Below are 144,179 nucleotides of genomic sequence, written 5' to 3'. Positions count from 1 at the left end.
GTTGGGCGCATTGATTCCAAGTGGGTGTTTATGGGTGGGTTTAATCCGGCACAAAACTTTGACACCTGTTGTGTCATATCCATTTGTGGCGCGTACTTCAAAAGAGAGACGAACTTTGAATAGTATGCATCAAGGGATAGACCAAGCTGCTTCAGTTCGTAGAATTTGTTCATTTTCAGTGTACAGTAGGCAGGTGGTAGATATCTCCCTCGCACAACTTTTTTAAGATTTTTCCAAGTAACTAACCCTTCTGAGATCCCTTGGTCTCTGCACCATTGTTTCCACCAAAGCCTTGCTTAGCTAGTAACCTTCAGTTTGGCGAGCATAGCTTGGTTAGCGGGTGCAGTACCTGCTGCTTCAAAATAATCCTCCATGGATTCAATCCAGATCTTGGCATCAGTTTGGATGGTCCTTCCCTTACCATCGAATTCTGGTGGCTTGATTTGCTTGAGAAGAAACTTCTTCTCTTGAATTACAGCCGTACTTGGTGTAGGGGTTAGATTAGGAATCTGCACTTGAGGTTGCGCCTGGGCATTAAAATTCTTTACGTTAAAAACTTGCTAAGCGTTTCTCACATTACATTAACATGCCCAGTCCAGCTTTTAGCCAAGTGACCTAATACTTAACTACGTTACCAACACTTACAGCCATGACAGACAATAATAAAAATCTTATTCATTCATGTAGGTGTAGCCCTTTCGGTGTACAATTATTTTTGGGAAGATGGAACAAGCTGATTGCCACATCAATTCGGGGAGAATAATATTGTGTTACATTCAGCTACGGGAACTGAGTAATAATATGGATTGGGGTCATGGATTTTTAGGAATCGATAGGTCATAGGAAGCTTGGGGTATCCCTTCCTTTGATACTCGTTCTTCTCATAACGTCCCAACACCTTGATTCTGTTGGCATGGATTATTCGAGTCACTTCCTCGTACACATACTTGTTTTGCTTAACCTTTCGACTGCCGACATGTAGGGTTGTGTTTGCGTGAGCCTCGACAAAGATGAACAGCTTCACGATCTTTAAGTCCTCCATCCACTTGATTCTCTTCAAGTTGGTCCGAAGGTATGCAAGTCAGTGGGCAGCTATGTAGTAAATTCCTGAATCACCCGACCATCTCCGTTCCATGTACAGGGGTGAAGGATTGTAGATACAGTCTAGAATATTCATAATACCTAGCCTTCGTCGATAATCTGAAGCATGCATTGTAGTCATAAACATAATCTGGAACACCAAGAATTTGTTCTATACTTCACGACTCTGCAGGCCAGCATCGATAAGTAAGTATGAAAATGTTCTTAACGGTAACATTTGCTCTATTTCTCCTCATTAAGTTTCCTTGAAAATATTAGATCTCGTTGGTTTGCTCGGATACCGACTGTAACGTGTCCACCTGTCCACTTATAGGACATGTCTTAGCAGCCCATCGGGAAGAGGGTCCAGAAAGTTCCGCTCGACACTCCAACGGAATGTCACGGGGTTTGCGATCTAGGTCTTCCCGAGTCTGCCACGAAGCAGAAGCATTCTGACCATTCCCACTTAGGATCGACGTGAATCAGGGTTTTCCTAATGGTCAAGTTCCTTGAAGGTAACTAGCGTCGAGCCCCTGACGAATTACTTTACGCAGAAACATCAAGGTCAAAGTGGATTTATTCTGCACTTGGTTCAAGGAGAATGGGAAACGAGGGGGATGCAAAGCTCGACCTCTTTGCTTGTAAGGCATAGTCCCATTCCGTTCCCCTAAAACAATATAAATTGGGACTCTAGCTTTCTAGACTCTAGGTCATCGTTACCTTGTTGTCAATTCCTTTGAGAAAAGTTACCGGCCAATCGAGACCACCCTTCCGTAGGACGGACCCATGGTCACATCCACCGCACTTTCCTCAGGTTGCTTTAGTTATCTAATTACCTACCACATTTAGTTTGACAAGCAAAAATAGCTTTCTTAATTAACCAATTAATCACTGGTTCCTTCACGTAGCTTAGGCACTGTCATAGAAAAACAATGTCAAGCAAGTTCCTTTTCAACATTTGACCTTTATTTATCAGTCTTTGGAATACATCATATAATCCAACCCGAAGGCTATTCTATAATCCACCCGAAGGCAATTCCAACAATCCTCAGGGATATCTATTCCAAGTTCCACCCATAGACTAGTAAGCGGGCCTCGAGATCCCATCTCGAGTCATGTCGGCCTCTTGTGAAGGATTCGGAGGCAAGGGATTTACGGCGAGAGCCCCCTGGCACCCAAGTGTCCTCCTGTAGCACCCACCCAGAGACCTCTCGCAGCTGGTTCGGTCCATGCACCTGGCGCGGATAACAACCCCCTTGGATAGGCTCAGGCAGATAGTCGGGTGTAACTGATGCTGCCTCTCCCTCCAAGCTTTCAATCTGAAGCATTAGTTATTTTCTAGCATTAGTTCCTTGAGCAAAGAAGAACAAACAGTGCTCCTAAGTGTACAAACACAAGCACTCCAGTGGTCATTTATACGGCCAACTGCCAAGGTGTGAATCCTTCTCTCCAAATACATCCAGCATTTGATCCGGGATCAATCGTGACTTGGCAAGATCCCACAGGTTTCGTAAGCTGAGTTGCTTGTTTTACCCTTTTTCCTTGGGTTAGGGTTTATACCTATTAACCCAAATTATCAATACTTTAGATTTCCATATATTATGGTCAATAAATCTTGGACAACCCCGTTGTCGTTACTTGATTGGTCAATTGCTTGCCAAGCAATTCATAATTTTCCTAGCTTGGCAAATTAGCCTCAAGGAAGGGTGATGTAGCAGGATGACTACTCATCCTTTTCAAATTAGACTTACACTTAGAATTTGCCAAACTTGTTCTAAGGAGTAGTAATACCATTTTGTGATTTAGACACAAAACCATGCGACATTGCAACTTGTTGCATGAGACAAGTGTCGCACCTAATTTGTGGGATTATTTCTCCCATCACACAGTATTCCTTGGTCAAGAATACCTTTGGTCAAGATGTAGGGTTTGTGAGTCCTCTTGACCCAATCCAATCCTAACCCTGCTAGGCCGCCCTAGGGTCCCTAACAGAAGTCTAGCATTTGGTCATCCGATCACTAGGGTAAGAACCCTAGATCATTCTTGCATGGGCGTTTAGATAGTCCTAACATTCCATGAATATGGGTAGGACCTTTGAGATTGGAAATATTAGATCACCATCCCAAGTGTGATACTAGGGAGAATTTTAACATAACTTAACCCTACCTAGCACTTTGAGGTGATCGCCATTTGTAATCTAGTCATACCTTTATGATTTTCATGTAAACTACTCATCTATATATGCAGATTACTTAGTTGATCCAACCAACCCACAGGTAAAGATAATCTTCACTTTAAAGATGCAAATACTTTCTTTTGAATTAGCAAGTACTTTCCCCCTAAGAGAGGTAAATAACTAGAAGATAGGTGAGATGCATCATTCCATGCGAGTATGCAACTTCAAACCATAGACCTTTTCCTTCTATGCAGCTATAAGATCGACAATGATCGTTACTTTTCCTTGCCCTATGCTACGTTGATGCAACGAAATCAAAGCTTTAATATTTCTAATGAAGATGCATTCAAACTTTGATAAAGGAACTCTATGCATGAGTGAATGCCATGAGTCTATCCTTGATTTAATTCTTCCCTTTTATCACTTAACCCGACCTAAAATGTAACCATCTTTGCATGAAATTTGCAAAGTTCGTAATTCCTTTCCATGCATTGCGACTATTTGGACATCATTCAATGGGTGTCTAAGATTATCTCATATACGAGACACAACTAGGAAATTATTACCTAAGTGCAATTATGTGTTATATGTGCTGTTCTTTTCACGAGGCAACAAGGATGCTTTTAGACAAATCCACCTTTTAACTTATGTAATATGCGTTCAAGAATGCGACTACCATGACCATGCAAGTACTCTTCATGCAACTTACTTAGTAATTCGATGCGAGTATATAAATTTTCCAATGTATTCAAACTTGCCTATGTGAATTAAAGACATGCTTAAATGCATCCTTTTCATGCAGGAAATTTATCGGAACCTGGGCGTTAAGATTTGGGGTGTTGTCCACTCGTGTACTCGGGGTGGAAGCTCCCGCGTATGCTCCTCTCGCCTTTTGTTTAGGAGCCATTGATGCAGGAATTTTGTTTCAGCAACTCACCCTTGGGTCACTTTTGCGTATCGGATCCTCTCTGTCCGAGAACTTATCTTCTGTGCAAGACACGGTCCTTGCAAATACGGTTTTAAGAAAAACCGAGAAGGCACGGGAGAACAAGGCTTATGGAGGCTTTAATAAAAGCTTCCAAGCTTTTGTCCCATAGGGAATGACGTGGAGAGAGAATGTGATTGGGGAGATGATGACGATGGATGATGATGATGATGATGATAATAATGATGATGATGATGAAGAAGGTGGAGACGTGGCAGCTTGGCGGCGTGGCAATGTGGTGGTCGACCAGAAGGCGGCGGCAGCAGCATACGCTTCTCTCTCCTCATCTCCCCTCAAGCCTAGGGAGGGGGGTCATATATAGGCTTGAAGGGGGGGGGGGGGGTAGCCACACAAGTGGCAGGTGCACGATTCCCTCCCCCATGCCCTCCACCACTTAACTCAAGCATTCCTCTCACACTCCCTCTCCCCCGCCATGCAATGACTGAAGGGGAGGGGAGTTTATTTAAAAAAAAAGCCAAAAATTTATCCATTATCCCTTTTTTTTCCCGTGAAGGGCATTCTCGCGTGGGCCTGTGGTCTTCAAGCCACAACTTCCTATATGCGACACGGAGCTGGAGTTGCTATTGCACGAGGGTGGAGCAGTTAGCCAAAGGTCTTTTTGTCGTGGGAGGTCACTTGAAATTGCTCTTGCATGGGGTGTGCGGGGTCTAAGGTCATTAATATTTCGTGTGAAAATATTACAGGCAATCAAGGCATTAAGTCCCAGGTTCAGGTTAGGTATGTTTGAGGGAGGTCTGAGTAGTCCTTGCCTCTTACAAGGCATTGTTAGGCATTGAAAGACATGTTTTAGAAGGCAGTTCTAGTGATCTTGTTCTGCGGACGAGCTAGGCATCCATTCTAGGACTTCCTATTAGTTGTGAGGTAGTTAGAGAATCTTACTAAAATAATGATGGAAAGAGACAAAACTCTAAAGATCTAAAAGACAATATATAAATATACGAAGCTGTGTAAAAAGGGGTTCTAACCACTATAAAAATAGAAAAGGAAAGAAAGAAAAATCCTTGAGCTGTTGTTTATTGCCTTGCTAAGGCTTGATAGGATCCAACATGGAAGGCAGCTATGCAAGCCAAGTATGATAGCATAATGAAGAATGATACTTGGGAGCTAGTGGATTGGCTAGCAAAGCGGAAGGTTATTGGCACCAATTGGATTTGGAAGGTAAAGTACAAGGCTAGTGGTACCTTAGAAAAGTACAAAGCCAGATTGGTTGCACAAAGACTTTAACAGGTTGAAAGGTTTGATTTTCAAGGGTCATTTGCCCCAACTCCTAGAATGACCACTATTTGCACAGTACCAAATGGATGTCAAGTCAGCATTCTTAAATGGTGACCTTAAGGAGGAGGTGTATGTGGCTCAGCCACCAAGATTTGAGTCCCCTCATTCTGAGAACAAAGTGTGTAAGCTGAAGAAGGCATTAGATGGGCTAAAACAAGCCCCCAAAGCATGGTACCAGTGGATAGATAAGTTCTTTTTAAACTTAAACTTCAAAATATGTGCCTCAGATGCTAACTTGTATGTTTACAGGGATGGTGAAAAGTCTATAGTGATTGTCCTATAAGTGCAAGACCTTCTTATTACATGTGACTATGAAGATATGATCAACCAAACTCGAAAGGATTTGAGTTCTGAGTTTGAAATGATAGAATTGGGCTTGCTGCACTATTGTTTGGGGATTGAAGTCTGGCAAGAGCCAAGAAAGATCTTCATCTCTCAGAAGAAGTATGCATGGGAGATCCTGAAGGCATTTGGCATGACCGAGTGCAAGGTGATAGCTACACCTATGGAGGTGAATGCAAAGTTATTCGTTGAGGATACTTCGACACTACCAGACATTGGGAGATATAGGAGGTTGTGGTTAGCATTATGATCTACTTGTGTAGCACCAGACCATATATCAGTTTTGTCATTGGTGTTTTGAGTAGGTTCTCAAACAAACCTCTTGAGAGTCATTGGATAGTTGGGATGTGGGTGCTTAGATAATTGAAGGAAACTCTTGACTATGGTATCACATATAGTTTCGAAACTTCTCTTGTGAGGAACTGTGACTCAGATTGGGTAGGAGATAGTGATTCCAGGAACTCTATTTCTGGTTATTGTTTCTCTTTGGGTTCAAGAATTTTCTCTTGGATTAGTAAGAATCTGCCAACAGTGGCACTGCCTTCTACTGAAGCAGAGTACAATGCATCTTGTTTTGTTGCATGTGAAGTAGTATTGTTGAGAAGAATCCTAAGGCATATGGGAGTGCAAGATGAAGAACCAACTATGCTGAGATGTGACAATTCTAACAAATCAAAGAGAAAGATGACTAGGCCAGAAGGGTAGCAACCATTCTCCCTCTCTAATCCATTATCTTCCACTCAATCAATAGTTAGTACAACACACCACACATACAAAGATCAAGTAACATAGGTGTAACTATGGTTAAGTCAGTATGACTCAACCTTATTCAACTAAGGTAGACAACTGAACAAGGTTTATGAGCTTGACTCTCAACACTCCCCCTCAAGCTCAAGTGTGGTACTTCACTCCAAGTAGCTCTTTGAAATGCATAAACTTATCTTTACCTAGTGACTTGGTAAAGATATCTGCAACTTAGTCTGCTATCCTAACATGGACCAAATCAATGTCACCTGCAATCACTTTTTCTCCGATAAAGTGATAGTGTACCTCAATGTGCTTAGTCCTAGCATGATAGGCAGGATTATTGGCTAGGAGCACACTACTCATGTTGTCACAATAGAGTGTGACATGCCTAACTTCCTGCATGCCCAAATCATCAAGAAGCTTCATGAGCCATGCTGCCTCACATGCAGCTAGTGTAGCACCTCTATACTCTACCTCAGTATTAGAGAGTGCAATTGTAGGTTGCTTCTTACTGCTCTAGCTAACCATACTACTACCAAGGGAAAATGCATACCCACTAGTAGATCTCCTGTCATAGGTACTTCCTGCCCAGTCAGCATTTGTATATCCTGTAAGCTCCAAAGGCTTACCATGCTCATAGAATAAACCATAATCTAATGTAGCCTTCACATATCTCAGGATCCTCCTCACTGCATCCAAGTGAGGCTTCATAGGCTTCTGAATGAATTGGCTAATTAGTCCAATTGAATAGCTAAGGTCTACTCTAGTAATGGTAAGGTAAATTAGGCTACCCAATATTTTCTATACATAGTGACATTCTCAATCTCATGTCCAACATCTACAAGCAGCTTAAGATTTTGCTCCAATGGAGTGCTCAAAGACTTGCAATCCAACATACCATACTTGGTTAACATGTCTTGTGTATACTGCTTTTGCAACAACCAAGTTCCATGAGGTGTAGAGACAACCTCAATCCCAAGGAAATACTTCACTTCACCCGAATCTTTGACCTGAAATTCATCATGTAACATTTTCTTGATCTCTCCAATTCCTATGACATCATCACCTGTAATGATCAAGTCATCCACATAGATTACTAATATCACATAACCAGTCCTTTTCTTCTTTGTGAATAGGCTATGATCAGCCTTGCCCATAGTGAAACCAAGTTTTTGTAAGCATGCACTTATCTTAGCATTCCAAGCTCTAGGTGCTTGCTTCAACCCATATAGTGCTTTCTTCAATCTACACACACAGGTAGGAAACTCTGGATGTACATAGCCCTCGGGATCCATGTATAATTCCTCAACAAAATCACCATTGAGAAAAGCATTCTTCACATCCATCTAATACATACTCCATCCTCTAGATACTGGCCAATGCAATCACTATTCTCACAGTTGCCATTTTAGCAATGGAGCTGAATGTCTCCTCATAATCAAGACCATATTGTTGTGCATACCCTTTTGCCACAAGTCTTGCCTTGTATCTTTCCAATGTTCCATCTGATTTGTGCTTCACCTTGTATACCCATTTGCAACCAATAGGCATTTTGCCTTTAGGCAAATCAACCAAATCCCAAGTGTCATTTTCAGCCATTTCCTTACACCAATGATCATTCAAAATAGCATTAGAAAACTTTGTGGGTTCCTTGAAGCTAGTGACTTTTGCCATATATGCATAGTGTCTCAAAATGTAGCCACTATACATAAGCCTATCCACAAGCTTCCTGACTCTTTTTTATCTCCTCAATTGAGATGCAGTATGAGACTCTCCTCTCTCATGAGGTGGTACATATCTATGCCTCACACCAGGAGTCACAACTGATGGAATAAAAAACTCACTATCCAAGATGTGAGTGCTAGGTGAATCATAACCACAAGTGAGTGGCCCTGTAATATCATCAAGTTTGCCTTTGCCTTTATCTGCATTTCTCCCTCTCACTGACATATTCGTGTCAATGGACAAAAATATTGAAGTCAATCTACCTATCCAAGGACTAACGGATGTAGTAGCATCTTTAGAAGACCCACAAATTTTTGCACTCTCATTTGTATCTACATGTACGTAAGTCTCTTGACAAGCATCATCATCATTCATCAAGATGGTCTTCTTCTCATACCATGACTTCAGCTCATCAAATACTACATCTCTTGAGACCAATGTCTCATGAGTAGAAGGATTGTAGGATTTGTATGCTTTCCTATCTTGTGCATTCCCAATAAAGATGGAATTTTCTGCCTTTGGATCTGCCTTTGGATCTCAAGCTTCTTCATCTTCTCATCTGGAACATGTACATATGCCAAACATCCAAAGACCTTAAGATGGCTAATGTGGCTTTACCCCATAAATCCTGTCATGAGGAGTCACCTCATGTATCCCTACTACTGTTGGTGTATGATTCATGACATACACAGTAGTCATTATAGCCTCTACCTAATATGCATTTGGTAAGCTCTTCTCATTTAACATGGCTCTAGCCAATTCCATGATCACCCTGTTTTTCCTTTCTGCCACACCATTTTGTTGTCGTGTGTACTTGCATGTAAATTTTCTCTTTATCCCATGGGCTGCCAAGAAGTGATCAAAGTATTTAGAGACATATTCTCCACTACTATCGGATCTCAAGCATGAGATGTAGCAAGCCAATTCTTTCTCCACATGTCTTTGACGGATGATTTTTGATGTCGAGAAGTGCTTAAAAATAGCCAAAAATTACAAATATCAGGGAAAAAATAGACTTCGTTGAAGGCGGCGGTGGCAATCAATACGATTTTAAGCGACAAGTCCCTAAAGCGCTAGTGCTAATTTTCATGGGAAATCAAATGGTGGCGGATGGCCAAGTTGGAGTTTTTGTAGATGCAAAATGACGTTAGGAATCCAATGCAATTGTTAGATCTCAATTCCGAGGTCCTTTGATCCCCCATTTCATCCCTACAAGGTTCGAGGTTGTGAAGCAGCTACTGGATCCAGAAGCCAGGAAGAACATGACGGGGCCCAACTTTGTAGATTTCGACGTCAGGAACCACCCATCCAGACGGATCTCGAATCCGATGTCGTTTGCCCCTCCAAAAGTGAAAAAACCACTTGATGGAAGTGTGAAAGCAAAAGGCATGAACTAGATAAGTTGATTAAGAGCTTAAGAGCCAAGAAGCCACGAAATGAAACATTGGGGGGGGGGGGGGGGGGGGAGAGGCGTCAATTTTTTGCGCCCCATTTATTCCCCCAATTATCATCATTTTCTGATTGGTGGAGGCAGGAGGAATCCTCCTGGCCCTGAGATGCTTCTATTCTTCGCCCTCCATCACCATAAACGGATCAAGGAATGATGCACTCAGCAAAGAGATAAAAAACCAATATTTCTCTCTCCTCCCTCTCTCTCCTGCATAGAGGCAATTCATGTGCAAGAAATCAAGAAGAAGAGGGGCTGAAGAATGCTTGTTCGACTGTGATCGGATTGCTTCAAGATGAAGAGGAGGTTGAGGAAAGAGGTTCAGCACTGGAGAATGGTTGCTGGTCGGTCTGTGGGCTGCCCAGAATAATTATTAAAAACCCGCAATAAGCAAGACACGTGGTATGCTCCAATTTTATGAAAAAATTTGCTTGTTTTTGTTGTTTCATGGTCCAAATGTTGTTCATATACGATGAATTTTTGTTTGAACCTTGTTTGCATCATGTTTGAGGGCTGTAACTATAGAAATTTAGAACTCGTAATGATTTAGAGTCGTTATTAATTCTGTAAAACTTGTAAAATATCATTTTTAATGGAAATTAGTGTTTTTTTTTGTTTTTGAGTTGGGAAAAAGGGATGAAAAAGGGATAAAATCACAAAAAATGTTAAGTTTCAGTCAAAATAATAAGCGAATACAAATAAATCAGAAAATACCTATTTTTCATGAATAATAAATAGAAAATATAGTAAAAAATAGAGAAAATTGGGGTTTTTGTGCTAAAAAAATATGGAAAAATAAGATTTATGTGCGTGAATGTTTGGAGAGGTTAAAGCATAAGGTTAAGCCTTAGTTTGGACTCGTCCTTTGTGTTATACTACGTGTTTATTGGTTTTTTACATACAGAAATGATACAAAATAACCATTTACACCTATGCACCGCAGCAACACCTAAACGGTGAGGGGGGAATGATGTTCGTGTGATGATCTAATTGCTGAAAAGATACAAATTCTGATTTTTCTCTTTGTGCATAGCATTTAGGGATCATTCCATGATTAAATATAGACGATTAGTAGCACGGAAGTTTCAGTGCTAGTCCCTAAAGCAGCGCAGCACATAACGCTTAGTTAAAATTCATGAAAGGGCTGTTTTTCGCACCTCACAAGGCTGGTTTTTTTAATCATAAAATGGTTATGCACAATTGCCATACACCTTGCATCAAGCATGCCACGTGGTATCTCCTGGAATGCATTGCAATTGATTGATAAACTTTGACCAACGTTGAGAGGACAGGAAACCCAAGCTGTAGGTTACACGGGTGCTCCCGTTGGGGAAAGTTTTGTGAGGCAAATCAAAATCTCCTGGAACGCTGAATTATGAAAGAGTGGAGTTTGTGCAAATGTTATATGTGTTAGTGACGCATCTTGGGGCTAATCCCTAAGGTGTAGGAGAGTCATAGTGGAGCCACGGTAATCAGCTGAGAGATGCTTCCCTATGTGTGTATTATGAGGCATTATGCCTATATGTTATGGGCTCTCCTTTTGAGGAGAAGGGAATGTGAACGTTGGACTACATATTGGATACAAACGCAAAATCGTCATAAGCATTTAGTGTAAAGTGAGTTTTAGACGCTCCTGCCTGCAAGGCCATGTGATGGGGTTGTTTGTCGTATACATGAGGTCTAGCTAGTGCCATAGCCAGTGCTGGCCCATTTTAGGTCCCATCAGTGGTGCGTCTGCCGGGAGCCACTAAGAAGTGGTGGTTCTCGAATCTAGGGTTTTTAGGGACCAAATAGTTGGTTTATGTCCTCTAACAAGGACTGTCAAGCCAAAATACAAAAAGCAGAATGTGCTGAGAGGGCTAGACGGCGGGTGGAGATTGTAAGACGCTATTCTCCTCAAAGGAGCAGCCCGTCACGCATAAGTGGCAGTGGTTCTAGTAACCTAGGTGTTACGAGTAGCTCTTCGAGTACAAGTGGAAGTCTTGGTACTTCCCTATTTCTAGTTAATCAACCCACAACAAGTGGGGATGTAGTGTTATCTACACAAACTCCTGTTGTTAATCCGGTTGTAGCCATGGCACAACCTATTGCAATTCCAGCAGGTACACTGGATTTACTGACATTAGGAGCACCGTTGCCCATTTTCCATGGGTTAGCAGAAGAAGATGGAGAACTCCACATTAAGGAGTTTTAAACGCTCATATTCAACTATTGAATCCAAGATGAAGGACACCTAATGATATTCTTCAACATGACGTTAAAAGGAAGAGCGAGAGTGTGGTATCACGGTCTAGAAGCTAGAACCATAACTAGTAGTGCCCAATTCTTTACAGCTTTTCGTAGGGAGTTTGCCCCTAAGAAGGGTGGACAATATTGGTCATGTGTTCTGAACGTAACACGCCAAGAGCCAAATGAGAATGTCCAGGCATATGCCAGGAAACTAAAGCAAGTTCTTCATAAACTTAATGCTTATATTCCTATTCCGGGTGGCTACACAGTTGCAAAATTTCCTACATGGATTGGATTTTAATATCTAGGTACAGTTGAGTAGTGTTGCTCTGGCCGATATCGACACTGCCATTACCCAAGCAGAAGGAGTAGAGTCGCGCTTGCAAGCAGCTTATGCAGCAATGATAAATTGGATGGTAATAATTTGGCCTTAACCAATGGGAGTCAAGGGGACTCCATGTTAAATACAAGTGGCAGAGGGAGTATTATGTCGAATTTGCCTATGTTACAAGCTCCTTCTAACATGACTATGCCTATGGCTAGTCAGGCGGCCTTACTAAATAGTGGTGGAAACCAAACAATGAATCCTAATGTTGTCCCAGTTGGTCAATGACCGATTCCTAATCAAGTGGTTAGGCCTATGGGACGATAGACTTACGATCATGGTTATTAGTTGAGTGCTTCTAATGTCCTTGGTGAAGTTAAGGACATGATGAAGCACTATACTGATATGATCTCTGAATAGTATTGACAAATAGCTGTGGATGTCAATTTCTTTAAGAAGCAGCATAATTTGATAAGGAGCCGACGCCCTGAAGAGGGTGCCCCCTCAAGATTCAGCTGTAAGTGGTGTGGGGGCCAACATTTCCCTAGGAATTGCCTGAATGTCAAATGTGATATTTGTGGAAATTTTGGCCACTTAGTTACTACCTGTTAGAGTAAGATCAATTCTCTCCAACAAGGGAGTAAACAACCAGGTCCAGTTAACATCGCGCACAAGGGAATAATCTCCAGCAAGACGATGGACCAAGGCAAATACTGCAAAGAGGAAAGGTTGTTGTAGAGGAGTTACCTCATGGCAGTGGAGTCAGCCTTATTGAGGCTGTACATGTCAATGATGCTAAAGCTTCTAATCTACGAGCTGTAATAGGAGGTCAAAAGATTAAAGAGGGTGACAAAGGAATTGTAAAACCTGTCGAGGGAAGCCCTAAGCAAGATGCTAGGGAAAAGTGAGTCTTGAATCCTGATAAGGAAGGTGGACCGTTAGGACTTATTGGTAGTAAAGCCAATCTCGAGGAGGATAAAGGATTGCTAAGAAAGAAGGTAAAGGCTAAAAAAGAGGCACCAAAGCCAATTGAAAGACCAAAGGAGAGAATGGTTTGGTGTGAGAAGAGAACTTTGGCTAATTATCACGACTTTGATCTAGCAAGTTTCCTTTGCGAAGTCAAAATAGAAGTGAATCTCCTACAATCGATTAAACTTTCTCTAGGAGTACGCAAGGAATTCAAGAAAATCCTGCGTATAGGGTATATAGTAGAACCTTTGGGCATAGCTAGAGTGGGGGAAGATTGGTTAGATCATGCTGAAAAGCATTGCCCTAGGGTTCCAGCATATGTGGATGGATATTAGTGGAGCACGCTATCGTGGACACTGGATCCTTTGTCAATATCATAAGTTTATACTTGATGGAGAGGTTAGGGCTAGAGATCCAAAAATATGGCTCCACACTTCTTAGGATGGCTGATGATAGTCTAAGATAACCAAAAGGTTGCATTACGAAGGTCCACATTACAGTTGCGAGCGTGGAATGCTATCTGGACTTTAGGGTGATAAGGTTTGCAGGACGTCCTAGCTATCGAGTTTTGCTAGGTAGGCCATGGATTCTACGAACAGACTGTCAAGTCGATATACCGCTAGTTGAGTGATTTTAGGTCGAGGTGCCCATCATGTAATAGTGGATGCTTACCCTGAGTCTCCTCAGAGTGAGAGAGCTCCACTATCCTCCACTGAACTAGAAACAGTAGATGATCCATCTGGTAGTGAGACGTCATCGAGTGATGGATCTAAGGAAGGGTCCACTACAGAGGATATTTATCAAATAACCTTGAATGAGCCGATAGAGCTACATGATCGAATAAGAGACGCGGATGTTATTGAGCTGGATCTTGGTATGCTAAATGATTCATAGCCAATTAAATTAGAATCCATGCTTAGTTCGAAAGAAAGAGAGGATTATGTGTTCTTAATTCGAGAGTTCTGCGATTTTTTTACTTGGAGTTATGACGAACTTCAGGGTATTCCTCCCAGTCTAGTTGTGCATACTATTCTTGTAAAGGAAGGTACCTGCCCTGTACGTCAGAAAGTAAGGCGTATGCCTTTTGAATTAAGGCACGGGTTGTACGAGGAACTACAGAAGTTGTGAAAAGCAAGTTTGATCTTCCCTGTTCAACATATTGAATGGTGCTCACCAGTTGTGATTAGGAAGAAGAAGAATAATCAAATCCATCTTTGTGTAGACTTTAGAGAGCTGAATAAGCAGACTGTTAAATTTTACTACCTATTACCATTTATTGACCAAATTTTGGATCAATTAGCAGGTAGTGAAATCTATTCATTTATGGACTGCTTTGCAGGGTATAACCAAATGGCGATTGTCGGGCAAGACAAGCTAAAAACAACATTTATTATAGTCTTCGGTATCTTTACATACCATGTGATGGCATTTGGGTTGTGTAATGCACCTAGTTCGTGGCAAAGAAAAACCAACAAGACCTTTGGTGACATCTCCCCAGAGAAGCTGAAAGTATTCATTGACGATTTGGGGGTAGCCACTGTAAGGGATAGACAGTTGATCATTTTGCGAAAGTGTTTTGAGCGATGCAGACAACTTTGCATAGCTCTTAATCCACAGAAGTGCGTCTTTGGAGTCCCTTATGGGCTCTTGTTAGGCCATGTGGTTAGTTCCATAGGGATTGCGACTGATCTTGAAAAGATCAAGGTCATAGTCGCCATGAGTCCGCCACGTACTTCAAAGGAAGTGCATAGCTTTCTTTCATCAGTAGGGTATTATCAGAGGTTTATCAATGCCTTGGCAGAAAGAACGTTGCTGCTGACGAACCTATTGTCTTTTAATTGTCAGTTTACGTGGAGTGATGCTTGCAAAGTGTCTTTTGATGATGTGAAGCGGGAGCTTGCCAAAGCACCTATTTTAAAAGCACCAAAAAGGGGCGAAATTTTCTATATATTTTCAGCAGCAACCATGTATAGTATCAGCTACTGCTGTTTGGCCCAAATTTGGGAGGAAAAGTGGTACCATTCGATAGCTTTTGCTAGTCAAAAGTTGGGCATATCGGAAATTAACTACACCTATATGGAGAAGTTGTGCCTTGCGATGGTATTTGCGACCAAAAAGTTCAGGCACTACATTCTTTATGAGAGGGTGGTTTTTCATACGAAGGCGGAAGGGCTTCGATTGTTGTTGAATAAGTTACATCCGCCTAAATGTTTAGCGAATTGGTTAATCACTTTGCAGGAATTTGATTATGAGATTACGAGCAAGCCGCCGAAGCTTCAGGGCATTGTAGAGTGTCTTGTGGATTTCGGAGAACCAAAAGAGGTCTTGGCTGAAGGAAGTGACATGGAAACTTTGTTCAAGATTGATACGGCATCTATTCTCTCCTAGTATACTGCTATAACACACTATCTTTCTACGGGAGATACTGGAGCTACTTTATCAAAATCGGAGAAGAGGAAAATTAAATAGTAGACATTAAAATTTTCCTTGATCATAGGCACATTATATCGGCAGGGCATTGATGATATCTATCGCCGATGTGTGATACTTGACGAGGTTCCCTTTATCTTGGAAGAGTGCCATGACTCTGTGTGTGGAGGGCACTTTGCTGGGTGGTTAATGGCACAAAAGGCTTTAAGAGTTGGATACTGGTGGCCATCCATCTTCCAATATTCCTTTGAGTACGTTAAGAGATGTGATACCTGTTAAAGGCATGACAACAAAGAGAATAGGAAACGCCCACTTACGTCTATCATGGCTATCCTTCCATTTGAGAAGTGGGGCATTGACTTTGTGGGTCCTGTCACCCCATCGTCTACTACTCAGAAAAGATACATTATAGTAGCAACAACTGATTAAGCATGGGTGACGAGGCAGGACAATGCAAAAGAGACTGCCAATTTCCTACTTGAGCAAATCATCTGCCGTTTTGGTTCGCCAAAAGAAATAGTATCGGACCATAGAACCCATTTTTTAAATAAGGTAATTAGAAGACTGACTGAAGCATGGAAAATCACGCATAACAAGACGACGCCCTATAATCCGCAAGCAAATGGATAAGTCAAAAGTACCAATAAGCAGCTTGTGGGTATCCTATCCAAGATAGTCTTCGAAAAGAAATGGGACTGGGATACAAAATTATATGTGGCGGTTTGGGCGTATAATACGACGTTTAAACAAGCCATTGGCCACACCCCATTCAAATTAGTTTATGGGGAGGAGTGTGTTTTGCCCTTAGAAATTGAGTTGCCGACCATTAGATTTGCAATCAATCATTCTCTGGGTGATGAAGATGCCCTATTTGAGCGATTACGACTATAGCCCACTTAAACGAGCTCAAATTACAGAGTTTGTTACACTAGGAGATAGCTAAACTTCGAATGAAGCGGTTGCATGATCTAAAAGCAAAGAAATATACCTTTAAGAAAGGGAAGTTAGTTCTATATTACAATGCACGTAGGGAGCTATTTTCAAGAAAACTGGAACCTCGATGGGATGGCCCTTACAAGATAGTTCGGATAGGTAAAAATAAGTCTACAGTTCTATTAGCTGATCTACAAGGGTGGAATTTAAGAATAAGGTTAATCTTAATAAGATTAAACCTTATTATTTCTAAGTATGCTAACGCGGAAAAATGCATTGTAGGTCCATGCTGGGGCTGATTGGAGATCTGCAGGAGAGCTTAAATTGGTTGATGTGGCAGTTAATCCCTTATTTGGAGCACCCATATCTCGAGCAAAGATATCATTAGGGGAGGCTTATCTAGTGGAGCAAGGGATATAAAGTGATTGAGCAAAGACAGTACCTTTGTGTGGGAAATTAAAGTTTTCTGGCATCTTTGCTTACAAATATTGACTAGCATCCCTGTTGAGTTTAATGAAGAAGGCGCGATGGAGCCGCCAGTTCAAACTCTAAATATGTTGAACTTTGACTATCATAATTACGAATAGGGGAGTTCTTGATGGCTGGCTGTGTAAACCCATTATGGACGTATACATTATACTTTGATGGAGCGTCCAGGGGCCCTAATAGAAAAGGAAGTGTTAGAGTAGTTATCCGAGATCCCCGACGTAGAGTTACAATGAAATTAGCTGCTTATGTCGGGGTAGGATTTACTATTGAGTATAAAGCCCTGATTATGGGATTGAATATTGCTAAGAAAGGTGGTATTAGGCGGTTGTTAATAAAAGGGGATTCCCAACTGATCTTAAATCAGCTAGATGGGACATATACAGTCCGGAATCCTCTCCTTCGTATGTATCATTGAACTGCTATAACCCTACTTGATGAATTTGAGAGCATATCTCTTCAGCTGATTCCACGTTATTGGAATCAATTTGTGGATTCCTTAGCTAATTTTGCTTATGAAAAGGACCTCTTTTTCAACTGTGGTCCTAGTTCGGACGTCGTTATTGACACTGAGATAGGACCTAGTTGCTTGTGGGGGATGTTATTAGACCACGCGTTATATGGCAGGCGATGGTTGATATGGGCAATGCAAAGAGTAGTCGAGACCCATCTACTTGGACCCATAGGTTGATCCGACGACATGTTATGCGTATGCCTCTTGTTATATATGCAGGAGGTATGGGCCATAATTTGATGCATTTAGTTTAGGGTTGAGAGCGCTATTTTTCCCCTTGGAATGGAGTGTATTTGTGTATATTTGCCTTCTTCCAAGGAGGGAACTCTATGAGCTGTTTTGTTTGATTCCGTTAGGCCAAGAGGGCCAGTAGCTTTAAGTAGTTAATGTCTGATTTCTTTAGGCCAAGAGGGCCCTTTGTTTTCAGGTTTTAATAATCTATTTCCTTAGGCCAAGAGGGCCAGTTGTCTGTTTAGTACGGGTGTAGTTAATGGTTTCTTGTTTTAGTCCCGTTCTAAATAGGTTTAAAGAAGCGCTTGGAAGGAGCCTTTGTTGCGTGGAAGCTTCTCGTGGCCCTATCCAGGTGATATCTCTCCTTTACAAGTGTCTGTTCTTTCACGTTATATGTATCTGTGTACTTGAAGGGGGTTTTCTTTCTTGTTGGGGACCGGCAATCAAGGCATGAAGTCCCAAGTTTAGGTTAGGTATGTTTGAGGGAGGTCTGAGTAGTCCTTGCATCTTGCAAGGCATTGTTAGGCATTGAAAAACTTGTTTTAGATGGGAGTTCTAGTGACCCTGTTGTGCTGACCTGCTAGGCGGCCATTCTAGGAGTTCCTGCTAGTTGTGAGGCAGTTAGAGAAGCCTATTAAAATACTGATGGAAAGAGACAAAACCCTAAAGATCTAAAAGACAATATATGAATATACGGAGGTGTGTAAAAAGAGGTTTTAACCCCTATAAAAATTTTTTAAAAAAGAGAAAAATTTCCAGTGTAGTGTCTATCGCCTTGCAAAGGCATGGTAGGTTCTTGGGGATGAGAAAAGACCCGTGGCCGATGCCTTGTCTTCCAAGGGGTGGCATCTAGTTGAAAAAACAAAGACTGCAAGAAGGTTGGAGTGAAAATAAAAGTGAGCATTAGAAAATAATTAAGTGTCATCTCGCGAGGGCTTGGTAGGTTCTTGGGTTCCGATATAGGACCTGAGGCCGATATAGGACCTGAGGCTGATGCCTTGTTCTCCTTAGGACCTGAGTAACGTGCTAAAAGAAACTATTTATTGATAAGGCTAGAGGAGTCCTCACCTAGGAGGAGCTCCTGGTTGAGTTGTCCTTAGTTAGGTAGGTAGTTCAAACCACCACTTAGGGGGACCTCTTTGATAGTTCTTTTTAGCTTGGCTGTGTTGCAGTAGTTGGTTAGTGACTAGCTTCGGGCCTTCTATCATATTATGCTGGGCATACTCCTTGTGGATTTCATGCCTTAGTTTTGTCAGGGGGTAGGGTATGAGTTGTGATGTGTTGTGTATTTTTTGTATCAGCTTGATGCTCCTTTTTTTTGTTTATGTGCAGATCTCTTCATGGGATTCGAGGGGCTGAGTCGCCCTATCCCGTGGTCGCCAATGACATATGATTTTTGATACCGAGAAGTGCTTAAAAATAGCCAAAAATTACGAATATCAGGGGAAAAATCAACTTCGTCGAAGGCGGCGGTGGCAATCAGTACAATTTTAAGTGGCAAGTCCCTAAAGCGATAGTGCTAATTTTCATGGGAAATCAAACGGTGGCAGATGTCCGAGCTAGAGTTTTCCTAGATGCAAAACGATGTCAAGAATCCAACACAATTGTCAGATCTCAATTCCGAGGTCGTTTGATCTTCCATTTAGTCCTCGCAAGGTTCGGGGTTATGAAGCAGCTACTGGATCCGAAAGCCGGGAAGAACGTGACGGGGCCCAGCTTTGTAGATTTCGACGTCACGGAACCACCTGTCCAGATGGATCTCAAATCCGATGTCGTTTGCCCCTCCAAAAGTGAAAAAACCACTTGGGCCGGAAGTGTGAAAGCAAAATGCATGAACTAGATAAGTTGATTTTGGGGGGGAGGGGTGTCAGTTTTTTGCGCCCCATTTTTTCTCCCAAGTATCATCATTTTCTGATTGGTGGAGGCAGGAGGAATCCTCCTGGCCCTGAGATGCTTCTATTCTTCGCCCTCCATTGCCATAAACGGATCAAGGAATGATGCATTGAGCAAAGAGATAAAAAACTAGTCTTTCTCTCTCCTCCCTCTCTCTCTCTCGTATAGAGGCAATTCATGTGCAAGAAATCAAGAAGAAGAGGGGCTGAAGAATGCTTGTCCGTCTGTGATCGGATTGCTTCAAGATGAAGAGGAGGTTGAGAAAAGAGGTTCAGCACTGAAGAATGTTTGCTGGTCGGTCTGTGGGCTACCCAGAATTATGATTAAAAAACCCGCAACACGCAAGAGACGCGGTATGCTCCAATTTTATGAAGAAATTTGCTTGTTTTTGTTGTTTCATGGTCCAAATGTTGTTCATATGCGATGAATTTTTTTTTGAACCTTGTTTGCATCATGTTTGAGGGCTGTAACTATAGAAATGCAGAACCCGTAATGATTTAGAGTCGTTATTAATTCTTTAAACCCATAAAATGTCATTTTTAATGGAAATTAATGGTTTTTTTCATTTTTGAGTTGGGATGTAAATGGGATAAAATCAAAGAAAATGTTAAGTTTCAATCAAAATAATAAGCCAATACAAATAAATAAGAAAATACCTATTTTAAATGAATAATAAATAGGAAAAAATAGAGAAAATTGGGATTTTCGCACTCAAAAGATATAGAAAAATAAGATTTAAGTGTATGAATGTTTGGCGAGGTTAAAGCATGAGGCTAAGCCTCAGTTTGGCCTCTTCCTTTGTGTTCTAGTACGTGTTTATTGGTTTTTTACATACAAAAAAGATACAAAACAACCATTTACACCTATGCACCGCAACAACACCTAAACTGTGAGGGGAGAATGAAGTTTGTGCAATGATCTAATTACTGAAAAGATAAAAATTCTGATTTCCCTATTTGTGCATAGCATTTAGGGATCGTTCCATGATTAAATATAGGCGACTAGTAGCACGGAAGTTCCGGTGCTAGTCCCTAAAGCAGCGCAGCACGTAATGCTTATTTAAAATTCATGAAAGGGCTATTTTTTGCACCTCACATGGCTGGTTTTTTAAATCATAAAATGATTGTGCACAATTGTCATACACCTTGCATCAAGCATGCCATGTGGCATCTCTTGGAATGCATTGCATTTGATTGATAAACTTTGACCAACGCTGAGAGGATAGGAAACCCAAGTTGTAGGTTAGACGGGTGCTCTCGTTGGGAAAAGTTTTGTGAGGCAAATCAAAATCTCTTGGAATGCTAAATTATGAACGAGTGGAGTTTGTGTGAATGTTATATGTGTTAGCGATGCATCTTGGGGCTAATCCCCGAGATGTAGGAGAGTCGCAGTGGAGCCGCGGCAATCCGTCGAGAGGTGCTTCCCTATGTGTGTATTACGAGGCATTATGCCTATATGTTATGGGATCTCCCAATGAGGAGAAGGGAAGGTGAACGTTGGACTACATATTGGATACAAATACAAAATCTTCAAAAGCATTTAGTGCAAAGTGAGTTTTAGACGCTCCTGGCCCGCGAGGCCGTGTGGTGGGGTTGTCTGTTGTATGTATGAGGTCTGGCTAGTGCCATAGCCAGTGCCAACCCATTTTAGGTCCCATCAGTCTCTTGAAGTCTTGAAAAACATCCACGACATCACTCTTGTGCTTCAACACAAACAACCATGTGTATCTACTATAGTCATCTATGAATGACACATAGTACCGTGATTCCCCAAAAGGTGCATCTTGTGAGAGTCCCTATACATCAGAATGTACAAGCTGTAATGGTCTAGTAGTAGCGCTTACATGCCTCATAAATGGAAGCCTTGATTGCTTCCCAAATTGACATGACTGACATACATGTCTCAATTCCACATGCTTGAACTTAGGGAGTCCAAGTACAACTTGCTTATGCTGCATATTCTTTAGCTTTTGAACATTTACATGACCAATCCTCTTATTCCATATCTCAATGTCCCTTATTGCAGCATTGTCATGTGAGTGCATAGCAGCATTCAATGCTAGAATTTTTGTATCCAATGTAAACATCCTGCCATTTCTTTTACCTTTAGCAATGAGTTTGCATCCTTCACCATACTCTTCAATGTAGCATCCATCTCTATTGAATCTAACTTGGATATTTTGTTCAGCTATTTATACCATAGAAAGCAAGTTTTTGGTTATGGAGGGTACATGTAACACATCATAGAGACTCTTTTTCTTGTCATCATGCATCATCAAGGGAATAGTAAATGTATGATTAATGTCATGTTATGTATCATCCCCTGTGCAAACATATCCATGAGCACCTTCTACCAATGTGTCAAACCACTCTCTATGAGGAGTCATGTGGTTAGATGCCCCCGAGTCTATATACCATACATCATTTGCTTTGCCTTATGTAGGCAACCCCTTCTTCACATGTTGCATAGCAAACAACCTGTCATCCTCCTGCATACCACTAGAAGAAGCATAATTACCATGTTGCCTTCCTCTTTCTCTCTACTGATCATTCTACTTCTTGTAGCAATCTTTAGCTACATGCCCATATTTGCCACGATAGTGACAATTCTTACTTGCATTTGATTGCTATCCATGACTCATTTGGGGCTGTTGCCAAGTGCCTCTTCCTCTAGATGAGTAAACCCCTCTTCTATGAGCATTTGAGGCACCTCTATTTGCTTGAGGCTACCTATTTTTCCATCTAGTAGCTTGCTATCCATAGGCTACATATGAATTTCCATAACCTCTTTCTCTACAGTTTGATCTTCATCTTCCACCTCTACCCCTTTAATTTGAGTAAAAGACACTGCCTCTGCTGTTTTTAGACCCACTCGAACTTGTATTGTGTCTAAGTTTCACTTCTTCATGCAATAGAAGTGCCACAAGTTCATCAAAGTCAGGTTGCTCCTAACGTATTGATATGGAAGTGTCAAACTGCTTATACTCCTCTCCAAGACCATAGAGGGTAGTGGCCATCAAATCATCATCCTCAACTTCAACTCCAATTGAGCCTAGTTGTTTTGCAATAGTTCTAATCTCACTCACATAGTCTTCAATAGACCTTCCATTTTTGGATAAGTGACTAAATTTTTGCTTCAATTGTGTCTTTCTTGCATGAGTGCCATGCCCATAATTCTTCATCAATAAGTCCCAAGTAGCTTTTGGTGAAGTACAGTTTGCAATTTGCATAGCTTTTGTATCTAACACACATAAGGACAACCAATGCAAGACCTTACTAGCCTTTTCCAACCATGTCCTATGTGCCTTTAATTGATCATGTGTTGGAGGTCTATCCTCCAGTAGCTTGGGCTCATCTTCAAGACCTATGACTAGGTCCCAATAGCCTCTTCGAATTAGGAAATTTGACATCCTGAACTTCCATAAAACAAAGTTGATGTAGTCAATCTTTTCACCTAATATTTGGGTGATAGTATCCTTATCTCCTGTGTTTGCCATTCCAAAGTCATCAGCTTTGCAAAACAATTTTTGATGTAGAGAGTCAATTTTCCAAAATGCTAGCAGGAAATGTACTTCAATGACCTATAGTGCAACCAGTTTTTACTAAAAAAATTTAGCAATAACCACTCTTGCGTTCTCAGCCAGTATATGACTTTTGTTCCCATTCAACCGCAATTACAATGCCTCCAACAACTTGCATTCCAATCTAATGTGATGAGTGCAAGTCTTGGCAAAGAAGCTATTGCCTCTCTTTTTTCAGCTTGCAAGGAGAACACTGCCTATGCATCATTCTTGTATTTGCTGCCCATAAACAGGGTGCCTATTTATGGATAGACAGGGGGCTACTCTTGATCAAGAGAGCAAAGTACCTTCCAGAGATGCTATGCTATTCACCACTCCCGTGTTATTTCTACTTTACTTAATATTGAATATGGGGCCAAAGAAGAGGATAACTAACACATGAATCACTAGAGAGAGGACAAAGAAGACAAAGTTCTTGTTACCCTCTTAAAATAGACTTGTGTCCTATTGTTCAGCACACGTCGTCAGTGAATAAGCCCAATGTTCACATCAAAATCTCAGCAACTGCAAAATGTGTTCCTTTTGTCAAATCAATTATTTCATTGGGTATCAATGCTACTGTCACTCTTATATTCTCCTTGCCAAGGTACGAGGCTGTTATAGATGCCTACATAGAAGGTTTGGAAGCAGCGGCAGCAACAAATTTGGACCTGTCACAAATAGCCAGTATAGCCTCCTTATTCACCTTTTCTATTGTTGTTATTTGGGCAAGAAATCAACCAGTGTCCCCTAGAACAGATTAATGAGAAGAACATTGATTCTTCTCTAGCAATGATGTGATCTAATCTCAAATGCCTACTCTAGAAAACAACAAATGCTGCATGAGGAGTTCCTCTTTCACTATTTGAATCGTGATTGTTGGGCCTGGATGTTATACTTATCCTGCACTCCACAGATCCCTTTGATGGCACCGTTTGAGTCTTTAAAGCTCACCCTTTCACTCAAATGTAATAGCCCAATCAATTTGCAACTGGCACCTCCTGGAGCTACTCCGATGAGGTTATGTCTTGCATTCATAGCTCCGATAGTAGTCCAGACTGACCCGATTGATTGGCACCTCCAGTAGCTGCTACATACATAATCAAATTGGTCTGACCGATTTGTGCCTTCCGATTAGTCCGATCAATGATTTTTCTCAATGATACTAGAGTGCTTTTGCTCAATGATTCACAAAGTGATTCGATTTGTTTTCACAACCACTGGAAATGCTTGCTAATCTTGAAAAATTCTATCAAAAGCTTCCTGTTGCCATCAACCACAGTGAGTATATAGACAACAGGTTCGGTGGACAGTATACCTTGACATTAGCAAAATGTATCCAGTCAATTCAATGATTCTGTCTAGAGTGTATCTAGGAAGAGGACTTTTTCCTGCTATGATACCATGTAACAAATCAGAGAGAAAGACGAACAAAGACTAGGCCAAAAGGGTAGCAACCATTCTCCCTCTCTAATCCATTATCTTCCACTCAGTCACAACAGTTAGTACAACACACCACACATACAAAGATCAAGTAACCTAGATGTAATTACGGTTAAGTCAGTATGACTCAACCTTATTCAACTAAGGTAGACGCTGAACAAGGTTTATGAGCTTGACTCTCAACAACAATCAGAGTTGCATCTCCATTGCCAAAAATCCAGTGTTTCATGCGTGCACCAAACATATAGAGATCCAGTATCACTATGTGTGTGATTTGATTGAGGATGGGATAGTGGAACATACCTACTATCCAACAAAGGAGAATGGAGTGCATATCTTCACCAAAGAACTTACAAAGGATCTAGTTCAAGTTCATCTTCAAAGAATCGGCATTGGGCTGAGGAGATAGTTCACATGCAAATGGACATTGGGGGGGGGGTGTTAGATATGCTCAATGTCCCACCCTCATAAGGTGCCACTAATGATCCATGGTGCTCAAAGTTGTAAGGCCCCCATTATGAGGAGAAGCCATATGTGAGCCCAGATATTGGTTGAGTCTTGACTTGTATGTCAGATGAGGTCTATGTGATCGGATGGCAAAAATGTGACCTTTATGGGTCTAATCTTTAGGCTAGATGGAGTAGTTAAGCTAGTAGCAACTCAAGGAACATTGCATCAAGTTGCAGGGTAAGAAAGTTATCAAGGACCCTAGCCAACGGTAAAGGGAAAATTCCTTGGAATATTCCCTAGCCAACTAGTGGAGGTGCACATGGAAGGTCAACAAACACATGTACATATGGAAGGTCGACAAACACATGGGCACATGGAAGGTCAACAAACACATGTGCATATGGAAGGTCAATAGACACATGTGCACATGGAAGATCAACAGACACAGGTGCATATGGAAGGTCATCCATCATGACCCCCTTCACAAGCTATAAAAGCTAAACCCCTTCACAGCCATCTATCATCCATCTTTCACCCATACAGAGTTGTTCTAGCTAACCTTAAGCTCTTCACATATCTTTTGTCTAGATCGCCATCTAAGCTTCACAGTGGAAGCACACAAGTGGACAGAGCCATCTTTGTATTAGTTGTTTGGAGCCAAAGGATTTTTTACAAATTCTCCTCTTATCTGTTGTGTACTCTCTATCTATTTCTCAGATTCTGTTCACTACACCATGTAATTTTTACATCATTTACATATATGACTTCATGGGCAATAAAACACTTAGATAAAACATACTAACAATGGTCATATCTCCAAAATCCATGGCCTAACAATTGTGACAGATGCTAGCTCTCTTGTACTAGGTTGTGTACTTATGTAGGAGGGATATCTAGTGGCCTACTCCTCAAGAAAGCTAAAGATACATGAGAGAGACTATATGCTATCTATGATTTAGAGCTATTAGCTATTTTCATGCTCTCAAAATATGGAGACACTACTTACATGGAAAGAAGTTCACCTTAGTGACTAATCATTAGACTCTTATATCAATCCTTACTCAACTAGATCTAAATATAAGACAACAAAGATAAATTGAGATCTTATAACAATATGGCTTTGAGATCAAGTACAAACTAGAAGTATACATTCAACAAAAAGGAGAATGTGATTATGGTCACACTAAGCTATAAGGCGTTTCTCAATGCTCTCATCTCGGAAGAACATTCAAGGGAAAAATTGTTAGCTCCTACAATATCAATGCCCAATAATCTCATTATGCAATTGGAAAGGGAAAACTACAAGGCTTCATACATTATAGGATTTTTTGTCAAGGAGATCTTCAAGCTTCAGGGCTTAGCAAGAAGGATCATCTATGATCAAGATTGTAGACAAATGAATGGGAACTCACAATTTTGATAGTTAATGAAGATGCTACTACAATGAAGGTCAAACAAAAATTGGATATTGAATTTTTTTAGTATACCAAGTATTGGGTATAGAGTTTAGGTTTTATGATAGATATATGTAACTTGAATCAAAGGAAATATAGGGGTTTTGGTTATTTCTTTCTAGATATGAGTGTATTCATCTTCATCTTCATCTTCTCTTTCTCACTTTTGAAACTCTCATGGCCAAAGACTTGGCTACACTCACACAAAATTTCTCTAAACATTTTCTTTTTGGTTAACCCAACATGAAAAGGCTAGGATGATATTTTAGCATCATGGGAGACACTTTAGATGCAAATGTTGTACAATGCGTAGATCTAAGGTGGATTATGAAGATATATTGGATGTATAAACATGAGAAAGCAATGATAAATGTGCTCTAGTTAGTTGTAAAAAATCTAAAGTGATTTGATGATCAAGATTTATCTAGACACTTGAGGCTTTATATAGAGAAATTGGAATTTATTAGAGTTTATATAGATCAAATAAGCATGTACTTTGTGGGTTATATTCTTAGAAATCAAGTTGCATGATGGAAGTGACATTTAGCAAATCATGGATTAACCTAGGAAGATTTTTAAAAAGCACTCAAGAATAAATATTTCAATGTGGGAGAGTTGACAAAAAGAACTTTCTTGGAATGATTTAATAAGCCCAATAAGGGGTTATTAGATGGAATTGTCATAGAAATTTCCATGTAGATATACATAGTTGGAATGAATAGAGCAGTTAACTCTTGATATGAAAAAAACTACAAAGACTTGGTTGCACTCACACAAAATTTCTCTAGACATTTTCTTTTTTGTTAACCCAACATGAAAAGGTCAGGATGAGAGTTTAGCATCATGGGACACTCTAGATGCAAATGTTGTACAATGGGTAGATCTAAGGTTGATTATGGAGATATATTAGATGTAGCATGGGAAAGCAATGACAAATGCACTCCAGTTAGTTGTAAACAAGTTGAAGTGATTTGATGAGAAAGATTTATCTAGACACTTGAGGCTTTATGTAGAGCAATTGGAATTTATAAGAGTTTCTATGGATCAAATGAGATGGTACTTTGTAGGTTATAGTCTTAGATATCAAGTTGCATGTAAGTAACATTTTAGAAAATCATGGATTAACCTAGGATGATTTTTAAAAAACACTCAAAGATAAACATTTTAGTGTGGGAGGGCTGACAAAAAGAACTTTTTTGGATTTAAGCCCAATAAGGGGTTATTAGATGGAATTGTCATAGGAATTTGCATGTAGATATGCATAGTTGGAATGAATATAGCAGTTAACTCTTGATATGAAAAATACTAGCTTTTTTCTTAAAGTAATGGATTATTCATTGTATTCAATCTTTGAGGAGATTATTTAAGATAACAACATAGAGCAAGGGTTAAAAACTGATTGTTTGGAAAGATGTAGAGGATGCAGTTTCTAAGCTTGTTTTGTGATAGCGATGAAGAAACAATATGGTTGGAGCTCTTGAGAGAAAACCAAGAAAACAAGAAAAGAATTACAATTTTTTTTTCTTATAACATCAACAAAAAACTTCTTCATCTTCCGATAGAATCACACAAGGATAACAGAAACAAAACGTCATGAGCATCATAGAATATCTCCCATGGTAATAGATTCAACAAATCACATCACATTGTTCATTTCACCTAACAAAAAAGAAGAACAATCCACATGATTATATAAGTGGAAAATTATCACGTACTATTTAAATCATATCTTCAACAATCTATCTCTCGCAATCACTCTTTCGCATGCTCTCACCCAAAGATACAATGGAATAATGATCAATAATTCTCTCTTCTTCATGGAGCAACTCTCCAAAGGATATTTCCATTTAAAAAAACAAATATGAACACATACAAAAGACTATAGAAGCATATAGGAGCTCACAAAGCTACAGAAGATCATCAACATATACAATAAAAATCATGTAGTTCAAACAAAACCCATAACAAACAATAAAAAATCATTCAAGCGATCATCAATCATATATCAACCTATTCATTCACAACCATGTAGCCTCAAACAGAAGGAAAATAAAGCTCTATAGAGACAAACATAACATACCAAAACTAAAAAAACTTACCCAATAGAACTCATTAGATCATAACAAACCAATCCGAAACCTCATTGAGCTAAAAAAATTATTCAATCCAAACAATTCTCATCCCAAACCACTTACAAAAGATACAATAAACAAGAAACTTAATTCTAAATAAATAACAAAAAACCAAAATCCAATCATTTCAGCATCGAATATATCCACAGAGTTAGCTAGAGAGTGTCCTTGCAACCTTAGAAAGAAGCATAATTAAAAACTCTTGAAGCTACTCATCCTTCCATCTTCACTTCATCAAACACCAAAGCAAACATCACCAACGACATGACCCCAACCATATCTTCAAAAGAACTTGGGTGTAAGAAAAGAAATGGCAAGAAAATAGAGTCACCCATTAATCATTAAATCATTAAAATATAGCATCACAAACTTGTGAAGGATATAAGAGTTTCTTCCACACTTCCATCTTTGATAGTACAAATGGATCTTCTCTTCAACTCAAACCACCAAAATCAATTCGAGTAGGAACTAAAACTTTAGCTTTGACGATCCTCCATAATATCTATACATTCAAAGAGAATAACAAACACACATATAACACAAAAGACATTTATATAGACACAAAGAAACACATACACATACATAAGAGAGGCATAGTAGTTTTAATGGAAAAACCAAAAAAAAGGAAAAACATTTTAAATTATCATGAGAACTAAGATACATCAACATGAATGCTAGGATGAAAGTGCTTCTTGTTTAACTATATGCTTAACTTCAATCTCTCCCATGCTCTTTTATCATCAACAAAAGTAAAGGGGGTGTACTTGAGGAATTGCAAACAAAACATCCTATCTAACAAAATGGTAAAGTGGCTAGGAAATTCCATGCAAAGTAATAAATCACATGCATCTAAGCAAGATATACATCCTCATTAGGATTGATAATTAATCAAAGAATTGACTTGTGAGTATTGACGTGCAACTACTAGTGCATAAAAGTGTTAGAGAGAGAACCAGGAAGAGAGAAAAAGGAGAGAGAAGACTACAAAGGAGAGAGAAAGACTGCAAGAAGTGAGAGAATAAGAGTGGCGAGGAGAGAGAAATACTAGATTTAGAGAGAGAAAGACAAGAAAGAAGGGGAAGCCATAGAAGCTGCGAGCAAGAAGGGAGAGAAAGTCTGTAATTGTATTAATGTGTCAAAAAGATGTGAAAAATTACATCTTCTCTCCTTTTATACCAATGTCAGTGTGACATGGCATAATATCAACATTATTAACACTTATTTGCTATTCCCAGCTTCTTACAATCCATCCCTTTCCAAAAGTTTTTGTCCTAAAAAACAAACCTAGAAACAACTAGAGAGGAAATGGATAGAACAGAGTACTACTCTGTTTTACAGCTTTACAAATGGGAAATGAATGAAGAATGACCATTATAAGAGCTGAATTTGAAGAACGGAAGTAAGGCCCAACTATATACATGATTTGAAATACTTCAGAAGCAAATGGAGCCATAAAGTCTTCAACAAATAATCCCAGAATAAAGTAGACAGCTTGCTGAATAAACAGTACCTGCTGGACCAAATCTGCCATAAGTTTTGATAGAAGTGTCCAAATGAGATGTACCATATATCAAAACGAAGCTCTTGAAGAGTACTTTAAGCCCATATAGATAGCTTACTTCTGAAAATTAGGTACGATAAAAACTGTTCTAAAACAGCGTGCTGTCCTGAACCAGTCTGCATCATTACTAGCTCCATAAGCAATAGGCTTCAGCCACCAATGTCTCCCTCAAGTATGGATACTCATCTAATATAGAATCAGGTCTCCAAGAAGCCTCTTCAGAAGGTAAACCTCTCCATTTGATTAAATATTCCACAATAGAACGTGATCGAAGCTTCTTTTCGCGCTGACCTATAACAGCCTGTGGGATGTACTGAACAAGACCACATCTTTATCAATAGGTGGCAGCTCATCAACTATATCCACTGGATCACCATAATAGGGCTTGAGCTGACTAACATGGAAGACGTTATGAATCTTTGTAGAAGAGGGAAGCTCTAGTTTGTATGCCAAATCTCCAATCCGCTTAAGGATCCTGTAAGGGCCATAAAACCTGTGGTGGGCAAGCTTATTACTGGATCCATCTTTCAACGTAGAGTACTTGGATTTGGGCACCTTCAACAAAACCAGCTCTCCTTCTTGAAACTCTAAAGGCCTCCTCTTCTCATCAGCATACATCTTCATTTGATCTTGAGCCTTCCTTAGATTCACCTTACATTGCTGAAGAAGGGTCTACATTCTTTCCAACTCTTCCTTCCCATGAGGATTGATCTTTTCATTAAAGATGACTGTGGGTAAGGGCACCTTGTAACCATACAAAGCCTCAAAGGGTGAAACTCCTATGCTCGCATGAGTGGAATTGTTGTAAGCAAACTCAGCCAGGTGTAACCAAGAATCCCATGAGGTTTGGACATCATAGCAAAAATGGCGAAGATAAGTCTCCAACCATTTATTAACTCTCTCTGTCTGTCTATCAGTTTGGGGATGATAAGCCGTAGATGGAGCCAACTTAGTGCCCATAGATGTAAATACCGCTTGCCAGAAGTTACTCATAAACTTTGAGTCCCTATCATGGACAATCACCTACGGTAATCCATGTAGTCTAAAAATATGCTCCATAAACTGGTTGGCCACTTGAGAAGCAGTAAATTGAATTTTTGTTGGGATAAAATGAGCTGGTTGGCCACTTGAGAAGCAGTAAATTGAATTTTTGTTGGGATAAAATGAGCTGCTTTGGTGAGTCTGTCAACCACCACAAAAATACTATTCCACCCCTTCTTAGTAGTAGGTAAGCCAGTGATAAAGTCCATAGTAATATGAGTCCATTTACCTGTAGGAATAGGCAATGGCTATAACAAACCTCATGGCTTATGGGTGCTATCCTTATTTTGCTGACAAGGCATACACTTCATAACGAAGTCCTTGACATCTTTCCACATTCCTTTCCAGTAAAAGCTTTTGCTTATCTTGTCATAAGTCTTGAAAACTCCCAAGTGTCCAGCTAAAGGCGAAGAATGTAACTCCTCCATAATTTTCCGCTTGAAAGAAGTAGAGGGAATAACAATCTTGCCTTTCCACCAAATAAGACCATTTGTAAGCTGGTAATGCGAGTTTTCTTCCATAAGATCTTGCTGTAATTTTTGAAAGATTTGGCTGAATTCCTCATCTAAAAGATAGGCCTCCTATAATTCTTCAATCCAATCATTATGTAGTTCTGTCATGGCTGACACTTTGCAGGCCCACATACGAGAAAGAGAATTAGCCACTATGTTATCTTTGCCCCTTGTATGAGTGATGTCAAAGTCATAATTCTATAATGTAACTACCCATCGTCGTTGCTTTGGAGTGAGATTTGACTGAGTAAGGAAATACTTGAGTACCCGATGATCACTATGTACTCTGAATCGGCTGCCATATAAGTAATGGTGCCATTTCTTGATTGCATGTAGGATAGCCAACATTTCCTGGTCATAAACATTCATGGCCATCTCCTTATCTGTAAGCTTATGGCTCTCGAATGCAATTACTCCATGCTCCTGAAGCAAAACAGCCCCAATGCCACGACCACTAGCATCACACTGTATAGTAAACTCATTGGAGAAATCCGGGCATACTAGGATAGGAGCAGAAGTAAGTAGTTCCTTTAACTAGTTGAAGCTGCTATCTGCAAGAGCATCCCAAAAGAAAGCCTCTTTCTTCAACGTGTCAGTCAAAGGAGCTGCAATTGCCGCATAATGCTTTATAAATCAGCGATAGAATGAAGATAGACCAAGAAATCCTCTAAGAGAGGTAGTAGTAGTAGGCGTTGGCCAATCTTTTATACATTGCACCTTCTTGAGATCAGCTTGTATTCATTTTTCACTGACTATATGTCCCAAGTATTCCACTTCAGTCTGCATGAAAGAGCACTTCTTCTCCTTAGCAAAAAGCCTATGATGTCTCAACATATAAAAAACCTTCCTCATATGTGACAAATGATCCTGTAAAGTCTTGCTATAGATCAAAATGTCGTCAAAGAACACCAAGACAAACTGAAAGAGGAAAGGTTGCAAGATCTTATTCATCAGGCTTTGAAAGGTAGTTGGAGCATTTGTAAGCCCGAATGGCATCACCAAGAAATGATATAGCCCACGATCAGTCCTAAAAGCAGTCTTGACTTCATCACCCTCTCGCATACGAATCTGATGATACCCTGATCTCAAATCAATCTTCGTAAAGAATCGAGCCCCCTTAAGCTCATCAAGAAAATCATGAATCTTGGGTATAGGATGCATGTTCTTCACTGTTATCTTATTGAGATCCCTGTAGTCAATGCACATTCTGAAAGATCCATCTTTCTTTTTGACTAACAGGACTGGAGATGCATAAGGTGAAGAACTTGGTTCAATGAATCCCATTTTAAGAAGCTCTTTGATTTGCTCGGCTACTTCCTCTCGTTCACATTTTGATAATCTGTAAGATGGCTTATTGATTGTCTTTGAGTTGGGCTCCAAATCAATGGGGTGATCCACCGCTCTCTTAGGAGGCAATGAAGTAGGTACTTCAAACAAATCTCTATACTCCTCAAGAAGAGCTGTCAAGGCTGGATGGTTTGCTGAATTATTGGGCTGATCCTGTGTTTCCTTGTTCAAATGCAAAACAAATATTTGTGAGCGCTTCTTGTACTCTCTCTTGAGTTGTTGAATGGTGATAAGTTGAAAATCAGATCTACTAGGAATTCCCTGTAAATGGATAAGCTGTCCATTGGAGATAAACTCCATATGTAGCTGTGAGAAATCCATAGTCATCCTGCCTAATGTCATCAACCAATCACAACCAAGTACAATATCTATGGGCCCCATTTCCGAAGTGATTAGGTTTACTTTGACTTCAAAATTTTCAGCCAACTGCAAAGAAACCTGTGGGCAAATCTGTGTGCTGATTTCTTCTTCACCATTAGCCACTTGTACTCTAATGGGCTGCTGTAAGTCTATGGGAACACAATTTAACTTGTCCATGATGGACTTATTGACAAAACTGTGAGTACTGCCACTATCTATCAGGATGAACACTGGCTTTCCACATATGCTTCCCTTCATACGAAGTGTATTAGGGCTCTTAGATCCCGTCCAAGCATCCATAGAGATAGAACAATTAGTGGCAGCAAGCGACTCATCACAAGATCCACCAGGATCAAACGGAACATCTCCGCCTGGATCAAAAGGAAAAGAGTCGGCTGGATTATAAAAGTACTCCTGTCCACCGTCATCCTCAAAATCTTCATTTTCAGCATTGATTGCCACTGCATTAGCTTCATCTATGTCATCTTCAAAGTCCTCAAAAACTAGCATACTCTGAAGCTTTGGCTTGACATTTTTGTATACACACTTTGAAGCATGATCAGGAGTATACTTTTCTCTACACTTGAAGCATAAGCCCTTGTCCTTCCTTTCCTTGTAAAGATCCATGGGAATAGATTTGGGATTTGTATTGGCTGAAGTGGACTTAGGCTTGTTGTCACCCTGCTTAAATTCAACCTTTGGACTGTTTGCTGTCCTGAAATTACTTTGAGACCTAGAAGCATTGAATGGAGGATAATTTGGTATCCGTAAGCTCCCACTAGGCATATGATTGTTGCCATAAATGTTACCAACTTGTTCCTGCTTTAAAACAGTCCTTGGCTGTCCATAACTTGGCTGAAATGAAAACTCTTTCCTATACTTTCTTCCATAGCGCTCCGCAAGCTCAATAGCCTTGAAAAGTGAAGTAGGATTTTGCACCATAACATCAGCTGACAAAGATGGCTCTAAACCATACATAAACTTGTGAAGCTTGGCCTCATCACTGATGCTTTCCACATACATGGTCAAGTTGAGGAATTGGTTTGTATATTCTCTTACACTTAGGCCCCTTTGTTCCAAACCATACCATCTCCGTGCTAGCTTCTCTTTTTCAAGAGGCGAAACAAAGACTTCAGTCATAAGTGCCTTGAAAGCTTCCCAATTCTCAATAAGTGGTGCGCAGATCGGTCGCAGTATGCTCACGTAGTGAATCCCAGAAGGTCCCCAAGAACAATGAACTCTACCTTTTTGCACAAAAAACAATGTAAAAAGCATGAACGACAAGAGCAAGAGACCAATTGGGTTCAATCTCCCCCCATGCCTTGTGTGAGCGCTTCACAAAAGCATGTATTTTATGTATATTTCCATCTTCATGCTCAATAATAGCCCAATTTACAAAAATATGACAAGCTTTTAGCTTTTGAGTTTGCTTTTACAAAAATAGGAAATAAAGCTAATGGATGGTGCCCATAGAGTTTGGCACGCCCAACACAATGTCCCAAATAGAATTAACATATCCGTGCGCATAGGCGCATACAAAATAATAATAAATAATCGATGCCTCAATAGTCATGACAAAATAAAGGCGTGGCGCCTATCCATAGGTCGAATACTCGCTAGACTCCAATGCTTTCCTCCGCAACTGCTGCTATCTCTACACATCAACTGAAGCATTCACAATCGTTAGTAAAATAATACAATTAAACCGACAAAAGTGAATACCTAGCAGTCTTCAGCTACATAAATAAATCAACTGGTTAGAAATAAATCCTAACCTTAATTTATTACGAGTGCGCACTCTAAACTCATAAATGTTTATTAATTTAATATGTATTTTGCGGAATCACCCGCTATGGAATCACCCATGTACACACTAAATTAATAAAATGCCCGAAAAGGACAGGCGTCCCCATCAACTTCTCGCACAAAGAATCCACTTTGTGTATGAGCCTCGGTCATCAAAGTTTACGGAATCCACCATAAAACCTCACGGAATCCACCATGGCACGGAATCCACTGTGGAATATGCCTCCTGGCATCATACCCCCGGGGTGGGATAGCAATTGACCTCAATTGCTATTAGCTCAATGTGGAGCTAACAGAGTGGGGAAAGCATTTAAGTCTCTAGCATGCATCCATTGTGCTTCCTCTACAGGATGGTTCTTAAATGTTACTAGATATCTAGAATACCTTCGGCCAGTTCTAGTGGTCAAAAAGTCAGTGTCTATGATAGCTTCTGGTTCAAGTATTTCAGTCTCTTCCTCTAATAAAGGTGGGTTTTCATAAACAGGGTGGACAGGTAATTGGCCTCTAAATGGTCTCAATAAACTAATGTGAAATGTATTGTGAATTTTCCAATGAGATGGTAATTCTAACCTGAATGCATTATCATTAATTTTATGAATGATTCTAAATGGTCCATAAAATCTAGGAGCTAATTTGACAACTGGATGTCTATCTACACTTTGCAGTCTACGTTTTTCTATTCTCAGCCAAACATAATCATCAACTTTGAAATTCATGGCTTATCTTTTCTTGTTGGCTTGTTTGGTATATGATTGCTGGGCTTTAGCAATCATATCCTTAACCTCATCAAAAATACTGTTATGCATAGCAGCAATATCATCAGCACTCTGAATTCTATTAGACAAAGATGCAATAGGTGTAGATAACCTATATCCATAAATGACTTCAAACGGTGCTTTCTTTGTAGATCTGTGCGGTGTATTGTTATATGCAAATTGTAATAAATGCAAATGAGTGTCCCATGTCTGAGGTTTAGAGATAGTATATGCACGAAAAAGATCTAGAATGGTGCTGTTTGTGGCTTCTGTTTGTCCATTAGTTTCTGGATGAAATGTAGATGAGAAATCAATCTTTGTGCCTAGATTAGCAAACAGGGTAATCCAAAAATTGTTACAAAATCTAGAATCACGATCTGAAATGATAACTTTTGGCAATCCATGGTTAGTAAAAACAGTTTTCAAAAATAATTGTGCTGCTTGTGATGCTGTTAAAGTTTTCTTACATGGAATGAAATATGCTTGCTTACTAAATCTATCTACAACTGTCCAAATCATGTCATGGTTAGATTTAGTATTTGGTAAACCAGTAATGAAATCCATAGAAATTTGCTCCCAAGGTTTAGATGGAATAGACAAAGGCATAAGTAATCCATACTGTTTACCATGATGTCTCTTAACTCTTTACAAATCAAACATTCAGAAACGAAGTTAGATACATCTGCATCCATATGCGGCCAATGAAAATCTTCAGTTAACATACGTAATGTAGATATGATACCTCTATGACCTTGATATGGGGGACAATGAATTTCATTCAAAACAAAAGATCGGAATGGAATAGTAACACACAGTCTCTTTTCATAAAACATAAATCCATCATTATATGACAATGAATCAACAGGAATGAAATTATTTTGTACTAATTTATTCCAATCAAAATGAGAAGTAATATCTTGGTGATATGTATCTTTCATAGCAATCAAAGAATCAAAAGATATGACAGAAATATTATGAATTGCAGGTCTTCTACTCAATGCATCAGCTACTACATTTTCTTTTCCAGGTTGGTATTGAATGATAGGATGAAAACTTTGAATAAAGGAAGCCCATTTGATATGACGGTCAGAGATTTGAGGTTGGCTAAGTAAATGTCTAATGCTTTGCTAGTCGGTCTTGATCATAAATTCTGAACCCATTAAGTAGTGTTTCCACTGTCTTAATGCTTGTACAACTGCTAATAGTTCTTTGTCATATGTGGAATATTTCAGCTCAGAGGGTTTTAGCTTACAACTAGAATATGCTATTGGATGATTGTCTTGCATTAGTACGGCTCCTATTCCTGATCCGCTAGCATCAGTCACAACTAGAAAGAATGGTCTATTAAAGTCAGGCAACTGTAGAACATGGGCATTGGTTAATGCTTGTTTCAGTAAGTCAAAGGATTTCTGTTGATTTTCGGTCCATTGATAAACAATTCCTTTCTTGAGAAGTTTTGTTAATGGTAAAGCAAGTAATGAAAAATTACGTATAAACTTCCTATAGAAACTAGCAAGACCAAGGAATGAGCGTAACTCATGCACGTTTTTAGGAACATGCCAATTCAATATTGCATTAATTTTCTTAGGATCAACTTTAATTCCTTCAGATGATACAATATGACCTAAATACTCAATTTCTGTCTTAAAGAATTCACTCTTTTCAGGATTTGCATACAGTTGATTTTCTTTCAATAAGTGAAAAACCAATGACAAATGCTCATAATGCTCTTTCTCATTTTGACTAAACACCAAAATATCATCAAAGAAAACAATTACACAATACTGATATTTCAAAAAGATACGGTTCATCATTCTACTAAAGGTGGCAGGTGCATTAGTCAATCCGAATGGCATGACCAAAAATTCGTAATGACCAAACTGTGTTCTGAATGCAGTCTTGAATATGTCAGACTTATCTAGCCTCACCTGATGATAACCAAACTTAAGGTCAATTTTACTAAATATAGAAGATAAGTAGTTTGTCCATAAGGTCATCAACTCTAGGTATAGGATACCTATTCTTTACAGTGATCTTATTTAAAGCTCGGTAGTCAATACACATACGATAGGTATTATTCTTTTTCTTGACTAAGAGTACAGTGCACCGAATGGAGAACTGCTAGGTCGAATTAAACCTCTATTTAGTAATTCTTCTACTTGACTCTAGATTTCTTTTTGCTCTATTTGATTGTGCTATATGGTGCTTTGCAAGGTGGTTGTGTGCCAGGGATCAAATCAATCTTATGGTCTTCTGGACGTGAAGGAGGTAAACCTGGTGGTAGGTCTTCTGCAAAACAGTCCTTAAAATATGCAAGAAATTCCTTATGCCTAGGGTGCATATGATTTTCCTTTGCGTGCAATTCATTCACCCAAATGAGATATGATTTACTACTCTTGCGTAATGCACGTTTAGCTTGAGTATGCGAAAGCAGTGGAAAAACATTAGATGCATGCATACCATATAATGTAATAGATTTTCCTTGAAAATTAATATTCATTGTGTGTGTGGAATAATCTATATCTGGATTATGCTGGTGTCGCCAAGGCATTCCTAAAATAATATCACTTGACTGTAATGGAACAACTAAGAAATTTCTTCTTTTAGTGTATTGGCCAATTTGAATCTCTAAATCTTGCACTTCCTGTGTACCATTATACCTAGTGCCTAAAAATGCAGCTTTTATGCGATAATGCGTAGGTACAGTCTGTAATTTCAATTTTTTTACTAATTTTGCTGAAATAAAATCATGAGTACTACCGTCATCATGCAAGATAGTCTTTTCCTTTTCCTGCACCAAACATTTCATAGTCAATAATGAATGTGGAGTAAGCATACCTGGTAAAGTGTCGGAAGTAGTAGCAGTGTCGTCCTCATCTTCAGTGAAATCAGGCATATCCTCATGCTCATCTTCGTCCATGGCTCCAAGATAGTTGATATGAGCTGGTGGCTTCTTTGAATGACAATTTGCTGCGAGATGTCCAGGCTGGTGACATTTATAGCATACTATTGGCTTGGCTTTGGTTACATTATTTGCAATGGCGGGAAGTCTAGGTACATTTGGATTTGCTTGTGGAATAGGCTTAGGATTTGGATTGACATTGGATGGTAATGCAGGTGGTTTAGCCCAATTCTTGCGGAAAGATGATGAAGAGAAATGACCTGGATTAAATCTTCTAAAATTGGAATTGAATTGTTTAGATCCATAATTACCATTGGCTTGGAATTGCTGTGGTCGTCTGTCTCTACCTCGTAGCTTATCTTCAGTGTCGTGAGCTAGTGAGATGGCGTCTTCAAGTGTAGCAGGCTTGAACATGTTCACTTCAGCGTAGTAATGCCCAAGAAGTCCAGACATATACTTCCGCTTATGTGTCATCTCTGGTACATCTTCAAGCATGCGTAGCTGTAGGAGTGCATTCCAAAAACGCTATGTATACTGAGGAATAGGCTCACGATCCTGTTGTTGAAGTAGATCCCATTGCTTGATAGCCTTCTCATGAGATTGCGGTGGAAGGAAATTCTGCATGAACTTCTTCTTGAAATCTTCCCAAGTAGCAGGACATTCTATGCTCTTGCGTACTACAGTCCACCAAAGTGATGCTCTGTCTACCAAATGATTAGTAACACACTTGATTTTATCTTTTTCTGGATAGGTTTCCTCATGGAAATAGTCATCAAACTGACTAATGAATGATAAAACAGTCTTTCCTTCTCGTATGCTATTGAAAGTGCGAAATTTGAAACTTTGTTTACTTATCTTTGATTCCTTACGAATGGTTTGAGCTTCAAGAGTGGCGTCGATGGTACGTCGAATCAAATCTTCAGCTTGAGGTTCTTCTTTGTCGGTAGACACTCTTTGTAATTTTGTCAATTGCGCTTGCAATGCTTGCCTAGCCCTTCATTCTTCTTCCAATTGCATCATGATTAAGTCCAGCTTTTGCTCCATGGTAGGCTCAGGTAGGTCATCTTCAGCCATAGGATCATCCATATGTGGTTCTGTCATCCTGTAAAATTCAAAAAAAACCTTTCTCACTCAAAATCAGGTTAGCAGGATGAGCGTAACTCAAATTCGGGGTTACAAGGCTATGTGTTTTTTTTGGGTATTTCTTTCTCAATCTTTAGAAAATCTGCGATATTTCCTTCTTCGTATGCTGAAAATACTTCAACGAACTTGCGTATGGGTAGAATACCTTCCAACGAACAACTTTGCAGTTCGGAATTTCTGCACAGGAACAGCCCTTCTAGGAGTTTTGAGCACAAGTCAGTTCTGACTCCAGTTGACTAGTCTGACTTGCAAAGTTGCAAATTTAGGTGACTTGCAGAGTTGTAGACTTAGCCGACTTAGTGAACTTGCAGGACTTGATCACAGTTGACTTGCAGTACTTGATTTCTGGAGTGCAGGACCCGGAGTTGCTGACTTGCAGAGTGGAGAGGTAACTTGTCTAACTTCTTTAAGCTTAATGATTTAAGCTTAGTAGCTTTAGCTTATGGAGGGGGGGGGGTAATTTTGAAAAACGGCGCAGATCGTGAAGGAAGGGGGCCGCCGTTTATTGATGTCGCCCGAAATTTTCAGAAGCCCCTCTTACACCACGATGACGATTTTTGTGGAGCTTGTAAAGTTCCTTAAGCCTTTAAGCTTTAATACTAAGCTTTTGAAGAAGTTAGATATGGAAGTTCTTACTGTATATCCACGACTTGTTTATAGAGATGAGGGAGTGGTCCTCCGCCTATACAGCCTGGTCCTTCGCGATCTGATAGCAGAAACATGTGTTCTTGATCGCCAGAAGTCTGCCTGTATCAACGGTTCGCGATGAGATTGACCGTAGAGCCCGATCGTTCCAAGAGCTCCGCCTTTGCACGAGATGGGTAGCGATTGGAAGCTCTTGATCTCAGCTTTGCTCTGATGCCACTGGTGCGTAGATCGGTCGCAGTATGCTCACGTAGTGAATCCCGGAAGGTCCCCAAGAACAATGAACTCTACCTTTTTGCACAAAAAACAATGTAAAAAGCATGAACGACAAGAGCAAGAGACCGATTGGGTTCAATCTCCCCCTATGTCTTGTGTGAGCGCTTCACAAAAGCATGTATTTTATGTATATTTCCATCTTCATGCTCAATAATAGCCCAATTTACAAAAATATGACAAGCTTTTAGCTTTTGAGTTTGCTTTTACAAAAATAGGAAATAAAGCTAATGGATGGTGCCCATACAGTCTGGCACGCCCAACACAATGTCCCAAATAGAATTAACATATCCGTGCGCATAGGTGCATACAAAATAATAATAAATAATCGATGCCTCAATAGTCATGACAAAATATAGGCGTGGCGCCTATCCATAGGTCGAATACTCGCTAGACTCCAATGCTTTCCTCCGTAATTGCTGCTATCTCTACACATCAACTGAAGCATTCACAATTGTTAGTAAAATAATACAATTAAACCGACAAAAGTGAATACCTAGCAGTCTTCAGCTACATAAATAAATCAACTGGTTAGAAATAAATCCTAACCTTAATTTATTACGAGTGCGCACTCTAAACTCATAAATGTTTATTAATTTAATATGTATTTTGCGGAATCACCCGCTATGGAATCACCCATGTACACACTAAATTAATAAAATGCCCGAAAAGGACAGGCGTCTCCATCAACTTCTCGCACAAAGAATCCACTTTGTGTATGAGCCCCGGTCATCAAAGTTTACGGAATCCACCATAAAACCTCACGGAATCCACCGTGGCACGGAATCCACCGTGGCACGGAATCCACCGTGGAATATACCTCCTGGCATCAATAAGTACATTCTCTTTCTTGATATACCTCCACCAAGTATGGGCAAATCCTTCTAGATGCAAATAAGCAAAGTGAATCTTCATATCATCAGTTTTAGGATATATATCAAAGTAGGACTCCATCTTAGAGGTCCATTCCTCTAATTCTGATGGTGAAGATAACTGGCCATTAAATTTGGCTAAAACAATTTTGTCCTTGAATTCTCTTTCATGAAAGGGTTGCTATCCCAAAATTGGCTGATCAGGATTTCCAAGTACAGAACCTCCAAATTGAGACTGAAATCTTCCAACAGGTGGATGAGAATTACCATGTAATCTTCCTGTTGGTAAAGTACCCCTGGAATTTTGAGTATGTAGTCCAAAAACTTGAGTATTGGCCCCATTCAAATTGCCCAAATAGTCATCATGCCTTTGTGAAGCTTCTCCTACTTCATACTGACTATTTGGAATGCCTCTTTTTCCAATAATCCCATTTCCATGACCATTTTGGTTAGATGGCTGAAGTGGGACTGAAGGGCCACTGTTTGAACAAGCCTTTTCATTAAGTTCTTTTGATGCCATTTGCAATTGTATGAATTTAGAGATTTGTGCCATGATTTGGTCGTGGGATTCTACCAACTTATCAATAGAAGCCTTGGTCTGATCAGTAGATTGAACCATCTGCTCCATTTTTGACAAGATGGCCTTATGTCGTTCCCTATGTCTTTGTTCATGGGCACACAAAGTATCAGTGAGTATACTGATTTCTCCTTGTTGTTGAAGCTCTTCAAGGTTCTCTTGAAGTGTGTTATCCATCATGGAATCCCTGATTTGCTGAGCATAATCCTCCTGGACCTTATTTTTGCCTTTATGTCCTGCCATATTAGTGCAGTCCTGCAATACCCCCTGTTAGTAAAACGGCTATAACTTTGGCTAGGAAGCTTCGATTTCAGAACTTTTTTGTGTGAATCGAAGCTAACAATGCCCCTTTCGAGATGAGCTATAGCACGCTATAACAGGTTTAGGACAGAAAATTATGTAGCTGGATTTCAGAGTCTGAACTGTCCAGTCCTGCAACCTGTCTAGACCTCTAAATGCCTTGTTTTGACCCTGTAATGCAATATAGTAACCCCAAATGGCTACGAAACCCTGCAAAAGGGTATATAGGACCTGTGGATACCTTGTAGTACTTGCACTTGTGCTTCAACAATGAAGGGTGTACCTGTAACCACCTGTAAATACCCTGTAAGTGACCTGTAAATTCCCTATTTTACCCTATTTTGGTCCTGTAGGTACTTGAGTCCTTGGAAAGTCTTCAATCTTCAATCCTCCACTCGCTATACCTGTGTAAGGGATAAAATGGCATGACAGGCTCCCTACACGGGCTCCGAATCACCGGGAGGTGGACAAAGTTCCCCCCGGGTCGGTTGGTTGCACCCCTTCAGGATCTTCGATAGTGAGGGAGGGTCACCTCTCTTTTGTCCCACTATCTCCCTCGGCATCCACCTTTTTCCTCGGTGAGAATATCAACATGGTAGAGGCTAGTGTGCTAAGCAATCAGCATGATATGCAATTCAGAAATATTCATTCAGCCTTTCATGAGATGCAATTGATTGAGATAAGAAAAATTGGGATATGAGAAGGGTCTTACCGCTGCAATTCAATGACTCACTGATTGCTAGTACTTACCCTTTTACAATATTTTAATTTGGGCAAAAGAAATTCAACCAATCAATTGGATTAGAGTAAACAAAGGCATCAATCAATGTATTTAGTCAATAGGATTTAAGTGTTATGCTGAAATTTCAGATTGAAGCCTCTAATTCACTGATTGGAACTAATATGCATTAAGCAAGCATTGCATTCATGAATAGATGGATTCAAGTAAAGGTTGGCTGAGAATTTGATGAATAATGTTCAATTCTTTAATCTCTCAATCAAATGGATTAAGCTCAGCAATTGGATTAATGAGAGAGATTAAGAATTGAAGAGAAGTACCTTTGACATGACTGAAGATGACTTGATCAATTCTCAAATGCTTGATAGAGCCCCCGGTTGTCCAATGTTGGTAAAATAATCCATAAGGCTTGCTTATCCGGTGCTTGAGACCAATAGCTTCAAATGCTTGAAATTGAAGCATTAAACCCGTTTTCCCCAAATTTTTGCTCCATAGAAGCTCTTGATCTTCAATCTTTAACCATTCCGTGCTTAATCCTTGCAATTTGTTGAAGAATCCTTGCTAAAATGATTCCATGGGCCAAAAGGATGAAAAATCTTCAAGAAATTGTTAAGAAATGAAAGCTTGGGCTGAAGCTTTCATGGCTGCCCATGGACTGTTCATGTAGGGTTTAGGAAGAGCTGAAGAATCCTTGAATGGAGCTGAGAGCCTTAATCTTGCTGAAGATTATGATTGAAATAGACCAGGAACAATGCCAAGGCTGAGGGGAAGCAAGCTGAGCAAGAGGCAGGGCTGGAATCAGCCCGAAAATTGTGCCTCAATTTTCGGGGCTGCTTCTGGCTCCATGGCTGTAGCAAACCTGAGCAATCTTATGCTCATACGGAAGGTCTTGAACAGGGGAATCTATTCCATATGATAGTTGGCCAAGAAACTCAGGGTTTTGAGAGAGATGAACTGATCTTTAGGGGTGATCTTCCATGAAACTTGTAGGAAACTCCAGGAAAGGGGAAAGAGAAACCCCTCTTTTCAAAGTAACCATAGTTTGTTCCCAAACTAGTCCCGGTTAACCATCGTTTACCCTAGTTACCTTCAATTTTGCATAAAATTTGATGACGTCCAGCTATTTAAGCCTTTACCCACCATATCTAACCTTGGATATCTCCAGATGTAGTCTCTTGCTAACTGTAGGTGTCTTGTAGCACTCCACTAGTCACTGTCTTGTACCATTTTTGTCTGAAATTGATTTTGAAATAGGAAAATGGGACCAAAAATGGAAGAAAATAATGGATCAAAGACTGAAGCTCTGATACCACTTGTCAGAGAGAGAACCAGGAAGAGAGAAAGAGGAGAGAGAAGACTGTAGAGGAGAGAGAAAGACTGCAGGAAGTGAGAGAATAAGAGTGACGAGGAGAGAGAAAGACTAGATTTAGAGAGAGAAAAATAAGAAAGAAGGGGAAGCCATATAGGCTGTGAGCAAGAAGGGAGAGAAAGTCTGTAATTGTATTAATGTGTCAAAAAGATGTGAAAATTTACATCTTCTCTCCTTTTATACCAATGTCAGTGTGACATGGCATAATATCAACATTATTAACACTTATTTGCTATTCCCAGCTTCTTACAATAAGTCAAGTATCTATAGAATTGAGCTACCCCACATAGAGATATCCCCTGACTGTGCCCGCACTCAAGAAAATTAAAGATAGGAATTTGAATAAGTCGTAGGGGTATCTGAAGAACTAGAAATGACAAGCCAATTAAAAATTGATCCTACTAAGGGATCCTGCAAGGTCCACTATAATCAATAGAGGATATACTGTCAAAGTTAGGTGTATCAAGATCCATCTACAAGGGAGATTAATATACTCTTCTAAGTAAGGAAGGGGAATAAGAGAGATTAATATAATCTTTTGACTAAGGAAGGGAGATTAATATACTCTTTTGACTAAGGAAGGGGAATATGAGAAGAACAATGAAGAGACAAAAATGATAAAACATAGAAACTAGATGATTGAAGGGAAAGGGATGTAGGAAAGAGAGGACAAAAAAGGGTTGAAGGGATTCTATAGAAAAGGTAGAAGGAATAGGCGGTTCGATAGAGACCTAGAAGGAATAGGTGGTTCAAGTAGAGGGAGACCTAGAAGGAATAGGTGGTTCAACTAGAAAGACCTAGAAGGGTAGGAGAAAAGGTGGGATCCACAATGGAAATTAGAGGTTAGTATAGGGAATAAAATATAAAAGAGGAATAGAATCATGATGGGAGGTAAGAAGGGTGATATAAATAGGAAGGCTATGAGCCATGTCTTGTTGATAAGTAACACCGCCCACAAAAGAATCTGGGGCATAAAGAGAATTATGATAATGAAATGGTTGGAAAATGGTATTGGTGTAGGGAGGATTAGATGTAATATGGGTAAGCACAGAAGTTTGCAAAGGTTGAATATCAAATCTATAGAAGGTAGCCTATCATGATGTTGCTAGACCAAAACAAAATCATCAAGAGGCAGATGCCAATCACACTCACAATACCATGCAGTATTATGTTGGGCGTACATCTAATGCTCCTCGAACAAAGCCAACTTCACTAAGTCCACATACAAAGTAGCTTGAAGAATGACATTCCCCCCATAGAGATTCATATCCTCCTCAACTAAAATCTCAAGATCACCTTGAATATACATTAAAGAAAGTAAATGTGCCTTATATGGCTGATAAGATTTTCCATTTCTCTATTAAAAACAGATTTCAACAAATCATAAGACCAATGTCATTCTCCCCATAGAGATTCATATCCTCCTCATCTAGAATCTCAGGAACATCTTGAATATACATTAATGAAAGTAAATGTGCATCATGACTAATAAAATTTCCCACTACTCTATTAAAAGCTGATTTCAACAAATCATAAGACTAGGGATTTGACCAACCATTAGTGGGGGGGTTTGAGATTAACAAGGCTAGGAGACATGTAAAGAGCATATCATTGTTGAAGGACATGGATCTCGAGCATGGCTATAGCTATGGAGGTTGGAATGTAGAAACTAGAACCATGACAACATAAGCAAATGACACTAACTATTACCCGATTGAATTAGGTTCCAAGATAGAATGCTTGGACTCATAAACACAATCCCGAGTAGAACATGACACGGACTCATAGTGAAGTATAAAGTACAATAGCATTGCATTGAAAGATGAACCAAGTACATGCTTTTATAGCTTTTCCAACTTCTCCACTCTTCTCACTGTGCTTATGGGATACAAGTCTCGTCATCCTGCAACATACGTCATTTGACCTATTTTCCAACAATCATTGCTATTGATATTTGATCCAAAAGGATGGTAGAGGAGAGATAATATTAAAAAAATGGAGTCGATCCTCATGTAGATAATTCATGTGCTCTTGTAACCACTCCACCTTTTCAAAAAAAGTAACATAAAGCTTGGCCCACTATTGAAGATAAGCATGGCAACTCAAAATCGACCACAAGAGCATTAGGAGAAGGAGTAGAAAGCCCAACCACACAAATCTATAAGTCGTGAATGGTCTTTTTGTGTGAGTCAATTGTAGCACATGTCTGCATTAACTAACCGTCACAAGTACTAAGTTTAGTGGCTAGACCAAGCATTTTTGAAAGAGCTTCATCCCACTCTATGTGGCAAAATAGTCTATGAAAAAATGCATCTCTCGCCCTACCAATTGATCCATATGTAATCACTAAAGGGAAAAGGATAATAGTCCTTGATTGCCTACTTATTAAGCTCCTTAAAATGCATGCATAGATAGATTTGGTTGTTCATTTTCTTTCTAATACTATTGGTGAGCACCATTCAATATAGTTTATAGGGAAGATCAAATTAGCCTTTTATAAATGCATCAATTTCTCAAAAAGAGACTGTCAAACCTCAAAAGGCATTCGTTGGACCTTGTACCTCACTCACTTCCTCCCTTCTTTTAATAGGATCATATGCACAACAATCATGGGAGAAATCCCCTTCAATTCATCATAACTCCATGAAACCCATTCATTGTTAGCCACTAGATAAATAAACTATGCTTTTAATAGCTTAAGCAACTCAATCTTCACTAGAGTAGAGTAATTAGGATTCATAATTTGACACATATTGTCGTACTGGCTTGGCATTGAGATCTAGGTTGATGTGATGCTAACATACAATGGGTCTATCCCCTTTAGATTTTTATACAACCAAGCCAACACATCCGAATGCTCCTTAAGTAGGTCATGCACTGCCTCTAGCTCCTCTTTAAAAATACCATTACCCATTTTGAGATTATGTTCAATTCCAATTCGATCTCTACGTCTATAAAGGTCAATTTCTTCTCACCCACTTTTCTTAAGAATGCACCTTGCACAGCTTTGAGATATAGGTCAAACTCATTCAAGGAAGTTGCCTCTTCATTTGATGTACCACTGCAATTGGCCATAGACTTCAACTCTTCTAACACTATATGGGGCTGAAGGGGAATGAGAACTATTTTTTACTATACCTTAAGTGGAACCACCTCTCAATTGGAGGATTTATCTTTTAAAGATGCATTTAGAAATGTCACAGAAAAGGGAACTTTTGAGCTTCTTTGTTTCCTCTAATTTGATACTCTTTGGCATAGGGCATCATTGTCATCTTCCTTGTGAATGATTGATGGCCAAATTGGCCAAACCCACTAATAAAGAAAATATTATTTTATTTGATCCACTTTTGGTACATCTTCTGCATGCTTTGGGGACTAGTAATCAGTCCAAAATGAACCATCATCATTCCATCCATTAGCATATGGTCTTCATCCACTGAAGGCATTGTGACAACTTCATAATCAATGCCATTTTCTAACTGTCTAATTCCTCTTCATCACTTTCAAACTAATCCTCTTTAGACTTCATTTTTGCTTTTGGAGAAGCTCTGTAAGAGAAGAGCAGGCTTTTTGTATCCACCTACTGTTTTATCTCCAGCTCCAAGGTATCCATATAATAGGGAGGACAACTGTATAACCATGCTTTAATTTCCTTATCATAACTAACTTTATAAGTTACTCTTGTATTAGGAAGGAGGTATTCGCCCATTGATAAGAACTTTGCTTCATTAGATAATTGGCTCACAATGTCCACTATCCTAGACTACGCCTTTGTTTTCTTGGGAAGGATTTGTTGTATATCCCTTTCTTTTGTAGAGGTTCCATCTTCTTTTTCTTTTACAAAATTTGAGGAGACTTGTAAGGATGTGGATCCATTTCCCTTTTAAGAGTTGTACAGCTTCAGTACTATGTTATTTGATCATATGTTAAGGGTTAGAGTTCCTTTGAGCCAATTAGACCTTACCCTTACTTCAAACAGTCCATGACATTCCCAATAGGAGTGGGTAACAACTTTCATATGAGTTGGGTTTAACCACCAAATAGGTCAACCAATAATCTCTTCCAAGGTTGTCTTGCCATATGGGATGATGCCTAGAGGCTTTATCCTACTTTGATCTACCAGTTGGATGAGGCACTAAATAGGCTACATACTTTGCAATCCCACATCCTTCATCGTCACTTTTGTCATTATGTTTACTAAGGAACCTCCATCTATCAATGCATCTACAATGAAGCATTAATTGATCCATACACCAATATCTAGTGCTAGAATCCAAGAAGGCATTGGCCACATCCACCTCCTTCATAGACTCTAAGGCTCCATTAGCATTGGTTATAGTTGTAGGATTGGCAATCCTTAGTCCATGTCTTCTAGATAGAATACTTTTGAATCTCTTGCAAAAAATAGGGGAAAACATCAACAATTAATGAAATGTCATGTTCGATTAGGATATATCTAGATCCCTGATTAGATCATATGTTAAGGGTTAGAGTTCCTTTGAGCCAATCAGACCTTACCCTTACTTCAAACAGTCCATGACATTCCCAATAGGAGTGGGTAACAACTTTCATATGAGTTGGGTTTAACCACCAAATAGGTCAACCAATAATCTCTTCCAAGGTTGTCTTGACATATGGGATGATGCCTAGAGGCTTTATCCTACTTTGATCTACCAGTTGGATGAGGCACTAAATAAGCTACATACTTTGCAATCCCACATCCTTCATCGTCACTTTTGTCATTATGTTTACTAAGGAACCTCCATCTATCAATGCATCTACAATGAAGCATTAATTGATCCATACACCAATATCTAGTGCTAGAATCCAAGAAGGCATTGGCCACATCCACCTCCTTCATAGACTCTAAGGCTCCATTAGCATTGGTTATAGTTGTAGGATTGGCAATCCTTAGTCCATGTCTTCTAGATAGAATACTTTTGAATATCTTGCAAAAAATAGGGGAAAACATCAACAGTTAATGAAATGTCATGTTCGATTAGGATATATCTAGATCCCTGATTAGATCATATTCCTTTATGAAGTCCACTAGTTTTTCTAGGCAACTGGGAAATGGGGCAATAACCATGTTCATCTTCTTTCTTTAAGAAGGGTAAATTACTAATGTTATGGCCTCTCAAGACCACAACAAGAATACATGATACATCAATCTACCTGAATACTATCCTATAGCAACAACTATGTTGCAATTTTTGAGCCTTGGATGCAATCCCTGAATTTATCTAATCATATTGCTTAAAATACAACATAAGTTTTTGCATAGCAGCCATAGCCTCTACAACATTACTAACAATAAACCCATCTACCCTTGAATCCACAAAAGTAGATAGAGCATCTATCACATGAGTAGCTCCATGAGCTTTTAGCAATGTATCCCTCATATGAACCTGAGCATCAACCAAAACATTCTGTGACTTATTCTCTAATTACTTATGCCTATCACAAAGCCATATTTTCCCAATCTTTTGCTTCTACTTTGCATAGATATTACCTGCAAATTTAGAGGCATCAACATTACCTTGTTTTCCAACATTGAGTGCAACATTACCCTATTTTCCAACAAATGTTGAAGCAACTTATTTTTTCATAAGCCTCAACATAGCCCACTTGCACCAAACCCTGATAAATGGCTTGCTTATTTGGATCAATGGCAAACAAAACAACAGCATCATTGGCATCTTTAACATGATGAGAACCATCGATTTTGGCATCTATCTCCCTTGTATTATTTGACAAAGAAGTGAGATTCAACATAAGCAAATATTCAACAGTCAAATCAGGATAGATGGACCAAGCATATTTATTTAATCTTGCCAAAAAAACCCATCCTGGATTTGTGGAAAAATTTCTTAGATTTTGAAACCGTGATATCAACCATTAACCTGTCATACATGAGATAGCCCAATTTGGCATCCCCAAATGCTTAGCATAATGAATAATGCCATAAGTCTCCCATGCAATATTGTCAAGTCTTGATAAACATCATGAAATGCTTCATAAACCATCTCAACTATAATTTGCAAACCCCATCAATACACTTTAGCACATATATATTCCTCAGTCTAGAAGGGTCTCCAAATGCCTATTGCATTTGTTCTTCAAAACACCACCATGATATTGGGTTACTATTCATGGGAAGAGAAAAAATGTGGCTGACTACTGCTATAGTTAACTCAACACAACCAGTAATTTTCCCATTTGAATGCCTCAAAACATCCATTTGCAATGAAGCATGCACATTTGTAGCCCACGGACCCCATGGTATAAACGAGCATATGCATACAACCCTATCTTCTCCAACCACAAGTGATGAACCTCTACTTCAACATTAAGATACAAAGTCAAATCAACAAAAGGTGTATTGATAGCTGTTTGACTTAAGAGGTGAGCAACATGCATCAATGTAGCCTCTTCATCCATCGGCTACTTAGACTTGTCATCATCAGTGGCATCATACTACTCTTTGTCCTCCTCCTCCAACTGAGCATGCTTCTGCAAAGATAGCTTACGGTAGCTAAAGAATGCCTTGTGTGGGTCATGGTGGCAGTTGTTGCAAGTTGAGATGAACAACAATGGTGGAGAGAGAAATGAAAAAGCAAAAGACTCAGTGCTCTGCTCCATTCGAATACGAAAGTCCAAGTTTTCTTGGAGTCGAACCCTGTTTGTACAAGATGTCACATCATGATCATGTGCATGTGACCTTTCACACATACGACTATCACTAACTAATTCCTTTGTTCAATTTGGAATGCTTAAATGAATAGCTGAAGAATATGATTGGACCATCCTTTTAAGCCTAAAGTCGTTGACTGCAGGCTTCAAAATATTACCATTTAAATATTTCAATAGAAATTTACCCTAACCAATATCCTTAAAAATTATAAATGGCCCCGCATACCAAAGCTTTAGCTTACTAGGAAATTTGCCAAGTCAGGTATTGTAAACCACCACCCAATCTCCTCCTCAAGAAAAAAATTTGTAACATGTCTGTTTACCCAAGCTTGTCTCCGCTGTTGTTGCCCAATTCTTGAAACATAGGCAACTAGCACCATGTCTTCCTCTAGTTTTAGGAGCTGATCTAGCATGTACTGCATTGAATCTTCAGGATCAGTAGCAACTCTTAAGCTTGGAACCAATGACAAACCCCATAGGCACTATAGCCTCTAATCCATATACCAGTCAGAAATGTGTAAGTCTAGTTGTCACCCTATATGCAATCCTAAAAGCCCACAGTGCAAAATCCAACTAAACATCCCAATCTTTCCTATTATCCTCAACTATTTTCTTCAAGATGTGGAGTAAGATCTTGTTGGAACTCTCTAATTGACCATTAGCCTAAGGATGGTAGGAGGTAGAGTTCTTATGTAGGATCATGTGCCTAACAGTCATAGCTCCTAAATAACTTGATTAAAAAAATGCTTTCCCCAATCACTGACCAACTCTATAGGGCATCCAAACCTGGTCATAATGTTAGAATACAGAAATTTGGCCACATTAACTACTTTACTATCCTTCAAGGCTTGAGCCTCCATCCACTTTGTAGCATAATTAGTGCAAACTAAAATATACTAATTTCCTGTCCTCTTTGCAAGAGCTAGCTTAATGGGTCCAACAAAATCAATGCCCCACTTTTGAAATGGCTCAAGTGGTAGTACAGGATGATCCTACATCTTGTCCCTGTCAAGAGATTGACCTTCCTTCAAACACTGCAAATAATCTTTAGCATATTGATGTGCATCCCTTAACACAGTAGGCCACCATAAACCTACATAAAATATTTCCATGCCTATAATCTCTCCTGAAAAATGACCACTTGATAGTCTAACATGAGCTTCATGCAGCACTACAAGCTGCTCATATTCAAGCACGCACCTTCTCAATACATTATCAACTCCTCTCCTGTATAGTGTGTTCATAATAACCTGAAATGCTCTGCTCTTCAGTGCCAATTTTCTTCTTTGTTTTGCTGTAAGATATGGTCGCATAACCCTTCTTGTAGGAAATGCAACAATTGATCATAGTATGAATGAAGGTCTATTAGTCGAACCTCAAAGAGTTTAGCATCAGGAAGCTGATCAAGAACTCATGATTCCACATCATCATTCTCCAACTTGCTTAGATAATCAGCTATAGCATGTTCTTTTCCTAGAGCATGGATAACCTTGAAGTCAAACTCCTATAACAACAACATCCATCCTGCTAATCTACTTGTCAAAACTAAGGTTTATTGATTAGAATAAGAGTGCCTGATGATCCACACGGAATATCACCTGATTGCTTAGTAAAAAATACCAAAATTTTTGCACCAAATAAAGCATTCCAAGTGCTTCTCTTTCAGTTGTCGAATAATTCTTTTTAGGAGCACTCAATCTCATGCTTGTATAATAAATTGGTCTATACTAGTCGGGTACCATATCTTGCATAAGTACATCACCCACAACTAGGTCAAAAGCATCAACAAAGACATGGAAAGGTGAATCCCATGCTAGAGGTTGCAATATTGGAGCTACAACTAATATCTTCTTGAGAATATTGAAGGCTCTCTCCTGATCATTCCTCCAAATAGATTGCATCCCTTTCTTTAGTTAAAGTTGTAAGAGGAGAACAAATAGGTACCTTAAATACCTACTATGCCATTTCACTTGCCCCACAAACCTCATAACTTCCTATACATTAGCTGGAACCTTAGCTTTTTAAATAGATGCAATCTTTCTTGGATCTATGCTCATGCCTTCTTTAGACAAGATGTGGCATAAAAGCACACCCCTTTTTGCAAAAAACACCGACTTGAAAGGGTTCAAGGACATTTCGAATCTTCTACATCTCTAAAAACATAACTTGAGATGTTTTAAATGCTCTCTCTTACTGTTTCCAAAAAGACAAAAATCATCAATAAATACCCTCATAAAAGTTATTAAATATGGCTCAAATGTCTTGTGGGCAGCTCCTTAAACCTCAAGAGGTCCATTTTTCAGTCCAAAGTTCATGACTATGCTGACATATGCTCCCCACTCAGTGATACAATTGCAATGCATCGAATAATGATACCATGAGTTGCATACAATGCAATTGTGTATGAACCATAGTACTCAATCATTTTAGCATTTAGAAATCAACATTGTGAGGTGCAAAGACATTTCTTTCAATGATTTTAATCTACACGTAATGATGTGTTGCTGAGGGTCATCACCGAGCATTCTCATGCTACTAGACCCTCTTAAACTTAACCCATAAATATCCTATATGCCATGCATAAAAAAAAGATAAGAATTTAGAATCTTATCAGCAAACAATTAGTCACCCTCAAAACCCCTCCTTCTCCCTATCGCTTAGGTTATGCATGCTTTGATAAGTGTAGGAAGCATTTTTTATGTGTTTTTCTTTATAAAAGTGATAAAGACTCCACTTTAACACAAAGACAAGGCTAAACTAAGACTCATCCCTCATGCTCCAGTCATGTCACACATCCATACACATAAATCTTCCTCTTTTTTCGAATGCAAAAAAACTTATTTTTTCCTATTTTTACTATTTTTTATTTATGTATAAAATATGGTATTTTTTGGTTTGGGCTGATCATGTGTAATCACAATTAATTTATATTATTTTGTATTCCAAACGAACCCCATAAACATCACGAAAACCCCAAAATTGACCATTTTTCTTAAACTGTGTAGTCATAGGTTTTGCGAGTTTATGTATAAATTATTATGTGATTGAATTTTCTTATTTTCTTCAACGTCTCTGATAGATTATAGTATTAACAACTAAAGACAACCATTTCCAAAAAATTTCAACCAAAATCTATCATAAAACAAGTAGAACGATCGCTTACGCATAAAAACACACTTTTTGAGACTTATATTTCAAGGTTGGGAGGCCGCTAACGCTCTCTTTTGGCCATTGACACTGTTCCACAGCTTGATCTATGATCCTTTGCACTCCAACACCATCACTCCATCATCATCTTTCATCAAAACCCACCCCCTTCTCTCATAGAATCAAGCATATGAACATGTAGTAAGAGGAGAGAGGAGAGATAAAGACTAAGAAATCAGAATTTCATTTCCTTGATCATATTTCATATGCTTACAGTCAAAATCTTGCTCTTGGCATGTAGATCAAGTTTTCGTCTCTCTCTCTCTTGATCGGGAATGCATTGAAGAGGCACAAATACATCCAAAAATGGGGCACAAAATAAAAAACTTCCCCTCCTCCTGTTGGGCAAGAATTTTCATGTTTCTTTTCATTTACATCTCATTTCGTGTCATTTATTAAATGTCCACTTTGTAAAAACCACTTTCACACTACTCCACGAGGATTTTCAGCTTGTTTGGAGGGCAAGTGGACTCGGAATCGCAATCCCACTAGATGGCTAGCTCTACGACATTGAAAATCTATAAACCTTGACCCCGTTGCACACTTTTTGATTTCCAAATCACATAGTTGCTTTAGAGCACTAAACCTTGCGTGGATTAAATAGGGGTCAAACAACCTCCGATTGATGAACGAAGACTTGCATCGGATTTCTGGCATCGAAATCCACTTAGGAAAACTCTAGCTTGACCATCTGCCACGTTCAAATTTGCATGGAAATTTGGTCCTTAACACCTCTCTGCTACTTTTTCGTTCCAAGAATGGGCTCAAACGCTTCAAAAATGGGTTCCAAAATCCAGCTCTCATTGGCGACCATGGGATAGGGTGACTCAACCCATCGAATCCCATGAGCTGATCTACATAGACATAACCACAAAAAGCATCAAGTTGTAACAAGAAAGAAACAACAACACATATCACAGCTCTCACAGTCCTTCCCCTAACAAAAATCATGGCATGAAATCCACAAGGGTGAAGCTAAGCAGCATCTGATCAAGAGGTCAAGATTCAATTATCAACTAACTACTCCAACACAGCTTAGCTAAAAAGAATTGTCAAAGAGATCGTCCTAACTGAACTCATGATGTTGACGAAGGATCTCGTGTCTACAATAGCATGATCCACTAATATTCCATTAACATACGCTGCTACCCTTGGGCAATGCTTTTCAGCATGCTCAAATCAATCCTTTCCCACATGAGCTATTGCCAAAGGCTCAACGATATACCCAGTGCGAAGAATCTTTTTAAATTCTTTACACACTCCTGGAGATAAATTGATCAATTGCAAAAGGTTCACATAAAGCTTTATGTCACAAAGAGAACTTGCTAAATCAAACTCATGATAATTATCCATGGTTCTCTTCTCCCACCAGACCATTCTCTCCTTTGGCCTTTGAACTAGCTTTGGTGCCTCCTTCTTGACTTTTGCCTTCTTCTTTGGCAACTTGTTTTAAGGGTCAGCTTTGCCATCAACAGCTTTTAGAGGATCGGCTTCTACATTAGGGTTGAGGACTTGCATCCCTTTATCATCCTATTTAGGGTTTACCTCAACAGGTTTTACATTATCCCTGTTTCCTTCTTTAGCCTTTTTCCCTCTTGTAATGGCTCGAAAATTAGAAGCTTCAATGCTGTTGACACTCACAACTTCAATAAGGCTAACACCACTACCACTAGGCAACTCTTCTACACAATAGCTTTTCCTCTTTGCAATATTTGCTTTGGTCCATCAACCTGCTGGAGATTATTCCTTCATGCTCGATGATTGATTAGACCTAGTTGCCTACTCTCTTGCTAAAGAGAATTAATCTTACTCCAATAGGTACTAGCTAGATGATTGGACTTCCCACATATGTCACATTTAATATTAGGGCAATTCCTAGGAAAATGTTGGCCATTACACCACTTACAGCTGAATCTTGAGGGGGCACCCTCTTTTCAGGGCATTGACTCCCTATCAAATTCTATTGTTTTTTAAGAAAATTGACATCAATAGTTATTTGTATATATTGTTTGATGATCATGTCGGTATAGTGCTTCATTATATCCTTAAGTTCACTAAGGACATTTGATGCACTAGACTCATAGCCACGATCATCTATTTGCTATTCCATTGGCCTAACCACCTTATTAGGGGTTGGCTACTGATTAATTGGAACCACATTAGGGTTTATCATTTGACTTCCATTATTTAGTGGAACCATCTGACTAGCCATTTGCATGGTCACACTGGGAGGAGCTGGTAGCAAGGGCACATTTTGTATTATGCTTTCTCTCCCATTCAAGTTAATTCCCTTCGAAAGGCTACATAAAATAAATCAATAGTGGTTATGGTTCTAGCTTCTAGGTCATGATACCATATTGTAGCTCTTTCCTTGAGAGTCATGTTAAAGAACATCATTAAATGTCCTTCTTCTTGGATATGACAATTGAACATCAACTTTTGAAACTCGCTAATGTGGAGCTCCGTATCTTCCTCCACTAATCCATTAAAGATGGGTAGGGGGAAACCTAAGGCTAGAAAATCTGTCGTTCCAGCAAGAATTGCAATAGGCTATGCCATAACGAAGATTGGATTTGCAATAGGATTTTTTTAAATTTTTGGTTTGGAATGATCATGTGTACTCATAATTAATTTTATATCATTTTTTATTCCACATGAACCCCATAAACATAAAAAAAACCCCAAAATTAACCATTTTTCTTAAAATTGTGTAGTCGTAGGTTTTGCGGGTGTATGTATAAATTATTATGTGATTGAATTTACTTATTTTCTTTATCATCTTTGATAGATTATAGTATTAACAACCAAAGATAACCATTTCTAAACAATTTCAACCAAAATCTATCATAAAAGAAGTAGAACGATTGGTTATGCATAAAAACACACTTTTGAGACTTGTATTTCAAGGTTGGGAGGTCATTGATGCTCTTTCTTGGCCAACGCTCTTCCATAGCCTGATCTATGATCCTTTACACTCCAACACTACCACTTGATTAGCATCTTTCATCAAAGCCCACTCCCTTCTCCCATAGAATCAAGCATATGAACGGGCAACAAGAGGAGAGAGGAGAGAAAAATACTAAGTTCAAATCAAAATTTCATTTCTTTGATCATATTTCACATGATTACAATCAAAATCTTGCTCTTGGCATATGTAGATCAGGCTTCCATCTCTCTCTCTCTCTCTCTCTCTTGTCGAGGTATATTGAAGAGGCACAAATCCATCTAAAAATGTGGTGCAAAACAAAAAACGCCCCCTCCTCCTGTCGATCAAGAATTTGCATGTTCCTTTTCATTTACATTTCATTTCATGTCATTTATTAAATTGACGAACGGAAACTTGCATTGGATTCCTAGCATCAAAATCCACTTAGAAAAACTCTAGCTTGACCATCCACCACTATTCAATTTTGCATGAAAATTTGGTCCTTGACGCCTCCTAGCCACTTTTTCGCTCCAAGAATGGGCTCAAACACTTCAAAAATGAGTCCCAAAATCCAAGTCTCATTGACCATGTTTTGTTAATGGGTAGTATCCCATATGTATCTCTCTGGCGGCATGCTCGTCTTGAGCATATGTTAGTTAAGGGAATGAAAATGCTTAGTACTTTGCAATATCTTCCACCTTTTGACTACTTGCATTTTGAGTCGTGTGATCACTGTTTATATGGCAGGAAAACTAGGAATCCACATAAAAAGTCTAGTATTCCATGCATGGGTGAGCCTTTGGCTCTTGTGCATTTAGATGTATGAGATGTGGACCCATGCCATGTCCGCGACCATAGGAATGATGAGAGAGGGTAGTAAAGATAGTGAAAACATGGGCAATTTGAAGGAGGCTACATGCTAAGGAAAAGGAGGGTGGAGACTCAACGGATGAAGAGAAAGAGGTTACTGAGAAAAAGACTCAAGTTGGTGTGTTTTTGGAATAAATCATGGGTCTAATATTTTGATGGTGTTGTAAGGGCATAGGAAAATAGCTATGACATATGCATGATTGTTGGCATTATAGATAATGCAACATTTGGGCCTGGTTCTATACCAACTTGGGATTCAATGCATTTTACTAGCAAATGTGGTGTCTGGCTTTCAAAATAGCAAGCCATGCTAGTCCATAAGCACTATTTTTGGGGCATGCACTTAGCAAAGGATGAGCAACAAAGTAATGTGCACCAAGTCCTTTCACAAAGGCTTCTTCATAGGAAGATACCATTTTGTGGGATTAGCGTGAGAGGTGATGATAAAGTGATGGCCCCCAAATTAGTGATAATTCTTTGTCGCACCCTGCATGCCAATTTAAAAACATGGAAAGATGATGTCATTTTTAGGAAGAAGAGAGGACATGCAAATTAACAATTGAGGGAAAGGGATTGCAAACCATCATTGAAGTAGACCCTGGATGCTTTTTTTTCAAGGCTCCTTACTGTCACAACATTACAAGCAAACTTTGCAAGGAGAAAAATGACTTCAACGGCCCCATCACAAGGGCAAAACTTGATTAGTAGAATCCAAAAAAATTTCATGTGCTATATATAAAGCTTGTGACACAAGATCAATAGGGAGAATCCTTAGTAGATGAGATTCTTATGAGATTTAAGGGTGGGCCAATAGTAGCTGTCACTAAACTAGCCCCCTTACCCTATATTGCATAAAAATTAAACAGGGCTTTTACATTTTGCTTACATTAGTTCTCATATACCACACATTTTTTTAGTGATCTTTCTTAGGCAAAATTTTAAGCCACGATATTATACATGCGAGCTTTTACATCCATTGTGAGCCATCTAAGGCTAGTAAACATTAAGTAGTTCCGATCCACTTGTAAATGTGAATGTGAGAATATGAACTATTTATACTACAACAATAAATTATCCTTTGTCACAAACTTTACATGATATGTGCTTTCATACAAATTCAACCTATCTTTCTTTTATGCTTAATTATGATAGAAAAAACCTCAAAGTTTCCAAAAGGCCCACAATCATCAAGAAGCTACTTTACAAATTGTAGGAAATGCCATGGGAAAAGATGTTTTTGTTTTTTACTCCTAAGTCAATCCCTTAGATATTGCATCTTAGTAGCATTATATTTCAATAATTCCCCATGCAATTCCAAACATTTGTCCTAGCACAACACATGCATAAATTCAATAAATTTGTAACAACTTTTGAGAGGAATTGAACATAACACAATAGGATGAATAGGATCACATGGCTTAAATGTTAACCTAATATTGTTGAATTCAATTGATATGATGATGAAGAAAGAGACACTTACTTAGACCTTAGCTTAACTTGGAAGTTGCCTCAACAATGCAACTTAATCTCATTGATGTAGCTTCTCAACTGATCTATCAAAATAGTTGCAACAATAAGTTGTAACCACAACTTGTATATCAAATTAGAGGCTTTCTTGTGAAATTCATAATGTAGTTTAATTAACCTCCTCCTCAAGGTCTTCTTCTTGTTCTTCCCACTTTGCACTAAGTATCTATAATATTTCCACACAATAAAAGTTAGTTGGTTAGTTCAAAAGTTAGTTAGTTAATTAATAAGTTAGTAAGATTACTAACTAAAGACTAACTAAGGTAAAAAATAACTAACATTAATTATTAATAATTTTTATTTAATTTAAAATATTTTATTTAGAAAAATCAAGAGTCGTAAATTCGATATTTTTTTCGAATTGGCAAGGACCGTGGCCACCCTTCACGTAAATTACAACGTAAACGAAACTTATGAGTTATATTAATCACTAGGATAATGTGTATAGTTTGGATGGTCTAAAAATATTAGACTTTTGAACAAGACTAGAATATTTTAGATATTTTAGAGATTATCTTAATTAAAAAAAAGATATGGAGATTTCTAGAACTAGATGTCATTTAAAAGAAAAAAACAAGTGATGTGTTAGTTAGTTTGAAGATTTTCTAAAAAGAAAAATAAAGAAAAGTGATTGGCGAAATCGCATACACCGCGATCGCAGTTTACAGGCAGTAGACAGCACTTTGAATAGAGAAAAGAAGAAGGAGTGACCTGAGAGCTTTCTAATCAAGTGTCTTGGGGTTTTACCCCCCTTTCGGAGCCAATGGAACCATCAGATTTATGATTTGAGCATCAGATCACTAATCTTTCCAAGATCCCCCCTCCACAAAGAGCTCCACTTCTCAACCACAAGCCCTCTTCTCCAATTCACTATAAATAAGAGGCATGGGGGGCACTTAGAGGGACATAAGGAGACCCCGAGAGGTTGCGAGAGAGAAGAAGAGAGAAAGAAGAATACTCCTTCAAGAGGCTGCGAGAAGCTAGAGAGAGAGAGAGAGAGAGAGAGAGAGAGAGAGAGAGAGAGAGAGAGAGAGAGAGAGAGAGAGAGAGAGAGAGAGAGCTCAAATCCCTTGTCTCGATCTTTAACTAAGCCATATTCTCTTACCCTCTCTCATCTAAAATCTATCCCACCTTCCCTATCTCTGAAACTCCTCGTGGACGATGGCTCCAAAGCGACGAAGTGGAAAAACCATGGAGATTAACGCAACCGGTCAAGCAACGGGTATTACCAATGATATGGGAGTGCCCGAGGTTGCGGGAGTTGCCACTACAAATGGAACATCGGGTGTGGCTAATGCGAGCGCGAGTAAAGATGAAGTTCCTAATGTCGTCATGCTGCCAAACCAGGTTATTCATTACTAGATTATTATTTTACAATATAAGATAATTACATAAGATATTAGCTTCCATATTCTTCACTTACACATTAAACTGATAACTCATCTAGAAAGACATATTAGTACAAGCATAAAACGATTAATCACTATGATTTGTAGCTAGAATAGTTGAGATACTAAGGCATAGAATCAGGATAGAATTAATTGCCGAAGGTTATTGTACATATGTCTTTATGCGCATTCAATATAGTTATGATCAAATGCGACGAGGTTAAGAATTGATTAGTGAAGGTTATAGAAATTGATTATCTATTTAGGAATCCTATAGATCATCTCGTTGAGTTATTGACACAATATATTTCCTTAAGGGATTTTGCTTATGTTGGATAAGTGAATCCAAATGGAAAACTCATGCCTTGCTTAACATGTTATGAGAGGTGTACTCAACACTTCTTTATGGGGAGAAGAATCCTCATTAGAATGTAAGGTTACCTTAGGATAAGGTCTACCTTGGCTATGTGAAACTGTGATTTACATGTTGGGATGATTGTCATTGCATTATTTGATACATATTTGAAAGGACTGTTTGTGTTTGCTAGAATCTAGATTTTTGATTGAAATTATTGTCAAACAAAATAAAAGAAAGGATCGCGTTGGGCTACCCCCAAGCTAGCGGCGAGACCCTACTTTAAGGGGGTCATGATTATCGCTATGAGAGGCTTGGACTAGCTCCGTAGGCGAAAGGTCTGTCAGTAGGGATAGTCTTGGGCAGTAGGAATTGTAGGTGCCAGAGGGGGCCTTGGTTGTAAATCCTGCATTGTTCCAAGAATCTGACGAACCCCTTCGTGACCCAGGATGGGATCCTGGAACCCTAAATACTAGTTATGAGGGTGGAATCTTGGTGGACAGAATGTCTTATGGAATTTTGTGTATCTTCCGCTGGGACGGAATGATGGAATTTGTAATAAACTTCCAATATAATAAAGAATTTTGCTTTACTGTTCGAATTGTATGCGTGTTAGTGAGATAAATTATGTGAAGGAACGTGTGACTTAATGGGCTAATTAAGAAAGCCGGTTGTATATGTTCCAATAAATGTGTTGTAGGTAATTAAAAAACTAAAGATGATCCATCACATCAGAGGAAAGCGGGTGGGTGTAACCCCCGACGGGTTCGTCCAATGGTAGGATGGTCCCGGTTAGCTGGAAGCTTTTCTACATCAGAAAATAGAAATAGGAAGATTGTAAATTGACTAAGTAGTCATTAGGTAGAACCAAATTTCATTGTTTTAGGGGGCCAGAATGGGATTTTGCCTTATGGGCACGAGGGTTGACGTACCGCACTCCCCTCCATCTCCCATTCTCTTTGAACCAAGTGCAATGGCAAGTCCGGTTCAGATCGAGTAATCCTCTAAAAAGTGGAACTCGAAATTACTGACGCTAGCTGGTTGCTAGGAGACCCATCCGATTTTAGGAACCCAAGTCTTCAGGTCGATCCTAGTGGGTTCGGCCAAAACTCTCCCGTTGCGAAGTAGACTCGGTAGGGCCTAAGTGACAACCCCGTGATGTTCCAAGGGAGCACCGGGCGGCGGCATCATTTATGGGAAAACCTACTGATGGACTACTAAAAGGTGTGCCGTGGATTGGGACTAGCGGACAGCTCACAGTATCGGTTACATCTATGGGGTGGGGCTAGGACTATGGGTGTGATGAGTGTGTGGTGCTCATGTGGAGGATGGAGTCAAAATCCTTACCACTTGTATGGGTGTGTGATGCTTAGAATGAGGGTGGAGTCAAATTCCTTACCAATTTTATGGGTGCCACATTGATGTTTGGTAATAGGCTACATGATTTCCTAGCCTCAAATAGCTAGACCCCTTTTGGGAGCTCTAAGAGCTCATTTTGGAGCTTCAAGAGCTTCCAAATGGAGTCGTTAGGTACATAGGGATGCATATCACTCCTTTGTAGAATACTTAAAATGACTAGGTCACTTGATAACTCAATGTGGCATCACAAATAAAGTATGTTTTTTGCTTTTGAGATAACTATTTAAACGGTGGTCATTGTTATAACTAAGTTTGATGCAAGGTTAATTGAGATATTTATATCTTGACAACCTTCCAATGAGGTGTTGCATTCAAGAGTATATAGAGCTACATAAGCACTCAAACATATTCCATATAACCAGCCTAATTCATCATGTCAAAGAAGGACTAAATTAATGATCGCCCATTTTGTGCTCAATCAAGTGTTGTAAAAGATGCATTGATTGTGCACATTGAGAGAGCTGATTTTTACTTCCCTATTTTGAAAATGAGGATATCACACATACTAGAGTGCCATAATGCTATATACTATACCCAATGGAGTTTAGAAGAGACTTCCAATTGAGCTTGAGAGAGTTGTAGACTAATGTTCATGCTACACAAATCAACCACTATTATCTTTGACACATAATATATGTTCACATTATATATAGCTAGATCCCAGCTCGAAGACGGGCTCCAATGATTGGGTGAATAGGGCTTTGATGCAAATGATTCAAGATAGCACAAGTTTGATAGAACACTTTTTGATACATGCAAAAAGCCATGCTTCAAGTTAGCATGATTTTATACAATGTCCAACACTTGCAAAGAAAAGGGAAATGCTTAATGCTTCAATACAATGTTTCATACTAGATAGGATATAATCACTATGCCCCAAACCATGGACATGATGTCGGAGATCTAGAAGCTTTGAAATGAGATCCATGCTTTGGGGCTTTAAGTGTTATTCACAAGCCACAAATGATGTAATTGTACCAAGCATTGCCTTGTCACTTGCCATAGATGATCCGAATGAGAGAGAGAGAGAGAGAGAGAGAGAGAGAGAGAGAGAGAGAGAGGGGCGGAATAAAGGTATCAAACATGAGAGAGCAAATGGAGTGAGCCCTAAAGTGGAAGCATGAGCAAGAGCAAGAGCTATGGTGGAAGGAGCAAGAGCAAGAGAGAGAGAGGGAGACACACACACACACACAATGTGGGAACTCTAACAGTCACAATGTGTGACTGGCCTTCCCCTATTCAAATGTCACTGAAAGAATAAAAAATGAAGTGACACTGATGGGTGCCCATCGCCTATAGTGTGCAAGTGCGGGACCTGTTAGTGTAGGCACCTTTACCCCCAACAACCTCCCACTTAAAGATAGATCTGCCTCAATGAGGAGTAAAAAGCAAAAAAGAAAAGATAGTACAACCTATACATAGATACAACAAGATGAGGAAATATATCATCTCATCCAACGCCCATCAACCTCCTAAGAAAGGCAAAGCGCTATCTAGAGAGGCTTTTTGTGAGCAAGTCTGTGGGATTTTGGTTAGTTGAGATATTGAAAAAGTCAACAAACCTATCCTCAATGACCTCATGAATGAAGTAATACCTCACCTTAATGTGTTTCATCATTGTATGGAAGATCGAATTCTTGGCTATTCTTGGCTAACTAGATAGCACTCATAGAATCTAAATGCAATGTAGGGATAGCATCTACAATACCAAGGTCAGCAACCAAATGACCCACCCAAATGGCCTCCTTTGTAAGCCTCAATGGTTGCAACATACTCATCCTCTTTGTAGTAGAAAGAGCCATGCATTTCTACACCCTGGACATCCATGAAATACCACCTCCAGCAAAAGTGAACACATATCGAAAAGTGGACTTCCTACTATCTGCATGTCCTGCATAGTCAGAGTCAGAGTGTATCCCACAACTCCTGTATCCTGGCTGCTATAACATATGCATATATCAACAATGCCTTTCGGGTACCTCATGATACCCTTCATGGCATCCCAATGCCTCTTGCCAGGTGTAGCCATATTACATACCTCAACACCAACTACAAATGCAATATTTGGATGGGTGGCTATCATGGCATACATATTAAACAATAAAGAATAGAACGTAATAGTAAAGAAAAGAATAAAGTGGAATAGTAAAGAATATATATATCATTTTTGAATTCATATGCAAGAATGATGCCTTCCCCCATAATTATGAAATAATAAAGAGACTTATGCCAACTCTTCAATATGCTACTTAGGTAACATGTTTATGTTCTTATATTAATTATTGTTATGCCTCTATGAAGTTCTAATATTTTTAATGCAAATATGATAATATGCCCAAGCCATTTTAGCCAAGTAATTCCTTGTTTGCCTTACCTTTGCAAGGTGCTATTCATAAAAAAAACATCATGGTTTGTTATTGATTGTTATTTCTTAACATGAAACTAATAATTGTTACACTTAGTAATGATGTTTGCTCTTTTAGTTTTGTCTCATCATTACAAGGTTCACTTTAGCAAAGGTACTTGCAATCTTCATATGCACAATCTTTCACAAGTAGTTTGTTATTGATTGTTATTTCTTAACATGAAACTAATAATTGTGTACTTAGTAATGTTGTTTTCTCATTTGGTTTTATCTCATCATTGTTGCAAGCTTCACTTTAGCATAGGTAACTGCAACCTTCCTATGCACAATCTTTCAAAAGGTTAGAATCTACATTGTTTCTTTTTTTTCATAATGCATATAGTAAAGGAAAGTAAAAAAGAACAAAGAAAAGTGTATATCTTCTCAAAAGAGAGGGAAGGAATGGTTCCTTCTCCCATAATACTGAAACAACAAAAAGGCATGTGCCAGTCTTTGACATGTTACTTACTTGTATAGCATGTTTATATGCCTTTTGTGTTATTGGTATTCCTTTATGGGATAAAATTTTAAGAGCACATTTTGTGGGAATTTTAAAGTGCTTGTTAGCAAATCTACTAGTCATTTGGAGCAAAAAATGAAGAAAGATAACTTAGATGACATTCATTTCACAAATTGGTCAGCTGCAAGACATGAACCATTTTAAAGCCAAAGCAAAGTGAACCACAAAGCCGACTTTGTGGGTAGTTGGATCCAACCATGACACTTGTTTAAATTTTGTGTGTTTAGATATATCATGTCAGATTACCTTAGAAATTGAGGACAATGGTTGTGGGCAACCAAAGGGGTAAAAAAGTGGCCAAACTTTAAGTGCACATACCCAAATTTAAAAGAGAACATGAACCAAGATGTGAAAATACATTACCATCAAGTTCTAGGGAGAGAGAGAGGTTTGATATCATGTTTTATAGGGCACCATGTTGTTGTGCTTCGGATGATTATCTCTCCCATATTTCTCATCTTCCCCACTACATTGGATGTCAGAAACGAAGCCTTCTTGTTGAGCTCTATAGGCCCTCTATAGGTCTATGTAATCTATTTGTGATGAAATGAAGGAATGAGAAATTAGCATTTTTAATCTTTCTCTCTCCTCCAAAACCAGTATTTCTCTGTCCTTTTCCATAGACACAAATGTTAGTCCATATGAGAGAAGGGGAATGGGAAGTTATGATGGAGAGATACACAAAGGGTGAAATTTTATTTGTCGAAGCATGGTGTTGAAGCATAGTAGAGGCTTCCCAAGTGGGCTAATATCTGTTTGTTGTGTTAGTAGCACTAGAAAGTCAAGATCGACATTTGCATGTTATGACATTTATGGGTTTTTCACATAAGGACTTATATTTTGGCATAGTTTGTTTATGCCATGATTTGCTATATTTCTATTGAATGATTATGATTAATTATTTGATGCTACATTAATCTCTCTTTAGCTCTAAATATTATTGATTTTTCATGCAAAAATAACTAAACATAGCAAAAAATACATTAAAAATAAGAAAAACACTATAAAATATGAATAAATAAAAAATAATAAAAGTTTATCTCTAATTTTTAGAAAATAAAATTTTATTTATAAAATACAAAAAATAATTAAAAACATAAATTTATAGCATAAAATGATGGTTCAGTAGCACAACGGTAAACTCAGTGCCATAATGACTCAATCTTTGCATGCTCAAATGTTATTATCTTTTGGCATGATTTGGATGTATATATGGAGTATATATGATATAATTTCTCTTATGGTACCCCTCACCATTTAGGTGTTGATGCGGTGCATAGGTGTAAATGGTTGTTTTGTGTCATTTTTGTATGTAAAAAATAATAAACACATACTATAACACAAAGGATGAGGCCAAACTGAGGCTTAACCTCACGCTTTAACCTCGCCAAACATTCACACACATAAATCTTATTTTTTCATATTTTTTGAGCGCGAAACCCAAATTTTTTCTATTTTTTACTATTTTTTCTATTTATTATTCATGAAAAATATATATTTTCTGATTTATTTGTGTTGCCTTATTATTTTGATCGAAACTTAACATTTTCTCTGAGTTTATCCTGTTTCCACTCCTTTTTTCCAACTCAAAATTGGAAAAAACCACTAATTTCCATTAAAAATGACATTTTGCAGGTTTTAAAGAATTAATAACGGCTCTAAATCATTACAGTTTTGCATATTTGTAGTTATAGCCCTCAAACATGATGCAAATAAGGTTGAAACAAAAATTCATCACATATGAACAACATTTGGACCACGAAACAACAAAAAACAAGCAAATTTCTTCATAAAATTGGAGTATACCGCATGTCTTGCGTGCTACAGGTTTTCTAATAATTATTCTGGGCAGCCCATAGACCGACCAACAACTATTCTTTAGTGCTGAACCTCTTTCCTTAGCCTCCTCTTCATCTTGGAGCAATCCGATCACAGCCGAACAAGCATCGTTCAGCCCCTCTTCTTCTTGATTTCTTGCACATAAATTGCCTCTATGCAGGAGAGAGAGAAAGGAGAGAGAAAGACTGGTTTTTAATCTCTTTGCTCAGTGCATCATTTGACGGGCGAAGGCCAGTGATAGGAAGTGTGGAAAGCTCTCCTATGGCTATGGAGCGCCCCCCCCCCCCCCCCCCCCCCCCCCCCCCCCCCCACCTTCATTTCAATTTCTTTTGGGGGCCAAAGGGCCCCCTAAGGGTCACACCCTTTGGCTTCTCCACACTTTGGCTCTTTGGCCTTCTGGGCACTCCCTCTTGTCAAGATTGTGGAGAGAAGGAAGGAGTCTCACTTGTAGCTTTCTTGCTTGCACAATGGGGGAATACACACAAAGGTGGAGGCTGAAAATAGTTTTCATCTTCTTAGTTGTGTAAGCCAAAAAGAAGTCACATACAAAGAAATAGAAGAACCCTATATATGGGTCTCAAACCAAAGACAACTAACTAAGGTGGCATACTAATTGAGCCACGAACTAGAGTAGATAAGGATAGCTGTCATCTAGCTATTATTCATGGGTGGTGTACCAACCGCATCTACAACTGACAAGTCGGTGACATAAATGCACAACGGTCACCCTGACATATCACGAGTGGAGCTCGATATCTCAACACTCCCCCTCGAGCTCAATCCCAATTCCTGCACACCAAGCAGGTCTCTGAACTTGCACAGCTTCTCTGCGCCCAATGCCTTCGTGAATATGTCAGCTACCTGATCCTCTGTGCTGACATAAACTAGATCAATAAGACTTAGTAAAATCCTCTCTCGCACACAGTGATAATGCACCTCAATGTGCTTTGTTCTAGCATGATAGACTGGGTTATTTGCCAAGTGTATACTACTCATGTTGTCACAATAAATGACAATTGGCCCATCTGTAGGCTGATGCATATCATAAAGTAGCTTATGCAACCAAGCTACCTCACATGCAGCCATTGCTGCGCCCCTGTACTCAGCCTCTGTGCTGGATAAGGCAACTGTAGGCTGTTTCTTGCTGCTCCAAGTGACTGCAGCACTCCCAAAGGAGAACACATATCCACTAGTAGATCATCTATCAGAAATGGTACCAGCCCAATCAGCATCAGTGTATCCATGCAACTGTATCTGAACCCCAGTCTCATAAAATAGTCCATACTGCAATGTGGACTTCACATACCTGAGTATGCGTCTAGTAGCATCCAAATGTGGTTTCATTGGAGCCTGCATAAATTGACTTACCAATCCAACAGCATAGCTCAAATCTGGCCTGGTAATAGTCATATAAATCAAGCTTCCTACTATGCATCTGTACATAGTAGGGTCTTCCAGAAGCTCACCTGCATCTACGCTCAGCTTCACATTCTGCTCCAAAGGAACTGAAATAGGCTTACAGCCAGTCATCCCATATTTGGACAGCATGTCCAATCCATACTGCCTTTGCAAGAGCTGTATCCCACTTGGTGATCTAATCACCTCAATGCCCAAGAAATAACACAGCTCTTCCAAATCCTTCATCTCAAACTTCTGCTTCAATAGCATTTTCACATGAAGGATATCTTCATCACTGTCACCTGTCATAATCAAATCATCAACATAAATGACAAGTAGCATAATACCTTTCTCTGTTTTTCTCACATAAAGTGAGAAATCCGCCTTGGAAATCTGAAAGCCAATAGTGACAAGATACTGTCCTATCTTGTCAGACCATGCTCTAGGTGCTTGCTTCAAGCCATACAAGGCTTTCTTCAACCTGCAAACAAACTTAGGATGAACAACATGCACATAACCTGGTGGCTGCTCCATATAGACCTCTTCTTGCAAATCACCATGCAAGAAGGCATTCTTTACATCCATCTGATGTAAAGACCATCCCTTTGATGCAGCCATAGAAATGACTGCTCTTACGGTTGCCATCCTTGCAACCGGACCGAATGTTTCTTCATAGTCAATGCCATATGTTTGTGCATACCTCTTGACTACTAATCTTGCCTTGTATCTGTTGAGAGAACCATCTGCATTGTGCTTCACCTTATAAACCCACTTACAGCCAATTGCATTCTTACCTTTAGGCAAAGGTACTAACTCCCATGTAGCATTTGCTTCCAAGGCATCCATTTCTTCATCCATGGCTTTCTCCCATTTTTCTTTTCCCATGGCTTACTCAAAAGAAGTGGGTTCTAGTTCCTGTATCACTTTGACCATATATGCATAGTGAATGGCTGTAAATCCATCATATTTCAGCCTATCCACATGATACCTAGCTCTGGTAGACCTGCGCAAAGTAGGTTCACTCCCAGGTGCTCCCAAAACATTCCTGGTCTTCCTTGCTCCAGGTGTAACAATAGAAAGAATACCCAACTCATCATCAATGCTCTGTTCTAAGCCACTGGATTCACCATCCACATAAGAGCGACCTGCATTCACATCAAACATGGGCTGATCTACCTTCTCTTTTCCTTTTCGTGAAACCTGCATACCACTATCTACATTGTTTTGAGGAGATTCTCCTGATCTCAATCTGCCTGTCCATGGCGAAGAATATGAACCACTGCTAGAGGACACTCCAGGTCCACTAATATTTTGTGACTGCTGCTGTGAATTCTGTGCAGCATTACCATTTTGTGCATCTACATCATCAATCACATTTACTAGTTTATACCAGCTACTCATCTCATAAAAAATAACATCTCTGCTCACTATAAACTTATGAGTAGAAGGGTTATAGCATCTACACCCTTTCTGCTTGCAGAGAGTAACCAATAAAGATGCACTTCTCAGCTTTTGGATCCAACTTGGATCTCAACTCATCTGGCACATGAACATAGGCAATGCAACAAAAAATTTTTAAATGAGAAATATTTGGTTTCCTACCAGTATACCTCTCCTCTGGAGTCATCCCATGTATTGCTGCAGTGGGAGTCCTATTCATTATGTAGATTGCTGTAGCAACTGCCTCAGCCCAATAAAAATCTGGGAGGTCTTTTTCATTGAGCATGGCACGAGATACCTCTCCAATATGCCTGTTTTTCCTTTCTGCAATTCCATTTTGTTGTGGGGTATGACTACATGAATATTGCTGCTTTATGCCATGCTCTTGTAAGAACCTTGCAAACTCATTTGAGAGGTACTCTCCCCCTCCATCTGACCTTAGGCATTTTATTTACAGGCTTGTTTCTTTTTCAACCATAGCTTTAAGAGTTTTGAAATGCCCAAAAACTTCACTTTTCTTTTTCATAAAATACACCCAAAGTTTTCTACTGTAGTCATCAATAAAAGTGACAAAATAATGACAGCCTCCAAGAGATGCAGCTTTAGTAGTCCACACATCAGAGTGGATTAATTCCAATGGCTTCTCACTCTCTTGAACATGTCTAGGAAATGGTTTCCTTGCCTGTTTTCCAAATTGGCAGGATTCACATACCTTATGCATTTCTGCAACCTTGAATTTAGGCAATCTTGCAACAATATTTTGGGCCTGCATTGATTTCAGTCACTGTATATTAACATGACCAATGCGTTTATGCCAGATATCAATATCTGCAACTACACCGGTCCCATGTGCAAACATTGTTGCACTCAATTCAGACATGTCTGCATCCAACGTAAACATTTTGCCCTTATTCTTTCCTTTTGCTATCAAGCGACCTTTATTTTTCATATCCTCAACAAAGCATCCATGAGGATTAAATCTGACGTGCAAGCCCTGCTCAACCATTTGACCAACAGAAACCAGATTCTTGGTGATATTCGGGACATGAAATACATCGGACATGTATTTCTTTTTCCCATCCTGCATAGACAAATGAATTTTTCCAATCTACACAATAGGATGTGCAGTATCATCACCAGTCTCCACAAATCCTGGTTTTTCCATTTTCCTTGCATCCTCCATCCATTCTACATGACCTGTCATGTGGTTTGATGCACCTGAGTCAACATACCATACATCGTTGCTTTCTTCTGCACTTGTCACAGAATTGTTCATGTGCTGCACCATAAACAAATGCTCATTTCTGTCATCACCCTGTCTACTAGAAGATGCATAATTCCCTTGTTGCAATTTTCCATTCATGTTATCATTCTGCTTTTTATAGCAGTCTTTAGCCATATGACCCATTTTACCACAGTAGTAGCATTCAACATTACTGTTTGCATTTTGGCCTCTTTGCCATCCACCACAACCTCTTTGGCTCCCCCTGCCTCTAGAGTTACCACGTCCTCCTCCATAGGACTGGTTTTCTTGAGTTTGCTGCATATTTTGATTTCTACCACGGCCTCCAAATTGGCCTCCTCTACCTTTGCCTCTACCTCTTCCAGCATTTGAGTAGAAGACAGCTTCTTTTGAAGTTCCTCCTAAAGAAGATGCACCACCATTTCTCTGCTCCTCAGAAATTAGAAGAGCAATCAACTTCTCAAAATTAGGAAATCTTTCACGGACGGAAATGGATGTTCAGAACTGTGCATAATCCTTTCCTAGACCATTCAAGGTCACTGAGACTAAATCATCATCTTCCACTGGCGACCCAATGGAAGCAAGTGCATCTGCAATCTTCTTCACCTTCATGTGGTAGTCATTGATGCTCATACTTTCTCTTTGCACATTATGCAACTCTTGCTTGAGCTACATTTTCTTGGCTTGTGTATTTGTGCTATACATTTTTGACAAAGTATCCCATGCCTCCTTTGGCGTACTTGCATCCTGAATATGCATAATCATAGAGTTTGAAATACTGATAGACAGCCACTACATAACTTTCCTGGCTCTCTCATGCCATGCTTTGAATGCCTGCATTTTCTGTTGATTGGGAACATTAGGAAGAACTGGTTCTTCTTCATTTCCTGCAACAAATTCCCAATATCCTTTTCCCATAAGGAAATTCGTCATTCTAAACTTCCATGCTTGGAAGTTGTTCTTGTCAAGCTTTTTAGTGACAATCTGTGAAAGAGAATCAGACGCCATTACAGAACACTGCAAAAAATTCTGTCATTGCAAAAAACACAGCTTTACCCTCACAAGGGCAAATCTGCAAAACTGGCGAAAGTGGTATTTGACCACATAGTCACTTCCTAGTGACGATTTTGCATAAACAGGAACCAAGGATGATTTTGTAACTCCCAATGTCTTTGCACACAAGCATACGATGCAAATTCTGTGGTAACTTTTCACTGACTTGTAGAACAGTGGTCGCACAGCATAAAACAGTGCCTTTTCTGAGTGTGTGCAGAAAACTTCCGCCTCCAAAACAGGCCTCGAAATGGCCTCAAATAAAAAAAACAGGGATACCAAGGGCTAAAGCCCTTACCCACAGCATATACTGTCCTCTTGCTTCACCGCGAAGGGCGTCTCAACGTGAGAAAATGCACTCTTGCAATTTCCGGCTATGCTACCTGCAGAGATCTGCTCCCAAAACAGAAAATGAAAGCAACACTGCTCCTCTTACCAGAACAACGCGAGCTTGGCTTGCTTTCTTGAGCTCCTTACCACGAACAAGGCTCTGATACCATGTCAAGATTGTGGGAGAGAAGGAAGGAGTCTCACTTGTAGCTTTCTTGCTTGCACAATGGGGGAATATACACAAAGGTGGAGGCTGAAAACAGTTTTCCTCTTCTTAGTTGTGTAAGCCAAAAAGAAGTCACATACAAAGAAATAGAAGAACCCTATATATGGGTCTTAAACCAAAGACAACTAACTAAGGTGGCATACTAATTGAGCCACGAACTAAAGTAGATAAGGATAGCTGTCATCTAGCTATTATTCATGGGTGGTGTACCAACCGCATCTACAACTGACAAGTCGGTGACATAAATGCACAACGGTCACCCTGACATATCACGAGTGGAGCTCGATATCTCAACACCTCTCCCACGTCCGGTACCTGAACTGCAAGCCGAAAATTCTTGGGCATCCTTCTTGAAGTCCTCCACTGCCGGGTAGCTCCCAAGGTCTCGTTTGTCATGCCAAAAAATTATGAAAATTCTCCGATTGCCATCATGTGGCTCCTTAAGCATTTCTGGGCATTACCACTTAAAATTGTACTGATTGCCACCGCCGCCTTCGACAAAGTCTATTTTTCCCCTGAAATTCGTAATTTTTGGCTATTTTTAAGCACTTCTCGGCATAAAAAATCATTTGTCATTGGCGACCATGGGATAGGGCGACTCAACCTGTCGAATCCCACGAAGAGATCTGCACATAAACAACAAAAAGGAGCATCAAGCTGATACAAAAAATACACATCACAGCTCATACCCTACCCCTTGACAAAACCAAGGCATGAAATCCACAAGGAGTAGGCCTAGCATAATCTGATAGAAAGTCCAAAACCAGTCACTAACCAACTGCTCCAACACGACCAAACTAAAAATAACTATCAAAGAGGTCATCCTAAGTGGTGTTCTGAACTACCTACCTAACTAATGACAACTCAACCAGGAGCACCTACTAGGCGAGGACTCCTATAGCCTCATCAAAATGTTTTTTTTTTAAAGCACAGTTTTTCCTTTTAGCGTCTGTTTGTCCAAACTCCGGCGTGTAAAAAGGAGAGAGATGAGTGTAGTGACCCAAGGAGAACAGGGCATCGGCCTCAGGTCCTGTCTCGGTACCCAAGAACCTACCAAGCCCTCGCGAGGCGACACTTAATCCTTTTCTAATGCTCACTTTTATTTTTGAACGAACATAATCTGAGAAAGAGATAGAGAGTACATAACAAATAAGAGGAGAAGAAAAAAAAAATCTTTAGCTCCAAAAATTTTATACAAAGATGGCTCTGTCCACCCATGCATTTCCATTGTGAAGCTTAGATGGTGATCTAGATAGAAGATAGGTGAAGAGCTTAAGGCTAACATGAACAACTCTGACTGGGTGAAAAGATGGATGATAGATGGTTGTGAAGGGGTTTAGCTTTTATAGCCTATGAAGGGGGTCATGATGGATGACCTTCCATATGCGCCTCTGTGTGTTGACCTTCTATGTGCACATGTGTATGTTGACCTTCCATATGTACATATGTTTGTTGACATTCCATGTGCCCATGTGTCTGTTGACCTTCCATATACACATGTGTCTGTTGACCTTCCATGTGCACCTCCACTAGTTGGCTAGGGAATATTCCCTTTACCATTGACTAGCACCCTTAATAACTCCCTTTCCCTGCAACTCGATGCAATGTGCCTCGAGTTGCTACCAGCTTAACTAATCCGTCTAACCCAAAGATTAGACCCACAAAGGTCACATTTTTGCCATCTAATCACATAGACCTCATCTGGCATACAAGTCAAGACTCAACCAATATCCGGGCTCACATATGGCTTCCCCTCATAATGGGGGCCTTACAACTTTGAGCACCATGGATCATTGGTGGCACCTTATGAGGGTGGGGCATTGAGCATATCTAACAAATGAGCCTTTTTTAAATTACTCGTAAGTTGGATACATAAATGAGCCTAATATATCACTTGACAATTAGTTTTTATGGGTTACAACACATGTGACCTATTTGATGGATATTCTTCTTTGTTTTGGATGTCCATGATTTTATCTTGATGAGAGGTTATGAAAGCATTGAGTGAAATATAGATATTGACATATTACATTCTATTTTGTATGTTTAGTTCCTGAGTATTCTTTATCTTCTCTATGTTTTGTGTTGTCATGAGTGTTGTCTACTTTCTTTCTCATGGTCTCATGATGATATACTTGTTCTATATTCTCATTTCCTAAAGCAAAAATGCAGATTTGATAGAGTTTTGTTGCAATGCCTACATCAACAATGCAGCCTTATCATATATTCGATATGGATTTGGAGTTGTAACACTTGGTGATCCTACCTGTGATGGTTTGTACTTTTGGTTTAAAAAACAAGAAAATTTGACCTTGTTCATAGCAAAACTTTGAGTTTCTCATAAATCTTGAAGCAATGCACATTCTCTTAAGTAGGATGATATAGTTTAAGGGGTTAATTTTTCCTTTTTGCTTATATGTTAGAAAATTACATCATCCATCGAACCTAATTCTAACAAGAAGCAAGTCTAGAGAGTTGATAGAATCATGGGCAAGACAACATTAACATTCTAGAATGATGGAACCATGGATAAGGAGAGATACACAACTTATATAGGATTACCAATATATTAATACCTCTAGGTGTAATGTTTCAATCACTTCCTTGCCACCCCATGTTAATTGCGTCTTGGTAAGGGGGAGGGGAAAACCTTTAGAATTTTTAAAAGAAAACAAAGGAAAAATTTTCGTCTTAGTTTCTATTTATTGACATTGGGACCATCATCATCCTCATCGCTATCATGCTCTCAGACTTAATGACAAGCAAGCTATTGTCTCAAATACCACAAATCACCCCTTAATCTCCACACAAGTGAGGCAAAAAATAGATTCACACACACACACGCACGCACGCACGCACACACACACAGAGCTCAGGTCAATGACGCTACTGAGGAGAAGCAAGAGGCCAATAGCTTTTACATTAGGCTATACAAGCCTTAGCCAAAGGCTACTAAGGGTAGTTTTTTCGTTGATCACAGCATGCTCTGAGAGAGAGAGAGAGAGAGAGAGAGAGAGAGAGAGAGAGAGAGAGAGAGAGAGAGAGAGAGAGAGAGAGAGAGAGAGAGAGAGAGAGAGAGAGAGAGAGAGAGAGAGAGAGAGAGAGAAGTGGGAGGAGAAAAGAAGATAGAAGAGAGAGGTAGGGGGAGAGAAGTAGAGGAAGAGGAAGAACCCAAGAGAAGTAGGGAGGAAGAGAAAGAAGGGAATATAGAGGAGGAGAGGTAGAGGGAGAGAAGCAGAGGAAGAGAAGAAGAAAATGAGAGAAGAGGAGATAGTGGAGAAGAGGAGATGGCGGGGAGGTGAAGGAAAAGAAGAGGAGATGGTGGAGAGAGTAGAATGAGGGAATAGGAGGGGAGGAGAAGAGAGAGAGAGAGAGAGAGAGAGAGAGAGAGAGAGAGAGAGAGAGAGAGAGAGAGAGAGAGAGAGAGAGAGAGAGAGAGAGAGAGAGAGTGTGTGTGTGTGTGTGTGTGTGTGTGTGTGGAGTGAGTGAGTGAGTGAGTGAAGGAGAACAGTAGTTAATAAACTTTATAAAGGCTATAGAAGCCTTATCTTAAGGCTTGTAGTGGCTCAATGATCGATGCTAGTTAATCTATTAGCTGACCTTAGTATTGAATTGGGAATCTGGATTCAAGTTGATATCCTTAGGGGTTACGATGAAAAAAAATCTTCCATTGCAAAGTGGACTCAAGCGAACCTAGGTGAAAAATCTCATGTCATCTTAAGGAATACCAAGAGGCATTGTGCTTAGGATACGGGCTACTAAAATAATGCCATTGAGGGGTTCTTAGTCAAGCATGTTACATGTTGTCAGAGGGGTAGAAAAGGAAGTAGAGAATAGGAGATAGAAGAGAAGAAAAAGAATAGGCAAGAGATACACAAGATAAAGTCAAAGCTTCCCAAGATAGCACACTCCATGCCAGACTGTCATCTCTTATATTGGCATGATAGGTTTTTGACCGTACATCAATTCAGCAAGCATATATCGTGGCATGATAGGTTTTTGATCGTACATCAATTCAGCAAGCATATATCGTGGCATGATAGGTTTTTGACCGTACATCAATTCAGCAAGCATATATCGTGCCATAGCACTATGAGTTGTTCTGTCAGCTCGTAAAGCATAAGGGAGCAATCATGGCCACTCTTTTACCTTCTCTCCACATGCTTTTGCAATGCCCTCACAATAGGTGGGCGGCCTCTTTCAATTTTTCCATTTTGTTCAGGGTTATAAGCTAAAGTTAAAGCAATTTTTATCCCCAACCATGCAAAGAAATCATGTGCTTCATCTGCATCTAGCTCACACCTGTCTACTGTAAATTTTCCCACACAGCCATACCGACAAAAGATATCTTCTAAGAGAAAAGTACAAACTGCATTTGTTGTCTTGGTACGTAGAGCTCTCCCTTCCACTTGATTAGTTAAGTCTTCATGGGCAAGTATAAGATATATCATTTGCCAAAGACCTGTAGGCATCATGATTAGATCCACCACCCACTCAAAATGAAGAGACAAGGGATATGTGGGCTACAATCCAGATGAATACATTTGACATGTCGTACATGTTTCCACAAAGTGAGCAGCATCCTTATACATGCCCTGCCACCAATATCTTTCTTTGATTTTTGCAAAAGTATCCCAAACACCTCTATGACCAGCCCATAAGCTTTCATGAAATTCTTGCATAACGTTTACTTGTGAAGCTTTGTCACCCAAAACTTGCAATGACATATCTTGTTTATTCTTAACATGTTTTGACAAGTACCCATCTTGTAAGAAAAGCGAATAGGATTTCCTCTTGATCTTCTTAAACTCCTCATCTGATCACTCGTAACTATTTGTTAATATGCTAAGGTATCAACCAATTCTCAACCACTCTCCTACATATTTGTCTTCCAAAAATACTTCTACACAATATACATAACATCTAAAGTGTTTTCTCTTTGTTATCCAAGCTTCTATTACTACTGTAGCAACTCCTTGCATTGCTAAATTCACTCTTATAGCACTTGTATTTGATAAACTAATTGCTATATTTAGTACATTTAATGTTGTCCTTGCATGCGCATGAGAGTTGTGCTTATATTTACAACGAATGCCAATTTAGTTTCACCAATTAAAATATCATTTTCAATTGCAAGAAATTCATCTTCTTCCTCCTCATCCATCATCTCATCTTCATTCTCATAGCTTGCCCGAGATAACATGTTTGCCACTGGGTTATCTCTTAATGCAATATGCTAAAATTCAAGGTTCAAAGATTTGATGTATGCAATCCATTGGATCATAACAATGTCCAGCGTAGCATAACTAGTAATCATACCCAATACCGGCAAACAATTAGTTTCAACGACTACACGAGCACATATAAAATACTCCTTATCATATTTAAGGGCTGTCACAATTTACCATAATTCTCTTTTTACTTGTGGACATCTTCTCTATCATTCAATCAATACTTTAGCACCAAATAGAATTGCATATATTTGTCCTTCCTCATCATCTTTCCCAATTGCCCATCTAATCCCAATTGGGCTTGTATCAATAGTATTACCATGTGAATAATCAACCTTTCTCAATGTAGGAACAAATTTCAAGAGCTGCTTCAATTTCTTCATTGCTTTTTGATGCTTCCTTTCCTAGTGAAACCTCTAACCTTTCCTCAAGAACTGATATAGAGCATCAACGACATGTGAAAAGTGAGGGATCCATATAAAATAGAACACATATGCACCCAAAAAGCTACACACCTCAAATACATTCATGCATACATCTTGCATTCTATCAATCCAATTTGTTTTGGTTGGTGATGGTCTTTGCCCATAAGGCCCACACATATGCCCAACAATCAAAACCTCTTCAACTCCAAAGACTCCAAAAAGACTTAAATGCACCTCTTCTAGATGCGTCAAAATCCTCTCACAATCCATAATATGGTCTGCAATAAATTGTCTGCATCCATGAGCATCCATCTCTTCATTCTTTTCATCCACTGCACACCCTTTGATTGGAACATTATCCAAGAATGGCATTGTCAACTGTGGTATAAAATCCTTGAGTACCCTATTCATAGCATTTGTCATGTGTGCCCCACTGAGTTCATCGCACCCTGTGGGAGAGTACAAATCCATACTAACCCCAAGGGAGTTTTCATGGTTATGATATCCCTTCTCTCAACTGCAAGTTAAAATTGATCATATCTCGAGTAAAGATCACCCAAAGAATAGATTGCTCTACCTATGAAACCCTCTGCAAATTCATCAACCATAGGATTTGCACCCACATTTCTTATGGTCACTTTATTGACCAGTTGCATATCTTGAATAAATCTCAAATCCGCATTCTTTTTTGGCATAGTAAACCAATGATTTGAGTACGGGGAAGAGGGCTCCAATATCTTCGTGCGAATCTTTCCATTTAGCAAATCCATTAACTTTGGCAAGTAAGCTTTAGGCATTGGAATAGGCATCAAGTTCCATGGTACATGTGGCACAATAAATATTATCATTGAAGAGACAACGTTCGGATCCACTCAACCTATTTCAGTTGGCTGAAATGTAAATGCTTTCCAATGCCTAGCCAGCATATGCATAAAATAGTCTCTTTGAGCGCACAGGCAAAAGAAACACTTTTGCCCCAACTTTCAATTCGTGTAATGTTTCAGTTGTAAAATAATGACCTATATCTTTAGGGTCCCGTAAACTTAGCTGCCTTGACACTTTCTCATATAGACCCTCACTGTTTGGTGGAAGCGGCAAAGCAATTGGTTCCACCTTTTTGTCAACCATCTTATACTTTGTCTCCAAAGCTGCTTCAGTACATTGTAATCCTTCCTGCTGAGAGTAAACAATGCTATAACATCATACATGTCCAAATAACATACTGATAACACTCTATTTTCAGCCTCATTTTCTACATGCATAGTTACTAAAATTTTAGCCATAGTGCTAATAATATTTAGCCCATAAAAGAGGCCTAAAATGTTTGCATTTTTAGTTAACAATCCCAATACTCTCAATTCCTTAGTAGTCTGTTTCATAGATATACATTCAACCTTGCACATAACTTTCATAGGCGTAAACCAACATGAACTATTTGTTGTAAATTGAGAATAACCAATAGTAAATACATGCTTCATTCCATCAAAAGGCGAGTACGTCCTCTGAACAACACTACTGTAGCCCCACATTAACAATAGTGCTCAATGAAAATTTGGGTCTTTGAATTCCCTTGCATTTGGAGGCAAAGGAGACTCTTGAAGTGCATCTTAATTCCTAGGATGATTAACACAAATGGTAAGAAATTAGACTACTTTCCTCCCATCCTTGCTCCTAACTGTTGCATAAGTAGAACCATCATCAAGCACATTTGTTTCCATACGCACTCCTATAATATAGGGTTGTCCCAAAATCATTGCATATGAGGAACTATCTTGCACAAAGAAGTGTTGCTCTTCTTGTACACCACCAATCGTCACTTTTACATTAGAACATGCAGCATAGAGTTCCCCCAAAGAATTATTTACAGGCCTCATATGCCAGCCATGATCAGTGTCCACATGCCATGCACCACTCTCATACAATCCATGCTCAATGACATTAATCTCGAACCCATGGTCAAGCAAAGCAACATAAGGAGTTTCACGCTCCCCTATTTTCACTACCTTTTCATTGGTAGCCCTTGCCTAGTGATTTCTTGTATAATGACTCTAAGGAATGAATCCTAGAGTCTCTTTCCCATATTATTGCATTTGCCTTACTCCACCATGCATATTGCTACAAGACAATGCATTTTTAGCCACTTTCTTCTCTTTTCCACACATGTTGTCCATTGATTAATAGCATCCTGCATAGATAAACTAGCACTTACATTGTGCTCATATTCAAGCCTAAATGCCCAACAAACCAGTTTCCTCTTTAAATTGTAGCAATGCACTAGTGGTATCACCAAGGAATTGACACTTCCTCTTAATTATGTCAATGATTTTGTCATGAAATTCCTGCTTGGCAATGCCAATCACCTCTCCCAAGGTGAGTTCCACTCGATTGTTTGAAATCTGTTCTTCAAGAACCTTCTTAAGATCTGTGGCTGTCTTAGTATCAAGCTACTGTAGCTTATATCCCATCTTCTTTCCCTTCTTTTTACCCTCTTTTTTACTATCAAATAATGATAAAGATCTAGACTTCACTAAAATCCTAGAAGATGATTAGAAACCCTAAATGATCTTTCAAAGATGTACAAGCTCTATACTTGTAATTATCTCCTACTATTGCAATACCAAAGTAGTTATAATATGTTGCAATAAATTTGGCATTGATTTCATTAAGTTATCTTGAAGTCTGAGCGCTTCTGTGAAATCAGAGTCACATAGTGAAAGTGTGGTGAGTTCTAGCCCCCAGACCCTACGATATAATAATAACTTACTCTAGAAGATGAAAAACCCTAAGTTTTTTCAAGACAAGCACATCTTGTTTCCTCTAAGAAGGGGAAGAGAATGTAGGTCTTGGGAGCCATTCATCAACTAAATGGAAGATCTAAATCAATTTTTTCTTTAAATACATGTATATAAATATTGTTAAAGCTTAGACAAATAATAACAATAAATATATTTCACATGTTCTTGCTAGACCACTCTATATATATATATATATATATAAGTTTAGGTGATTTATTTTGTTTTTCATAAAGTATATAATCTAATATTAATGATTATTTATCATTTATTTTTCTTAATTTATTAAAATAAATATTATTATCAAGTAAATGAGATATTTGTATTTCAAATACTTAAAATATTTTTAGATATTATAACTTTTAATATTTTATAGTTTTTTTTGTGTTTGAGTTGAGTTGTTGAATTTTTTAGTTTTTATATTTCTCAATATTATATATATTCTCATAACATTATTTTATATTTTTTTAAATTTATTAATATTAGTTATTCATTGTAATTATATGAAAGTTATGAATTTTGATGTTTCCCTAATTGTTCATATTTATGAGTAAAGTAAGAAACATAAAAAAATATATGCTCTCAATAATTTTTTTGTAAATCTTTGTATTATATATATAGATATACATACATACATACATACATACATACATACATACATACATGTATGTATGTATGTATGTATGTATGTATGTATGTATGTATATGTATATATATATATACATATACATATATATACATATATATATATATACATATACATATATATACATATATATATATACATATACATATATATACATATATATATATATATACATATACATATATATACATATATATATATATATACATATACATATATATACATATATATATATATATATATATATATATATATATATATATATATAAAATTCTAGAGTCTGCACTACATGGATTTGTTTTTCTTTTCCCTTGCCCTTGTCCTTATCATTTCCTTTATCTTCCCCCTTTTTCCTTTGAGGGCAATTCCAGGCAGCATGGCTAGGGGATAGGTAATTGAAACACAGCTTTTCTTTTTTGGCCTTATCAAAGTCATCTGGACTTAACTTTGGCCTTACATATTGTTTCTTTTCAAAAGGTTATTTCTTGCCCTTAAAAAATGGCATTTTTCTTTTAAATTTCCCTACAAATTTTGAGGTTTCCAATTCCTTAGTCTTGGGCTCCGTATCAGTGAGACTAGTGAGTGTACGTGGATGCGTACTATCTTCATTGATTAATGCAAATTTAATTGCCTCTTCAAGCGTCTTAGGTGAACTCCTTTTTACTTTATATATATATACATATATTATATGTATATATATTATATGTATATATATATACATATACATATATGTATATATATATATATACATATACATATATATATATACACACACACACACACACACACACACACACACACACACACACACACACACACACACACACACACACACACACACACACACACACACACACACACACACACACACACACACACACACACACACACACACACACACACACACACACACACACACACACACACACACACACACACACACACACATATGTATATATTAATCTACAAATTTTATAATACATATATTTTAAATTTTTTTGAGAGATTGTATATATTTATTTATGATCAATTTATACATCATATTTGTGGGATCAGGTGGTAGAATTTGTTAATCTATTTTACCTTTTAAAATATAAGTCCATTGTTCACAAGGACTCATTTCTTACGTATGTAGAAATCAATTTTTATTAATTATTTTTAATATTTTGATTTATAATGATATAATTTTGATTTATTTATAATTAAATAAATTTTTTTATAAGTAAATGTAAAACATCACACACACACACACACACACACACATACACAGATTTTTAAATTATGTATATAATTATGTTTACAGGTTTCTATTAGCATAATATTGAAATGTAATAAGTTAAAATCACAACTAATATTTTCATCATGAAATCACATATTTTCTTGTTATTTTCATTATTTATTGGTGCTTGCTTAATCCATATCAATCCATGACTATGTTGACTTTCTATATTTTGAGATTTTTCTACAAAAGAATAATCTTATATTATATTATTATATCTTTCTCTTTTTTACGTAAAAAGCGCAAAGAAATAAAATTTTGATCAAAATATCTTGCACATATTGGTGGATTTGGTCATATAACATTGTTTATACCTTATTTTTTTTATACAATTTTGATGATTTAATATTTGATTTTGTAAATAATTATTTAATGATTTCCAAATTAGTTCTTCACATGAAAAAGTCACAAAAAATTGATTGTTCAAATTGTCTAATAGTAGAGATTTAAAAAAAAACGATATCTTATAATCTAGTATTGTTTGAAATATTTTTTAAAGATTTAAATCCAACATTTTCTTTTGATAGTTTTTCTATATTTGTGTTATTTTGAAGATCTTTAATAGTTAGTGGTTTACCATTTAATGTAACTTTATGCATTCTTATCCATATTGAATCAATAAATCTATTGGTTAACATTTTCAATGCTTTGAAAAAAAACCTTAGTATGTGTTGTGAAAATCATTGTTTGTAATGTGATATTTTCCATTTAGCTTATTCTTGATATGAATATTGAATTTCACATTTAAATATATGTTCACCAAAAAGTAATATTAGAAATTGTAACTCTTCGTAATCTATGTATTTTAATATACCAAGAGGGTTGTTATTTTCACATGGTGCTATAAAGGGGCATTTAGTTTTATAATCTATGATTTCTTTCAATGTTAATGTATTATGTAATAAACTATTAGTTTCAATGTGAGTAATATTTTCCTATTCTTAAAAAAAATTATTTTCTCAAATATTTTTATTTTATTGAATGTATGAAAAATATTTTATGGATTATTATAAATACTTCTTTTATTTTCTTTATACAAAGTACTAGTTATGATATTTTTGAGAGTATATATTACTTGTTTAGGTTGAGCTTTGCCTCTTACATATGGGCTTTTATACTCCGATTTTTGTTTTATTTCAACTCGTAAACTTGATTCATCTACATGTACATATATATTATACTATATTTTAATTGATTTCTTTATTATAATATTAAAAGAAGTTTAGTATATTTATTTATAATTATTATATTAAAAAAATAAAGTATCACAACTCATACCTCATATATTTTGAAAATAATCTATTTTTAGAATATATATATTTATGATATTTTAGAATATATATTTTCATATAGTCTACTTGTTTTCTATTCAATATTAAAGTTGAAATTTTTAATAAAAAATTTGCTATTACTTGTCTTATTTGATTTCAAGTATATATATGCATGTTTAAGGTAATAGTAATATGAGAGAGAGAGAGAGAGAGAGAGAGAGAGAGAGAGAGAGAGAGAGAGAGAGAGAGAGAGAGAGAGTGTGTGTGTGTGTGTGTGTGTGTGTGTGTGATGTTATTGTAATATTTTACAAATAGTACATTCAAGATTTATAGAGTCAAATATAGAGTCAAACATCATATTGTAACAATGAAATCTATTTTGTCCAACTTATTTTTTGGCTTAGAAGAGTACAAAATATATTACATTTTTTGTATATAAATAATTTTTTAAACATGTCATGTTTATGGAAATAGATCTGTTATATATAAAAACTAACATTTTATTTATGTATATAAGTTTCAAAAATGTAGCACAAATAATTTATATTTTTGACATTATTATACCTTTTGGTTCATTTCCATTAGCAACAACAATCAAACTATAAGTAGTTGTTCTTTTTATAAAGATAAAATGACGACAATGTGTTATTGTTGGACATTTTTTATTTTGATTATTATGAAAACATTGTGATTCAATGTTCCCGCAATTTCTAATATTGTTTAAATGATAGAACAATAGAAAAACATTAAATTTATTTATATATTTTATCTTTGTCGATTGTTTAAATGATAAATTATATAGGTTAGTTCCACCATCTCTTTGGGACTTTTTAGTATTAACCTAAAATCATAGATTTTTATGCAATTATCCAAGTTGATAATATCTATAAAATCTTTAAAGTGAGGTTTCATTATAGAAAATGTGATTGATTCCTCCACACATATCTATAAGATCAAGTTTTAGTTATTTTTTATAGTCAACAATGATTGGAATACCATACGTATCATATTTTGCTAGAACTCTTCCAAGGAAAAAACCATTTTGAATCTTCGATCTTATATCATAAATGTTTGAATGATTGGTTTTCCATGTTTGTTCTAACAAATTCAATATATATCCCATTTTATTGTAATCTAGTTAACTAAATAATTAATTTTTAGTTATATTCTTTTTCAAATAAAATATTATAAAGTAAATAAATAAGTGAAAATCTATGATTTTTGGTTTAGCATCTTTGAATGATTGGTTTTCCATGTTTGTTCTAACAAATTCAAATATTATAAAATAACGCATCTTTGAATGATTGGTTTTCCATGTTTGTTCTAACAAATTCAATATATATCCCATTTTATTGTAATCTAGTTAACTAAATAATTAATTTTTAGTTATATTCTTTTTCAAATAAAATATTATAAAGTAAATAAATAAGTGAAAATCTATGATTTTTGGTCTTATCAGGTTAAAGTAAAACTCCACTAACTTACTTTTTTATTTTGTCTTTTTGTAAAATTCTTATTGAAGCTTGAGAGCATAAACACATACAAATAAAGCATCCATTTTAAACATAGAAGGAGATGTTATCTTTAAATGAAATACAAAAAAATCAAGAAACATTTTTTCTTTTTGAAATAAGAAGTTTACTTTATTACCATATGCCTGTTCTTTTGTACATGTATGTATACACATGTACACACACATTTGATACTTTAATATATTTAAACAATTGATTTTATATGTTTACTATAATAAATTCAATATACATCTCAATTATTTACAATTCAAGTAAATTAATAACTAATTTAAAATTATAATATTTTTAGTAAAGTTTTATGAATATTATATATATATATAAATAATTGAAATTTAAAATCTTCTTTTATAAAATTTATGAAGTAAAAAAATAAGCCAAATTAATATAGAATTTGTGATTTTATTTTTTTAAAATGTTAAACTAGAGATTATTTGAAAAGAAATGTAAAAAGAAAAAATATTCACATTTATCTATTGAATTAATTGTTTATAGTGTATTTACAATATATACATCTTATAGAAAAATAATGTAAATTAAAGGCATTTATTATATATATATTTTATTTAAAAATATATAAATCAAAACTTTTTATAAATAAGGACCCATTTCTAATGCTAGTCTCATTACAAGATGAGGTTTAGTTTCCCATATTTCAAGTCTTTTTTTAACATTTGGAAGCATAAAATGATGGCTTATATCTGGAAGAAACATTTCAATTTTTTCTAACATTTTGAATTTTTTGATGATTACTACATCTTCATGATTTGCTAGATTTGTATGATACAAAAAGTATATACATTCCTTCTTGAATCTACATATTTATAGTACTATCCATCCCAACCCATAAACATTAGATGATTTTGTAAGCACATTTTTGCATCTAGGATGTAAAATTTCTAGTGTAAGCCACATCTTGAATTTCGTAGATGAAATAACATTATCTTTTCTAGTACACCATTGTACTTGTGTTTTATTTACATTCTTCTCTAAATATGCATTCTGATAAAAATTTTTCTCCAACTTGGATAGATTGATCCCAATCAATTATACCTACATGGACATTTTGTGTTCGTGTAAAATCTAACATGAAGTTGCTGCAATGCAAATCACCATGTATCCAATGGTAACTATGAGCAATAGATATTGCATCTATTATTGCATGCAACACATTTGGTATAGATTTGAATAATCAAGCACAATATCATACCATGGATTTCGAATGACACTTTTAAACTTTTCCCAATGTAATAACCTTGTTGCATGCCTTTTGTACGAACGTTTAAGAGATGGTAATAACATCAACAGATTGTGAATTGTCCCTCCATTGTAAAAAGGAAACATTCTTATAAATGGTCGAGATATGATAAATTCTATACATCTCACCAAGAATCCATGGATTAATTACATATTTTTTTCACAAAAGAAAGAGTATAAATTTTTAGATAAGCTTCCTTTATCTTTTTTTGCACAATATATCTCATGACTTAAAACATTTATAATTTTCATAATATTCACAACATATCATTCTCCAAAAGTACCAGGTGCAAAATTTTCCCTAAATATGATTGCATCATGTGTAACACTTGCTAAAAAGGTTTCTGATATTTTTGTAGAATGTTTTTCAAGATGGTTGCATGCATATTCTTCTCTTCATGGTCAACTTCTCTTTTATTGAAGAGTATCATTTGTTTCTTTTTATTTTTTATTTGCAACATTACCCTGAAGTTCCAATGCTCTTGATCTTTTTCATCTAAGTTTGTGATTGTTGCAAATATTATCCCATTGTTCCAACTTTGATATATCAATATCCTTTAGAATAGCATTGCAAAGATCTGTATAAACCTTTCATGTATCTTCAATAATACTTTTTAATGTTTGTTTCTTATCTCAAGTTGTGAAATAAATACTTTCTAGTGCTTTTTTAAATACAGAATCTTTGAAATTGTACATGTGTATTTGTACTGATAAGTTTCACCATTTCATCACTTCCATGTTTGTTCAGATCACATATCATTGCACGTCTAATTGAATTGACAACGTCAATCCTCTTTTGTCGTGGACTATACTTTGATTCCATTTACCACAAATAGTTTTTTCTTTGTCTTGAAATTTTTAAATATTAAAACAAATAAACTATATATGTATGACACTTTAAAATAAGTTACAAATGTATGCGCACATATTCTAACAGTTACAAATATATTTTAATATGGTTTTAAGTAAAAATATTTTATTAAAATAATTATATAATTTATAAATAAATAAATAAATATATATATCTTAAAATTGATTTATTATAACTTTTTAAACTATTATATGTGTATCTATGTATATGTGTGTCTGTATATGCATATGTACACATATATAATTTTATTTTTAAACCAATAATACATCCTTGAAAGTATTTATTATAATATCTAATAATAACTTTTATTACTATATATATATATATATAAATATAATATTTATTATTTACTATAATTTTCAATTAATAGTATAATATATAATACTTATTTAATAGTTTTTTAAATTAAATAAAATCTTTCATATATTTTAAATGAAATAAATTTATATAAAACATTTAAAAATCAATATAAAGAAAGCTAAGTAAACCTTTTAATATTTAATAAATCTATTAGTTATTAAGTATTGTGTAATATACATTCAATTTTGATAATGCATTTCTTTTACTATATAAAAATATTATATTCATAAAATATTAGTTTTTGATAATAATAATAATTATATCAAAAATTAAAAAATATTTATTAAGATGGAAATATTTTTTTTCAAAAAGATGATAATAAAGTATATTGAAAGTGCTTAACATTACTAAATTGATGGAAAATAAAATGGTTTTAATATAAGTAAAGCCCTATTAGGAAGTGAGTAATATAACACCACAAAATGTAAAAATGTTATGTTTATTAAGTTCAATACAAAAAAAAGATAGAATAACTTATGTAAAAGCTGAATATTTCATAGATATTTATATAAAAAAGATCATTGTATATGTATATTGAAAATACTTAAAACTATAAAATTGATGAAAACTAAAATAGTGTTAATATAAGTAGAGGACTATGAAGAAGTGTAAGACGTTGGGAATAACAAATTAGTGTAAATAACATTGATATTATGCCATGTCACACTTACATTGGTATAAAAGGAGAGGAGATGTAAATTTTCACATCTTTTTGACACATTAATACAATTACAGTCTTTTTCTCCCATCTTGCTCACACTACAAGGATTTGAGCTTATAATAGCGACGGCGGGTAGCGGCGTCGCTATTGTGTCGACGCAAATACCGACGGTCCACAGGGAAAAAAAACGGGCTGAAACCGAGCGCGACTTTATTTCGCGTTTTTGTGTTTTGTGTTTTGAGAGCGAGAGCGAGGGAGAGAGCGACCGTCGTGAGAGAAGGAGAGGAAGAAGACTTGCCGCCGCCGCCGCCGCCGCCGTTGTTCGCGAAGGAGAGGAGGAGCCTTCATCACAAAGAGGAGGCGCCCCACACTCGCCATATCTCATCGGTGAGTCTCCCTCTCTCCTTCTTTTGCTTGCTTAAGGTTTAAATCACTTTCTCTTTTGCTTGTTTAGGAGAGAAAATGAGAGAGAAAGAGAGGGAGAGGGAGAGGGAGAGAGAGGGAGAGAAAGAGAAAGAGAAAGAGAGGGAGAGGGAGAGGGAGAGGGAGGAAATGAGAGAGGGAGAGAAAGAGCAAGAGAAAGAGAGGGAGAGGGAGAGGGAGAGGGAGGGAGAGTGCATTCTCTCTCTCCCTCTCCCTTTTACTTGTTTAAGGTTTAAATCACTTTCTCTTTTGCTTGTTTAGGAGAGGAAATGAGAGAGAAAGAGAGGGAGAGGGAGAGAGAGGGAGAGGGAGAGAAAGAGAAAGAGAAAGAGAAAGAGAAAGAGAAAGAGAGGGAGAGGGAGGGGGAGGAAATGAGAGAGGAAGAGAAAGAGAAAGAGAGGGAGAGGGAGAGGGAGAGTGCATTCTCTCTCTCCCTCTCCCTTTTGCTTTTGGAGAGTGTTAGGATATATTGTGAGAGGGAGAGGAAATGAGAGAGAAAGAGAGGGAAAGGGAGAGGGAGGGAGAGAAAGAGAGAGAGAGAGGGAGAAAGAGAAAGAGAAAGAGAAAGAGAGGGAGAGGGAGAGGGAGGGGGAGGAAATGAGAGAGAGAGAGAAAGAGAAAGAAAGGGAGAGGGAGAGGGAGGGAGAGTGCATTTTCTCTCTCCCTCTCCCTTTTGCTTTTGGAGAGTGTAGGATATATTGTGAGAGGGAGAGGAAATGAGAGAGAAAGAGAGGGAGAGGGAGAGAGAGGGAGAGAAAGAGAAAGAGATGTATACTCAAATGGATAGCTTTATGGAGATGTATGTCTACTCAAATGGATAGCTTTTGTCTACTCAAGATGTAGTCCACCTGTGTGTGTATATATTTGAACGATATCATATCCATGATTATGGTAATGGTATGCACTTTGCTTTTTTTATGGGTACCATTACATCGACTCCTTAAGAGGGCTAAAAATTAGTCATACACTTTATAAAGTCTAATTAGGAGATTTAAGATGCACGATAATAGACTTAAGGATAATGGTATGCAATGTGCTTTGCCATGGGCCACATACATTGGTGACTCTTTAAGATGGCTTAAAATTGGTCATATCCTTCATAATGTCCAAGTAGGGGATCTAATTGTGATATGCATAATTCCTTGTTTTTGTATTAACTTTATAGGCATAACAAATTAGTAATCATGCCAACTAGTCAATGGAAGGACTAAAAGAAAATGATACCCTAGCTAATGGTCATTATGATACTTCATCAAAATGAACCAAAAAGTATTGCTATAGAAGAAGAATCCCTTAAATTGAGCATAGGATATTTTCTTCAAATGTTATGACTATGAGTAGAATTGATTGGAACAAATTATACAACTATAGTTGATAAATTTCATAGATGGCATTAATTTTTATACATGGACCTAGGACAAAAAAACCACATTACTAAGATGCTTTTTGTTGAGATAGATTTATTATTAGACTAAGAGATCCTCAATGATGCTCATAAATCGATTACTTATACTCAAAGCCCTCTAGTGCAGTTGTATAAGTAATCCTAGTAGAGCCCCTCTAAGATACTCAAAGTACATAACCTAGAGACCGTAGCTAGGTATATAAGGTATAATGGCCATACAAGAAGACACCTCAATAATTGATTGATCACCACTAAATCTCAAAGAAGAATCATGTTCCATCCCCTTCAACTCTATATTCACCTCGTGAAAAACTTCATTAATCATAGCATCCTTGTCACCAATCTTTTTGTTGCAATGATGAAGTAACATATTCATCAATTTTCCTTTTAGAATCTAAGGCATTATCCAATCTTTTAGTCAAGTCCAAACATTTAGTCTTCGACTCATGAACCTTATGAACCAATGCTTTTTTTTTTACAATAATGAATAATTATCTACCGGGACAAACAAATCCTTGAGCATGGTATATGGCCGAGATATAACATCAATAAATCTCTCAACTACTATGTCCCATGCATTCTTTACATCAATCAGTAAAGCATTTCTTATATCTTGAAGTTTAGATTTCAACACCATGGATGCATCAATATCAACCTCAATGTTTTACAAATTTTGCTTCTCAATCTCTTGCAGAGGCTAAAACCTCTCAAGCAAGAGCTTATGGTCAACTTGCAACTTGACATACATCTCCATAAAGCTATCCATTTGAGCCTCGTTTGTTGTAATGTAGATAAGAAGGAAAACGAAGAAGGTCTTATTGTTCAAGATTGCGAGGCGTATCTTAATCAGCGTGTCCCATGTCCTTGATCTCAATGCAAGTTGGCAATTAGACGAAAATGCCGATTATCTATAGAACATGTACGACAATTTGGCAAGTTTCAATCTGAGATCATTGATCAGGCGATTGCAGATTTTCAGCAAATGGTAATTTGAAGTTAATATCAATCATGCATTGTACTCGCAAGCTAATTGAAAACCATATACAATAAGATTGGGTCTTGCTGGCAAATTTTCTATCCAGGGAGGTGATGTCTCGTCCCAAGGGGGAGTGCACCCTTTGCAGCCAATTAGAAGAGTTCGTGGGTGTACGATGGATGGAGTGCAAGAGCCAATCCACCACTCGCAAGGCCAATCTATACCGTCAATGCCAGAGGAGACAAACAACCTTCCAGACCTACCTACAATCTTGGAGCCTGAGATGGAGGCAATGATCGATGCATTGATTCCCATGGATGTCGAGACTTCTGATCCGCTTAGAGAGGAAGCATCCATACCATTATATGATGGGTGCCGAGTATCTCGATTGAAGACACTGCTTGCACTCTTAAGTGTGCAAGCAAAATACGGGTGGAGCGATACAAGTGTGACCGAGTTATTCAGGTATCTTGCACATAGGCTTCATTAAATTTTTTTTTGACACTATTATTACAAACATTTGTGCTTTTTCAAGGTATTTTATGATTTTTTTCAGGTTATTGAAATATCATATATTATCACCTGTAAATACCATGCTTGAGTCTCGTGATGATGCACGACATGTTTTACGGAAGCTTAGCATGGACTACAATAACATCCATGCATGTATTAACGATTGCATACTGTTTCGAGGAGAATACGAGACTATGGAGACATGTCCAAAGTTTGGTGCTCACAGGTATCGACAGGACTTGCAAGGGCAAACCATCCCTCAAAAAGTTCACAGACACTTTCCGCTCATCCCCCGCATAAACCACATGTTTTGTACGTTCGGCATGGCGAGCTTGACAATGTGGCATGTGCAGAATAGGTCCACGGATGGAGTTCAATGAATATCAACAGATTTGCATGCATGGAGCCACATTGACTCTACCTTCCTAGGCTTTGCGCGAGAGCCAAGGAATCTTCGGCTCGGTCTCGCAATGGATGGCGTGAACCCATTCAGTCTGCGCTCAACTTCTTACAGTGTGTGGCCTATAGTCCTTGTCAACTACAACATCCCTCCATGGCTTTCTACGAAGAAAAGACATCTCATCCTTAGCTTGCTCGTCCCAGGCCGCTACAAAGTAAAAAATATGGACGTGTATCTTTATCCATTAGTCGATGAGCTTAAGATTTTGTGGGAGGAGGGGGTCACTGTGCAAGATATGAGCAGGCGCGATGGTCGACAGTCAGCTAATATTCGAGCCATTCTCATATGGATGATGCATGACTTTTCGGGATTGGGAGAGTGCTCAAGTGAGCAGGCCTCCGTTCTCGATGGTAATATCTATATTTTATCTCATTCAATCAAGTATTCACTAGGTCGTGGTGTTGGAACAGGTCTGGTTACCTCAGGTTATCATGCATGTCCATTGTGCAGGCCACAGTTAGACTCCCGAAGGTCACGAACCATGAAGAAGATGGTATATCAAGGACACGCCGCTTTCTTGCCGGAGGATCATGAACTCAGGGAAGGTTTCCTTGGACGACCTCCAATACGTATGAACGCCGCAAGCTGGTACGAGTTGAAAATGGTCCACGCAAAATCACATCCAAATGGAATGCGACGGTTCTCAGTTTTCTACGAGTTGCCATATTGAAAATAGTCCAAAGGTGATGAGGGGTTAAGAATCTGTCGTATCTAAATTTTATATGCGACATCTAATTTGAGTGTTTCAATGTACAATACAAAATATATAGTGTAGCATGGTGGCGCGGACGTCATTTTCGTGTGGAGCGTATTGACAAAATGTGCTCCACAATGGATTGTGGTGTCATGGCAAGGTTCGAGCAAGAGGGCCGGCGACGAGAAACGGATCCAAACATGGTTGTGGATGAGATGGAATATTTTGGGAACTTGCAAAGTATTGTTACGGTGGATTATCGTAGCTTTTCCATGATACTATTCGATGTGCAGTGGTTCAAAGTGGTACTTGGAGGAGCTGGAGCAATAGTTCGACGAGGTCCATCTGGATTTCTCGAAATAGATTCCAAAAAAAAATGGACGGATTTGCACGACACCTTTGTGTTGTCGGCCCATTGTGAACAAGTGCATGGAGTCATTTGCTTTCTAATTGTATTATGACATGGTTTATGTCACAATGGTTTGAACTCTCTTGTACGTGTTTGTGAACATGTAATCTTATATCCAAACCCCCCGAAAACCTCGATGGTGGTATGTTATACCTTCAACTCCCCAAAGTGCGAGAGTATATGATCAAAGCGATGTTCTGAGCATAGATGAAGATAATATGCAAATAGAGGGGTCGATATTGCAAGGGGTGGAGGCCGTCGAAAGCTTGGAGCTAGCATCGGCTAACAATGATGGAAATACAGGAGTCCAAGAATTTTTTGAGAACGAGGCGGACTCATTCTTTTGTGGTGACATGTCTATCGACCTTCAAGTGTATGCGGAGTTGTGTCAGGAGATTAACATGGGACCATAGGATACTTCATACTTGGAGCATCCACTTACTCAATTCGTTGACCAATCTCTTATAAAGGTACATAAGATATGCATTTTAAGAGAGATTTTTTATAAATGATTTTTATTACTATGCTTTGTATGATTTAAATTGATTATTCTAATATCATTTTTTATCTGTGAAGGTGACATTTTCAGGATGAGTCGAGGAATGAGCGATGAGGAGTTGTAGGATATCTTCGCACGCATCTCTCCAGACCAGATCGCGAGATTCAGAGAGATGGCAGACCAGGAGCTGTCTTGTTCTTCGTTAGGGCGCTCCGCTAGATCTGCTTCAGCATGATCGGATGCTTCGGCTTCGAGCAGATGATCTCGATGCTCACGACTTGGGCCAGAGAGAGGGAGTGCATCAAGATCAGGGGGATGCTGCTGTGGAGACATGGATGTGTGTCTCCATCTCGTCGTTCAGCTGGAGCTGCATCACCTCCAGGATTTGTCACACCTGTGGGGATGTCTACTCCAATTACTCCCGCTTTTGCGCAGCTGTCAGCAGGGTGGCACCCCTTTGGGTGCCACTCCGAGAGAGATTACCCCTGTTGGTACACCAGATGTAGAGGGGTCTCCTGGATATGCCCAGGAGCGTGGACACAAATGGGAGAGGACCCATCTTAGGCAGACTCCTAGGGGTTATGGATATCTGGTCGATAGTAGGTCAGGAGCCATCATCATGAATGATGAGGGGAGGAGGGTGATGGCTCGCATGAGAGAGTTGTGCCAACAAGTTTTTTGGCACAACGTCCTGGATTATTGGAAGAACATACCGGAGGGGAGCAAGGATTACATAGTAGCATCCTTGCACGAGGAGTTTCCGGTACCAGCCACAGTAGATAGATTCTCTACGGGCTGGATGATGGATTGCATGCGTGCATACATGTCACATAGACGATCCGACGCACGCAAGGCAATCAAGAGTGGGGCTGCAAAGCCCGAGTGGTTAGATGCAGACGACTGGCGCCAACTAAGGGAGGAGGCTACAGATTCTCCAGGATGTTGGAGTCAGCAGCGTGAGGCGGCGAGGGCACGACTCGAGGCCGGAGTGGTCCATCATCTTGGGAGTGGCGGCCACAGGACATATTTGGAGGACTTTGTAAGTTTTTCTTTTTCTTTGTTTGTTTTTTTTTTGAAATATTCTTTGTAATGACAATCATGTTTCTAACAGTTAGCATTTTGTTTTCTTTGCAGCACTCCATTACAAATCGTGATCCGATAGGCCTTGAGACTCGATATGCAGAGAGGCACGGTCTCAATGCATTGATCGACCGATTGTATAGATGCAGTGGCCTTGTAAGTCACTCATCTTTCTTGCCCGTAGTTACCATGAGATATTTGAATGCATTATTGTATGGTGGATTGATGTGTTGTTTCTTTTTCTGCAGAGTCCGTTCGATGCTCCTTTGCGGTGGGACGAGCTTTCGGGGGACGAGGATTTGTAGCTCGCCCTTGGATCCTTGGAGCTCACACACCTTTATTTTTTAGTTGCCTGATCTATGTAGACATTTTCTATGTATTAGTGATATCCTGTCATGATTATACCAATCGCTTTTTATCCGATCATGTATTTATTTCATGTATCAGTTTTATGATTTCATTATATATTCTTTTTGTTTGCAAGCGCTTTGTATACAGTAGTGCAGAAACTATTTTGTATGGCTCTCATATAGCACATAGTGCTATATGTGGTTGCCCTACCACAAAATTTTTTAAATCCCTGTTACCGTCGCTATTAGCGTCACAAATTTACTGCTCGCATCGCTATTGCCATCGCTATGCACATTGCAAATTTACTACTTGCGTCGCTATTGGTGTCGCTATCAGCATCGCAAATAGCAACGCCAATAGCGACGCTGATAGCGACGTTTCTATGGCGTCGTTAATAACGATGTTTTTTGCGACGACGGGGGCAAATTTTGTTGTTTGTATTTTCGTCGCTTTAAACGTCGGTATAAGGCCTATATCTTGTAGTGTCACAGCTTCTATAGCTTCCCCTTCTTTCTTGTCTTTCTCTCTCTAAATCTAGTATTTCTCTCTCCTCGTCACTCTTCTTCTCTCACTTCCTGCAGTCTTTCTCTCTCTTCTGCAGTCTTCTCTCTCCTCTTTATCTCTCCCTAGTTCTCTCTCTGACAAGTGGTATCAGAGCCTTGGTCTTTGATCCATTCTTTTCTTCTATTTTCAGTCCTATTTTCCTGTATCAAAATCAATTTCAGACAAAAAATGGTACAAGACAGTGACTAGTGGAGTGCTGCAGATCATCTACAGTTAGTAAGAGACTACATCTGGAGATATCCAAGGTTAGATATGGGGGAGAATGGCTTAAATGACAGGACATCATCAAATTTTATGCAAAATTGGAGGTAATTAGGGTAAAGGATGGTTAACCGGGCTTAGTTTGGGAACAAACTTTGGTTACTTTGAAAAGAGGGAGCTCTCTTTCCCCTTTCCTGGAGTTTCCTGTAGGTTTCATGGAAGTTCAACACCAAGATCAATTCATTCCTCTCAAACCCTTGATCTTCTTGGCCAAGAATCACCTGGAGTAGCTTCCCCTTACCATAAGTTTCAGAATGAGCGCAAGGTTGCTCAACCTTGGCTCAGCCAACCAACCAGGAGCGGCCCCGAAAATTGCGGTGCAATTTTCGAGCTGATTCTAGCCTCTGCTCCCTGCTCAGTTTGCTCTTCCCTTCAGCCCTAGCACTCTTCTTGGTCTTTTGCAAGCATTAAACTTCAGCAAGATGGAGATTCTTAGCCCTCTTCAAGGTTCTTCAGCTTCTTCCTAAACCCTAGGTGAATAGTCCATGGCAGCCATGAAAGCTTCAGCCCGACCTTCCAATTTTCAACAATTTCTTGAAGATTCTTCATCCTTTTATCCCATGGGATTATCTTAGCAAGGATTCTTCAAAAAATTGCAAGGATTAAGCACAGAATGCATTTGAAGCTTCAAGTTTGTTCCTAACTACTGAATAAACAAGCATTGGGGATTATTTTATCAACATTGGACAACTGGAGGCTCTATCAAGCATATGAAGATTGATCAAGTCATCATCAGCCATGTCAAAGGTACTCTCCCTCAATTCTTAATCTGTCTCATTAATCCAATTACTGAGCTTAATCCATTTGATTGAGAGATTAAAGAATTGAATAACATCCATCAAATTTTCAGCCAACCTTTGCTTGAATCATTTTATTCATGAATGCAATGCTTGCTTTATGCATACTAGCTCCAATCAGTGAATTAGAGGCTTCAGTCTGAAATTTCAGCAGAACAATTGAATCCCATTGATTGAATCTATTGATTGATGAACTTGTTTACTCTAATCCAATTGATTGGCTGAATTTCTTTTACCCAAGCTGAAATATTGTAAAAGGGTAAGTACTAGCAATCAGTGAGTCACTGAATTGCATTGGTAAGACCCTTCTCCTATCCAAATTTTCAAGATTCCAATAAATTGCATCTCATGAAAGGCTGAATGAATATTTCAGAAATGCATCTCATGTTGATTGATTAGAATACTAGCCTTTGCCATGTTGATATACCCACAGAGGAAAAAGGTGGATGTTGGGGGAGATAATGGGACAAAAGAGAGGTGACCCTCCCTCACTATCAAAGATCCCGAAGGGGTGCAACCAACCGACCCGGGGGAAACTTTGCCCACCTCCCGGTGATTCGGAGCCCGTATAGGGAGCCTGTCATGCCGTTTTATCCCTCACATAGGTACATTGAGTGGAGAATTGAAGATTTAAGACTTTCCAAAGGCTCAAGTGCCTACAAGTTCAAAATAGGGTAAAACAGGGAATTTACAGGGCACTTACAGGGTACTTACAGGTGGTTATAGGTACACCCTTCATTATTGTAGTATAGGTGTAGGTACTAGAGGGTACCCACAGGTCCTATACAACCTTTTACAGGGTTTGGTAACCATTTGGGGTTACTATCTTGCACTATAGGGTCAAAATAGGGCACTTACAAGTCTAGACAGGGTGTAGGACTGGACAGTTCAAACTCAGAAATCCAGCTACAGAATTTTCTGTCCTAAAATTGTTATAGCGTGCTATAGCTCATCTAAAAGAGGGCATTCTTAGCTTCAATTTGAACTAAAAAGTTCTGAAATCGGAGTTTCCTAGAAAAAGTTATAGCCGTTTTTCTGATAGGGGATACTACAGGACTGCACTATTATGGCAGGACATAAAGGCAAAAATAAGGTCCAGGAAGATTATGCTCAGCAAATCAGGGATTCCATGCTGGATAATACACTTCAAGAGAGCCATGAAGAGTTTCAACCACAATGAAAAGTCAGTATACTCAATGATACTTTGTGTGCCCATGAACAAAGACATAGGGAATGACATGAGGCCATTTTGTCAAGAATGGAGCAGATGGTTTTATCTATTGATCAAACGAAGTCTTCCATTGATAAGTTGGTGGATTCAACTACTCAAACCAAGGCTTCTATTGATAAGTTGGTGGAATCTAATGCTCAACTTATGGCACAATTTTCTCAATTCATGCAGTTGCAAATGGGATCAAGAGAAGCTAATGAGAAGGCTTGTTCAAACAGTGGCCCTTCAGTCCCACTTCAGCCATCTAACCAAAATGGTCATGGATATGGGATTATTGGAAGAAGAGGCATTCCAAATAGTCAGTATGAAGTAGGAGAGGCTTCACAGAGGCATGATGACTGTTTGGGCAGTTTGAATGGAGCCAATCCTCAAGCTTTTAGACTAAATACTCAAAATTCTAGGGGTACTCTATCAACAGGAAGATTGCATAGTAATTCTCAGCCACCTGTTGGAAGATTTCCGTCTCAATTTGGAGGTTCCGTACATGGTAATCATGATTAGCCAATTTTGGGACAGCAACCCTTTCATGAAAGAGAGCTTAAGGACAAAATTGTTCTAGCCAAATTTAATGGTCAGTCATCTTCACCATTTGATTTAGAGGAGTGGACCTCTAAGATGGAGTCCTACTTTGACATATTCCCCAAAATTGATGACATGAAGATTCACTTTGCTTCCTTGCATTTGGAAGGATTTGTCCATACTTGGTGGCAGTATATTAAAAAGGAAAACATACTTGTAGAGAATTGGGAAGCTTTCAAAGCACTTATGGCTAAAGTGTTTGTTTCTCCTCTTGAGAAAGAGAAATTAGCACGGAGATGGTATGGTTTGGAACAAAGGGGCCTAAGTGTAAGAGAGTACACTAACCAATTCCTCAACCTGACCATGTATGTGGAAAGCATCAGTGATGAGGCTAAGCTTCACAAGTTTATATATGGTTTGGAGCCATCTTTATCAGCTGATGTTATGGCACAAAATCCTACTTCACTTTTTAAGGCTATTGAGCTTGTGGAGCGCTATGGAAGAAAGTATAGAAAAGAATCTTCATTTCAGATTGGTTTTGGACAGCCAAGGACTGTTTTAAAGCATAGGCAATTTGATAATACTTATGGCAGTAATCATGTGCCAAATGGGAGCTTACGGGTACCAACTTATCCTCCATTCAATGCTTCTAGGCCTCAAAGTAATTTCAAGACAGCAAACCGTCCAAGAGTTGATTTCAAACAGGGGGACAGCAAGCCTAAGTCCATCTCAGCCAATACAAATCCTAAATCTATTCCTATGGATCTTTATAAAGAAAGGAAGGACAAAGGATTAGGTTTCAAGTGTGGGGAAAAGTATACACCTGATCATGCTTCAAAGTGTGTATACAAAAATGTCAAACCCAAGCTTCAGAGTATGTTGGTTTTTGAGGATTTTGAAGATGACATAGATGAAACTAATACAATGGCACTTAATGCTGAAAATGAAGATCTTGAGGAGGAAGTTGGACAGGAGTATTTTTATGATCCAGCCGACTCTTTTCCTTTTGATCCAGGTGGAAGTGTTCCGTTTGACCTAGGTGGAACTTGTGATGAGTCGCTTGCTGCCACTAATTGTTCTATCTCTATGGATGCTTGGACAGGATCTAAGAGCCCTAATACACTCCGTATGAAAGGAAGCATATGTGGAAAGCCAGTGTTCATCCTGATAGACAGTGACAGTACTCATAGTTTTGTGAATAAGTCCATCATAGACAAGCTAAATTGTATTCCTACAGATTTACAACAGCCCATTAGAGTTCAAGTGGCTAATGGTGAAGAGGAAATTAGTACATGGATTTGCCCACATGTTTCTTTACAGTTGGTTGAAAATTTTGAAGCCAAGGTAAACCTGATCACTTTGGAAATGGGGCCTATAGATATTATACTCGATTGTGATTGGTTGATGACACTAGGCAGGATCACTATGGATTTCTCACAGTTATATATGGAGTTTATTTCCAATGGACAACCTAACCATTTACAAGGAATTCCTAGTAGATCAGATTTTCAGCTTATCACCATTCAACAACTCAAAAGAGAGTACAAGAAGTGCTCACAAATATATTTTTTTCATTTGAATAAAGAAACACAGGATCAGCCCAATAATTCGGTAAACCATCCAGCCTTGATAGCTCTTCTTGAGGAGTATAGAGATCTGTTTGAAGTACCTACTTCATTGCCTCCTAAGAGAGCAGTGGATCACCCCATTAATTTGGAGTCCAACTCAAAGACAATCAATAAGCCACCTTATAGATTATCAAAGTGTGAACGAGAGGAAGTAGCCAAGCAAATTAAGGAACTTCTTGAAATGGGATTCATTGAACCAAGTTCTTCACCTTATGCATCCCCAGTCCTCTTAGTAAAAAAGAAAGATGGATCTTTCAGAATGTGTATTGACTATAGGGATCTTAATAAAATCAGAGTGAAGAACATGTATCCTATACCCAGGATTGATGATTTGCTTGATGAGCTTAAGGGGGCTCAATTTTTTATGAAGATTGATTTGAGGTTAGGGTATCATCAAATTCGCATGCGAGAGGGTGATGAAGTCAAGACTTCTTTCAGGACTGATCGTGGGGTCTATCATTTCTTAGTGATGCCATATGGGCTTACAAATACTCTAGCTACCTTCCAAAGCCTGATGAATAAGATTTTACAACTTTTCTCTTTCAATTTCTCTTGGTATTCTTTGACGACATCTTGATCTATAGTAAGACTTTACAGAATCACTTGGCACATATGAGGAGGGTTTTTGATGTATTGAGACATCATAGGCTTTTTGCTAAGGAGAAGAAGTGTTCTTTCATGCAGACTGAAGTGGAATACTTGGGACATATTGTCAGTGAAAAAGGAATATAGGCTGATCCCAAGAAGGTGCAATGTATAAGAGATTGGCCAATGCATACTACTATTACCTCTCTTAGAGGATTCCTTGGTTTATCTTCATTCTATCACCGATTTATTAAGTATTATGCGGCAATTGCAGCTCCTTTGACTGACAGGTTGAAGAAGGAGGCTTTCTTTTGGAATGCTCTTGCAGATAGTAGCTTCAACCAGTTAAAGGAACTCCTTACCTCTGATCCTATCTTAGTACGCCCAGATTTCTCCAAAGAATTTACTATACAGTGTGATGCTAGTGGCCGTGGCATTGGGGCTATTTTGCTTTAGGAGCATGGAGTAATTGCATTTGAGAGCCGTAAGCTTACAGATAAAGAAATGGCTATGAATGTTTATGACCAGGAGATGTTGGCTATCTTGCATGCAATCAAGAAGTGGCACCATTACTTTTATAGCAGCCGATTCAGAGTACATAGTGATCACAGGGTACTTAAGTACTTCCTTACTCAGTCCAATCTTACTCCAAAGCAACGTTGTTGGATTGCTACATTACAGAATTATGATTTTGATATCACTCATACAAGGGGCAAAGATAACATAGTGGCTGATTCTCTTTCTCATATGTGGGTCTGCAAAGTTTCAGCTATGACAGAATTACATAATGACTGGATTGAAGAATTACAGGAGGCCTATCTTCTAGATGAGGAATTCAGCCAAATCTTTCAAAAATTATAGCAAGGTCTTATGGAAGAAAACTCGCATTACCAGCTTAAAAATGGTCTTATTTGGTTGAAAGGCAAGATTGTTATTCCCTCTACTTCTTCTTTTAAGCAAAAAATTATGGAGGAGCTACATTCTTCGCCTCTAGCTGGACATTTAGGAGTTTTCAAGACCTATGACATGATCAATAAAAGCTTTTATTGGAAAGGACTGTGGAAATATGTCAAGGACTTTGTTATGAAGTGTATGCCTTGTCAACAAAATAAGGATAACACCCATAAGCCAAGAGATTTGTTACAGCCATTGCCTATTCCTACGGGTAAATGGACTCATATTACTATAGACTTTGTTACTGGCTTACCTACTACCAAGAAGGGATGGAATAGTATTTATGTGGTGGTAGACAGACTCACCAAGGCAGCCCATTCCAACCAAGATTCAATTTACTGCTTCTCAAGTGGCCAGCCAGTTTATGGAGCAGATTTTTAGACTACATGGATTATCGCAGGTGATTGTCCATGATAGAGACTCATTGTTTATGAGTAACTTCTAGCAGGCGGTATCTACATCTATGGGCACTACATTGGCTCCATCTACGGCTTATCATCCTCAAACTGATGGACATACAGAGAGAGTCAATAAATGGTTGGAGACTTATCTTCACCATTTTTTCTATGATGTCCAAACCTCATGGGATTCTTGGTTACACTTGGCTGAGTTTGCTTATAACAATTGCACTCATGTGAGCATAGTAGTTTCACCCTTTGAGGCTTTGTATGGTTACAAGGTGCCCTTATCCACAGTCATCTTTAATGAAAAGATCAATCCTCATGGGAAGGAAGAGTTGGAAAGAATGCACACCCTTCTTTAGCAATGTAAGGTGAATCTAAGAAAGGCACAAGATCAAATGAAGATGTATGCTGATGAGGAGAGGAGGCCCTTAGAGTTTTCCAAGAAGGAGAGCTGGTTTTGTTGAAGGTGTCCAAATCCAAGTACTCTACGTTAAAAGATGGATCTAGTAATAAGCTTGCCCACAGGTTTTATGGCCCTTACCGGATCCTTAAGGGAGCGATCCAGTGGATATTATTGATGAGCTGCCACCGGTCTTATTCAGTATATCCCAGAGGCTGTTATCGGTCAGCGTGAAAAGAAGCTTCGATCACGTTCTATTGTGGAATATTTGATCAAATGGAGAGGTTTACCACCTGAAGAAGCTTCTTGGAGACCTGATTCTATATTGGATGAGTATCCTTACTTGAGGGATACATTGGTGGCTGAAGCCTATTGCTTATGGAGCTAGTAATGATGCAGACTGGTTCAGGTCAGCACACTGTTTTAGAATAGTTTTTATCGTGCCTAATTTTCAGAATTAAGCTATCTACATGGGCTTAAAGTACTCTTCAAGAGCTTCGTTTTGATATATGGTACATCCCATTTGGACACTTCTACTAGAAGTTATGGCAGATTGGATCCAGCAAGGTTTGTTTACACAGCAAGCTGTCTACTTTGCTTCGAGATTATTTGTTGAAGACTTTATGGCTCCATATGCTTCTGAAGTATTCCAAATCATGTATATAGCTAGGGCTTACTTCTGTTCTTCAATTTCAGCTCATGTAGTTGGTTATACTTTATTCATTTCCCATTTGTAAAGCTGTAAAAACAGAGTAATACTCTGTTCTATCCATCTTTTTCTAGTTGTTTCTAGGTTTGTTTTCTAGGACAAAAACTTTTGGGAAGGGATGGATTGTAAGAAGCTCGGAATAACAAATTAGTGTAAATAACATTGATATTATGCCATGTCACACTGACATTGGTATAAAAGGAGAGGAGATGTAAATGTTCACATCTTTTTGACACATTAATACAATTACAGTCTTTTTCTCCTATCTTGCTCACAGCTTCTATGGCTTCCCCTTCTTTCATGTCTTTCTCTCTAAATCTAGTATTTCTCTCTCCTCGTCACTCTTCTTCTCTCACTTCATGCAGTCTTTCTCTCACTTCATGCAGTCTTCTCTCTCCTCTTTCTCTCTCCCTAGTTCTCTCTCTGATAGGAAGCGAACACTATAACACCCCAAATTGTAAAGCATATTATGTTTATTAAATTCAATATATTTGAGCAAACAAAACAAAGATTTAATAACTTATTTACCAATTTAATTTTATATAATAAAGATAATTGTAGATGTACATTTATAGCATAGGGAGCTGATTAAGAATCATCATCAAGTTTCTAACAATAAATATAATAGTAAAAGTAACAAAGTAATTATTGCATACATCACTAATAAACGTGGGATTATGATATTAAGGGTTTAGAAAAATTTACAAGTCAAGGTCTGTGTATTAAGAGAAATTATACATACAACACATCAAATCATTATAATATTACAATATTATTTTTATTAAAGTTTTTTTTTCATATGTGCTAAGTGTATTGTTGCGAGTATTAGAACAATAATTTTGAAATATTTTCAATCAAAATGTCAAATATGTAGATTTGCTTATTATTTTTCATTTCATATATCCTAGTATTTACCATGTGAAAATATTTTATTCATTATCAATAAGAAAAAAATTCCAACTTAGTACACTTGTATCAAATTTACATTATTTGATAAATCCTTATTTAAAAATTATTATAGCTATTTATCAATATACATGTGTGAAAAGGCAAAGCAAGGACTAAGAAATAAAATAGAAAACAAATTTTTCTTTTGTTTCAATGTGTATTTACTCATAAACTTTCAAATTGGCTAAAAATGAAGGAAAAGAGATGTATAAAAAACATATCAAGTTGGTATGCATAAAATATGTTTTATTTTCTTCATTTACAATTTTAAAGACTTAACCATACATGCGATAGAATCTCATAAGTAGATCCATTTTAAAATTTTACTTCTAAATTTAGGTCTATATATAATTATTATTTAAAACTAAATATTCAAGATTTCAAATTCTAATGTAAGAAATGTAAATCCTTTAGAAATTGATGCTATGATATTTTTAAGCTCTAGCTTTATTTTTAAATTTTCTAGCTTTCATATTTTAGATAGATATATAAATATATATATGTACACACACACACATACATACATACATACATACATACATACATACATACATACATACATACATACATACATGTATATATATATATACACATCATATATATATATATATATATATATATATATATATATGATATGTATATATGTATGTGTGGAATTAAACATATCAAAACAAACTTTTTAAAGAAACATATAAAAAAATGAAAGGTAACTAAAATCTTATTGACTTATTTATTCTATACATAACATTTAGTTCAAAATCATAAGAATCCATGTTTATTATGTATAAGGATATATTATAGAATACTAGGATTTTTAATATTAAAAAGTAATATCAATTAATTGGCATGTTCTAGAAAATAAATACTTAGTCCATTTGAAATATAGTCAAACACATAATTTAAATTTTTCCAATCAATGATGGTTATTAAAGTACTTTTATCCAACTATATTACAAATGAGTCACAATAGATTTCACAAAAGTTCAAAATGTTTTTTTCCAAAATATTTATTAATGTAGATTGACAAAAGAAATGTTCTTTAAATAGTTTGTTATTTATTGTAATAACTCTTTAAAAAAAAGCTCAAAGTGTTGGTGCAAAAAAAAACTTTATTTGAAATTACTGTAGTAAAAGAAAAGTATCACTTTAAGTAAGAACACACAAATAGTATGTCACGACTTCTAAATATTAATTACATACGTGTTATATTTGTAAACAAGTATTTCATAATCATTACAACGATAAAGGGGAATAGCGAGATTGTTAGTCTGATGCATATTAGTGGCGTCACTAGCGACGCAAATAGTGATGGTACTTTGATGGCCAAAACCTGAGTGTGGTATTTTTTTGCAAAGAGGGAAAGAGAGAGCGAACTACATCGTGCATTTGGGAGGGAGAGGGAGAGAAAGAGAGAAAGAGAGAGAAGGAGAGCTTCTCACCACCGCCGCCGCCATTCGTGAAGAAGAGGAGGAAGTGCACAAAGGGTGAAGCGGAGCTGCCGTCGCGAAGAGGAGACGAAAAATCCATCCTTGGGCCTTTTGTGGTGAGTGCATTCCTCCCTCTTGGTTTGTACTTGTTCTTTCTCCTTTTCTTTTGTTTGTTTTTGTTGAGGATGAGGTGCATTGAGGGAGAAAGAGAGGAAATGAGAGAGGGAGAAGAAGAAAGAAAAAGGAAGAAAGAAGGAGAGAGAGAGGGAATAAACATGAAACATAATTGTTAGATATGCTCAATGCCCCACCCTCATAAGATGCGACCAATGATCTATGGTGCTCAAAGTTGTAAGGCCCCCATTATGAGGAGAAGCCAAATGTGAGCTCAGATATTAGTTGAGTCCTGACTTGTATATCAGATGAGGTCTATGTGACCGGATGGCAAAAAAAGGTGACCATTGTGGGTCTAATCTTTGGGTTGGACTGAGTAGTTAAGCTGGTAGCAACTCGAGGCACATTGCATTGAGTTGCAGGGTAAGGGAGTTAAAAAGGAGCCCCTATTTTGGGGCCGCGGGGTGACCCTTGGACCCCAAAATAGGGAATATTCCTTGGTCGACTAATGGAGGCTCATATAGTAGGTTGGTCACGCCGATCTAACCGCCTTCACGGGCTATAAAAGCTAAACCCCTTCACAGCCATCAATCATCTATCTTTTACCCAGTCAGAGTTGTTCCAGTTAGCCTTAAGTTCTTCACCTATCTTCTGTCTAGATCTCCATCTAAGCTTCACTGTGGAAGTGCATGGGTGAAGAGAGCCATCTCTATATCAATTGTTTGGAGCTAAAGAAAATTTTTAATTCTCCTCTTATCTGTTGTGTACTCTCTATCTCTATCTCTTTCTCAGATTCTGTTTGTTGTGTAGTGTAATTTTTACATAGTATTAGAGCCTAAGGGGCTCTAGGGATCGAAGAGTGCGCAAGAGGAAAATGCTTCAACAACAAAGAGGAACAATGTCATCTTCCGCAAGTGGTTTTGGCGCATCAGGAAGCGGTGTAGGAGGTGGTGCTACTGTACAAGCTATTCAAACACTGAGGATTCATCCACCAACCTTTAGTGAAGGCAAGTTAGATGGTACAAACTATACCTTGTGGAAGTTCAAAATTACAAATATCCTTGATTCTTATGAGCTTTTGGAGACTGTGCTGGGGACTGATGTAGAACCACAACCTACCCCCGACCCATCAAATCCTAGTGTGATGATATCTTTGAATGTAGATCTTCTACGAGCTTGGAAACGAAGGAATGGAGATGCATTGTGTGCCTTAGTTACAAGCTGTTCTGATAGTGTTTTGACTTTGATTCATCATACAACCAAAGCATCAGAGGCTTGGAATGCACTGAGGAGTTAGTATGAAATGCGAAACCAAACAAGGATTCAAAACTTGGAGAATCAACTAGCAGTGGAGAAGTTTGCTGAAGGAGAGACAGCTGAAGTATTCATCACTCGGATTCTGAATTTGCGTGATCAGATGGCTGGTGCTGGGATACAAAAGACTATTGAGGAGTTAGCTCGGAGATGTATTCGGATTTGTCCACAAAATTTTAATGGACTAGTAATTGCTCTTAATACTCAGGTGAGACCTCAAGCTTTGAGTTTTCAGGAGTTTTGTGCATTATTACTGGAGGAGGAGTTGAGGCTGAAAGCCTAAGAAGGAAGCAACAATGGAGATGCTGCATTATCTGCCAATGCAAAAGGAAAAGGTGGTTCCTCCACCAAAAATGATGGTGACAAAAAGAAGAAGGGCGGTAAGAAGAAGTTTCAAGGAGAGTGCTTCTATCGCAAGAAGAAAGGACATGCAATCGTAGATTGTCATGACAAGAAGGCTGATGAAAAGAATGGTACCCTTAAAAGTAAAGGGAAAGAGATAGCCAATACGGCTGAAGCAGAGTTGGAGTTATTCACGGCAACCATTGAGGAGGTGTGCTCCTTGGTGCAAGAAGAATCTACCATTGACTCATGGGTGTTGGATAGTGGGGCATCCCGTCACATGACCAACAAGAAAGGTCTATACAGTTCTATGCAGCCTCTACAAGAATCCATCATTGTGATGGTTGGAAATGATGCATAATGCCCTGCTGCGAGCACATGTACTATTTCATTTGTTGCTGCAAATGGTGATGTCAAAAAGCTTTCAAATGTGTTGTATGTTCCCGAAATTAGGAGAAATCTGTTATTACTTGGCATAACTGATCTTGGTCATGAAGTGAGGTTCAAGAAGACATGTGCAGAAATTCTTGATAGTGATGGAAAAGTTGTTGGCAAAGGAGAAAGAAGGAACAACCTATATGAGCTAAGTGCTCTTACAACCACTATTGGAGTGGGCACAAGTAAGCTTTGGCATGAAAGGTTTGGACACATTGGATTTGGAGTGTTGAAGGAGATGCACAAGCAAGGTATGGTTACTCACCTACCTACAATGGCTGAATTGAAGGAAACATGTGAAGCTTGTATGATGGTCAAAGAAAGGTATTTCCACAAGAAAGCAAGAATAGAGCATAGGCTTCTCTAGAGTTGGTGCATGTTGACTTGTGCAAAAAGATAAATGTAGACTGTAGTATTAACAACTTCAGCCCAAAAATGCCCATTTAGCATGCATCTTGCCATCTCCACAATGGTGTGATTCCTGCATTCCACAATGCCATTCTGCTAAGGTGTGTGAGGCATCATCAATTGACGCTTGATCCCTTTGCTCTTGCAAAAGTCTTCAAACTCCTTTGATTTGAACTCACCACCACCATACGTTCTAAATTTCTTTACACTTTTCCTTGTTTCATTCTCAACAAGTGTTAGCCATTCTTTAAACTTACCAAAAGCTTGAGCCTTATCATGAAGAAAGTACACCCACATCTTCCTACTGTAGTCGTCGACAATCAACATAAAATAAGAAGATCCCCCCAGGGCCCGTGATTGGAGCTACACAAAGGCTCTCAAGGGAAAAACACCTCATGAGGCTTACATTGGTAAGAAACCATCTGTCTCACACTTTAGAATTTTTGGATGTGAATGTTATGCACATATTCCAGGTGAGAAGAGAAACAAGTTACAACCAAAAAGTAGAAAATGTATCTTCTTGGGTTATAGTGATGAGCAGAAGGCGTACAAATTATATGATCAAGAGGCAAAGAAGATCATCGTGAGCTGTGATGTGGTGTTCAAGGAGCAGCTACATACATTGGAGGAGGAGAAGGCAAGTTCTTCTACTTTATCATCAAGTGAAGAAGTAGTCCACTATGAACCTATCCCGAGAGCTGTCCCTATCCTTAAGGACGAGGAAGAATCATCTTTAGATGATGAGGAAAAAGTTCACCAACCTGACATCACCCCATTAAAAAATCCATTGCTGTGTTGGGTGAAGCAGCTCTATGACCACAATAATCCTATGCCCACATCTGTTGAGGAGAAGACAGATGGCGGACCAAGGAGATAGAGGAGTAAAGGAGGGCTTCTGCTCACATAGTCAATATGGCCTTGATTTTTGAGATTATGAAACAAGTAAAGGAGCCAACTGACTTAGAAGAACCACTTGCAAATCCAACATGGAAGGCAGCTATGCAAGTCGAGTATGTTAAGACTGAGTTGACACTACACCTTAGAGTTATGTATTAGGAGTTTAGAAGTCAAGTTAAGCCTTAGGGTAAGTCAGATATGAAGGGGTGTAAGTTTTTGGAATGAATAGTCATAAGTAAGGGATGTGAGGAGTTATCAATCCCCGAATGTAACTGTTCAAGTCAGAGCGCATATGCGGGTGTAGATCATGTCTGTGTGTCTGTCTGTAAGCAGAAACTGAAGATATGAAGAACAGTTCAGAGTCAGATATTGTTTCCCTGTCTTGAAGTGGTAAACTGTTTTCAGTATTCATGTTATTTATTGCTGAAATGAAGTCGGATGGTTCTGTAAAGGTGTACTGTAATGATGGAATGTGTGTATGAAAGTTATATGAAGTCAGTGCAGTCAGAAAGTAAGTCAGTTGGATTCAGAAATGTCAGGTAGAGTAGTTTTTCAGGGAGTAAATCGCAGGCAGTAAATTAGCCTGTAACACTTGGCGATCCTGCGAATTGTTCAGACGGCACAGGTCTTATGCATGCGAATGGCAGAATTGTCTAATTCTCGCTTTCAGAATGGAAGAGGTCCTACTGTCTTGGTTGGAGGATTTTAAACATTGGACAACAGAAGCAGAGGAGCAAGAAGCCTTCGCGCAATCTCTTTGCAGGGAATTTTACAATTGGACTACACCAGAAGAGGAATTTGAGGTGTATGGCCAAAATTTCCTGACTGATTATTTTCCTGACTTACCTGTGGACGTGGTCAGATTAGTCAGGGATAGGGTCTGGAAATTTCAGTTGAGCAAGGTTTGCCCAATAGCCAGAAGTCGGACAACTGCAGAGATCAGGAGGATATGGGTTAATCATGAGAAATGGCAGTTCCACCATGCATATGGCTTTAATTCCATATCATCCAGATACAAACGGGGGAGAACTTCTAACTTGTGTTTGACTTGTCATCATTGTCACTGTTGCATTACAGGAGAACAGCACTAAGACAGGCTAATGACAGAGAAATCCCTGTTTTATGTCAGCAGAGAAGTATAGAGGGGAAGGCTTTGGCAAGTATTATACAAGATTACAGGCAAGGCTAGAGCAAGAGGAAAAGCAGAAACTAGAACAGAAAGGAAAGGGACATTACAGGTCCAGCAGTGGAAGTCAGGTAGACAGTTTGGATCTGGGCTATCTGAGTGATCAGGAGATACAAACTGAAGAAGTTGGTCCAAGCCAGAGTATCCCTGATGTTGCACCTATTTCATTTACACCACTTACACCAGATGAAGAACAGAGAAACAGGAACAGGTTTCTAGGAAGTTTGGCATGGTCCCAACTTCAAAGACAGTCTAAAAGGAGTTTGAAATTCCAACCATTACCTAAATTGTCAGGGAGGAAGAAGACTGCACCAAAAGTACCACCAGTCATAATGGCACAACCCCCTAACCCAGCAGACCTGAGAGTCAGATTTGCTCACTTCAAGGGTCACTCAAAAAAAGAGGATCCTGATGCCCATGTAGCACAGTTCAGCACTAAATGGGAGGCAAGTGGCTTAGCAGGAGTGTATGGGGATGATGTGAAAAAGCAGCAATTTGCTGCCACATTGGAGGGAAAAGCCATGAATTGGTTTACTCAGTATGGGGCAGCTCATTTTCCTGACACAGTGGCATTACAGACAGCATTCCTGTCTAGATTCAGAAAATGGAAGACACCAACTGATATTTTGAAACAGCTTAAAACAATGAAACAGAAGCGACTTCTTGTTGAAGATTATGCACAACAGTTTCTAGATCTGAATGGGAGATTAGCACCTGCAGAAAGACCTACCAATGAGATGTTGGGGGAATATTTCTGCAATGGACTCAGGGGAACTTTAAGGACAACAGTAGCAAGTACTGAAATACCTGGAGGTGTTGGAGGCTTTAATGAACTAGTGGCAGCTGCAAGGAGAGCAGAGAAGAGACTAGGTTCTACCAGATCCAGGAAGAAAAAACATGATACTGACTCTGACTCAGAGGAGGATTCAGATTCAGGTACAGATACAGATTCTGACACAGATTCAGAGTCAGAAGCATATGATTTAGATTCAGAGGATACTGATTCAGAAGAAGATGGAAGAAAAACTAAAACAAAGAAGAAGAAAAGGAAACACAAACTGAAAAGCAGGAGTAAGGACTCTAGAGACAGGAAAGAACACAGAAAATCCAAAAGGAAGGTTCAAGACCTGACTAAACAGATTTCTGCCACTCTTAAAAGTATGGGGATCTCCACTTCAGCAAAGAAGGAAAAGCCCTACTGTAATACTTGCCAGAAACATGGTCATAATGATGCTAACTGTTGGTACAACCCTAATAACAGGGCAAATCCCAACCAGCAAACACAGAGAGCCAATGTACTCGCTGCTAATGCAGTACAACCTGACAGGAGCAGAGCAGGGGATGGCCAACAAAATAGATTTGGAGGAAGAAATAATTGGGTACCACCCAATCAACAAGGACCTGCTGATCCTTGTACTTACTGTGCAGAGGTGGGTTATAGACAGGGTCCAAACTGTCCTTTATGGTGTAAACACAGAGAGGAAAGAGGCATACCCATTGTCAGATACAACAATCAAAGGCCACCAGTGCAACAGCAACAAAATAGACCTCCACAGGCAAATGTAGTAATTGTAGAACAGGCTAAAGAGATTCATGGAGTTGTGAGCCATAATGTTCATTATGAGGATCTGGATGCTATGCATGTACAATGTGACTGTTCTAACTGTTTACAGGAACAGGTGACTACTGACAAAGTTGCTCCTGTTTTGGTGATTACAAGATCAGGTGCACAATATGTTGCTGACCCAGTTATTTCCCATAAGGAGATGAAGAATCCTAAGTTTTGGGATACACAGAGACAGGTCAGATTGGGTTGTGTGAAAGAAATTCAGAAAAGTCAGAAGACAGATAAGATGGGGACACAGATGCATCAAACATTACCTGTTGTACTACCCAGTATAGAAGAGGAGATCCATCAGCAAGAATTGAAGGAAGCTGATATGACAGAAGAAGTGCTAAAGGCAACCACTGTCACAATGGATCAAATTCTCAGTCTGGTACCTGAGTTTAAAAGACAGGTATTGAGAACCTTTTACTGTGAAGAAGTTCAGCAAGTTGAACCTGAAGCTTGTCAGATTGAACCTGAAGATGTGGATTACAAAGTTCCCAAGATTACTGTGACTTTTCAGCAACAGGATATACAGGGAGCACTTCTGGATGGAGGATCAGGGGTAAATATTTTACCTGAATTCCTGTATACTAAGCTGAAATTTCCGGATCTTGATGAAGCTCCATTTCAGTTAAAAATGGCTGATCAGAGAAGAATCCAACCTATGGGAATTCTCAGGAATCAACAGATTACAGTTGCAGGGCTCACTTTTTCAGTGAATTTTGTAGTCCTGAAAATGGATGAGGGAGACAGTCCATATCCTATTCTGTTGGGAAGACCATGGTTAAAACAGGCCAAGGTTAGACAGGATTGGGGGGCAGCTCAAATAACACTCAGAAGAGGAAAGAAGAAAGTACACCTGAGTATGGTTCCTACTGCAACTCTACCCAGAGAGGCTAGAGCACTGTATGCACAGGGACTGAATATGTTAGAAGAAGTAGATGATGATGAGGAAGATGCTTTTCTTAAAGCCAATGAGTCAGTGATTCCTGTCTTTGATATTGATGTGGTTAAAATTGTGCAGCAGTTTAAGGAGAATAAACTTTCTGGTAATCTATTACAACAAGAGGAAGCATTACAGGATGTACCAGAAGGAGAGGATGTAAACAAAATTCTGACTGAACAGGAGGAGAAAATGCACATTCAGCAAATAATCCAAGCTGAAAAAGCCTTTGAAGAACAGATGGCCAGAACAGCTAGGGTGCAAGAGGATGATCTTCAGGATCTGAATTTAGGGACTGAAGAGAATCCCAAAATGGTAAAAGTCAGTATTCATGTGACAGGACAGTTTAAGTCAGATTTGGAGGAGCTGTTACAGGAATTTAAGGACATATTTGCATGGAGTTATACTGACATGAAGGGAGTGGATCCACAATTCTGTATGCACAGGATTAATCTCAAAAAGGATGCAGTACCTGTCATTTCCCAAAGATACAGGATGAATCCTAATTATGCTAGAGCTGTTAAGGAGGAGTTGGATAAACTACTTAAGGTTGGTTTCATCTATCCTGTAGAGAAGGTGACTTGGCTATCACCTATTGTGGTGGTTCCAAAGAAGAATGGGAAATTAAGAATATGTGTAGATTACAGAAAGTTAAATGCAGCCACTATCACTGATCCTTTTCCCCTACCTTTTCAAGACACATTGCTGGATGCAGTTGCAGGTCATCAAATGTACAGCTTCCTTGATGGGTTCAGTGGTTATAATCAGATTCTGATGGCAGAGGAGGACAGAGATAAAACTGCCTTTATTACAGAATGGGGAGTATATGCAAGCACTGTCATGGTGTTTGGATTAAAGAATGCTCCACCTACTTTTCAAAAGTGGGTCCAGGAAGTCTTTGCTCCATATCTTACCACATTTATGAGAGTATTCTTGGATGATTTCAGTGTGTTTGGGAAGACAGATGATCATTTAACTCAGTTGAAACTCTGTTTTGAAAGATGCAGAATGGCTAGGTTAAGTCTGAATCCAGCCAAGTGTGCATTTGCAGTAAGAAGAGGGATTTTACTAGGCCATATTATTTCAGAAGATGGAATGCAGGTGGATCCAAGAAAAGTTCAAGCCATTCAGAAGGCTAAAGCACCAGTCAATCTGAAGGAACTCAGTAGATTTGTTGGTCAGATAAAATGGCACAGCAGATTTTTGAAATACCTATCCCATGTTTGTGTTCCATTAACTAAGCTCACAAAGAAGGATGTGAAGTATGAATGGACAGAAAAACAGGAAAAAGCATTCAGGCTACTGAAGAAGATGTTACAGGTGGCACCTATAATGCAACCACCTGACTGGAATTTACCTTTCCATGTTTTTGGAGATGCATCAGATGTAGCTGTGGGAGCAGTTTTGATGCAAGAGAAGCAGAAAGGATGGTTCAGGCCTGTTTATTATGCAAGCAAAATAATGACAGGAGCTGAAAGGAATTATTCAGTTACAGAAAGAGAGTGTTTGGGAGTGATTTTTGCTCTGAAAAAATTCAGACACTATTTGTTGGGAAACCCTATTGTCATACATGTTGATCATCAAGCTTTGGTATATCTTGTGAATAAACCAAATCCAACAGGAAGGATTGCCAGATGGATATTGCAGATGCAAGAATTTGACTACAGCATCATACACAGACCTGGTAAAGATCATACAATTGCTGACTACTTGAGCAGACTGGAATCAGGAGACCCAGCTGAAGGAATAGCAGATGATCTTCCTGATGCGGATCTTTTTCAGATTCAACCAACTCAGTCAACAGACTGGTATGGACAAATGCTGAACTATCTTACTGAAGGAGTTTTTCCTGAAAATATGAACAGTGATCACAGAAGAAAGTTGGCACTCAGAAGTGCAACATTTTCAGTTATTGGAGGACATTTATACAAGAAAGGAGTTGATCAGATACTTAGAAGGTGTGTTCCTGAAAGTCAGAAAAAGACAGTTTTGTTTGAAGCTCATACAGGAATTTCAGGTGGTCACTATTCAGGGGACATTACAAGCAGGAAAATATTTCAGAGTGGACTTTGGTGGCCAACTGTTATTAAGGACTCATACCTATTTGCAAAAACCTGTGAACAGTGTCAGAGAGATGGATATCCCAGGAATCAGGACAGGATGATTCAAAATCTAGTGCTGCCTTTAGGGCCATTTGAGAAGTGGGGTATGGATTTTATGGGTCCATTCAAACCTGCAGCAGAACATTCAGGAAACAGATATATTCTAGTGGCTACTGATTATTGTACCAAGTGGGTAGAAGCAGTTGCTTTGAAGGATAATAAAGCCAGGAGTGTAGCCTTTTTTGTCTACAACAATATTATGACCAGATTTGGTTGTCCTATTGAGCTTGTATCTGATCAAGGTGTTCATTTCCTGAATAAAGCTATCAAAGTGCTTGCAGAAACACACATGATTAGTCACAAAATGTCTTGTGTATATCATCCACAAGCAAATGGATTAGCTGAGAGTAGTAATAAGGTGTTGGTTAAAATTTTGAAGAAAACAGTTTCAGAAAACAGAAAGGATTGGGACTTGAAGTTGAATTCAGCACTATGGGAATTAAGAACAGCTTACAAAGTCAGTACAGGTCTCACACCCTTTAGACTAGTGTATGGCCTTGAGGCTGTAGTGCCTATGGAGTTTGTTGTACCATCTTTGAGGATAGCAATACAACACAGGCTAACACAGGAGGATTCTCTAAAACACAGATTGGAACACTTACTGTCTCTGGAAGAAGACAGATTTCAGAGTGCTTATGTCGCAACTGTGATTCAAAACAGGAGAGCTGCATGGGTGAATCAGTATTTGAAGAAGAAATGATTTAAGGAAGGAAATTTGGTCCTGATGTACAACTCAAAGTTGGGAAAGCATCCAGGGAAACTGAAACTCAGATATGTTGGACCATATAGAATTTACAAGGATTTGGGACAAGGGACATTTCAGTTGATGGATTTGCAAGGCACACTGTTAAAGAAACCTGTGAATGGTTTCAAGTTAAAACTGTTTTTGCCAGAGGGAGTGATAAATCAATGTTGGGCAATTGTGCCTTTAAGCACAGTCAGGGATGTTGCCATTGAAGAAGAAGGAGTTCAAGTGGGATGCATAGCAGCAACAGTCTCTGCTAGGACTGATGAGGAAGAGCAACCAGCTTCAGAAACAGAGGATGTTAGATCAAAGCAAGAAGGGGGAGGACATGATGATGATCCTACTCCAAACTGACAATCACTGCACTTTACAAGGAAATATTCCTGACTACTTGAATCAGCATTTTCTAGTTGATAACTGATCAAGGGATGTTGTGGGCTCAGGTCCACTATTTTGGGAAAATAGTATCCACCGGGTGTGCCAGTGTTAAGACTGAGTTGACACTACACCTTAGAGTTATGTATTAGGAGTTTAGAAGTCAAGTTAAGCCTTAGGGTAAGTCAGATATGAAGGGATGTAAGTTTTTGGAATGAATAGTCATAAGTAAGGGATGTGAGGAGTTATCAATCCCCGAATGTAACTGTTCAAGTCAGAGCGCATATGCGGGTGTAGATCATGTCTGCGTGTCTGTCTGTAAGCAGAAACTGAAGATATGAAGAACAATTCAGAGTCAGATATTGTTTCCCTGTCTTGAAGTGGTAAACTGTTTTCAGTATTCATGTTATTTATTACTGAAATGAAGTCGGATGGTTCTGTAAAGGTGTACTGTAATGATGGAATGTGTGTATGAAAGTTATATGAAGTCAGTGCAGTCAGAAAGTAAGTCAGTTGGATTCAGAAATGTCAGGTAGAGTAGTTTTTCAGGGAGTAAATCGCAGGCAGTAAATTAGCCTGTAACAGAGTATGATAGCATAATGAAGAATGATACTTGGGAGCTAGTGGATCGGCCAGCAAAGCGGAAGGTTATTGGCACCAAGTGGCTCTGGAAGGTAAAGTACAAGGCTGATGATAACATAGAAAAGTACAAAGCTAGACTGGTTACACAAGGATTTTCATAGGTTGAAGGGTTTGATTTTCAAGAGTCATTTGCCCCAACTGCCAGAATGACCACTATTCGCACAGTACTTATAGTGGCCACCCACAAGCAGTGGCAAGTTTACCAAATAGATGTTAAGTCAATGCTCTTAAATGGTCACCTCAAGGAGGAGGTGTACGTGGCTCAACCACGAGGGTTTGAGGCTCCCCATTCTGAGAACAAAGTGTGTAAGTTGAAGAAGGTAGTGTATGGGCTGAAACAAGCCCTTAGAGCATGGTACCAGCAGATACATAAGTTCTTTTTAAGCTTAAACTTCTAAAGATGTGCCTCAGATGCTAACTTGTATGTTTACAAGGATGGTGAAAAGTCTGTACTAATTGTCCTATATGTGGACGACCTTCTTATTACAGGTGACTACGAAGATATAATCAACCAAACTCGAAAGGCTTCAAGTTCTGAGTTTGAAATGATAGACTTGGGCTTGTGCACTATTGCTTGGGAATTGAAGTCTGGCAAGAGCCAGGAAAGATCTTCATCTCTAAGAAGAAGTATGCATGGGAGATCTTGAAGACATTTGGCATGACTAAGTGCAAGGAGATAGCTACACCTATGGAGGTAAATGCAAAGTTATCCGTTGAAGATACATCAGCACTGGTAGACATTGGGAGGTACAGGAGGATGGTGATCTACTTGTGTAATACCAGACTAGATATCAGTTTTGTTGTTGGTTTTTTGAGCAGGTTCTCAAACAAACCTCATGAGAGTCATTGGAAGGTTGGGATGCGGGTGCTCAGGTACTTGAAGAAAACTTTTGACTATGGTATTACATACAGTTCCAGAACTTCTCTTGTGGGGAATTGTGACTTAGATTGGATAGGAGACGATGATTCCAGGAAGTCAGTTTTTGGTTATTGTTTCTCTTCGGGTTCAGGAATTTTCTCTTGGATTAGTAAGAAGTAGCCAACAGTGGCATTGTCTTCTACCGAAGCAGAGTACAAGGCAGCTTGTTTTGTTGCATGTGAAGTAATATGATTGAGAAGGATCCTATGGCATATGGGAGTGCAGGATGAAGAACCAAATGTGATGAGATGTGACAATCAGAGTTGCATCGCCATTGCCAAAAATCCAGTGTTTCATGTGGGCACCAAACATATAGAGATCCAGTATCACTATGTGCATGATTTGATGGAGGATGGGATAATGGAACTAGTCTACTGTCCAACAGAGAAGAATGGAGCGGATATCTTCACCAAGGCACTTACTAAGGATCTGCTTCAAGTTCATCTTTAGAGACTTGGCATTGGGCCGAGGAGATAGTTCACCTGTGGGTGGACATTGAGGGGGGGTGTTAGATATGCTCAATGCCCCACCCTCATAAGGTGCAACCAATGATCCATGGTTCTGAAAGTTGTAAGGCCCCCATTATGAGGAGAAGCCAAATGTGAGCCTGGATATTGGTTGAGTCCTGACTTGTATATCTGATCAGGTCTATGTGACCGGATGGCAAAAAAAGGTGACCATTGTGGGTCTAATATTTGGGTTGGACTGAGTAGTTAAGTTGGTAGCAACTTGAGGCACATTGCATCGAGTTGTCCAATGGTAAAGGGTATATTCCTTGGAATATTCCCTGGCCGACTAGTGGAGGCTCATATGGTAGGTCGGCCATGCCGACCTAACCGCCTTCGCAGGCTATAAAAGCTAAACCCCTTCATAGCCATCGATATCTATCTTTCACCCAGTCAGAGTTGTTCCAGCTAGCCTTAAGCTCTTCACCTATCTTCTGTCTAGATTGCCATCTAAGCTTCACTGTGGAAGCGCCGCACGAGTGGATAGAGCCATCTCTGTATCAATTGTTTGGAGCTAAAGAAATTTTCTAATTCTTCTCTTATCTGTTGTGTACTCTCTATCTCTATCTCTTTCTCAGATTCTGTTCGCTGCATTGTGTAATTTTTACAATAATAAATAAAGAGAGAAATAGAGAGAGAGAGAGAGAGAGAGAGAGAGAGAGAGAGAGAGAGAGAGAGAGAGAGAGAGAGAGAGAGAGGACAATGAATGAGAAAACACGAGGAGGTAGAGAAAAACAAAGAGAGGGTTTGTTCTTGTTCTTTAATTTCTTAATTTCTTGCTTGTTTTTTTTACAATGATGTGCATTGAGGGAGAAAGATAGGAAATGAGATAAGAAATGAGAGAGGCAGAAGAAAAAAGGAAAAGGGAGAGAGAGAGAGAGAGAGAGAGAGAGAGAGAGAGAGAGAGAGAGAGAGAGAGAGAATAAATATGAAAGATAACAAAGAAATGGGGAAAGAGAGTGAGAGAGAGGGAGGGAGAGAGGAGAATGAGTGAGAAAACATAAGGGGGTGGAGAGAAACAAAGAGAGGGGCAATAGAGAGAGAGAGAGAGAGAGAGAGATAGGAAATAAGAGAGGGAGAATAAGAAAGGAAGAGGAAGAGAGAAATGACCGTCACGTCTGCTATACTCTCGTGTTCTGAAACTATTGAGCAATATATGAAAGGTGGGATGGTGGCTGTAGTAGTAGTAGTAGTAGTGGTAGTCGTGGTAGTAGTAGTAGTCGTAGTAGTAGTAGTAGTAGTAGTAGTAGTAGTAGTAGTAGTAGTAGTAGTAGTAGTAGTAGTAGTAGTAGTAGTAGTAGTAGTAGTAGTAGTAGTAGTAGTAGTAGTAGTAGTAGTAGTAGTAGTAGTAGTAGTAGTAGTAGTAGTAGTAGTAGTAGTAGTAGTAGTAGTAGTAGTAGTAGTAGTAGTAGTAGTAGTAGTAGTAGTAGTAGTAGTAGTAGTAGTAGTAGTAGTAGTAGTAGTAGTAGTAGTAGTAGTAGTAGTAGTAGTAGTAGTAGTAGTAGTAGAAGAGAGAGAGAGGGAGAGAGAGAGAGAGAGAGAGAAAGAGAGAAAGAAGAGTGCAAAGAAAGGGGGAGGAACAAAGAAAGGGGGTTCAGAAAACCAAGAATTTAGTTGACGTGCATTTTGTTGAGTTATAAGAGAAGAAATCCCTTCTCAAACAATTTAAGAAAGAAAAAGAAAGTGAGAACAAAAACAAATTATTTGTTGTAATGTATACAAGATGGAAAATGATAAAGGTCGTGTTGTTCAAGATCACAAGGCGTATCTTAATCACTGTGTTCTGTGTCCTTGCTCTCAATGCAAGCTGGCAATTAGATGAAAACGTCAATTGCCTCTAGAACACATACGACACTTAGGTGATTTTTAATTGGAGATCATCGATCAAGAAATCTCAGACTTTGAGCAAATGGTAAGAAAAGTGTATATCAATCATGCATTGTATTCGCAAACTAATTGAATATCATATACAAAAACATTGGATGTGACCGTAAAATTTATTACAGGGAGGCGACGTCTCATCCCAAGGAGGAGTGCACCTATTGCAGTAAGCTAGAAGAGTTTGTGGGCGTCCGATGATGGATGGAGTGCCTGAGCCAATCCACCACTTGCAAGGCACTATCGAGTCTATACCGTCAATACCAAAGAAGACATGTAGCCTTTCAGACTTTTGTACAATCTTGGAGCTTGAGATGGAGGCAATGATTGATGCATTGATGCCCATGGATGTCGAGACATCTGATCCGCTTAGAGAGGAAGTATCCATACCATTATATGATGGGTGTCAAGTATCTCGCATGAAAACGTTTTTTGCACTCCTAAGTGTGCAAGCAAAATACGAGTGGAGCGATGCGAGTTGTTCAGGTACCTTCTACGTACACTTTGTTGATTTATTTTTGGTACCATTTGTTATTGTGTTTCCCACAGCACAGAGGAGCGGAAAATGGATAAAGGGAAATAGCAAGAAAGGCATAGGATAAAAGCAGAAAAAGACGCTTTGACCGGTAACCAGACCCTGAAAAATTTAAATGTTCGGGCACGACCCTTAGAAAGTCTCAGTGTCGCCCCGAGACAACAAAAGAGTAAAAGGCACACCATTAAAAATGGAAGTGCTCCCGAATCCTTGTAAAAGAGTGCCAGGCTCGCTCCTATGCAAAGTGTACGCATTAGTTGGGAATAGGATAAATTAGAATGGTGGGAAATGGGAAAAAGGGCCTAGGCTACGGCTGGCCATGTAAAAAAGGAAAAAAGGGGATGACCGCCCAAAAGGGGTTTAGGGTTTTGTATATAAAGTTGAAAAGTGAATGAGAAGCTCATTCTTTTGGTGTGTGGAAAAAAAGTCTTCTTCTTCCTCTCTTCTTCTCTCCTTCTTGCTTGTGTGTGCTCTTGAGAGAGGGAGTGTGAGAGTGTGAGGGAGTGAGTGTGTGTGGGAGTGAGGGATCAACAGGGTGAAGCTCTTCACCATCTCCTCTTCTCTTCTTCTCTTCCCTTCTCTTCTCTTCTCTTGTGCGCGCGGCTATGGAGGATGGAGCTCGAAGATGGAGGAGGCTTGAGGATGCTTGAGCTAGCATCAAGAATCATGGAGCCACCGGAGTGCAAGAGAGAGGAGGGTACTCGATCAAGCATCAAGGTAAGCTCACTACACTTGTAGGATCGATGGCGCGTCGGCTAGGTGAGAGATAGCCATTAGAGCTCGCTTGGAACGCTTGAACAATAAGTGGTCCGTGGGTCTTGGCGATTAAGCGAAAGCTCCCACATTTTGGTTCTGTTGCCGGGACCAACGGATTCAAGCTTGAGCACTTGCACGCCTCATATCGAGCATCGAAGTAGGGGATTCATCCCCGAAATGGAGCTTGAGATAGGTAGGAAGTTTGGGTGTTTTTGATCTTCAAAACAAGTAAGTATTTTGGGATATTTTGGTTGTTGATGATTGGAAAGCATGGAGAATCTATTTCAATTTTTTGCTTTCGATTTTTGTAGCATTTAGCGTAGGTTAGAGCTAGGAAATAGAATCGGAGAAGGGTAGGGTTTACTGTTTCAAAACAGGGGAAAAATCGTGCAAAATGGGTAAAATGCTCGCTAGTGATACCTAAGATTGGCAAGTGAGTGAGTGGAGGCAGCAACGCCACACTTGGGAAGGCATATAAGAGCCAGGAGGCCAAGGGAGAGCTCATTTGTGCCATTTCACAAAGAGAGAGAGAGAGAGAGAGAGAGAGAGAGAGAGAGAGAGAGAGCTCCAGCCCGTATCGATTCGATCGCATCACCGACGCACTTACCGGTCCGTTCAGGTATATGAATCTCTCCCTTTAATTCCCTAGATAGGATCTAGAAGTGCATGACCATGCGCCGGCCTATGCGAGCCGCTGAGCCGTAAACCTTGATCGATCGAAAACGAACAAGGCAACATACGAGGAAACCCTAAACCCTGACAAAATGGCCAGAAAATGGATGTACAAGCCTATGAGGCCCGAAACAAGCAAGAGTGTGTAAGACGTTGAGGAATTGCTTGCTGCACTCACAGTGAATTTTTGCACTTGAAGTACACTTAAGAAAGCTAAAAGCCTGATTGGGCACAAGTGCACGAGAAACGACACACATTAGGGCAAAAAACGCTTCAAAAAATGCACTTTTGTTAATCATGGGATTAAGAAAAGGGCCAAAGAGAGTTTGCCACGTGTGCAAGAATATGGTATTGTTGTCTCCTCTTTTTTGGAGATAGTAGAGTCCATTTCGTGATTCTCTCCTCCTTTTTAGCCAAAATCTCCAATGTCTGACATGTTTTGGTAGTCCCGAAGTCCTTATTTACTCATAAAATCTGACAAATGACATAATAAAGTTGCTGTGAAGCTAATTATGATTTTTTTGAAAGTCGAAAACTTTTTGGCGCCCAGTATATTTTCATTAGTCTTCTTAATATTCCTTTTTAGTTCATTCACCTTTCTCAGTGAGCTTCTTTATCTACTTTTTAGTTCATTCATCTTTCTCGATGAGCTTCTTTCTCTGCGAATTTAATTTAAGTATGGCATCCAGAAGGCGCTCTTCTTGTTTAGTAGACTCTTGCACTGCCTATAGACACAGAGTTGATGAAAATTGGGAGCCAAAGATCTTTAGTATAAACGATTAGGTTGCCATGCTGCCCTCTTGCAAGGACTCTCACAAGGTGAAAAGAAAAAAAGAGAGGATATTAAACATCACTGGAAGGGACATATCATTTCTTTCAAAATTATGCATGAAGGGTGGTTTATCAAACTGCAACATGTTTACATGGTGAAGGATATCCACTTGCCTCCAAACGAGTATGTTTCGCAACAAATACATTGTAAGACTTGAGTTGATAACGTTTTTTTTTTTTCATTTAAGCAAGTACTAATAACGAATTCTTGGTTGTAGATATATTTCTATCAACAAGTATGGAATGGAAACCTATGGAAAGCTTAAGTGGAACCTTCCATGCGATTCATAAGGTGTTCACAGACATTATCTTTGCTGATCAGATTGTGAGTTCTTTTATTATGCATGTTTCGTGGCTTTGTGGAGGGGAATCGGAATCAACTAGTGTGATTACCCTATCCAAAATCAACTCAATACATTGCTCCCTTATCCATCGCATATATGAGTTAGGGTAATCTTAGCACTACGAGAAAAAATGTAAAAAGTTGGTAAAAAAGGGTCCCTAAAAAAACCAACAATATGAAAGAGACTTACATTCACTCCATCTATCTTGAGTATCTTTGAATCTATTGTCCTGCAGACATTTGAAAAGCACTCTTTTTCCACAAGTATATGTATGACTTTGTGACTTTGCAATGGTACTTCTTGTTAGAGAGAGTTATATGGTTTTCTAGGATCAACAATATCCTCATATGTGGTGTCCAAGAAGGTAGTCAAGAGCCTGCCAGCACTGCAAATGGAAACATGTAACTAAAATAGATAATCAAATAAAATAAATAATTAACCAAAAAGCAAGCAGTATTCCATTCAACCCACATTCTTCCTTGGCCATGGATACCACTTACAGAGTTCGTGAGGATAATTTCTCTGGTGAGTGTATACGATGTAATAAAAAAAATTATGGTAGTTGTAATGGAATCAAAAGCTTTGAAAGACATTGTTATATTTGAACCAAATCTTTAAAAAAAATTCATTGATAACAGTGGATCAACAATACACATAATTTTAGAGATTTATTGGCTAAGAGATGCAATCAATGTCCTAAAGCTAATAGCAAAAATAAAGGAGTATTATTTGCAATCAATAGCACAATTATTCTATATACTAAAAAATTTTTAGAGTCAAAATGCCTTACCTTAGAGTCAAAATGTCTCGGATACCCATATTCGCGTTGTATCGGCAATGCTATTTTTGGGTGTTTTTTTGTGATTTTGTGGGTCTTTTTAAGGCCATTTTTTGCTTAAAAATATTTTTAAAAATAGCAAATGAGCTCAAAGAAATCTTAAAAAATTTCTAAATTTTTTTCAAAGCCTAATGAACTCATGGAAATTTTTTGAATTTTTGTGAACTCTTTTGCTATTTAAAAAATATTTTTAAGCAAAAAAGGGCGTAAAAAGACCCAAAAAATCACAAAAAAACCACCCAAAAATAGCATAGCCGATACGGCTATGCTATTTTTGTGATTTTTTGGGTCTTTTTTAGGCCCTTTTTTGCTTAAATTTTTTTTAAAATAGCATAGCCGATACGACGCAAAAATGGGTATCCGAGACAGCTCGGATACCCATTTTCGTGTCGTATCGGCTATGCTATTTTTGGGTGGTTTTTTGGTGATTTTTTGGGTCTATTTTAGGCATTTTTTGCTTAAAAATATTTTTTAAATAGCAAACGAGCAAAAAAAAAGCTTTAAGAATTTCTAAAAAAATTTCAGAGCCTAATAAAGTTATGCAATTTTTTTTTGTGAAATGCAGACTGCTTATTTTGATGGTCTTTTTTTTGTGAAATTGAGATATATTACATTTGAAAAAAGATATACAAGGATAAAGCATCAATAATGTAGTGATGCTTTCAATTATAAAATCAGTCTGCATTAGAATTAGAGTTCTGAGAGAAAGAAATAGATTCAAGTCATTTATATTTCTTCTTACAAATTAAGGGAATAGATCTTAAGAGATTTGCTAGGATATGATATCATGAGTAGTATCATCCCATGACATCAAGCCACCATTTAGGTATTGAAATCTGATAGTGCTAATAAGAATCACAATTGAAGATACTGAAACTTGAAACCCCATAGTGCTAATCATAGTTGAGGGTATGATGAGAAAAATACTCCCAAGAGCTAATATTAAGTAAGAAGTTGTATCCTTTATATTTTTCAAAGCATCCTGCACACATAAAATCATCTTAGTTCTAAAGTTGATATGATACACAATATCACTAATACTTCTATCTATTACTTGTTTAATTTTTTTATATTTTAAGAGACAAAATTGAATAATAAATATTTTTAATCTATTACTAGGTAAATATTTTTATCTCCCAGAAATCAAAGTACTTCCTTTCTTCTAATTATAATATATTATCCTTGTCTTATCAATTAGTCCTTGCTAAAAAGTTGATATTACAACAATGTATAATGAAGATATTCTATTTTCAAGTGTCAAGATCAAAGTGAAAATTTTCACTTTCTATTCTATTAGCTTAAGGATTATCATTAGTATATCTATCCCTACCAATTTGCATCAACACCATGGGACTCTTTTACCCATTTTCTTATGAATCAAATTAAAGAGATTGAAGAAAAAGCTTGGATTTAGTTGAAACAAAATCTTATAGAATGGATATCTTAGGGGTTGAAGTGAAGATGCGGCTTGGATGTCCCAACCTAGTTGGGTCTGCTGAAAACTAACAAGATGATATCGTCTCAGGTCCATGGAGGACCATATCTCTATAGCTCAATCGGCAAGTAAGTGGTATTAATCCTCTGTGTAGAGACTCTTTTGATTGTTGATCACCTTCTCAAGATTTTGTGAAAGGAGATGAAGGGAGACGAAGGGAGACTAATGCACGCTGTTGGTGAGAACCGGACGTGATTTTGGTGAGAAATTTTACGATAGAGTAAAATCTACTTTAAGAACTAAGAAACAAAGTGAAGAGGAGAGAACGATGATTCAAATGAATGTAGGCGAAAAAAGAAGCATGATTTTGGTGGGAAACATGATAGTAAAATATATAAAATGAAAGAATAATGGCCGAAAAGTGACCTCTGACATGAGTTAACGTCCTTAGGCATTTAATGGCTAACCTCTTAAATGAATAATAAATTCTCTCATTAATCACGTCTGAATGGCCAAATTTGAAGGGTTCATTATTTTAAAACCTCAACTAATTAGTAACTTAATCATTTTCTTACAAGTGCCATTTTTGAAATGTTTTTGGCCCTAATGCTCATCGAGTGACCATAAATTGAGGTTTGTATTCAATAACCAAAGGAACTCACTCAGATAAACCACTCAAGGAACCCACTAATAGGAGAGGACCCAAGACATAGACAAACCATCGAAGCACAGAGTAGGACCAAGCAAGGAGCGCCAACGACGAGGATCTGTCAAGTCTATTCAACCTGATCGACAGCGTAGTGGAGCGCGAGAACTCGACCATGACGGAAGAGAGATCCGACCATCGGTCTAGTGAAGAGCTCGATTTGAACATATTCCCAAATGCTATTCAGCAGGCTGGTGAGCCGTTATGACGTGCACGCCTGGTATGAGCACCGCGGCAGGACAATAGACACAATCATTGCAGATCTAGAGGAGGAGAGATAGCTAGCCCGCAAGGCATTGCAGGGAATAGTTGAGTACAATAGGGATCAACAGGCTAGGAGCCAAAAGCAAAGCATGGAGCTGCATGAGGTGCAGCGAGTGCTGAACTTGGCTGGCCGAAATCGAGCAGACCATGAGAGAACATTGGAGAGAGACTTGACGTTGAGCGAACTCCTCATGAAACGGCTGCTCAATAACATCGCAGTAGAGCAGAGTGCCACCGCACTAGTGACATCACTGCTCGCAGAATTAGGGGCGAACCAAGGCTCAAAAAGCCAGGCCAAAATACCGATTGGTACCAACCTCATGACGACCCATACAACTTTGTTGAGCAGTTTGAGCAAGTCTGCGAAGCCAATGGCCTCAACGACCAAACTCAACACTCGTAAGCATTCGGGCTTTGCCTAGGCGACAAGGGTAGGACGTGGTATACGAGCCTAGATGCTGCCGAGCGAGCCAACTTCAATAACCTCAAGGATCTCTTCGTCAAGAGATTCGCCGAGCCTGGATACTCTGATAACCTGCTAGTACGCCTGATGAACATCAAGCAGAAAGAGAAGGAGGACATCCGCAATTACGTGACCCATGTGAGGAGTCTCTTTAAGAGAATCCCTCTAGGCGAGCGACTGATTGAAAGAGTAGTTTTGACTATATTCATCAGCAGAATTTGAGACGAGGAGTTATATAAGGCTTTGGCAGGCAATTCAAGCTTGCAGCAGGATGTGGTGGCTAGAGTGTTTGAGGAAGCCATAAGAGTTGATGATCAGCTGAAAGAGCGGAGCTTCAGGAGCTCAAATCTAGAGGAGACCAACTAGTGAAGCTCAGAGAGAACGTCAGCCTCTAGTGAGCGGTCAATCCCATCATCCCAAGATAAGGGGAAGGCCACCGAGACAGACCAAGGCTTGGCTGAGGTCAAAATGGAATTAGCCAAGTTACAAGACATGTTGAGACGACCAATATGCCCGCATGTCCAATGCGTGTACTATGACAAAAAACACTTGCCGGCCAAGGGTCAAGACCCTAGGTCAAGACCTTGTGCTAACTGCAGTAGGTTCAGCCATGATGTCGCGCATTGTAGACTACCAAGAAGACTTCCATACTCGCAACCCTACGGCCAGCCTTACCTAGCAAACAGGCCGCAGCCATTCTTCAGAAGGGGAGCCCCATTGGATCTTCCCGCGCCTAACGATATGAAACCAGTCGTCCCTAAAATGGACATAAATCCTACAGGCATTCCTAGACCGCCTGGTCCTTACGTGACCCACTCACCGAGCGATGCTCCAGTACACTACGTGGAGGAGCTGAATGATGAAGAGATCTACATATACCCTTACGTCTCGCACGACGACGAGGGCAATGCAGTCCTCATGGATTATCGACACATGCCGGTAATGGCGTTAGGACGAGGATGAGGTAGAGGCCTAGGAGGGTAGGTGCAGGATCCGGTCACCTGTTGGACTTGCGGTCACCCTGGCCATGTCTCATCACGCTGCCCTGAGAGAGAGCAGCAAAACAAAGATAAGGCTGACCAAAGGTTTGCAAAGTGCGGAATCACCTATCTTTTCGCGGATTTCCCAAAGCAAAAGCCATCCTCTAGCTCAGCCAACTTGCCATCTGTCCCACTGGGGCTGTTTGGTGTCGAAAACCTCGATGGGGAGGCCACACCTATTCCATTGTGGGTCATGACCTGAGTCCAAATGAAGTAGGCTGACATCTCTTTGCTAGGACCTAGCAATCTTGATGCAACCTCGATAGGGAAGAAAAGCCGCCGGCGGAAGAAGAAGAGATCAGAAGCTAAAGTCGCACTAAAAACTGAGAGTTCTACGACTCTGCCTATGGGAAAGAAGGTTTCAGAAGCAGAGGCAGAGAATTCAGCCCCTAAGATGGCCGAAAAGGGAAGCGCTAAGGTAGGGGAATACCCGCATCTGAAGCGACAATTAGAGGCCATAGAAAAGGTGAAGGAATGGGTGAAGGAGGCTCAAGAGCATCTCAAAGACGCTGAGCCCATCATAGAGGATGAGATCGATGACCTCTCTAGCGTAAGCATGCCAATATCACTGCCTCAACCTAAGTTGCCAGAAGCCATTGGCCCGGACAATCTAGGTTAGGGAAAGGACGAGTATCCAATGATCTCCTGACCACACTAGTGACTACCCCTGTAACACTTAGCCTGGGAGATCTGCTTAAGCAGCATCCTACCCTATGGCAAGATCTTAAGCAGTGGGTCAAAGGGTCACAAGAGCAGGTCACGACAGACCCTCAAGACCATGATGCAAAAATGCAATTACCATGTTTGACGCTACACTCTATGCCTAAATCCTTGCATGTCAATGCCTTTTGGGAAGGCTCTGAGATGCACGCAATCTTACCGGTCCTAGCCCTAGGCGACACAACAAGAAGGGGATTGTAGACACGGGAGTTGGGGTTAGTGTGCTTAGCCATGCAGTGCTTCAGACTTGGGGAAACCCGCCTGTCGAAGCTGCTAGGTTTAATGTCACGTTAGCAAACGGTATGAGAGTGAAGCCATTCCGGGTACTAAAGAATTGGCCAGTGAAGATCGCACGTGTCCAGTTCTCTGTTGACTTTATAGTCATGAAGGGAGTGGATTACAATATCCTATTGGGCCGACCATGGATGCGCAACGCTAGGGTCATCAAAGATTGGGGTAACGGCTTGATCTTCCTTGGCAATAGAACGGATGCCGTTGTAAGAAGCTGGGAATACTTAGAATGTTAATAATATGCCATGTCACACTGACACTGGTATATAAGGAGAGAAGTTGTAATTTTTCACATCTTTTTGACATATCAATACAATTACAAACTTTCTCTCCCTTCTTGCTCCAAGCTTCCATGGCTTCTTCATCTTTCCTGTCTTTCTCTCTCCAATTCTAGTCTTTCTCTCTCCTCGTCACTCTATTTCTCTCTCTTCCTGCAGTCTTTCTCTCTCCTCTGCAGTCTTTCTCTCTCCTCTTTCTCTCTCCCTAGTTCTCTCTCTGACAAGTGGTATCAGAGCTTCAGTCTTTGATCCATTATTTTCTTCCATTTTCACTCCTATTTTCCTATTTCAAAACCAATTTCAGACAAAAATGGTACAAGACAGTGACTAGTGGAGTGCTGCAGGACAACTACAGTTAGCAATGACTACATCTGGAGTTATTCAAGGTCAGATATGGCGGGTAAAGGCTTAAATGGCTGGACGTCATCAAATTTTATGCAAAAATGGAGGTAACTAGGGTAAAGGATGGTTAACCGGGCTTAGTTTGAGAACAAACTGTGGTTACTTTCAAAAGAGGGGTTTCTCTTTCCCCTTTCCTGGAGTTTCCTGCAGGTTTCATGGAAGATCAGCCCTAAAGATCACTTCATCTCTCTCAAACCCCTGAGTTTCTTGGCCAACCATTACTTGGAATAGTTTCCCCAGATCAAGACCTTCAGAATGAGCACAAGGTTGCTCAGTGTTGCCTCAGCCATGGAGCAGGAAACAGCCCCGAAAATTGCGGCGCAATTTTCGGGCTGATTCCAGCCTGCATCCTGCTCAGGTTGCTTCCTCATCAGCCCTTGGCACTCTCCCTGATCCCTTGGCAAGTAAAATCTTCAGCAAACAAGGGAGGATTCAGCTCCCTTTCATGATTCTTCAGCATCTCTTGAACTTTACATGAACAGTCCATGGGCAGCCATGAAAGCTTCAGCCCAAGCTTCCATTTCTTGACAATTTCTTGAAGATTCTTCATCCTTTTGGCCCGTGGAATCATTTCAGCAAGGATTCTTCAACAAATTGCAAGGATTAAGCACGGGATGGCTTAAGATTGAAGATCAAGAGCTTCAATGGAGCAAAAATTTGGGGGAAACGGGTTTAATGCTTCAATTTCAAGCATTTGAAGCCTCAAGATTGGTCTCTACCATCAGATAAGCAAGCTTCTTGGATTATTTTGCTAACATTGGACAACCGGGAGCCCTATCAAGCATTTGGCAAGTTATTTTCAGCCATGTCAAGGTATTTCTCTTCAATTTTTAATCTCTCTCATCAATCCAATTGCTGAGCTTAAGCCATTTGACTGAGAGATTAAAGAATTGAACATTTTCATCAAATTCTCAGCCAACCTTTGCTTGAATTCATCTATTCATGAATGCAATGCTTGTCTAATGCATATTAGCTTCAATCAGTGAATGAAGGGCCTTAATCTGAGATTTCAGCATAACATTTGAATCCTATGGACTGAATACATTCATTGATTCCTTTGCTTACTCTAATCCAATTGATTGGTTGATTCTCTTTTGCCTAAATTGGAAAATTGTAAAGGGTAAGTACTAGCAATCAGTGAGTCACTGAATTGCATAGGTAAAACCCTTCTTCCATCTCAAGTTCTTTTATCTCAATCAATTGCATCTCATGAAAGGCTGAATGAATATTTTCCAAATGCATATCATGCTGATTGCTTAGTACACTAGCCTCTGCCATGTTGATATTCCCACCGAGGAAAAAGGTGGATGCCGGGGGAGATAGTGGGACAAAAGAGAGGTGACCCTCCCTCACTATCGAAGATCCCGAAGGGGTGCAACCAACCGACCCGGGGGGAACTTTGCCCACCTCCCGGTGATTCGGAGCCCGTGTAGGGAGCCCGTCCTGCCGTTTTATCCCTCACACAGGTACAGCGAGTGGAGAATTGAAGATTGAAGACTTTCCAACGACTCAAGTACCTATTGGAGTAAAACAGGGTAAAACAGGGCATTTTCAGGTTACCCACAGGGTATTTACAGGTGGATACAGGTACACCTTTTGATACTGAAGTACAGGTGCAGGTACTACAGGGTACCCACAGGTCCTATATACCCCTTTGCAGGGTTTGGTAGCCTTTGGAGGTTACTTTCTTGCATTACAGGGTCAAAACAGGGCACTTACAGGTCTAAACAGGGTGCAGGACTGGACAGTTCAGACTCTGAAAGTCAGTTACAGAATTTTCTGTCCTAAACCTGTTATAGCGTGCTATAGCTCATCTCGAAGAGGGAATTGTAAGCTTCGATTCGCACAAAAAAGTTTTGCAATCGGAGTTTTCTAGCCAAAGTTATAGCCGTTTTACTGACAAGGGGTACTGCAGGACTGCACTAGTATGGCAGGGCATAAAGGCAAAAATAAGGTCCAGGAGGACTATGCACAGCAAATCAGGGATTCTATGATGGAAAGCACACTTCAAGAGAACCCTGAAGAGCCTCAACAAGGAGAGATTAGTATTCTCAATGACGCTTTGTGTGCCCATGAACTAAGACATAAGGAACGTCATGAGACTATTTTGTCAACAATGGAGCATATGATTTTATCATTTGATCAAACGAAGTCTACTGTTGAGAAGATGATGGAATCAACTAACAGAACCAATGCTTCCATTGATAAGTTGGTAGAATCTAATGCCCAACTTATGGCACAATTTTCTCAACTCATGCAGTCACAAAAGGGATCAAAAGAAGCAAATGAGAAGGCTTGTTCAAATAGTGACCCCTCAGTTCCACTTCAGCCATCCAACCAAAATGGTTATGGGGATGGGATAATAGGAAGAAGAGGCATACCCAATAGTCAATATGAAGTGGGAGAAGCTTCACAAAGGCATGATGACTATTTGGGCAGTTTGAACGGCGCCAATACTCAAGCTTTTGGACTGCATACTCAGCATTCTAGGGGTGCTTTACCAACAGGAAGATTACAGGGTAATTCTCAGCCACCTGTTGGAAGATTTCAATCTCATTTTGGGGGTTCTGTACTTAGAAATTCCGATCAGCCAGTTTTGGGACAGCAACCTTTCCATGATAGAGAATTCAAGGATAAAATTGTTTTATCCAAATTCAATGGCCAGTCATCTTCACCATCAGAATTAGAGGAATGGACTTCTAAGATGGAGTCTTATTTCGACATATTTCCTAAAACTGATGATATGAAGATACATTTTGCCTCCCTCCACTTAGAAGGATTTGCTCACACTTGGTGGAGGTATATCAAGAAAGAGAATGTACTTATTGAGAATTGGGAAGCTTTCAAGGCACTTATGGCTGAAGTCTTTGTTTCACCTCTTGAGAAAGAGAAGTTAGAACGAAGATGGTACAACTTGGAACAAAGGAGCCTAAGTGTAAGGGAATATACAAACCAATTCCTCAACTTGACCATGTATGTGGAAAACATCAGTGATGAGGCCAAGTTACACAAGTTCATGTATGGTTTGGAACCATCCTTGTCAGCTGATGTTATGGCGCAAAATCCTACTTCACTTTTCAAGGCTATTGAGCTTGCAGAGCGCTTTGGAAGGAAGTATAGGAAAGAGTCTTCATTTCAGCCAAGTTATGGACAGCCAAGGACTGTTTTAAAGCAAGGGCAAGTTGGTAACAATTATGGCAGCAACCATATGCCTAGTGGGAGCTTACGGATACCAACTTATCCCCCGTTTAATGCTTCTAGGCTTCAAGGCAATTTCAGGACAGCAAACAGTCCAAAGGTTGAATTTAAGCAAGGTGATAATAAGCCTAAGTCTACTTCAGCCAATACAAATTCTAGAAATATTCCCATGGATCTTTACAAGGAAAGAAAGGACAAAGGCTTATGCTTCAAGTGTGGAGAAAAGTATACTCCTGACCATGCTTCAAAGTGTGTATACAAAAATGCCAAGCCAAAAATTCAGAGTATGCTAGTTCTTGAGGACCTTGAAAATGACATAGATGAAGTTAATGCAGTCCCAATCAATGCTGAAAATGAAGATTTCGAGGATGATGGTGGACATGAGTACTTCTATGATCCATCTGACTCTTTTCCTTTTGATCCAGGCGGTGATATCCCATTTGATCCTGGTGGATTTTGTAATGAGTTGCCTGCTGCCACTAATTGTTCTATCTCTATGGATGCTTGGACGGGATCTAAGAACCCTAATACACTTCGTATGAAGGGAAGCATATGTGGAAAGCCAGTGTTCATCCTGATAGATAGTGGCAGTACCCACAGTTTTGTCAATAAATCCATTTTGTACAAGTTGAATTGTGTTCCCACCGACTTACAGCAGCCCATTAGAGTACAAGTGGCTAATGGTGAAGAGGAAATCAGCACACAAATCTGTCCACAGGTTTCTTTGCAGATGGCTGAAAATTTTGAAGTCAAAGTAAACCTGATCACTTTGGAAATGGGGCCCATAGATATTGTACTTGGTTGTGACTGGTTGATGACCTTAGGCAGGATTACTATGGATTTCTCACAGTTATATATGGAGTTTTTCTCCAATGGACAGCTCATCCGTTTACAGGGGATCCCTAGTAAATCTGATTTTCAGCTTATCACCATTCAACAACTCAAGAAAGAGTACAAGAAGCGCTCACAGATATTTGTATTGCATTTGAACAAAGAAACACATGATCAGCCCAAAAATTCAGCAAACCATCCAGCCTTGACAGCTCTTCTTGAGGAGTACAGAGATCTATTTGAAGTACCTACTTCATTGCCTCCTAAGAGAGCGGTGGATCACCCCATTGATTTGGAACCCAACTCAAAGACGATCAATAAGCCACCTTACAGACTATCAAAATGTGAACGAGAGGAAGTAGCCAAGCAAATCAAAGAGCTTCTTGAAATGGGATTCATTGAACCAAGTTCTTCACCGTATGCATCCCCAGTCCTGTTAGTCAAAAAGAAAGATGGATCTTTCAGAATGTGCATTGACTACAGGGATCTTAACAAGATAACAGTGAAGAACAGGTATCCTATACCCAGGATAGATGATTTGCTTGATGAGCTTAAGGGGGCTCGATTCTTCACGAAGATTGATTTGAGATCAGGGTATCATCAGATTCGCATGAGAGAGGGTGATGAGGTCAAGACTGCTTTTAGGACTGATCGTGGGCTTTACCATTTCTTGGTGATGCCATTCGGCCTTACAAACGCTCCAGCTACCTTTCAAAGCTTGATGAATAAGATTCTACAACCTTTCCTCTTTCAGTTTGTCTTGGTATTCTTCGACGACATTTTGATCTACAGCAAGACTTTTCAGGATCATTTGTCGCATATGAGGAGGGTTTTTGATGTGTTGAGACATCATAGGCTTTTTGCTAAGGAGAAGAAGTGTTCTTTCATGCAGACTGAAGTGGAATACTTGGGACATATAGTCAGTGAAAAAGGAATACAGGCTGATCCCAAGAAGGTGCAATGCATAAAAGATTGGCCAACACCTACTACTACTACCTCTCTTAGAGGATTTCTTGGTCTATCTTCATTCTATCGCAGATTTATAAAGCATTATGCGGCAATTGCAGCCCCTTTAACTGACAGGTTGAAGAAAGAAGCTTTCTTTTGGGATTCTCTTGCAGATAGCAGCTTCAACCAGTTAAAGGAATTACTTACCTCCGCTCCTATTCTTGTATGCCCGGATTTCTCTAAAGAGTTTACTATACAATGTGATGCTAGTGGCCGTGGCATTGGGGCTGTTTTGCTTCAGGAGCATGGAGTAATTGCATTTGAAAGCCGTAAGCTTACTGATAAGGAGATGGCCATGAATGTTTATGATCAGGAAATGTTGGCTATTCTGCATGCAATCAAGAAATGGCACCATTACTTATATGGCAGCCGATTCAGAGTGCATAGTGATCATCGCGTACTCAAGTATTTCCTTACTCAGTCAAATCTTACTCCAAAGCAACGACGATGGGTAGCAACATTACAAAATTATGACTTTGACATCACTCATACAAGGGGCAAAGATAACATAGTGGCTGATTCTCTCTCTCGTATGTGGGCCTGCAAAGTATCAGCCATGACGGAATTACATAGTGATTGGATTGAAGAGCTACAAGAGGCATATCTCTTAGATGAGGAATTCAGCCAAATCTTTCAGAAATTACAGCAAGGTCTCATGGAAGAAAACTCACACTACCAGCTTAAAAATGGTCTTATTTGGTGGAAGGGCAAGATTGTTATTCCCTCTACTTCTTCCTTCAAGCGAAAAATTATGGAGGAGATGCATTCTTCGCCTTTAGCTGGACACTTGGGAGTTTTCAAGACTTATGACAGGATCAGCAAGAGCTTTTATTGGAAAGGACTGTGGAAAGATGTCAAGGACTTCGTTATGAAGTGTATGCCTTGTCAGCAAAATAAGGATAGCACCCATAAGCCAGGAGGTTTATTGCAGCCATTGCCTATTCCTACGGGTAAATGGACTCATATTACTATGGACTTTATCACTGGCTTACCTACTACCAAGAAGGGGTGGAATAGTATTTATGTGGTGGTTGACAGACTCACCAAAGCAGCTCATTTTATCCCGACAAAAATTCAGTTTACTGCTTCTCAGGTGGCCAACCAGTTTATGGAGCATATTTTCAGATTGCTTGGATTACCGCAGGTGATTGTCCATGATAGGGACTCAAAGTTTATGAGTAACTTTTGGCAAGCGGTATTTACATCTATGGGTACCAAGTTGGCTCCATCTACGGCTTATCATCCCCAAACTGATGGACAGACAGAGAGAGTTAATAAATGGTTGGAGACTTATCTTCGCCATTTTTGCTATGATGTCCAAACCTCATGGGATTCTTGGTTACACCTGGCTGAGTTTGCTTATAATAATTCCACTCATGCGAGCATAGGAGTTTCACCCTTTGAGGCTTTGTATGGATACAGGGTGCCCCTACCCACAGTCATTTTTAACGAAAAGATCAACCCTCATGGGAAGGAAGAGTTGGATAGAATGCAGACCCTTCTTCAGCAATGCAAGGTGAATCTAAGGAAGGCTCAAGATCAGATGAAGATGTATGCTGATGAGAAGAGGAGGCCTTTAGAGTTCCAGGAAGGAGAGCTGGTTTTGTTGAAGGTGCCCAAATCCAAGTATTCTACATTGAAAGATGGATCCAGTAATAAGCTTGCCCACAGATTCTATGGCCCTTACAGGATCCTTAAGCGGATTGGAGATTTGGCTTACAGACTAGAGCTTCCCTCTTCTACAAAGATTCATAACGTCTTCCATGTTAGTCAGCTCAAGCCCTATTATGGTGATCCAGTGGATTTAGTTGATGAGCTGCCACCTATTGATGAAGATGGTATTGTTCAGTACATCCCAGAGGCTGTTATAGGTCAGCGTGAAAAGAAGCTTCGATCACGTTCTATTGTGGAATATTTGATTAAATGGAGAGGTTTACCCTCTGAAGAGGCTTCTTGGAGACCTGATTCAATATTGGATGAGTATCCATACTTGAAGGATAAATTAGTGGCTGAAGCCTATTGCTTATGGAGCTAGTATTGGTGCAGACTGGTTCAGGACAGCACGCTGTTTTAGAACAGTTTTTGTCGTACTTCATTTTCAGAATTGAGCTATCTGCATGAGCTTAAAGTACTCTTCAAGAGCTTCGTTTTGATATGTGGTACACTTCATTTGGACACTTCTATCAAAAGTTATGGCTGATTTGGTCCAGCAGGGACTGTTATTCCAGCAAGCTGTCTACTTTCTTCTGGAACTATTTGTTGAAGATTCTATGGCTCCAATGGCTTCTAAGGTTCTTCAAATCATGTATATAGCAGGGTCCACTTTTCGTACTTCAAATTCAGCCCTTGTAATGATAAATTCTTCACTCATTCCCTATTTGTTAAGCTGTAAAACAGAGTAGTACTCTGTTCTATCCATCTTTTCTTTAGCTCTTTCTAGTTTTGTTTTTGGGGACAAAAACTTTTGGGAAGGGATGGATTGTAAGAAGCTGGGAATACTTAGAATGTTAATAATATGCCATGTCACACTGACACTGGTATATAAGGAGAGAAGTTGTAATTTTTCACATCTTTTTGACATATCAATACAATTACAAACTTTCTCTCCCTTCTTGCTCCAAGCTTCCATGGCTTCTTCATCTTTCCTGTCTTTCTCTCTCCAATTCTAGTCTTTCTCTCTCCTCGTCACTCTATTTCTCTCTCTTCCTGCAGTCTTTCTCTCTCCTCTGCAGTCTTTCTCTCTCCTCTTTCTCTCTCCCTAGTTCTCTCTCTGACAGCCGTGAGAATAGAGATGGACACTTGGAAGACCTCACCAATCAACTTAGATGCCATCTCTGCTATGCTCAAGGGGAACACTCAGGTCAAGAAGCCTTATGGGCCCTTGACCAAGTATATCCCATGCCCAGAGGATGAGCAGGATTGGATGCACGTTCTTGCTACAATCGATCTGCCATTCTTAGATCATGAGGCGTATGAGCAAGCCCTCAAAACGATCGGCAAGTCTAACGAAGCACTCTCTACACCAGTCTACATGATGGCAGGAAGCCTCCATGGAAAGCCTCAGCCTGTCACCTTCCACGTACCATCCAACAAAAGGGAACTCTAGGGGATACTGGAATACCTAACGAACCAGCTAGCTAGCAATCGAGCTGCAAATTTCAAACCTCTCCAGGATCTCTTTGAGGAATCCAAGTGGCAATGGACCAAGGTGCACGATTTAAACCTCATGTATAATTGGGCCCTAGTCCCTAACCAACGACACAAGGCATACCAAACCCTAGGAGACGACAAGCAGTCGGATGACAAGGATTCTAGCGACGAATATGAAGACTGCCAATCCTTCAGTGATGAGAGCGAGGGTGAAGTAGATACCATAGAATATGACACTGAAGGACGGGAAATTGAGCAGATACAAGCATACGCCAAGCCGCAGAAAAGGCAGACCCTTAGAGTAGAGCGAGGAGTCATGCACATGGAATGAGATCATGCTTGGTTGGAATGCATAGGAGCCATAAGCCTTGAGCAAGCAGGCCTAGCCCAGCCAGGAACGACGTCAATGCTTAGGGCTGAATCACCATCTAAATTGCGGCCACCAGAGGAAACCACATCTTCCAGTGAAGATGGAGGGTTTGACTCTGAATCAGAAGTTAGTTTGGATAGTGATCCAGAGATCCCTAGGTCGCCCACGACCAGACATACCAAGGGGGACCTACTCGTCCACCTGAGGCACAGACGGGTAAGGCAGGAAGAGGAAAAGGAACCTAGGGATACACGATCAGAAGAACAACGAAAGCCGCATGACTTCCCTAAACGCTTTGCAAAATTCAACAAAGGGGATAGGGTAGTAGTTCTTCTAGGTGCCAAATGTCAAGGCCAGACGAGCGAACCAATCGAGGGACCATCCAAAGTCAAGGAGGTAGACTTAGCCTAGGAAGGGGAAACACCCCGACCAATGTTCATTGCCGATGATTTGACTGGTGAAGAAGAAATGAGTCTTGTCGCTCTCTTGCAAGAGTATATAGACGTGTTTTCCTGGTCCTTAGAGGAGCTACAGGGGGTAGATTCGAGTGTTGTGACTCACAACATACCCATGACGTCGAATGCAACGTCGGTCAAGCAGCGACCGTACCCTATGAATCCAAAACACGCTCATGCTGTCAAAGAGGAAATCGACAAGCTGATGAGAGCTGGATTCATTTATGAAATTAAGCACACAGACTGGGTATCACCCATAGTCATTGTGATGAAGAAGAACGGAAAAATCCGAGTGTGCGTCAATTACAAGAAGATGAACACTGCTACCAAGAGAGACAACTATCCATTGCCGTACAACGAGCACATGCTTGAGAGGGTGGCAGGCAAGGAAGCCTACAGTTTTCTGGATGGCTTCTCAGGGTACAACCAGGTGCAAGTGCATCTTGCGGACATGCACAAGACCGCCTTTGCCACTGAGTGGGGTGTCTTTGCATACATAGTCATGCCCTTCGGGTTGACCAATGCCCCCGCCACTTTTCAATGTCTCATATGCACTATCTTTAAGGACATGCTTCGCAAGGAGTTAGAGGTCTTTATCGATGACGCGTGTGTCCATTCGACCTCGATCAAACACTTAGACAAACTTCACATAGTCTTTGAACGGTGTCACTTATATCATCTCTCCTTGAACCCCTTGAAGTGTCAGTTTTGGGTAAAGCATGGATGTATCTTAGGACACGTGGTGTCGAAGAACAGCATTGCCATTGACTTTTTTAAGGTCAAGGTTATTGTTGATCTTCCACCCCCAATTAATTAAAAGGGAGTTCAATGCTTCTTAGGCCATACAGGATACTATCGGTGGTTTGTACTGAACTACGCGCTGATTGCCAGGCCATTGTACAAGCTGCTGATTGTCTTCGAGTGGACCGAGGCATGCCAACGAGCATACGAAGAATTGAAAAAGGCTCTAACAACAGCACCAATTCTACAAGCCCCAGATTGGACCATCACCTTCCACGTGCACATCGATGCTTCTAAGTTTTCTGTGGGGGCAGTGTTGTGCCAACCTGGTGAGCACAATTTAGATTATCTAGTGAGCTTTGCTAGCAAACAACTCACTGAGATGGAGATGAACTACTCGACAACAGAAAGGGAGGGATTAGCCATGGTGTTCACTGTGAAGAAATTCCGGCATTATCTATTGGCCACGCCCTTCATCTTTTTCGTGGACCATCAAGCCCTGCTCTATTTAGTAAACAAACCTTGTGCTACAGGGCACATAACTCGATGGCTCCTCCTACTTCTAGAGTTTGACTTCTCCGTGGTAGTACAAAAGGGAAAACAACATTACATGGCTGATCACATGTCACGCGTCCCCATAGGAGAAGCCGCTGGACAAGGCATCATTGACGAGTTACCCGACGCCCACCTATTCCACCTGTCCAGCGAGAGAGACTTATTTAAGGCTGATCTAATGCCATATTGGGCGGACGGCATAGTCCAAGTGCTCGAGCATGGACTACCTGAGCGACCAATAGAAAAAGCCCGACTCAGGCACTTGATCCTAAAAATCCAGCCCTACCAGCTGATTGCAGGCCAACTCTATAGGTTGGGGCAAGATGGATTGTTGCGTAGATGCGTGTGTGAGCATGAGATGCACGACGTGCTCTCAGAGGTGCACAGCGGCATTGCGGGAGGACACTTTAGTGGAGACATGACAGCACGGAAGGTGCTGCAGTCTCAACTATGGTGGCTCACACTTTTCCATGATGCTAAGCACTTCGTCAAGCATTGTGACGAGTGCTAACTGACAAAAGTCCCGATGTGTAAAGATCAAATGGAGTTGACCCCAATTATTGCTTGCCAACCCTTCGAAAAATGGGGAATCGAACTCATAGGGCCCATCAGTCCTGCGGCGCAATACTCGCAAGCCAAGTACATCGTTGTGGCCACAGATTACCTCATAAAATGGGTAGAGGCAAGAGCCACACAAAAAAACGACGCTAGGACGACTGCCAAGTTCTTATGGGAGCAAGTGATCTCGCACTTTGGCTGCCCCATCGAACTGGTTAGCGACCAAGGCACACACTTCATCAATGAAGTGATAGCACATCTCCTATCCACCTTTCTCATTATCCATCACAAATCCTCACCATACTACCCTTAGGTGAATGGCCAGGCAGAATTAACTAATAAGATTCTTATCAATGTCCTGACTAAGGTAATCTCAACCTCATGTAGCGACTGGGACAACAAGCTAATGGCAGCCTTATGGGCCTACCACATAGCTTATAAAATGGCTGTCGGCCAAACCCCCTTTAGGCTAACCTATGGAACTGAGGCAATTCTACCCTTAGAATTCTTCGTTCCTATCCTGAGAATAGCACTTCAAGAATGATGGGAAGGGCAGGAGGCATGGATGCAACGCCTGGTCGAGCTTGAATGCCTATCAGAAACTCGTCTCCTAGCCACCCACGCGCTTATTTGCGAGAAATCCCGATGCAAAAGCTGGTTCGACAAGCATGTCAAGTAGCGTGAATTCGAACAGGGGGACTTAGTGCTCCTTTACTCAGTTAAGGGGCATAAGCAAAAAATGAAATTTAGAGGTTTCAGACCCTTCAAGGTTCGTGCAATCAGCCGAATCGGCAATGTCGAGCTTGAGACACTAGACGGAGAGGGAATAGGCTTCTTCAATGGCAGTCGTGTCAAGAAGTACTTTCCTCCCATGCATGCTTTGCATGAGCCACCATTGTTAGAACCGTTGGTCAAACTACGAGTAGCTACAATCGTTGAAATCAACAAAGATGATGAGGAAGCTATAGAACCCGCTTACCTCCGTATCATGGTCACTGCCAAGCAAACATGCACTTTCAATTCCTTGATCGACGAGGGCGCAGATGTCAATGTCTTAGCCCATAGTCATTGGATCCAACTTGGCAAACCACTACTACAACCCACAACTGCCAAATTAAACCCATATGGGGCCCACTCATACGCACTTCTCGACAAGTGCAAAGTTTCCATTTCTATCGAGTCTGAGACTGTCCTAATGCTTTTCTACGTATTGCCAAGTACTACAGACGCCGGCACAGAGTCACTGCTGGGGTGAACCTTCAAAAAGCAAACTCACTGCAATATTGATTATGAGTCGCAGTGCATCCACCTAGCAATAGGCAACATGTACATTATCATAGCTTTCAGCAAGGGCTGCGCGACACTATCACCATCCGCAAAGCCACCGGTAGAAACATCCGTAGGCAAGACTAAGGAGGGGGGTAGTGCGCGGCCGCCACTTCCCGACTTCCATAAATCACAACCCATAGCAGCCAAAGCTAAGGCCCAACAGCCTCACCTTCAATGGGTGCCTAAACAGCCGCAACCACCGCCTAGGAGTCCACGTCCTTATTTTCATAAGACCCAGAACTCTAAACCTAGGAGGCTAAGGTGCAATCACAGGAAGCGCCGCATGATCACCTCTTGCATGCGCAAGGGTACTACGAGGGAAATACCTAGCTGTGGATCCCTAAGGCCCCCACGGCCAAATGCACTATTCATACACCACCCTCAAGCTTGATCAGCCCATATCCCATAACACCTAAAAACCCTAAGCCGCAATGCTCTCCACAGCCCCAGCCATCCGACTCATCTACGCTTCGGGCCAAAAAAGTCGCA

This window comes from Lygodium microphyllum, chromosome 2, assembly GCF_053477565.2.
Source record: "Lygodium microphyllum isolate KBCC chromosome 2, Lygodium_microphyllum_v1.1.10, whole genome shotgun sequence".
In the NCBI taxonomy this organism is placed as follows: domain Eukaryota; kingdom Viridiplantae; phylum Streptophyta; class Polypodiopsida; order Schizaeales; family Lygodiaceae; genus Lygodium; species Lygodium microphyllum.
The sequence above is the reverse complement of the archived record's forward strand: the minus strand, read 5'-3'. Positions refer to the sequence as shown.